Consider the following 144,179-nt stretch of genomic DNA (forward strand, 5'->3'; position numbering starts at 1 on the left):
ACAGCCATCTTCGAGCTGGCAATCCTCTCAAGGATACATTGACCTTGAAAGTCTCAGCCTCCAAACCATAAGGAATATGCTGGTTGTTTAAGCCACCCGACCCACGGTAATTTGTTACAGCATCCCAGACTGACGAAGACAGTGGAGAATGCCTCTGAGTTTGGCACTGATTGCCTGGAGAATGCTGAAACCCAGGGAAGTGGGCAGCACAGACGTTTACTCATTTAATCCTGCCAACACAGTAGGAGATAGAGTCCACATATTCCTCGCTACTTAAAAGGTAAGGAAAAAGAGGCACAAATAATAACAACGACAACAAAAACAACAATAATTTGTCCAAGATTCACACAGAACCCCCTGGAGGCAGAGTGAGAATTTATACTCAGGCAGGCTGGCCCAAGAGCCCCTGCTCATAACTAATAAGTCAGATCATCTTGCTTATGTGGATCAGTTTTTTCAACTGTGATATGAGGATACTGTGTCTAGTAACTTATAATTTCAAAATACTTCACTGTAACGGAATCATTAGTCACCGGCCTTACAAACCACAGAAACCTACACATACAAAAATAACTCGTTAGGTCAAGATAACCAATAACGTTTTTAAATATTATACCTGCTGGGCCTTTGCAATAAAATGTCTTTTTATAATTCTGTCTGGCTACAGAATAACTTCATACTACTGCATGCTGCTGGTGGCTCCCATGTTGGACAGCATGGGCCTAGAGATTTTAAATTACTTGCCCAGACTCGCCCAGGAAGCTCGTGGTGGGATCCTAGCTATAGTCTGGGACTTTCCCTTCCTATCCAACAAGTCCCTCATGGAAGTTTAGAAGCTTCTCCTTTGGTGCCCAGCTGTCTCTCTGTACTTATAACATCTTGTCAGGTGTTCCAGCCTGCTCCTGAACATCAGCCAGAACCCACTTCTGCTCTATTTTGTCCAGGTAATACCTTCTAGCAACTTCCATTGCCTTCTTGGCATCAGTTCTTACCTGGAAGGGTAGTGGCTAGAGGTGGAAATGTGTCCACATGACAGGTTTTTCATAAACATAGCAGGAGTGGTCAAGAGAATAAAACGTCAGGAAGGTGAGAAGAAACAGGTCATTTAATATACCAAATGGGTACTTTCAATGTCTGTGTTTCCGAGTCCAGGCTTGTTCTGCTCGTGCATTACAGGCCAATAAATCAGGAGACCAGGTTTTGGGGCAAGAAATAGCGACTTTAATTTGGAAAGCCAGCTGAGAAATGGTAGAATAATGTCCTGGGGAACCATCACCCCAAGTCAGATTTCAGGCTCTTCTTATATTAAAAATGGGAAGTGGGAATGCTTGGTTGTTGCAAACTTGGTGTATGAATTCTTTGTTGTTAGAATCCTTTGTTCTTGCAGCTCTTCACCTGGGTCACATCCGTGTAAACCTCCAACAAACAAATGTTGTTTTCTATTCTGTAACTTGTTATCTTTATGTGAATAGAAAGTGTTAATATCCTTCAAAGTCAGAGCCTTGAGAATAGGTTCTCCTGTATATTTCAGGCTCTAGGCAACATTGTTTTACAAAAGGTGCAGAACCAACAAGACTAAGCCTAGGAAACAGGGCACAGGGTTAAAGTCAAAGGAACAGATCTAATATGGAGTCAGATTTTTTCTTTCCTATTTCAGTAGTGCCATGGAGAAGGCAGTTTGGGCAGCTTTTCGTAGGGTCCTGGAGGCTTTCTCTCTCAGCCTCTGTGTGCCTCTGTTGAAAAACCTTCAAAGCTATCTGGCCTGCTGGTAAACCACTCCGCCTTTTTTGCCCTGAAGATGTGTTCTGTTTATAACTGATCTCTACTTCTTGGAAAACAACTCAATAAAAACTCAGTTGGTTTTCCACCAGCCATGGGCAGGGGTGAGGAATAGCACTTTATTATTTTATAAAAAAAAAGTAAAAGAAGTCTTAAAACAGCACTGGGCACATAGGAGAGAGTCAATAATTGCTTCCTGGCTTAAATCAAAATTGATAACTCAGTGATTCCATGGCTGCTGTATTTGCTGAGCTTGCTAATCCTTTGCTCCATTACACATTTTTTAACTGAAAAAGAAATACATGCATGTGGTTAAATAAATTCAAACAGAGCACAAAATTACACAAGTGAAAGAAGTTTTCCCTCATCCTCTCTTCTTTCAGCCCTCCCTGGAGATGACACTGTTTACAATCCTTTGTGTGTTTTCCAGATATGCTATGCACATTCCGACCTATGTATGTAAATTCCTTTAAAGTATTACTTATTTTTAACTTAAAGGGATTTAAATCCTCAAGTGTCTTCTGCCCTGGTAATAGAAAAGAACAAATCTGACTCCATAATAGATCTGTTCCTTTGACTTTAACACTGTGCTCTGTCTCCTAGGCTTCATCTTGCTTGTAAAACAATGTTGCCTAGAGCCTAAAATATACAGAAGAGCCTATTTTGAAGGCTCTGACCTTTAAGGATATTTAACACTTTTCCATTCATATAAAGATAAGAATTTACATAATAGAAAATAACGTTTGTTTTGTTGGTGGTTTACAGGGATCTGACCCAGGCAGATAGCTGCAAGAACAAAGGATTCTAACAACAAAGAATTCCTATATCAAGAAGATTGCAAAAACCAAGCTCGTAGGAAAGGAGCCTGAATTCTGACTTGGGGAGATGATTTTCCAGGACATTAGTTTGCCATCTAGGTCTACAGAAAGTTGCTATTCCATGCCCCAACACCTGGTCTCCCAACTTACTGGCCTGTCCTGCACTAAGGAGAATGAATTTAGACTCAGTAACACTCCTATCTTCCTAGCAAGCTGGGCACTGGAATTGAGGGCAGCTATCCCACACCCAGGGACATACTGTGTGCCCTTGATGGTTCCCCGAGGGTGGGGTGTGGTTTACTCAGGAAGGATGGGGACTATGCACCAAAACTCAGGCAGTATGCTCCTTTTGGGATCTGATCTTGTACCTCCCGCTCCCCGCCAGTACAACACCTGGGACAGTGGAGGTAAAGCAGAGATCTTGCCTGCCTGTGTCCCAGCGTGTAAAAGGGGAATAGGTACACTTTTCAAGGTAGTTCTGAGCAACAACACCTGCGGGTGCTTGGTTCCCAGAGCAAAAGGAAACCCAGCTCCACTTTGGGGCAACGGGTGTGATCCCCGTAGGGGTCCTGCAGAGGCCTTGGGTGGAGGGCTGGACCAGGGAGGTAAAATATGAGCTGCGGGCCTTGAAGGGTTAGAGAAGTGTGCAGAGGCAGAACTGCTGCCTCCTTCAGGATGCCCCCATCGTTAAAACTATTTCTCTCCATCTCTGCTACTCTCCTCCAACCTCCAGATCCCTGCCTTCTCTCTGCTCCTCCTGTCCATGTCTCTCCCCCCACTTTTCCCCTTCTCCCCTCCTCCTCCCATCTTCTCCGTCCCTCGCTTCCCCACCTTCTCTCGCAGAACCCAGAGAGGATCGCTGGCCCTCCTGCGCATGCGCAGTTGGTGCCAGCTGGAACGAGGGTTGGAAGCTCCAGCTCAGAGCATGGGATCGGCCCCAAATTCTGCTCAGCTCTTTCGCCTGGTAGGACTTTTTCTCCTGCCCCGGCGACACGGCCACAGCTGTCCAGGGCCAGGTGTGCACCTGCCGCCTCTCGCCCCAGCCGGGCTCCCCTGAGTCCGCGGCTGTAATCCCTTTCCCCTCTCCCGCCCGCGAGTCCTCTCCTCCCGGGCTGCCTCTCCTCGGCCGCCGGCCCGTCCCCGCCCCTGGGCGGGCTGTGTCCCGGGCGGGCGGGGTCTGCGGACACGGATGGGGGCGGGCGGCTGGGGCTGTGGCTGGCCTCCGAGCGGGGCTACTGCCCGCGTTCCCCCCGGCTTTCCCTGCCCCGCGACCCCGGGGCTGCCCTCGTCTCCCTTCCCCTCTCCCTGGGGGCCAGCTCAGTGTTGTGGGCGCTACTCCCCGGGCTGAGAGCCTCCGGCTGTGAACCCCAGCTTCTGCTGGTGGAGTCGGGAAAAGGGAGCGTCAGTCCTGAGGGAGTTTCCGTCTCCTCCCTCAGTGTTTCTGCCCCAGGTAAGTACCTTGAACACTTTCACGTGTTATGATGGCGGTGCTTGATGATGTCACTGTTTTTATAGTGATAGGGATTACAGTGTTGAAAGCAAGGCTTGGTTCAATTAAAAATGAGCTGAAGGCATGAGGCTGCGACATCCTCCATCTTTCCCTCTCCCAGGGTGAAACGTGTGACCGTCGATCTTAAAAAGATAGTTACAGTCCCTAACTAGCCCAGCCCAGCTAGGGTGTGTTAACAGGAACAGCACCACCAGAGGCGTTGGAGACTCAGGGACATTGCAGTCCTAAAGAGCTCCTGGCAAAATTTGGTTTGTTTTGGTTTTTTGGTTCTTCTTAAATTGTGGGGCAGACTAGTTGTATAGAGGGAATAATAATTGTCAAGAAATATTTATTCATTTAACGTCTTTATTGTGATATTGTTCACACACCATGAAGTCCACCCACTTAAATGCTACAATTCAGCAGCTTTAGCATATTCACTGTGGTGCAACCATTAATATTCCAGAACGTTTTCATCACTTCAGAAAGACCAGTGGAAATGATTGACCTATCCACCCCTTCCCAGTGCTGGTTCTAAAGAAGATTCTTGGTTGTTCCTGACCATAAATTATCTTGTTACCCATAAAAACTCTGGTAGGAAATCTAAACAGTATTGTATTGAATCAGTCTATCAAAGCAAGAAGAATTAATGTCTTTATGGCATAAATTTCTTCTACCCATGAATATATCTCGGACCCTATATTTTCATATTTCCAGAGCCTGGCCCATGGGAAGTCCTCATTAATTGTTGGGTTTGTGAATGATGAGATTCTATACATCGTTAGTTGCAAACTGAAGCCTTTCACAGAAGAGAAAATAAACTCAATGAAGCCAAGTGACTCTCTGATGGTCAGAAAGAGTGACAGCCAGTGCTGGAGTGATCCAGTGGACTTGGTGTTTGTAACCAGAATTCTCCAGCACCTACAGCTAAGGGGATCAGAGTATTCTTTTATTTTTTCTAAATGGCGTTGCTTTTATTTTTACTTATTTTTTAAAATTATTTTTTATTGAAGTGTAGTCAATTTAGAATGTTAGTTTCAGATGTACAGCAGAGATTCAGTTATAAACATATGCATATGTATCTATATATCTTTTAGTTTGTTTTTAGTACAACTCATTACAAGAAATTGAATATAGTTCCCTGTGCTATATAGTAGGTCCTTGTCATTTATTTTATATTTATTAACGTGTATCTGTTAATCCCCCTTTTCCTGCCTGCTAACCACAGTTTGCTTTCTATGTCCATGAGTCTATTTCTAGCAGCACCGTTTTTGCTAGTAATATATGCTGGTTGGCTGCTTTCAGTTTCAGTAATTCCACCTTATCTGTGGGCATTTTCCTTCTGGTGGGCCTGTGTGTGGTTTGCTCACGTGATATAAGAGTTGTGTATTTGGGAGAACCCCAGGCCTCGTGTAGTGCTTGGTACAGAGTGCCCACTGAGCTGATGCTTGAACTGGGAAAAAAAACAAAGTAAATGTTGGAATTTCCACTATGGTTGAGACTTCCAGGTTTCTATAACCTGTTTATCCCACGTTAATGTTGGCTGCACACATACTGGGTAATTTGGTGGAACTTCATGGTATGATGGTGTAGAGACGGGGCCTTGTATGCTTCTTCTCTTTCCGTTTTCTAAGACTCATTCTCCTGGGCCTTCCAGATCCTCCCCCAGAAGTGCCCAAGGCTGGCTTGGTGCTGCGCTGAGGCAATATTTGTTAATAAGGCCTTTTCCTCATCTCTTCTGGGCCTCCGTTTCCTTCTCTGCACAATGAAGACTTAGACTAGAAAAGTGCTTTTCAGTTTCTTTTAAGCCATGTTTCCTTTGAGAAACAGAAAATACAAATCTCTCCTCCCATTCAACATATAGATTTTGACACATCCAAAATGTGACATAGCTCTTTGTGGAAAATTGAAGTGATTGTGATTCCAGGTGGCACACAAAAGAGTCTTCAGAGATTTATTGCAGGGAGAGGGCAGGAAAGGGGCAGTATATCCCACTTTCTAGTGTGAGCACTGGAACAGGGGCTTGGGTTTAAATACGGTGTCCGACGTGGCCTCTCTCTCATCTTTTTTTTTTTTTTTTGCCTCTCTCTAATCTTGCACAATGTGATAAACCTCTCTCCCTCAGTTTCTTAATGCGTCAAGTTGGGGTGATAATAATTTAAGTGTTTTGTGAAACATTATACACATAAGAAATTTGTTTCTCAGTAGAAACAAATTCTGCGAGGTAATAAGGGATTTCTTTAAAAAAAAAAAAAATCTTGTCCACAGCACTCTGTCTTGTGTCTATTCTGAAGTTCCTTGAGGGTGAGTGTTGGGTCTAAACTCCATCTTGGGACAGGTGGCCCATGGGTCTGTGTGCCGCATATTGCCCCCTCCTCCTCAGTCCTCTTCCTTTCAGTCCAGGATGAAGTTCCCTAGTAGATTTACACAGAGATCTTGTGGAAATGGCTTTTCATTTTATTGTTTCACGAAGAAGGGCTGCCATCATGATCTCTGTAGTCAGGTTTTGGTGGCCTGAAGGCTATGCAATTACGTTTTTCTATTTAATATAAAGAAAAAAATTACAAGTACAAAATTAGTCCTACGGTGGTGGCAGGGGTTCTTGAAAGTGGGGACCATTAGCTTTGTTAGTTTCAGGTGCAGGGGCCTCTGGCCATGAGGACACATCATCGTGCTCTGAAGTTGGAGGGACCAGTGGGCTCAGTGGGAATGTTTACTGAGTGTATCTCATGGGCTGGGCATTGACCTATTTGTACTGTGTGTTCCTTATTTGAGACAGTGAGCACGTTTAACCTCAATAGCCTCTTTAATAAATTAGACTTTTTAATTTTGAGATAATGTAGATTCCCATGTAGTTGTAAGAGATAATATGGAGAGGGCCTACGGACTTTTTGCCCAAATTTCTTTAAAGGTTCCATCTTGCAAAGATGGGATACAATTCAGTAATGACTCTCTAACCCTTTGAGGTTTGTGTTATTGCCCTCATTTCTATTCATGATTAAACTGGGGTTAAGAGGAGAACACAGGCCTGCCCAGGTCACCCATGGTTAGTGTAGTGTCGGGTGAAACGTGGGCTTGGAATTTCCAGGCAGTACCAACATGATGCTCTGTGGCAGGGAGCAGCATTCACTTTGCTTGTTTATTCATTCATTCAACAAGCATATATTGAGTAAACTCTGTGGGTCAGATGTTATCATAGGTTTATCTGATTCTTCAGCACTATGGAGAATCCGGTAATGTTTCCTTCTTTTTTTAATCTGAGAAAATTAGCTCTGAGAGGTTATAAACCCCCCAAAGGAAATATAGCTGATAAATGAGGGATAGTAAATTTGTACATTTCCTTCTTTTTATGCAGGTGGTAACCTAGGCATTTTACATTTGTAAAGTACCATAATCCAGATATATTCTTGTAAGGCAAGGATTTTTTTTTAATTGAAGTATACTCATGTTTACAACGTTGTGTCAATTGCAAGGTGTTTATTTTTTCTTGAATTTGGAATTCAAAAAATATTTTTTGATGGGGGTAAATAGGTTAATTTATTTGTTTCATTTTTTTTAAAATGAGGTACTGAGGATTCAACCCAGGACCTCATACATGCTAAGCATGTGTTCTACCACTGAACTGTACTCTCCTCCCCAAAGCAAGTTTTCTTATCAAGTATTCTGCAGCTTAGGAGTTCAAATAAATTGGAGTTGAAATCCAGGTCTTTTGATCCTACTGTGTTTCTTTGCATTATATCCTGCTGAGGGGTGTGGAAGCAGTTCCTTTATTCATTCCTTTATTCAGCAGTTTTGAGCATTGACTTTGCATCAGGGCCTGGCTAGGTGCTTGGAAACAGAAAACAAGAAATGACCCTTTTCTGCAGAGGGCGGAAGCCTAGACCAAAGCTGCGTAATGTGATCCGAGCTGCGGTAGCCATGTGCAGACGCTGAGGACAAACTGTACCCACGGCTTTGCTTGGGCTTCCCCTGCCTTCTGACTGGTACACACCAGGTCACCGCAACCCAGTGAGGCCCGCAGCCCGCAGCACAGTATGTACCTCGGTCTCCTCTTCCCTCTCGTCAGGGCCTGCAACATGAACATCCCTGACTACGTGCAGTGTGCTTAGGACCACCAGACTCTCCCCGTGGTGGTCCAACCCGTGGGGATCATCTCAGAGGAGAATTTCTTTTGCATCTATAAGCGAATCTCCTTGGTGAGGCAGATCATCCCTTGCGGCTCGCAGTGGGCACTCTGTATCCACTAGAGTCACCACTATGCGCCCGAGAATGGGTGGAGCGACTTCCAGACCCACCGCAAGGTCGTGGGCCTTGTCATCATTACCGACTGCCTCTTGGCCAAGACCTTAGAGAAGCTCCACGTGCAGAGGAGCTGTATGGCACCACGCTCTATGACTCTCGGCTCTTTGTCTTTGTGCTGCATGGGGAGGTGGCCGAGCAGCCGCGCACCGACGTGGCCTTCAATTTACGAGGACTGCAGGGTGGTGGAGAAGAGGATCGAGGACTTCACTGAGTCTCTCTTCATCATGCTCAAGTCCAAGTGGCTGGACTGTGCATCCGACAAGACTGGGGATAAGATCCTACTTCTCTACATCCTGTTTGAGAAGGAGGACTTTGTGGGATTGGACACAGAGAGCAGGAAATTCTACCTGGATGCCCGGACACCCTGGCTGTGTGAAGGGTTGCTTCCCTACATCCAGAAAGGGATCAGCAAGGAGGAGGGCTGTCTTGTAGCCAAGGCGTGAGGGAGGTGAAACCCGCCGGTTTTCAGACGTTTAAAAGTGAATCCGCATTTGTTTCAGAGAGATTCTTTTAGGGTTATTATGGACACTTACTCCCGCTTTTCAGCCAATTCCCCTGGTGTGACCCCTGCAGTTGCTGTCCAATAGAGTAGCCAAAGCCACTGATGCTAGGAGAGCTGGGGAGGAGGCTGCTCTGAGCTGAGATGTGCTGTAGGTCAAATGCACATCAGACGCTGAGACTTGTCTAGTAAAAAGAATGTAAACTATGTTGTTTCTTTCTTTATTGATTACATGTCAAAATGATAGTATTTTACATACTGTAGAATAAGTAAGATATGTTCTTAAAATCAGTTTCTAGGGTTTTTTTTGGGGGGGTTACATTTTTAAATGTGGCAACTGGGAAACTTTCTTTACATGGCTGTCATTTCATTCCTGTTGGACAGCATGTCCTGGGACAGTCTCATTCCTTTGCTTATAGATGTCATGCTGAATCCTGACCCGCAGAATGAGGTGCTGGTTGAGCTGGGAGTGGAGCCAGTATCTCCTGCCTCCCAGGTCCAGCACCTGCACGGCTCAGGCCCTCTCTCTCTGCCTGACAACCACCATGCCAATTTAGGACAACAGAAACACTGCCAGGGGCTTCCAAATGAGCTCCTTACGCAGGGAAAGGCATGTCACGGAGCATGGGGCTCAGCAGGGAAAGATTCGTCCTCACTTTGTCCCTGTGATTAGGTCAACGGACCCACTTTGCCTTGGAAGTGCAGACGAGCTCTTCTGGGCTGCCTACCCCCCCACATTCTGCTCTGTTTCCCTGTGTATCTATCGAGATGTCCCTTGGGCAGAAGAAGGTGAGATGCCTTTGCCGAGAGGTGGTCCCCCTTTGCTGGGGAGAGTGTGGGAATCTGTGCCCCCCCGACCTACGGCCTCGGGCCTTGAGTCTGGAGAGGGCTCATGGCGGTCCCACAGGTGACGGTCGGAGGGCCTGGCACGTGCTGCCGGGCCTGAAGTGGAGGAGGTTTTCTGCGATTCTCTGTGAGTCTAAAATCAGATTCTACTTTCTGGTTGTTGGTAAGTTAGAGGAGAAGATGCCAGAGAATTGATAAAAAGAAAGTCCAGACCAGTCCTGTGAGTGATAGGCACAGGGGACCCGAGTCCCACCTGCTTGTGGTGCCTGGCGGGCTCTGGATGAATTTTCACTTCCTCCCCGGACATACCTCTATATCTTAAGGAAGGGGCGAGGCATGTCGTGGCCATGACCAGGACTTGTTCTCACAGGGCCCCGTGATCTACACTGCTTTCTCCCCTTCTGCTTCTTGTAGATGAGCTGGCAGATGTATTGGCCTGGGCAAAGCTGAGGACACAGATGCCAGCACCGTGCCACTCCCAGGCTGGCTCCATTCCCGTCACCTGTCACCTCCTGCTGAGTCCCCAGGAGTCAGTCAATGTCGGTACATCGGTGCAACGTAAGCAGGGACCAACATCTCCCCCTGGACAAAATGGTGAGTGAGCAGTGGAAGCCTGGAGCCCTGCCCCAGCCCCCGGACCAGTGCCTCTTCTTTTGTCACAGGAGGCACTGGTGACATGTTTGCTCAGCAACTGCTTGGCTCTGAGTCTGCAGACCCACCAGAGAATGCCAGCTTGTTTTTGCCTTTTGAAGTCTGTCCTTGGTATTTGGCAGAGTAGCTGGTTGTGTGCTTAGCCCATAGTGGTTGACACTGTCACCATTGTTTACCCAGAACCTTGTGTAAAAGGCATGGCTCCCGGCATCAAAATACAGCAGCGCATTAATCCTCCCTCCTGGTGGGTCTGTCTGTTTTGGTACCGTAAGGGCTCAGCCAGCATCTGAACGTCAGTGAGATAACGCGGCCTGTGAGCTCGGGTCAAGTAAGTTCTCCTCCAGTCACTTTTACTCCATTGTTGCTTTTACTATTACACAGTCATTACTTTTTTAAACAATGCTTTGGTGCAGGAACAGAGCTTAATTCTCTCCTGTTACTCTTGGTGGGAGTGAGTAAAATTGTCCAGCTTGAAATGCGACCACATTTTGTAGCTCAAAAGTTGTTTACACGCATCTAGGTGAAGTTTAGGTTTGGGGCGCTGACCACGTTGGGGTCCCCCGGCAGCGCCGCTCGCTTCAGGCCCCTGCCTTCCCTGGAACAATAGGTGAGGGTGGGTCTCACCGTCCCCTCGTCCCTGTCCTCACCAAACTCACGTAAATTCTTGTAATTGCTCTCAGTTATTTTTGTTCTCATGTGTTTCTAATTTTCGCTGTTCCTCTTTTCCTTTTTCTATTTCCCTTTCTATCTTGTACCGCCCTGTGAGCATGTTGTTGCGTCTGAAAAGTGGACTGTGCACACCCTGCATTGGAAATAGCGAGATTGTCCTCCGTGCTGTCCCCATAGCTTTAAAAATCAAAAACTTAATAGTTGCCTTGATCCATATATTATCCTAGTCATTTTTTTATTTTCTAGATTTTTGGAATTTTTGCTTTGTTAGCACATCACCCACTGGTGTTTGATACCTGTTAAAATCCTTGCTTTGAGGAACCAGTTTGGTCCTCCTTATGTTTGGTGACAAATGCGCCCTTATTAAATTTGTTTGATTGTTTTGAAGAAGTGAGATGTGAATTGATTTAGGCGGCTGCTGAGGGATTTTTTTCAAGGAGTATTTAAACTTGGAATGTCAAAATCTGCAGCATCTTCCTTTATTCTGGCTTTTAGACAAACGTGCTTGGCACGCGGCTCAGGGCTGTCGCTGTGTGACGTGCGTGACGGAGCTTCCTGGCCGGCGGTCACTGGTGAGAAAGTGGCAGTCTCGGGGGTGAGCAGCTGCAGGGGATGCTGTTGGAAGAAGCAGTCACCGGTTTTTTGTTTTTTGTTTTTTCATTCACCTTCCCGGTGCCATTTACTTAACTTTGCCTTCATAGAGAGGCAGGAGCGGGTCTAAACTCCATGCCACTCTTATTTTCCCTTTACGAGGCTGGTTTTTCTGAGTATCAGAACAAAATGGCCTTCTCCTAAGTAGCTGGCTCACTTGGATCTGGTGGACACAGGGACCGCTAAAGGGGACTGTAGCTTCCTCTCTGCTCCAGCCAGTGGGCATTCAGAGCCGGGTCTGTGGTTTGCTCCAGCAGCCATGCAGTCCTCCCTGCACCAGCCTTTACTATTAACCCATGATGGCAGTAAATAGCTGACTCCGTGTCTGTTGCAGCTGACGTCCACCACTGACGGCCGTGTCGTTAGTTTGCGGTAGTGAGTCTCCAACACCCTATTCAGCTGTGAAGTGACCTTGCAATCTCACCCACACCCTGGTTCATCTCACCCGGGGGAAGGGTTTGGCCACCACCGTCATGCTGGCCATGAGACTTTGTTTCTCCTTTCATGCCCTGGTCCAATTGTGGACACTTCATCCTTCACTGACTTGGTCTCGCTTGAGACAGGCCAGACGTTCTGAAAGAGCCCATCACATTCTGGGGGGGAACAGATCACAAGAATCGCAAGTAGGAGTCTAGGTTCTCTGGGTTGGCAAATGCAGGCTGGGATCTGTGAAGGCTGGGCTGTGCCCTGAACACAGGCCTTTCCCGTGGCTCCCGAGAGCCCAGGGGTCGGAGTGAGAACAGCCTTGCCTGGGTTCCCCCATCCTCATCTGCTCACTGGCAGGTGTGTCTGCTAACTAGGAACTCCCCCAAACTTCGGGACCTTCAAAGTTCAGACCACAAGAGAACCTTGAGTCCCTTCTCCTGGGCCTCCTTTGTGAGAATCCAGTGCCTTCTGAGGTGACCAGAGGCAGGAGATGCCTCCCCCTCCAGGGAGCTCTCTTCGGAGGACTGTGATGCACTGCACCTTGCTGTCAGCTTGTGGGGTTCCATCCGTGGTCCTTGCAGAACCAGACTTGAGACTGGCTAAGCAATAGAAATGACAAGACTGATTCCAGGGCAGGGCCGGGGGGAGGAACAGGGGAAATTGAATGTGACCTCAAACACCTAGGTGGGTTCTGGGTCTGTTACTAAAATCTGGAGCCTGGGAGGTACCTGCCAGGAATCGAACTCTAGAGTAAATGGTGGACATGAGGCATTTTTAAGATTCCATTTGTCATCCAAGTTAGGACTTCAAAGAGGCACTCGGTTCTATGGCCCCGGGGCTCAAGTGAAGGAGCCGGACTAGAGATACACGTTGGGAGTCGTCATTCTTAGCTGGTGTTCACAGCCGTGCAGGTGGATGAGCTCATCTCGAGAGGTGCAGACTGAGGCTGAGGCGGGTCAGGGCTGTGCCTGTGTTGGAGGAAAGCCCAGACCATGCAGCATTGGTGTGTCACTCAGTGGCATTTGGGATTTTCAGAGCAATGGCATTTATCCTTAAGGGTCTTGGGGGTGGGCAGGGCCACCCAGGAAGAAATCTGAATGGAGGGTTGTGGCCACGCGTGCGCGTCTGGGGATGATGCAGAGGCTGCATGTTCCAGGAGGGGAACCTCCTCGGAAGATGGAGTCGGAGTGAGGAGTGTTGAGAAGGTAGTCACACTCACCTGTGAGGGAGGGACAGAAGCCTAGGGAGTCTCCACCTAGCGGACTCTCTTTCCCACGAACAAAATGCCAGCAGTCAGAAGATTTGAGGTGAGAAGGAGCCAAAGTGGAGAATGGTGGTTGGACAGTTCTGGAATAGTCTCCCTGCAAAATAGAGTTTAAAAAACCCAGACTCTTAAGAACATTGATAGTGACGTTGGAGGAGATAGTTCTTTTTCTGGCCTCCTAAGGGTAAGACATGTATCCGGGGATACACAGAAGAATCGGGCATTCTGGTCCGGGGCTTGACCCTTACCAGTGGGAACAGGGCAAGTTTAAAGGGGGAGAAGGGCAGCAGAGGGAAACTAGCCAGGTCTCGTGTCAGGTAGCAGTCGGCCTCACTACTTGCGTGTTGCATTCACATCCGTGCCTCCCAGGTGGGCGGTGGCAGCCCACTTTTGCAGATTGGGAAGCCTTCTCAGAGGGGTTAAGGAATTGGTCCATTTCGCGTCTAGTAAATGCTGTAGCAGGATTCAAGCAGGGCCTTGTCAGACTTCAAGGGCATGTTCTATCTACTAATTCCGGTACCTCCCTGTTGTACCTGGATTGGTGAATTGGGTCAGTATTGGAGCCTTTCACAAAAAGTACGATTTAAGTGCCTCAGGACTCTTTCCCAAAGCTCAGTGTTCTTTAATGGTTCAGAAGCACCGCAGTGCTTTTCGCCCCACAGAGGTAAGGTCTTACTCTTTTGACGATGACGTGGTTGCAAATGACGTACAGGTGCAAAACCAGACTTAGCAGCTTCTGAAGGGAAACTCTCCAGTTCTTCCTTGATAGGCTTTCTTCCACGGGATGTAACCTGCTGCAGCGTAGGTCTGAGCTTTCTGTATGGAGTGAGGGTTTGATATCCAAAGTTAGCAAATAAGGGTCAGATGGAGAAAATCGACGTTAACAATTTATTTTGGGGTTTCATTAGACAAGATGCACTATCGCTTAATGGCCCATATAACGTATGTAATTGAGTACAGAACATTGCATTCCTTACTTTCTAATGAGAGCTGTCTTGCATCATAAGGTTGTCTGCTTTGGAACTTCAGCTCAGCCAGTAGGGCACCTGTCAGTGTGTTGGTGTGATTGCATTTACACAGTGCATGTAATCTGGGCTTCCTCTGCCCCAAACACTCCAGTGCAGAATCATAGGCTGTAGCCATCACTTAGTTATACAAATACTTCTACAACTATATGATACAAAAAAAAAAAAAAAACAAAGAGAGAGAGAGAGAGAGATTGCCTTTATCAAAGTTCCTTTGATTTTAACTGCAAACTGTTGTTGAGCAGCTCTGGTTTCCTTTGGATATGAATATGTACATTTCTTTGCATGTAACTTGGATTTTAGACTAGAACACCAACCTCTTGCTTTCCATGAGCCACAAAACTCATAGCCAAATGACATACGTATTAAACATTTTATTCTTTTCTTCTGAGACAGAATCCTTGAATCTGGGACTTGGGCTGTGATTTTGCTTTTTGCTCTTCCCACCCCTCTTATCGTCTCACTCCTTTTTCCCACGTGGCCTCCAAGAGGTCATGGTCTCAGAGGAGCAGGTGGACAAACACCAGTTGGTCGCCAAGCAGTCCTGCTGTAGAGGGAGCCCAGCCAAGAGCTAAAGGACATCATCAGAGAGGGCTTCCTTGAAGAAATGTGCTCTACATTCAGTTATGAGGACAGAGTAAGAGTCAGCCAGGAGAAGGAATCAAGAGGGTGACTCAGGTTGCAGGAGCAGCCCGGGTAGAGGCCTGGAGGCTTGTGGGGTGGGGACTCGGGGAGAGTGCACTGTGTGGTCCAGGGTGGAGGGTGCCCCTGCTTGGGAGGACACTGGAGTGGGCCTAGGGATGGAGGGCTTTGGAGGAGCTTGGTTTTTTACTAGAACTGACACAGAAGAGGCAGTGAAGGGTGTCAGCAGAAAGTGACCCTCAGGAGAGGTACTCCTGGTTTTGCTTCTGATGTTCTACAGAAAGAAGTGGTCGGGGTGGGCGAGAGCAGCTCTGCCCGTCCCTTTGAGACCCACCCCTTCATTCATTTATTCATAACACATGCAATTCTGAGTGTCCAGGGGAGAGAGGGTGGACTCACAGTAGTTAGCAAAATGTATTGCTTCTTGAGAGTTTAGCATTGTCAGAAGTTGTCTTAGCGTAGAATGTTCTAGGAACACAGCAGGGGCACCTAACCCAAAGTGTAGAGGTTCGAGGGAAGGAAGTCTCCCTTGACAAACAGTCAAAATGGGCTTGGAGGCAAGTGGGAAGTAGCAGCAGGTCAGGGGGCGCATGAGGTCACTGGGGACCTGGGTACTGAGGTGAGGCTGGGCGAGCAGCGTCGGGGGTGGGGCTAGAACTCTACCAGGGAGCCTCTGAAGGGTTTGAAGTGGGGGTGATGTAATCAAATTTGTGCTTTGGGAAGGCTGTCCTGGCTCCGTGTGTGTGTGTGTGTGTGTGTGTGTGTGTGTGTGTGTGTGTGTGTGTGTGTGTGTGTGTGTTTGTGTGTGTGTGTGTGAAGCAGGGAAGAGGGGGAGAGTGCCACCAACTGGGAGGGTCATTAGAAGACCATTGACAGGCTGGTGGGCCACCAGTGGGAGAGGGGCGTCGGGGCTGCTTGGGGACGGCAGGGGCAGTGTGAATGCCGGATTTCCTCATGGGGAGAGCTTATTAACGGGGACCCCCTAGCGGCACCTTGTGGCTGGAAGAAAACAGATGCAACCAGGTGGACTTTTCTCTTCTTCCCTGCATTGTGTGATGATCTTAGCTCAGCCAACATTTGGAAGAGAAGAGCTAAGTTTCAGGGTAGCACAGGACATTGTTGAGCTCGTTCGAGTGAGATCTGATAGGATTTAGTCTTGTGTTGAGATCTGCATGTTCACTTAGCTAGAAACTTCCCGTCTTTTGGATTTCTGTAGGGGTATTTATTCTTGATAAAGATTGCTTTCTTGGTGAGAGGAAATTTAATACAGCTGCTGTGTTTCTCAAAAAAAATCTTATCTTTTAAGAAATTTAATATTCAAAAGAATAGCAAAATTTAAAAATGATAAAGTAAGGCTTTGGTGTAGTTTCTTTGGTTTCTGAGTTAATGTAGAGTTAGAGCCTTTGCATTACTTAAATAGCACATTCTTGTCAGTATTTAAAGAGCTGTTAGTGAGCGCCCCAGGACCCACTTCTCAAAGCATCATTGAATCTTGCTCTGAAATAGTGAAGTCATAAAGGTCTTGTTGGCAGAAGCCAAATAGTTGGTTTATAATTTGCAGCATAGCACCCTTTATAAAATAATAATAGGTTCAAAATTAAGAAAGTGGAAAATAATTGATTTTTTTAAAGCTGAAACATAATCTTTCTTGTGTTAATGTTGCAACTGGAAATTTCGAAAAGAAAAATCCTACTGTAATATCATCTACGTGGAATACATATATGTCTATCACGTTTGCAATGTAACTGCGCAGTGGTTTTTGAAGTCAGGACCATTCCAGCTGAGTTACTGGCAGTGATGGTTGCTGGTTTTGAATGGAAGACCCTAATTTTGCCTTCTTAGCATTATTCTTTTCTTTTCTGTTCTCTCTCTCTCTCTTTTTTTTTTTTTTTGTAGTGAGAGGGCTCAGTAGTGCTTTGCCAGCATGATTTTGGGGCAATTTGGGGGCAGATATCGTGCACAAGCAGTGAGATATTTCCATGCATTTTACTTTCCGGACATCACCATGGAACATGTGGGGGTTTGTGCCTGCAGGCCGGGATGCTGCAGGACTCCCTGGTCCATCACCTTCATGTCTTGGAGCTGCTCCAGTCAGTGAATGACTTTCTGTGGCTTGGAGGTAAGGTGATCTGATGCAGATGATCAGATGTGTAACTAAGTACTGTTACTTGAAATAGAAAACCTATCAAAAATGGCTCTAAAATACAGGATGGGGGAGGAGAATTGGCTGAGCTGCTTGCATGGGGAATATTCTCAGGTTACTCCCTCATTGTGTCTCCTGTCACTCCCCCCCCCCAGCCCTGCACGGCAGTCATCGTGAAGCAAGCATGCACTTTCTCAGAAACGCGCTGAATTTCTTTGTGCCTCTGTTTGTTGGCTTTTTTTTTTTTTTTGAAAGCACATCTTGCCCTTTGCTTAAATGCCATCCCTGCCTAGTCACCTCTTACACTCATTCGTCTGGAGCTCGTCCATACATAGCTGCTGAATGGATGAACAGAATGTAGTATCTCCATGTTGTGGAACATTATTCAGACGTAAAAGTGAATAAAAAAGAAAAAATAAATATAGGGGAATATGAAAAAGGCCACCTGCTCTGGGAAGTCCACACTGACTGCTCAACCCGCACTTTTCCCTTTGAAACCCAATCACTTATGCTCCTCTCTACTCTTTTTGATAGTACTTACCACCTTCTAATAAACTTTAACACTTTCAAAAAAAAAAAAAGAGAGATGCTGATACCACTTCAACCTGGACGAGCCTTGATAACAGCACGTTAAGTGAAAGGAACCAGACACAAACGGCCACATATTGTTGAATTCAGTGATCTGAAATGCCCAGAATAGGCACATGCAGAGGCAGAGGGCAGGTGATGGTTGCAAGGGGTTGGGGAGTGATTGCTAGTGGCAGGGGTGTTCTTCTAGGATGATGAAGTGTTCTGGAAATAGATGGTGGTGAGGGCTGCACAACCGTGAGTGTGCAGAAGACTGCTGAGCGCTGTCTCTGGGAGTGCCTGTGGTTGGGGGCGGCTTTATTTTGTTCTCATCCGTGAAGAGTCATCTTGTGCTGAGGCCATTCTACTCCTATGAGTGGTGAGGGTCAGAGACTTTGCAGAGTCATGTGTTATTTTCCCACATGCTGAGTGTAGGCAAAAAAGGTTTAAGCCTGAGAAAGTGCTCCATCTGCAGAAACGTCTTTTAGTTTTGCATGGTGTAAAATTCTTGAGAGCTTTTTAATCGTTGAGGACAGCCTGTGGGTGGGAAACAGCCCGTGAATCCTGGGTGAGTCCCGGAAGAGCTGCGCTTCCCTCCCTGACACGGGTGGGGATTTCAACCCCGTTCAGGCAGTGAAGGGCCCAGACCCGAGAGCGGAGTTGACAGTCGTGAATATTTACATGTATCCGCTGCTTCATCTTGGATATTAATTTCAAGCTGAGTCAGTATGTGGCGGCAGCCTCATCCTACGTCAGGAATCTATAGTATCTGCTCTTTGAGGTGAAGACCTGACAGACTTGATTATTTAACAGTCTCCCTTGAATTGATATGTCAGATTCCTTTGTCAATAATAGAACAGCAGAATTATAGACGTCCTTTATTGCCGATGTGACCTGGAGCAGGTTTAGTCTCTGTGCCTCAGTGGCCTTATCTTCGGTTGGGGAAGATGATAACAGTGCTTCCCTCAGAGGGTCTGGTGAGGGGGGAGTGAGAAGCACAAAGGGAGGACTTACACGTGATGCTCATGAATGACCGAATTTAGTGCTCCCAGCCTGGTGAGGCCTCAGGGGCAGAGATGGCCGAACAGAGCAGTCCTAGCCGGAGCTCGATCCGTGTTGGCAGCTGTTATGATCAGGATCACCCCTGTGGGTTATCAGGCAGTTTTAAGACTTGGTAATATGAATTCATGAATAATGTTAAAAGATTAGACAACTCAGATCCGGTTTACATAGTTCTCAAGATTTCCTGTGAGAAATGGATATTTTTTTCCCCATCTTAAATCTGAGTTGATTCTCTAAAAAAATTCTGCATTCCTCCACCTTTTTGAGTTAATTCTCCATTTCTTAAAAAAAAAGTTTTTAAATGGAGTTACTGGTGTCTGAACTGAGGGCCGCATGCATGCTGAGCACATACTCTCTCAAGTGAGGTATAATCTCCCCCCTGATTTTTTTTAAACTTTACTTTCTTTGTATGCAGAGGTTAGTGACCTCTAATTCTTTTTCTGGAGACTTGTCCATGAACCTGTAAATCTATAATTAGTGGACAAAATTTGATTTATTAAAAAAATCAATGGAACATTCTGCAATCCATTCAAAAGGAAATGCTCATTGACATAAAATGTTTCTCCTTTATGGTGATTTCTAATTTTTGGTCTGCCTTAACTTATTAAAAGTAATCCTCATCATCATAATGACCAAGCTTGCTCTGAATGGACACTTACCTAAGGCTAAAATGCTTTCCTCATGTTTTAATTCACAGCAGGTGTTTAAGGGTAGGTATCAGTGTCTCCATTTCTGCAGCTGAGGGGTTGAGAGACGGGGCAGCTTGTCCCAAATCTCACGCAGCTGGCGTTGGCAGGCTCAGGGCTGGAACCCAGGCTGCACAGGATGCATTCTCAATGGCTCCTCTGATCAGCCACAAGTTGAGTGGTTTCCCGAACTCCTGTGAGTCCATAAATGACCGATTTTAGCGATCTCAGCTTCATGAAGCCTTCAAAGGAGAGACACCAGTGAGAATGTTAGACAGAGTGGCATAAATTAAAATTGTACATTTTCACAAATGTTGCTTTCTCAGGCAATGAGTTAAAAACTTAATATTTTTTTTATTTTAGTGCTCTGTAACACTAAAATCAAAACATTAAAAATGATTATACTGCAAAATTGGAGTGGACTTTGAAAGTCCAACCATTTCTAATGATGTTGCTTGTTTTTCTCTAGTGGTGCTTATTGACAGAAAAATTTACAAAGACTGAATTGTTTCTATGTAGTCTTAGTATGGAGGAAAGTTTTGTCAGTGAATATTGTAAGTAAAATCTTTAATCTTTTCTTTCCTGATGATGAATATGTAAGTTGTTTTCATGGCTTAAGTACATTTCCTCATTTGTGAAATTTGAGTGATGCCCTTTACCTTGTTTGACTGTGAGATGTGGACGCCTTGTATATGAAGCACCCAAGAGCTGCTTAGTAAAAATATGCTGTCACAAGGACAGATAGTTTAGAAGGATCAACTCTGAATACTAAAGAGGGTGGCTTGTTTCTGATGCATATTCAATATGCATATTTATGAATATATGAATATGGCTTAAAGTAACAAGGATTCAGGGTTTTGTGTGTGTGTGTGCAGTATGAAGTTTTAATGAAATCTTTATCATTCTAGTGAGACAGGGACTAGTTAAATCACCTTAAGCAGACGGCCTTGAATATTATTTACACAGAATGTGTGTTGTTACAACTCAGAATTCATGTTGCCGTGTAACCATCCACTCAGACATTTAAATTCGTAGGAATCTGACCAGAATCATTAAGTTTAGAAAAATCTACATTGATCATTTTCAGGGAATAAGCTTCTCTCTTTTGTGATTAAAGAAAATTTTGATTTATTTTTCTGCACTCTTAATAGGTTTTAAAATATCAAAACATTGATTTGACATGTCACTTTTATTAATAGAATAAATCTCATGCTGTTTTAATGTGCAAATAAATGTTTTTGAATTTCAATACACTTGTATGCTTTCCTGGCTCTTTGAGAAGTATTTTGCAAGATACCTAGATTAATTACTGTTGGAAAAATACAGACGTGACTTTTATGAATATAGGCCTAGTACAGATCTGTTGGTTTTTGCTACAGTGCAAGACATGAGGCCTAGGAGAGATTTGCTGCTGATTGCCAGGAGGACAGATCCCAGATCTCAGTCTCCCCTCCTGTAAAATGAAGTGGCTGGACTGGATTCTTTCCTCTACTAAGAAGTTTCCATGAGCCTGTGTCTTTTGTTTATATTCAGGAGTATTAGCAATGTCAGATTAAATACTGAATACACCTCCCTTCCCCGAAGCAAAGTGCAGTATGTGCTACATAAGATATAATTATCTGATTCTTCTTTCTGATCCAACAGGCAATTTTTGTGTTGCATCTTTCCCAGCAATCTGGAAGGTGTATTTAGCCATAGGTGGTGCTGTTGCACCTTCTAACAGTCTTAATATTCCTTTTGCAAAAGAAGGTTTAACAAATGTTATTTTGTTTTGATTCCGTTGCTTAGTGCTTCAGAATAGCACAATGTCCATTATGTGTGTCTACCTGGAAAAATTATTCTGCTTATGTCTTAGACTTATTCTGTCATCTCGCTGTGAACATTTCAGACTTGCTGTGCAAACAATGGCAAAATCGGTCTTTTCTTCCAGTGTTAGCAACCAGTGAGCCGGAATTTTATAAAGCAGCTAAGAGCGGCCTCTGGAGCACCTTAAAGCTGGAAAGTGTACTGAGTTCCCTGAGTATTGACCCAGCAGCTGTGTATCATTTGTTGGGAGGTGATTTTGTACATATAAGAAGGGGTGTAGTTTTTTGTCTTGGGTTTGCGTGCACGTGCTGCCACTGAGCCACGTGAGCCTGAGTTAGTTTGCTCTGAGTTTTTCCCTCGTCTGTGAGATGGGGACGCTCGTATCTGCTTTGCAGAATTGTGAGAATTAGAAATTATGTAAAGTGTTTAGCACAGTGGGAATGTCAAAGGGCTCATAAAGTTTAGCTCCTGTTTTGTATGAAGCCATCATTTTACAGTCTTTGGCAGTTACTAAGAAACAGGAAAATAAGAAAAGCTGGTTTTATGCTGAAAGATATTTGAGGAGGTTCCATAGTTCCTATACCCATAATTTAGCATCAGCAGGGTCAGGACAGTTACACAGTCGCCCTGAACCAATGTTAAGCCACAGAATTTTTTGTTACTTCATATATATTGGGGCTTAATGGGACCCAATACATATACACATGTTTTCTCCAGCAGCCAACTGAGAGATGACACAGAAGAACAGGCAGGCGATAAATGGCTCCTGTATTACTGATGAAGCCACGTTCTCCATGAACTTCAGGGCTGTGGGAAAATGCGTGTCATGATACGGTGCCCCAGAACTAGAGACTCATGCAGTCCCAGTTAGCTCTGGGCCACAGTGAGCCTTCCCTTAAGAGGATCTGTCCCATCATGCACAGGGCTGCCTGCCATGGAGCTGAGCATCCCGGGTGCTTCCCAATGGTGGCCAACACTGGAGGGAAAGGAAAGGTTTCATATGCCCTGCTTGTAGATCCGGACTGACACCTCAATCTGTTAGTGTGAGGAGGGCTAGCCGTTGTCTAGGGGTCAGGGGTGTGAAGGGAAAAACACTCTCCATGGACCAGATTGTGGAGGAGGCATCCCTTCCCTCAGTTTAAACAGGTGGTGGGATGCAACAGAAGGGTGCTCCCCAAGAGTTTATAAGAGGGGAAATAAGGATTTCCTTTGGGACTCAGACTAGCCATGAAACACAGAAGATGATTAGAAGGGAGATTTGTAAATCACTTTCTTATTAAATTCACATTTGTTGAGCACCAAAAATGTGCTACATTCTTTTCTGAGCGTTTTACAGAAATGAATCCTTCAATCTTCACAACAAGTGAGTAAGGAAGTTTTGATAGTTATCCCAGGTTTACAATGTGGAAATTGAGGCACGGAGAGAGTAAGTAAGTTGGCCAAAGTCACAGAGCTAGTAAGTGACAGAGCTGGTATTTAAACCCTGGCTGTCTGGTTTCCAGGCTCCCAGGGATGGGCTTTGGGTGTTTAGAGGTATCTGCATCCCTGGATCTCTGTACCTCTGTGCATCACTTAGCCCAGAAAGGACAGGGAAAGGAGAGTTACACAGGTGCTCATAGTCGTGTCTCAGCCACAGTCCACGGACAGTGCACTGTGATTGGCGTTAAATGTCTTCTGGGCAGCAGATCTTTTCGTATAACAGAAATTTAGTCCATTCAGTTAATCCAGAAACCCTTCCTGCTCTGCTTCTGTCCACTCTTGTCATGTGACTGCCTGCCTGTGATTGGGCTGTTGAGGAGAATCTGTACTCATGGTTGAACTCTGATATTACAGTCTGGTTTGTAGTTTCACATCTCCTGTTACATTAATAAATTAAATTTCTGGTTTTCTTGCATCAGTCTCTCATGAGTTTGGTTAATGTGAAACCAGTCCATGGGAGCCCAGGGGTGCTGACGGTATAATTTCTGAGCACGTTGTGGCACTTCTACCTGTGCGGACCTGCGTGGAAGATTTCTGCACAGCAATGACCCAGGCACTCATCTATAAACGCTGGGCGTGCTTGCTGTTAGATAGTACATTATTCCCAAAACAGGGACCTGGCTGATCTGGTGGTCTGCTTTGTAATGAAGATATCTAAAGAATTTATCTTGTTCCCCTCTCCCCATGTCTCCCCTAAAGGTAAACTAAGCCTTTTTACTCATTGCGGATTCTACAATCTCTGCCTCATCCCATCTTTCACGAAGTTCCTCCTTACTAACACACAACTGTTTAAGACTATTTCCTTTGATTATACACAATAAATATGGGAGCATTTGAGAGGTTCTTGGAGTTGGCTCCCTAATCCCTCTCGCTTTCTTTCCTTTTTCCACAGTCTTGAGTAATTCATTCCATGTTGGTAAGACTTCTGCCAGCCAGAACCCACAGTTCCAGGTGAGAAGGATGCAGACTTTATCTCTCCTACCCGAGGGAGAGAGAGAAGAGAATTGAGGTCTGCTCCCCCGTGGTCCCTTTCTGCCCCAGGGCCACTCATGTTCACCTGCAGACTTCTGGCCTCTGCTCACAAGGCCTCTGTCCCAGGACTGACTGCAGCCTTTTCTTCCCTTGTCTATATTTCCTGTGCCTTTCAGAAGTTGGTCTCTTCTCTGCAATTCAACCCTGGCAGATGTGATGGTGGTCAGCGAGCTGGTGGGCAGTCATTTGGTGACTCCCAGGAGCCATGATGATTCTCCTGAGTCTCTCATTCGGGGTTACAAAACTGTCGAGCACCGGAGGAAGCCCATTCACGTGAGCTCAACACAACATCACATCACTTTCATTTTGTTTTTGAATTTTCAGTGGAGAAAGTATTAGTAGGAAACTGTTCCAGATTTTCGGCCGCCTGCTTTCCTCACCATTATTTCCTTGTTGGCTCTGGCGCTTGTTTAAAGAACCAGGTTTCTTCTCTGGTCATTTGTAGCAGCTGGGCTTGCCGAATCCTTGATCTGCATTTGAAGCAGAATGCTTCTTCGTGATGTCAAACTGATTTTCCTTGTCATGTCTTAATAATTTGTGTACACTCATCAATTGTTTCAAGTGAAATGCTCTTTTCCAATTTCGGTTAACTCACATTTGCTGAACTCCTGCTTTCATGCTGAGGGCAGTTTCTTCTTCCTGTAATAAAATTTAGCAATTTGCATTTACTATGGGAAGGTAACTGGCTGGAGGTGCTTTTTTTCTTACCAGTTTTAATAACAATTCACCCATTAAAATGTACGGCGGTTTTTACTCTATGCCCAGAATTGTTCATCCCAGTCAATCTTAGAAAATTTTCATCCCCCCAACAGGAAGCCCCTTACGCATATGCAGACATTCCCATCTTCCCCATCCTCCCACAGCCTCAGAAAGCCACTTTTCTCTCTCTGTGGATTTGCCTGTGCTGGAAATTTCATGTAAATCGAGTTACTTCATGTAAGTGGAAGCATCTATTGTGACTGACTTCTTTCACACTGAGTAACGTTTTCAATATTTGTCCAAGTTGTGGCCTGGGTCAGTACTCTATGCCTTGCTATTGCTGAATAATATTCCATTGTATGGCTGGGCCCCTCTGTTTACCCATTCATCACGTGATAGACATTTGTGTTGTTTCTGCTTTTTGGCTGTGATGAGTAATGGCACCGTGAATATTCCTGTAGGAGTTTTTATATGAACATTTGTTTTCAGTTCTCTTACGTGTGTGCTCAGGAAGCAAAATTGCCTGGTCATTCAGAAACCAAATGTTCAACTCTCTAAGGACCTGCCAGGCGTTTTTCCAAAGTGGCCAGGCTGTGTTACATCCTCACCAGCAACGGCTGCGACCTCTGCATCTTCTGTGTCCTCATTAGTGCTTGTTACTATTTTTTTGATTATAACCTATTGTAGTGAGTGTGAAGCGGTTTCTCCTAGTGGTTTTGACTTGATTTCCCTTACAGCTAATGATATTGAACATCGTTTCTTTGTGCTTGTTGGCCATTTGTATATTTTCCTTGAAAAATACTTTTCAGATACTCTATTCATTTTTTAATTGAGTTGCCTTTTTATTGTTGAGTTGTAGGAGGTCCTTTTTTTTTTTTTTTAGATACAAATTCCTTATCAGATAAATGATTTGAAAAAATTTTCTCCTGTGTGTTGTTTTTTCACTTTCTGTATGGTGTCATTTGAAGCAAAGTTTTTAATTTTGATGAACTCCAATTTATCTCTGTTTTCTTTTTTCCTTGTGCTTTTGTGGTAATATTTAATATCTGAGGTATTTTATTTAACCTTTTATATATAAAATAACTTAATTATTAGGACCGTTCTAGGAGACGGGTGCTGTTTTTGTCCCCAGTCTATGGATAGGAGACTGAGATTCAGAAAATTTCACTGACTTATCAGTGTCAAAGTTACACAGTGCTGTTGGAATTCAGACCCTCATGTTTGTCCCAAGTGTCTGTGATCCTCACCACCATGCTCCACTCCTTCCTGGAACCGTTAATGAAAAAGTCTTTACTTTTTTGATTTCTTGTTAGTTTTTTTTTTCTCATTGGGGCTTCATCTCCTCATTTCCTTAAAGAGATCAGTGTAGGTTTATTTTAGGTCTCTTGTAGGCAGAAGCATTGCTATCAGTTAACTTCTTTATTACTCACTCCCCAGTGATGGCTTTTGCTAATTGACCTAATCAAGTCATGCTTAAGTCTTTCCTTCTCATGACACTAACAACAGAGTCATGACTTACTGAATGCTCAAAGCAGAAAGTACTTGATTGATTTTATTTTGCTAACCAATCAAACCAATCAAATAAATACCCGGTGTTGAAACATACGGTAAGCCCTCCAGAATAGGGTCATTGTCTTCCTTGTGTTTCATTTGTTTGGTCACAGTGTCTGGATAGTGCCTTGCTGTCCAGCAGTTTTGTTAGGATACGGTGCTTGTGAATCATTCTAAGGACAGAATTTTGACAACAGACTGTTGTTCATTTCACGGGGGAAAAGTTAATATAGAAATACTGCTCAGATCTATTTTAAAATTAATTTTGGAAATTTGAGAAGAGTTCAAGAAACCATACAAAGATCTTTTTCACTAATTTTAGATCTATCTTAGACAAATTATGGTTACTTAGCAGAGTAACTTATCAAGTAGATTTGACAAGAGGAGTGTATAATTGATTATTTGTTTTAGTTGAAATATTCTACCTGGGATAAAATATTCAGTGCCCATAAATGAACAAATATGTTTGTATTTCTATGCAACATGGGAGTAGACTTCATATGTTTCTATATAATATATATGACTGTGTGTTTTATTCTGTCTGTCAGTGTTTTTATAGTTTTTCAGCAATGTTGTAACTTTGGAATTCTTCTAAGAAAATCACCTCAGATTCTAGTGCAGTTTGTACTGTGTATGCTGTCTTATGCATGGGATTCCACTGTCCCCTTAGTGAGGAATTTCCTCTTCTCTTGTGTTAGTATCAGAGTTAAAGGAACTGTGATTTCTAGGCCTTTGCTTTCCATGTGTTTGCACTTGGGTGTCAATCACAATTTTCCCTTTCTTGAGTTTTCATTGTTCAATTAGAATTTTTGAAAATAATTTGTTGCATCGGTCTCCCTAGTAACTTGATGTGTTTGTGCTTTTCAGTTTTCAATTAATGAAAAATGTAAATACACTCTTGTTTTTAAGTAGTCCTTTTTCACTAGATATTTGTTTACCTCTTTATAGTTAAAATATTTTTTTCCCAATGAGTGAATCGGTGTGTATATTTTAAAAGAAACTTTACTTTTTATTCTTTTTATTGTAACAGTTATATTCATTGTAGAGAATTTAGAAAATAAGGATAAACACAGTAATAACTTCACAATGGCCTCTAATCTCACCTGGAGATACAGTTGTAAGGATTGAAATTGAGAATTACAAGTCCTCTTAAATTGTTCTTCTTTTTCAATTACGATTTGGTTACTGAGACCCTTGAATTCCCATATGAATTGTAGCAGCAGCTAGTCAGTTTCTGCAGAGAAGCCCGCTGGGATTGTGATCGAGACCACGTTGAATATACAGATCGCTTTGAGGAGCACTGCCATTCCAAGAGCTCTGTCTTCTGATCCAGGAATATGCGTGGTGTGTCTGTCCAGTTATTTAGGTCTTCTTTAATTTTTTTTTCAACAATGCTTTGAGTTTACAGAGTTTTATTTTACTTTTTGTTTTTTGCCTTTATACTGAGGACAAGTGTGCAAGGTACCAGAATCAGAAGTGTATTTGAGCCCCGCCACTTGCTGCCACAATGGTCACTGCGCACTTGCTTCACCCGCTCTACAATCTTGCACAGAATAGGACCTCAGTAACTCTCTCTCTCTCTTGAATGATTGTATGATTGTTGGATGATGCTTGAGAGTCCTTGTGATGATTTTATTTCCCCAGCCTTTCCCCACGTCTTTACTATGCCCTTTCTCTTCCTTTCCTCCAGCCTGGGTTTCAGTCTACCTGTGGCATTGATTTTTCTTGTCTGTAGACACTACCTTTCACTGGTTCACGATCATTTTACATGTGGGCTGTGGAAAATTGCTAGATGTCCAGAAAGAGCCAATCGATTGCATGCTAGTATTTTTAGAGTGTGTTGCTGTTTTATCGATTGAAATTAAATCAGGCTGACCCCCTGAGCCCTCCCGTGAGCTGTTTTCGCCTTCCTACTGGTGATTCTGCTCTGGTTGCTGAATGTGCCCTTTCCCCAGACTTGGTTTTGGAGTTAAGTCACCATCAGTGGAGCCCTCTCTTTAAAAGATGAAGAGAACATTTGCTCCTTCTCCCTGGTTGGGGACTTGGATGAGATGAGGTACCAGATAAAGAATGGAGCCCCACCTCATTCTAACACCCTCTCGTTCCATTCCTTTCTCCAGGGAAAAAGAGTACAATTCAACACTATAAACATTGATTGTGAGCTAATGAGATAGACAGGACAACCGATCATTTATTAAATATCCTTTCATGCCAGAAACAAATGTATTATACACACAAAAAGCACACAAAGCACGGTAGTAACGTGATTACACACGTGGGTCCGAGTTCGAGTCCTGCTCTGGAGTGACCAGTCCTGAGAGATGGAGAAATGTTAGGTCAGATTAGCTTCTCCCGGACTTGTTTGCTGTCCTGCAAAGACGGGCTTGCTAGGCGTCCCTCCCCCTTAGAGGTGCTGTGGGGTGTAAATGGCGCGTGGGCAGCCCGAGCACAGCTGCTCATTCCTCGTAAGGGCAGGATAGCATAGCTTTTGTGATTACGGCTTTAAGACCGTCCCGTGTAGACTCTTAGTGCTCCGAAGGGATGCCTTGTGGTTTGGAGATGGGATTCTCACTTCTGTAAATACCCAAGGATTGTGTTATTGGGCCGTGCTGATTTGAATCTATTCTTTAGAAAGTACATATTGTAGATATATTTTTCAAGCATGCATGCTTTTTTCTTTTATTATTTATAGTTCTACCCTCTCTCTTGGTGTGACTTTTCATGGAATCCAGGAAACAGTCCTAAGCCACCTGCCTCTTCACACTTCTCCGTGGTGGTTTTCTTCCCTGACTAGAAGAGGGTTCTGCATAGGAAATTTTCTTTGTTCCCCTTTTCTTGGAGTCACTCTGTCTGTCTGCCCATTTCTCACCTGTCCATCTGTCCATTTATCTACCCACTGAATCTTCTGACATGTTCCAAAAAGCATTTCAGGCAGCTTACAGAAGAACAGATACCAAATAAACAGGTGAGAAAATGGGGCCAAGTTCAGACAGTGAGGCTAGGAGGCAAGCCTGTGTGAGGGTTGCAGGCATGAGAGACACGCGTCTGCCTTGTGACTTATAAGATCGACAGCAACAGTGTGCCTGAGGCTCCCAGCAGACACAGGGAAACAGGGTTTGTGGGAGATGCTCACTGGCTGCAAAATAAATAAGTGGCTTAGGAGATGCCCAGCCTTTCCAGCTACTAAGGCTTAGGAGAATATTTTGAGTTTCTTCCAAAATCAGAATATTGCATCTTTTCTTTTTTCAGAGATCTATGTATAGTTTGTTACATTCTATACCTGGAAATTTCTCCAAAACTGCTTCCCACATGATTCCCATGGCTCGGGAATGGGGTGGTTCTGCTCATTGACGGGGGTTGGCCAGAAACAGAAAATGACAGCCTCAAAGGAACCTGGGATTTGTCAGTTATGTTTTGTCAGTACTGTAGAGTTCAAACTCTTTCACAGTATCTCTCCATCTGAGGCGGCAGCGTGCTCTCTTACCAGCATCAGGAGCTCAGGACCACAGGATGGTGCGGGCTGAATGCACTGCCGTCAAGACAGCTGTGCTAGTCACTGCAGGTGTGGTTCTTTTACATACGGCATTTCATGTTCTTTACTAGAATGTTTCAACAAGGAGTTAATTAACTGAGTCAATTCACATTTAATAAATATGATGCTTTGTTGAAAAGACAGTTATAGGCAGAATATAAGCTGTGAAGACTTTAAAAACGGTTTCATTACTGAAATTTCTGTAGGGAAGATACACAGTTTATCTTATTTATTCCTCTCTTTTAAAGTAACAAAGAAACAAGACAGAAAAGGCAGAGGATGGTTTCTGTTCTTCCTCTCCACTTGCAGGTGCCCTCACCTCCAGTAGCATCCATCCAGACACCAGCACTGACACTGGCCGTGCTCAGAACTGCCTCAGACCTGAAGACACAACTGACAAATAGAAGGGGGCGACGCCCTGTTACAGCAGGTGCTCTCACTTTGTGGGTCCTTATGTAACTGCACCATGTTAATCAGGATCGCCCGTTCTACATTGTGTAGCGCTGCTGCGGTGTCTCCTAGTTACTTGTTTCTGTAAGTATTCATGTATTATTCCCCAATGCGTGGTACTACACGCCTAAAAATGATTTTTTCAGATGAAAAATAATTTGCATTTAATATAATAAGTCTGAAAAAAGGGGCAAAAGAGTCTATCCTGGTCCCACTACTCAGAGATAATAATTAACAATTTAACATTTATTTTCTGTTCTTTTCGTCAGTGTGTATCAGCTCTGTCATAAAAACCAGTGAGCACTCTGTCCCTGTTTACTGTGCGGAGATCTCCATTTTCCATTCGGCTTATTACATGTTTTTCTACAATATTCTATCTCCCCTGGCATGATTTTTAATGACCAGTGTAGCATTCTGTCTTAAGGAATGCATCGTCCATTTTACTTCGGACTTAAATAAACATTTAATTTCCAAGTATACTTAACTGAAATACTGAAAAGAGAACTGTGGTGGTACAGGAAGGCCCCTAACTCACTTCCCATTATTTCCTGAGAGTAAAAGCTGTGGAAAATTTGGTATATATATTTCATGACCTTTATGCCTATGAGATACATATATATACACATATGAGAAATCAATGTATAGGTGTGTGTATATATGCTTTATTTAAAAATGAGACCATACTATATGTTTTTCTGCAGCTCGCTTTATTCACTCAGGGGTATATCATAGACGTCCTCCCACTCCAGACTCACCCGGTCCTTTCAGATAGATTGGAGGGGTCTCCTGATGTGCGGGTGTCGTCTCTTGTCCACGGACACATTTGGTGGGAGAGTGCTGTGGACAAGGCCCTGGACCACGGTGAAACGCCGGCTCCCTCAGCGCCCGCAGCTCGCCTTGATTTACCGTAACATTGTCTTAATGGTGGACAGTTAAGTTTTCTCCACTTTCCACTGTCAGAAAGAATGTTTGACTTGCATCCTTCTTGTACAGACATTCCTGTGATCTTGTATGTATATTCCTTTAGTTAAGGCTTCTGGAAATTTAGTCCCTGGATGTGACACTTACATTCATCACAGACTCCTTTCAAGTGACTCTAGAAATTCCTTCTCCATTGGGGAATGAAAAAATGCACAATTACTTATGTAACCAATTCTCTATCGCTGGATATTATTTCACTTCAGTTTTTCTTCCCACCTTTGTAAACAGTGCTGTGTAAATGCCCTGATGGATACATCTGTTTGGACTGATTGTTTTTTTTTCTAAAGGAAACGATTCCTAGAAGTGGAGTTGAGTCAGTGTGTATGTACGTTTTTCAGAGTTTACATATCCATTGATATGTCATCCTCTGAAAAAGTCGCTCATGATTTGTTCTCCAACAGATGGACACTAACTAGAATATCTTAAAAATATTCGCCAATATGATAAGCAAAAGTGCTTTTTCATTGTTTTTGTTTGCATTTGATGACCAGTGAAATTTTGAGCTTTTTTCACTCATTAGCCATTTGAATTTTTTAAAATGAATGATTCATTTTGTCCTTTGCAAACATTTAAGTGAGGGAGCTTCTTGTTGCTTTGTGACAGCTCTTTGTATGTTATGAAAATTTACTTCGTGACTTCATCAACATGTATCACAGAGCTTTTTCTTGTCATTTCTTTCCTTTCATTTTGTTCAGAAAGTTTTTTATTCTTGTTGTGGCACAAACTACTCTTAAGATAGTAAATGTCTTCCTTGTGGGTTTTATCTTTGACATTCTTAGAAATACTTCCTTATAATGGAATAAATCTCTTCTGTAAGTTTTTTTAATCTCTAAGGTGATGATTATAATAGTACTTGTTATAGTGAGGAGAAGTTGAGTTAATAAGAGCAAAGGGTTGTATTTGCTGTTATTAGTACTTTTTAATATTTACATCACTATGTGCAATTTATCTTGTGGTCATTATGACAGGAATAGAATTTATTCTTTCTAGGTGATTCTGATTGTCCCAGGACAATTATTGAATTCATACTTTTCTCTTTGATTTGAAATCCCATCTGTACAAAATAATTACATACACTAGAGTCTCTTTTTGAACTCATGGTTCCTTTCTGTCAATCTCCCTTCCTTACTCCAGCACCATATCTTACATATTGTAAAAATTTATTTAATCACTGGCAATCTGATTTTTTTTTTATTCTTTTCATCCATCCCAAATTTTCTTGTCTACTATTATGACTTTATTATTCCTGAAGGGTTCCAAAATATTTTGTTCAAGTTAAAAAAATCAGATTGGAATTTTCATGGGAGTTTTTAGTAAGTTTTGAATTATTCTTAGGAGAACTTACATCTTTACAAAACTGCTTTCCTCCATGCAATATGTTTATGTCTCTACATTCATACCTCTTACTTTAACACTCAGTATAGTCCTGAAGTTTCTCCATTTAGAACATGGGCATTATTTTTGAATTTATTCCAGTTTATTGTTTATGTTTTTGTTAATTTTGTGAGAATTTTTTGCTATTATATATTTAAATGCTTAAAACTGACATTTAGAAAGGAAGATTCTGTTTGTCAATACTCAATTTGTAACTTGTCATTTAAAATTGTAAGTATTAAGCACTTGTTCCAGAATCCTTTCTTTTCTGTTTTTAAAAATTTGTTTCCAAGATTTTCAAAATGGTCATAGCTAAGTAGTAGTATAGGTGGGGAGACAGATGGAGAGAGGTAGTGTGGCTCATGTACAGACTGTGAACAGTTTCATGGCTGCCTTTAGGCTGGAGAAGCCGCAGAAGAGCCCAGGTTAGACCGGGGGTGGCTTTGTATGCACTTGAAAGCCAGCTCTCCTGCCTGTATGGTGAAGCCTAGTGGGCGTGGCAGGTAGATGATCAAGGTCTGATGGAGGTCATTGGCTGCACAGAGCGCTGTGTCTGTGAGAACTGGCTAACATTACCATGGGAAATGCTTGGCGCCAGGAACACTGCAGGGGAGCTGGGGAGCCTGTGTGTTAAGGATTTTCCAGTCCTGGGAGTGGGAAGAGCAGACTCTGCATTCAGATCTGAGTTTGAATTCATCCTCTTTAGTTTACTGGTCCTCTGAATTTTGTCAAGTTATACATCCTCTTTGAACTCCTGTTTTCTTGTCTCTCAAAACAGGAGAATTACGGCCTGCTGCTAGAGTGTTTGATCAGTGTAAATGATTTGTGTCTATAAGATGCCACGTACAGCCACAATCTCAGTGAGAAATGGGTTGTCGCCTCTTCTTCTGCAACTCAGTGCTCGATAAGACATCGGGGGAAAGCCAGTCCCTAATTTGTTGTGATGCAATGAGGAAAAAAATTAACGTCTTGCCTTTCCCTAGCAGTATTCTTACTTCTTTGTTTCATTTACCTCTTTCCTCCTTTACTCTCCCCTTTCACCTCCTCCACCAAAAGAGACTGAGACTGAGAACACTAGATTCAAATTACTTTAAATGTTGGCTCATCCCCATGAAATTACAGTGACATTAAAAAAAATCTGTACACAACCCAGACGATTATATTTGATTTATACACACACACACACACACACACACACACACACACACACAATCAGGATGCCTCCCGTTTGCTGAAGGAGAAGGACCACTTTTTCTGAGTTTTCATTCACTGAGCTTGAGAGGAAAGTCTCTTAAGCAGAAATTCACCTGGCTTCGTGCATGGTTTTTTAAATTGGATTTCTGCTTTGTGTCCATAGAAATATTCTCCTATTAGAAGAGGGGAAGTGGAGACATAGATATTCTGCTGAGATATTGGTGTCATCGTATTTGAGTTGGAAAGGACTTATGACAGCATAGAGTTGTAAGTTTTTATGGGTGAGAATCCATGATAGTATAACTTGGACAAGAACCCGGGTCTTCTGTCTTCGTGTCCACGTGGATGAAGAGGAAACTGGGTTGGGGATGGCAGGGATCCTTCTTGCTTGAGTTCCAGGGTCTTGTTAGTTTTCATTGTTCAGCTGCCTTTAGTTTATGTCCATGTGGCCTCTCATGGGAAGGTCACTATGTCCTGATAGATTGAGTTTCTAATCAGCAAAAAGGTCTGGACCCACTAATGGTTCCCAGAGATTTTCTGCTGACCTGCTGACACTTTATATACATGAGACCTAAGAAATTCCTGGATATAAAATCCTTAATGTTATCGTTTGCCCTCGAGTTCCATAGGAATGGAGTGCTGTCTCAGGCTGTCTAAGGCTAGATCTGAACAAAGATAGGGTGATAGGCTGTGCAGATGGACTCTCCCCAGTCTAATGGGATTTCCACCATAGTTTTTAGAATCAGGCAGATTAGTTCAAATCTTGCCTTTACCATTTATTAGCTTTGTGACCTTGAGGAAGAAACTTTACTTTTTGAGGGACCAATTTTCTTTATCTGTAAATAAGTTCAGTATTTATTTTAGGGTTTTTGTTTTAGAATTGAATGAATCAATTCCCTCATTTATTCCTAAAATACAGATCACATGGTTCTATGCTGGTGCCTTAGTAGTTGATTACTAAGGGACTCAGCAGTGAGAATGTGGGTGAGGACCCCTGGATAATAGAGCTTATATTCCAGGATATGCTTGTAAAAGACTGGATTGCAGTGGATTTTTAGTAAATGTCCACTCCATTCCTAATCCCCATTGATTGTGTATATATCTTTATACTAATATATGAACAATTTTTTATTGCAATTTAAGTCTCTGTAGTATTTAAAGTATGTAGCTATAACAAAAATACGTGAAATAAAATGATCTGACTTTTATTTTCTTTTCAATAAGCAAAACAAAATAAAATAGAAAAGAAAAGAAAAAGTTTTGAAGGAGTAGAAATAATTTTATTTCCGTGGAATCAACTCCCTATGTTAGGTTTTTCGGTTGTGTTCTTAAACAGCATATAAAATTGACAGGTTTTGTGTTCAGTGTTGATAGCTGGGTGAGTATAGTTTCTTTTTGTGGTTGTCTTTGATGAATTATTTGCACTAGATCATAAGTAATGTGCATGTTACATATTGGAAACGAGGAAACAGTGGAGACATACTACCTCCAATGCAGTCATTTTGTTACCGAGTCCAAACTCATTCTGCTCACCAAATGACAGGCCAATAAACCGGGAGATGAGGTGTTGGAGCAAGGAATAGTGACTTTATTTGCAAAGCTGGCAGATCCAGAAGATGGCAGACTGATGTCCTGGAGAATCATCTTCCACAAGTCAGAATTGAGTCTTCTTTTATACTAAAAAGGGGCGGGGTTTTGATTGGTTGTTGGAAACTTCTTGCTGTATGAATTGCTTGTCCTTTGAATCCGCTGTTCTTGCAGCTGTCCATGCGGATCAAATCATGTTGCCCCTGTGAAAACTCCAAAAAAAAAACAAAGGTTATTCTCTATTTTGCAACTTGCCATCTCTACATAAGTGCAGATGAATTAGCATCCTTCAAGATCACGGCCAGGAGAATAGGCTGTCCTGGATATTTCAGTCTAAAGGCAACTTTCTTTTACAAATGGTGCAGAGCTAGCAAGTCTGAGCCTAGAAAACAGGGCACAGGGTTAAAGCCAAAGGAACAGACCTAACATGGGGTCAAAATTGTTCTTTTCTATTACAATTCCCTTTTCTGCTTCATAGATAATTTTAGTAAGAAACATGAGCAATTTTGTATTTTTGCTTCTTAATAACCGATAAGTGGGCCAACTATATTTTTGTGAGCAGAGATGCTGTGCGGGCATAGGGGTCACAGCACACTCTTGTTGGGGGTGGCCGACCCTGAAACATGTCTGATGCCACGTGAGTGTTGGTGAGGGTCCCCCTAGCCAGCGGCACTCTTCAGGAAGTAGCATATGTGCTTTGAATTCTTGAGACCTCATTTTCGGCTGCAGGAAATTTTTTCAGATACTGCGATTGAAAAATCACTCCAGCTGGGGATAATTAGGGAAAAAAGGAAAAGGAAAAGGGTTTGGAGTAGAGTAGAAGAGAAGGACCTAAGATCACGGAGCCTGAGTGCTTGGCAGCGGGGCCTCGGGAGAGAGGGGAGCAGAGGTGGGGAGGGGCCTGACCCCTGAACAAGCTCCTGCATCTGTCCCCGTGCCCAAGCCACGTAGCTTCCAATGGGCCTGGGCCACCTCTCTGGGCTGGATGTCACCCTGTGCAGAACCTTGAAAATCGAATGTAAGGGGTGGGCAGCACTCACCTAGGGGGTCACTGTGGATTTTGGTCAAGTCAACAGTGCCTTTTCTGGTCATGTGCCTTCACTTGTCCTTTATCTCAGGATCTGAGGAGGAGGAGAAAGGAACTCAGGTAGAGATCCAGGAAGATATCCGACTGTGTTAAGAGAGGACAGACACAGTTACAAGGGAACCGAGGACACTTGCAGCAAAGTAAAATGACTTCACAACTATTGCTTCAGAGCTGCAGGTGTGAGAGAGCCTAAGCCTGTTTCAGAGTGCAGGGGACAGGCGGAAAGGAATGGCAAAATTTCCACTGAAAATTGAAATTTTGTTAAATAGCCTGCTACTGTTGCTGGTATCACTTGAATGAATGCAGGCATATTTCTGTGGGCATTTATAGGTTCACTCAACCCCACCAGCCCCTCTTGCCCCCATCGGGGATGGGATTTCTCAAGCACAGTGCACCTCCTGCTTCGGTGGGCCACGCTTCGGGTCCTCGCCTGGGGCCGGGCTGCTGCAAGGCACTGAGTCCCTGAGGCACGGAATGTGATACACGACAGGAACATCTCTGCTATCGACTGAGGGCCTCCTTTTCCCCCTGCAGTGTAAGAATTCCGGTCACTGAGTTAGAAGCATGCTTCCAAGCTGTCCGTGTCCTCGGCATCCAGAAGCGGAGCCTGGAAGCTTCCGAATTTCTCCAGAATGCAGTCTACTTTCACCTTTGGCAGGTGAGTGTATGTCCTTACACAAGTGGAGGAATTACTGCAGTTTTCCTGGAACTTACTCACCACTAGTCCATCTGATTTTTCTGTGCTAGGATTCAGTATGGCCTGCTAAAAAATCTGGAGTCAGATCTTGAAACCCTGATGAAGAGGATTATTTATTTTATTTCACTATATGATAATCTTTTACTTTCAAAATTCAGAATTTTTGGTTCTTTCAGGCATTTTTTGGGGGGTTGGCAAAACAAATTTGCTCTTACCGTCTTTGCGACCTGTTGCTTTGTGCCTCTCACCTGTCTTCTGTCACTTGTGAGGCAGTTCCATTTGTGACCCTGTCCGGGTTGTTCATGTTATACAACATAAAGTCTGTAAAAGTACAGTCCCTTTTACTCCGAAGACATTCCACAAATAACTCCTTAAATCTGGGTGTGGTTTTAAGAAGACAGAATCATTAGAACATGTAATTGCAGGTTGCTAGTGCAAAATCCCCAAATCAATAGTCTAGCTCAACATCTAAAATCTTTCTAATCTACCTTGGATTTGTATGGATAAGTGAAGCAATTTGCTAAGAATTGAACACCAGGGTTAGAATACAGGCTGGTGTAGCTCAGCAGGTACTCCTGAGCCAGCGCTGTGCCAGAGGGCGGGGCCGAGGGAGAGGGCGGGGCTTAGGGAAAGAGGAGGGCCAAGGAGGAGGGGGGTCCTGCCCTCCCTGAGCTGACAGTTTCATGGCAAACACCTTCACCATGTGAAGAACTTGGAGTTTCTTCTAAGAACACTAGGTTTGAAAAGAGTCATAAAAGAACGGGAGTGACAAAATCCAATTTGTCTCAAGTAGGGGAGAGCAGCTGGAAGGCCACGTGGGAGACTCGTGAGTCCAGGTGGGCAGTGTTGGTGGCTTCTACCTGAGCGGTGGTACAGTCAGTGGGACAGTCACCGGGAAAAAACGAACAGATTTTAGGCATGTTTAGATGGTAAAAAGGAAGCGATGAATGATGTCTGTGAAGGTAGGATGGAGTAAGGCCCAGGTTTCTGGGTGGATTAATGAGGTAAATGATGGTCCTGCTGTGCTCTGAGCAGGGAAAGCTGCAGAGGGAGCTTTGGGGGAACCCTGATGAGTTCAGCTGTGGATAAAGTGAAAGGCTGTTAAATGTGTGGTCTGGGAGCTCAGGTGAGAGCCAGTAGCGAGTAGGGGGAGGGGAGAGAGACGTTCAAATCATTTTGTCTTGTGAGCATACAAATAATTATGAGTAATGATACACTTACGCCTCTATATTCTGGATTTAACACCCATTAACATTTTGTTATATTGACTGCAGAGGTTCCTAATATTTTTTAATAGAAATAAAATAAATAGAAACAAAATAGTGGAGTTAATAAACATCTTAGAGTTGATGTGTGTCCTTCTATGTATTTTGATACCTCATCTGTTTATAACCATAATCTAAAAAAAGTTAACTAGTTTAGCATAAGTGTTAAACAGAGGGACGTGACACACAGTTTTGGGGCTTGAAGCTGATCTTCTCGGGCAAATTATGTAGCCTCTCTGTACCTTTGTTCCATTTTCTGTGACTGCCCCCGGGCCCCTCATCACAGATGATTTCCTAGACTAGATGATGGGAGGGAGGCTGCTGAAGGGAGTAAGAAGTGGCAACTGCTAGGGACACTTAAGAGAGAGACAAAAAGAGATTGAAGTCAATAAACTCAGTACAAACAAATACTCTCAAAAGAGAAAGAATCCTGCAGTGTTTTGAGCCACTTAGCATAAGGGAAACAAAATCACGTGGACCCAAAACTCTTGAGCATGTGAGTATTGTGGGTGGGAATGTGTCATCAGAAAAGGGTTGAGAAAAGGTCTTTTGGTTTCCCTTGACGTTTCCATTAAGGATGGGGAGCAGAAGTGAAAACCCTCAGCTTCAGTGGAAGCTGCTGTTTTGTGTGAAACTGACCAAACTTTGGAGACCAGTCATCAGCGGTGCTGGCAAATGAAGAGATTTCGGGATTGGGTGGGGCACTTGCTGTGACTTCCAGGTGACCTACTGGCTGGGGGCTGTGAGGCGGGCAATAGGTTTGCAGGGAGACCCGGGCATAATCCCTGGCTCTGAGGCTGCTGCTCTGACTAGCAGACCTGGGCACAGGCAGACCTAATGGGGCAGCTCGGGATGTGGTCTGGGACACCTGCCGTGCTGAGGGGGAGAAGAGCGCTTCCCTGAGGGGGTGTCCCTGCGGAGAGTGGAAACGTCCTCCTGCAGGGGAGGAAGAGCCTCTGAGCAGGGTGCTGTTTGCACAGGCAAGACCACCCTGAGCACTGAGGGTTTGGGGAGCCGGAAGTCACACAGTGGCCCGAGCAGCCTTGTTCCTGAGAAACTAGAGGGAGAAGAGGCTGAAAAGTCAGGCTAGGGTCAGACACTGTGGTGGGTTATGAGTGACAGTAAAGGACTGGTCAGGCAGGCACGAGAGAACCCTGTGGGTGTCCCAGCTGGAGCGTCACGCCAGAGGGTGGAGCTGAGTTATAGACTTTGCCACTTATTAGCTGTGTGACTTTGAGCAAGTTCACCCCACCTCTCTATATATACATTCATCTGTAAAATGACACAGTGACAAGCTCGTGTCATAAGAAGGCTTAGTTTAGCTCTGATCCTCTGTGTCCAGTCCTGTCAGTGCTGCCCTGCAAGTTTCTGCAGTGGCTGCTCTTACCCTGAGATGGGAGGGCATAGAGGGACTTTGTAGCGCCCGAGGGCAGGAAGGGGTTGCTTTAAAAACAGACACGTAGCCGCCTGCAGCTGCAGGCTTGCAGGAAGTTTGGTTGATGGTCCTGGAGAGGACTTTGGAGGCCTTAGCATCATCATAAGACTTGTTTTCCCTTGGGGGCCGGAATTGCCTATGCAGATTAATGTGGAAAATTTGGGCTTCTGGCAAAGCTGTTTTCAGAGATGGTAATATACATAACATATCGTAGAAAATATAATGCTTTCATTTAATCTGTGGGACTTTGCAGCTGTTGGGAACACCTCTGTTGGCCTGGTCTCCACGGAGGACACTAGGGGTCGGCAGAGCGTGCGGGAGGGCAGGTAGCCTGCAGTGCTGCTGCGGGGTGTTCTCCCGAGTAAAGCACTCTGCTGAGTTGACTCTTCTCTGAGTTTGGTTGCCAGATGAGCAGACAGCAAATTAATGAGTTCTGGTGGGATTGTATAATGACAGAAAGAAAGAGGGACCTGTAGTTTTTCTGGACTAGAACACGCTTTTGGTTCCTGATCCAGTGTGTTCCATTACAGAATTGATGAGTTGTGTCTATTCTGGGACTTGTCGACTGAAAAAAATGTGTAGCCTGAAAGTTTAGAGTTACACTTTATTAGGCGGGAGGACTCGAGGCGGGATGACAGCCTTCAAATCTGTCTGAGGGACTGCTCCCAAGAAGTAGGGGAGGAACTAGGATTATATGGCAGCTTTACAACAAAGACCAGGGAGTTGGAACAATAAAAGATTTCTTGTTATCTAAAGAAATCCAGGCATCTCAAGTTAAAGAATTTAGTGCCTTTGTATGTATCATTTGACCTCACTGGATTCATTCTTTAGACAAGCACCTAGCTATCTAGGGCAATTATCCTGTCTTCTTATTCTCAGTCTGTTCAGAGGGCAGCATTGTGAGTGGCTGTAGAGGCTGGGCTTCAGGTCTGTCCGCACTGGGGGGTGGCGGCAGCCTTGATGACTTGGTTTCAGCATTCTTTGTTTACTGACATGGTTGTAGTATTTTAATTCACATTGTAGTATTTTCATTCACAGACTGATTGTGGATAATCTGGAAACTTGCAAAGGAAACGAGATGGAATTACTGCAGGTACCTTCTACTTTAATAAGCCGTGTGCAAACATAAACATGGAGGAAGCATACATTTGAATTTGGTGGTGTAGGGAAGGGTTTCTGCACATTACAGGAGAACGCAAGGCAGAATATCTCTTCTTTGTTGGCAGGGATGTGGGTCAACCTGTCATTTCTGTAGCGGTTTCTGAGAGCACTTTATGGTAATTAACAAACATTGACAAACGGTGGCACACTTTGCATTTAAGAGCTGACCTGTACAAACGTGTATTGGACAGGTGGATTTCATAGGCAAGTGGTGAGGTGGATTTGAGAGAGGTGTAGCCCAGGCCTGGGCTCAGATTCAGGTTTAAATCGCCATTTCCTCACCAAAGGACCTTGGACTAGAGTGTAACCTCCATTAAACTGTTGGTGAATCTGTGAAATATGCATTATAATATTCGTTTCTTCCTGGGTTTGTTGTAAGTTTTAAACAGTATTATAACACACATGAAACACTTAACAGGCACTTAGCAGTGTTCACTGTGTCCTACCGCCCCGCTTAGCGTGTGTTACAGCCGTAAAGGTAGCATGTGCCTGTTGAGGACGTACTGGCAGCCCCTTGAATAGGTTGTGAATTTGGTGATTTCCTTTAATCCTTGAAACTCTACGTGCCATGGGCAGTTATTTTCATGAACAGATGAGGAATCTTAGGGTAAAGAAGACGGTGTAATTTGCCCAAAGTCAGACCATAATTTTGGGTGCAGGGGCCTCTGTTCAGCATGGGCCCCTGGGCTTTCTGCCCTCTCCGTTCAGCACCAGAGCCAGACGTGGAGTCGCCTGTCTCCCAGCCCAGAATATCCGGCAGGCAGCAACACAAACCTGGACCTGTTCTGCTTAAGCAAAAACTCCGGAGGGGAGGCAGGTACTAAAGGGATAAATGTAAAAACAGACGACTGCAAACTGTTATCAGCTCAGAGAAGGAAAGGAACACGCCTCGCCGTGCAGAGCTGGGAGCTTTCCCTTCAGGGCTGCTCTGGGGGCGTTCATTTCAGCTAAACAATCTCCGCTCCTGCACCAAGGCATGAAGGCAGGGTGCATGTAACCAGGCTGACTGTGCCTCGTTGATCATATTCATTCCTAATCCAGTGTCAGCTGTCACGGGCACTTACCTAGTAAACAAATGTCGGCCATAATCATCACGCACTTTGCTTGGTAGTTTTATTGGCCCCACTTTTGAGATGAGGTAATTGAAGCTGGGGAGTTTGCTGCATGACCGTGATTACCTTGGAAATACCCCTACTGGTCTTTCAACATAGACTGGTGTGGCTGTTACATCCCAGCCCTGTGAATGGCATCGTGTAGCTTCTACCAAGTGGCCCAAATGACTGACATTGATTTTCTTAATCCGTAGGAAATGGTATGTGACAATAAGAGAAAAGGTGGTAAGAAATTCTTTGGAAAACTAGAACAAAATCCAATACTTCCCCAGCTGGGGTAGCGTACCCAGTGTCACTCATCCCACTCACAGCCTGGCACCTCCTCCCTCCCAACTCCGTGTTCAGAAGCCACTCTGAGCCTTCGAAGAACATTTTGCCTCGTGACACTTTTGACTAAGACCTATGACCTCTCTGTCCCTGGTTTACTCTCTCTTCAAGGTCATTTAAATTTTATGCAGGCTCCTCAACTCCGATGTAAGAAAAGACTCTTTAAACTTCTTGATGAAGCTCCTTAATGAAGATCTTGTGAAGGAAACCTAGTCAAAACCTGGGAGGTATGCACACAGTGAGTGCATGCAACCTCAGCACTTTGTGAAGTTCAGAATCAGAGGGGTGGGAGACTCAGGAAAGGCTTTTTAAGGTAGAAAGGGGAAAGTGAAAAGATGCAGGCTGTGTGAGACTGAAACATCTCGGTCCCAGCCAGCAAGGCACCTGCGTTCAGGATGGTGTATGGGGAGTACAGAGTTCTCACAAAGAAAGAAGAGGTGGGATGGGAGGGAGAACAGTTAGGTTTTTACTGGGGAAGGAAAAAGTGGGCTGAACATTTCCTGGTTGGACAAGAGGACTGTGACATGATGTTCTTGTATTTTGGAGAGAAGGGTTTTGTGGGGACAGGCCTAGGGAGAACGCTCTGTGGCTGGGGAGTCAGCACAACAGAGAACCACAGAGAACCGGGCCGATGCCAGGGCTGCTTCTGTCCCTTAGCTGGGGCCTAAGAACTCCCTTCACAACCCAGTCCTGTTGATACAAGAAAACAGATGTGGGGCATGAGAAGGGCTGTGTCCCACGCATTAGTTGAGCCCCTGGGATTTGTCCCTCCAGATGTTGGTCTTTGGCTTCGTGTAAGAAATGATTCAAGAGCAAACAACTGTTGAGTAAAGGTAGATTTACTCAGAGAGGTACATTGAAAGGCAAGAGAATCGCCACGAGGTGTGGGGGTTGGTTGCTCAGATTAAAAGTAGGTACACACTCCACAGAGTGTGGGCTTTCTCCGAAGAGGGAGAGAGAGGGTTGACCGCGAGGCGGCGCTGTGTTGCTTGTTTTCTTGGGCTTGGTGGTTTCATATGCTAATAAGTAGAAGGACCAGCCTAAGGGTAAGGGGCTGGGATTCCCAGGGAGTTGGCCATTTCCCACCCTTTGACCTTTTGTGGCTAGCCTTGGGATTGCCATGGTGCCTGGGGGCGTGTTATTCACCATGTTACTATTACAATGGGTGTATAATGAAGCTCAAGCTCTGCTAGAAGTTAAAACTCTTCATCCTGAGCCTCAAGGCCTATTGGAGGTTGAATCCTTCACCATTTTGATGTTAATTGCTGTGGCCTTCCTTGAATGGCTGTGCTCTGCCCCCTTCCATCCTGTCTCACTGTGATGACACAGAGAGAGCAAAGGCAGGGCCCTGCCTGTGCTCCTGCATTTAACAGGGGGAGGGGTGGGGTGGGCTGAGGATGACTCTGAGTGGTGAGAAGTTTGTTTCAGATTTTTGCACGTGGGATATGGGGACCTTCCAGCAGCCACCGCGGATTTATCTCTCGGGCATTATCGCTTGTGTCACTCATCTTTTTCTATTTTTCTTAAAATATTTAATCTAAATTTAATATCAGGTTTTTTTAGGAAAGAAATTTCTCTTTTTATTTTCTTTGGATCTCTTTTGGGGGGGGTAGGTAATTAGGTATATTTATCTGTTAGTGGATGCCCTGGGGCTTGAATCCGGCACCCCGTGCACGCTAAGAACACGCTGAGCTCTCCCGCCCGCCCCATCATCTTTTTCTTTTTGCTTTAATGTTACAGAAACCACAGGCCAGCCAAGAAACAAGCACCACTCGGAGGGTTGGAGTACTCAGATTTATTATGCCGGCAGGCACAGAGGGGCTTCTGCTCCGAAGCTCTGAGCACCTCCAAGATGTGCACATGAGGTTTTATAGGTTTAATTACAAGTATGGGGCTATTAGCTAATAAGGCTTAAACAACAAAAAGCAAGGAATCAGTACACTGGAGCTTATCAATTTGGAACAGATCACGTTACTGACACTTGTTGAGATTGGATTTACGAGTTAGCTTGTTAGCCCAGTAAACTAACACTAAACTTCAGATTTAGCCCGGCAGAACTTAGATCACTAAAGCGACACTTATCACACTTAGATTTATGACTTAGCTCGTTAGCCCAGCTGAGCTTTTCCTTCACATCAGCTGCCAAGAATCTTACAGCTGAATATCTAGTAGGACTTTAACACTTACCCTGGCTTAATGGCATCCATTTTTATGACTTTACCTCCCCCTGGTTTCATTTAATTATTGAATCTCAATTTTCTCTTCACTCTCACTTTGTCTATTTGTTGTTATGGTTTTTAAGCTGTGTTTAAAAAAATTGTTTAATTTCTCTTTTAGCAGGAGGCTGAAAGTAAATAAATATGTAAACATACATCACACTTTAATGCTTTTATACATTCTAAGCTGTTTAGTATTTACTTAAAAACCAAATTGCCTACTAAAGAGATAACATTTTTAAATTATTTTTTAATTTTTTTATAAAGGTATAGCTGATTTACAATATGATATAAGTTTCTGGTGTACAATAGATGCACAATTTTTAATGTTATGCTCCATTTATAGTTATTGTAAAATATTGGCTATATTCCCTGTGTTGTAAGTTACATCTCTGTAGCGTGTTTATGTTACATGGAGCAGTTTGTATAAGAAAGTTGGTTATCGCAGAGTCTGGGGCATGGCTGTGTCTGACCCAGGGTCACCGTCACCCTGCCTGTCAGAGCTCAGGCTCTCACACCTCTCTGCAGGGGAGCGAGTGGAGGCAGCCTTCATCAGCGCTGGCACCACCCTCTGAGTGGCAGTGAAAGCAGTGACTGTCGGTGGACGTGCAAAGTGTTGTTCCAGGAGCTTTACTTGCACTTCTGCCTTTAATAATTAAAGCCCTCCTTTAAAGAATCCTTTTATGTTTTTAATGAATAATACATTTTATTTTGATATTGATAGACTTCAAACCTCCGGAAAATTTACAGGAGTAGTACAGTAAACGCTTAGATACAGTTCATCTAAAAGGGCACTATTTGTCCTTTTGTGTCTGGCTTATTTTAGCATAAAGTTTCAAGGTTCATCCATATTGTAGCCTGAATCAGTACTTTATTCTTTTGGTTTGATAATATCCTTTTTCTTTTTTTTCCTTATTGGTCTATTTAAAAGTATTTTGATTGAAGTCTAGTCAGTTTATAATGTTGTGTCAGTTTCTTGGGTACAGCACAACAATTCAGTTAAATAGGAACATACCTGTATTCATTTTCATATTCTTTTTAAACATAAGTTACTATAAGATATTAAATATATTCTCCTGTGCTATACAGAATAAACTTGCTGTTTATTCTATACATAGCCAGTATCTGCAAATCTTGAAATCCCAAATTATTCCTTCCCACACCCTCTCCCCTCTGGTAACCATAGTTTGGTTTCTATGTCTCTGTGTCTGTTTCGGTTCTGTATATAACTTTATCTTTTTGTTTCTTTCTTTTTTGTTTTTTGGTTTTTGGTTTTTTTTAGATTCCACATGTGAGCGATCTCATATGATATTTTTCTTTCTCTTTCTGGCTTACTTCAATTAGAATGACATTCTCCAGGTCCATTCATGTTGCTGCAAATGGCATTATTTTATTATTTTTTTATGGCTGAATAGTAGTCTATTGTACAAATATACTACAACCTCTTTATCCAGTCATCTGTCAGTGGACATTTAGGTTGTTTCCATGTCTTGCTATTGTAAATAGTGCTGCTCTGAATATTGGGGTGTAGGTATCTTTTTGAATTACGGTTCCTTCTGGATATATGCCCAGGAGTGGGATTGCTGGGTCATATGGGAGGTCAATGTTTTGTCTTTTGAGTAACCTCTGTACTGTTTTCCACAATGGCTCCACCAAACTGCAACCACAGTGTAGGAGGGTTCCCTATTCTCCACAGCCTCTCCAGCATATATTGTTTGTGAACTTCTGAATGATGCCTATTCTGACTGGTGAGATGTGATATTTGATTGCAGTTTTGATTTGCATTTCTCTGATAATGATATTGAGCATTTTTTCATGTGCCTATTGGCCATTTGTATGTCTTCATTGGAGAAAAGCTTCTTTAGGCCTTCTGCCCATTTTTGAATTGAATTGTTTGTTTTTCTTTCTTATCAAGTGTAAAAGGTGTTATATATTCTGGGAATTAAGCCCTTGTCAGTCTCATTTATTGCAACTATTTTCTCCCATTCCATAGGTTGTCTTTTAGTTTTGCTTTCTGTTTCCTTTGCTGTGCAAAACCTTGTAAGTTTAATTACATCCCACTTGTATATTTTTGCTTGTATTTCTATTGCTTGAGTAGACTGCTCTAGGAGAACATTGCTGAGATGTTTGTCAGATATTTTGCCTATGTTTTCTTCTAAGAGGTTTATAGTGTCTTGTCTACATGTTTAAGTCTTTAAGCCATTTTGAATTTATTTTTGTGTATGCTGTGAGGGAGTAGTCTAACTTCATTCATTTACATGCAGCTGTCCAGTTATCCCTACACCATTTGCTGAAGAGGCTGTCTTTACTCCATTGTATGTTCTCACCTCATTTGTCAAAGATTCAATGACCAAAAGTTTGTGGGCCTATTCTTGGTAATTTTGTTTATCCGTTTATTGATGGATGGATATTGTTTGTAACCTTTGGCTACTCTGAATGATACTGCCATGAATATTGATGTGCAAGTTTTTGTGAGAATATGTTTTCATTCTGTTGGCTGTACAGTTGGCCCGCCATATCTGTAATTTCCACTTCATGGATCCAGATGGCTGATTGTAAAGGGACTCGAACATCCTTGGATTATGGTATCCAGGGTGGGGGGTTCCTGAAACCAACCCCCCGAGGATACTGAGGGATGACTCTACATGTAGGAGTGGAATTGCTGAGCCATATAACTCTAACCTTTTGAGGAAACACCAGACTTCTCCAAAGAAGCTGCACCATTGTCCCTTTCCATTGGCCGCAAATGAGGTATCTCTGCCTCCTCAACGACACTTGTTATTGTCCATGTTTTGATTAAAACCGTCCTAGTGGGTGTAAAATGAGAACTCATTTTGATTTTGATTTGGCTAGTGATGCTGAGCTTCTTTTCATGTGCTTATCGGGCATTTGTGTATTTATTTAAATCCTTGGCAAATTTAAACATTGGGTCGATTTTCTTTGTATTGTTCAGGTGTAAGCATTTGTTATATATCCTGAATACTAGTCTCTTCTTAGATACATGGTTTGCAAAATTTTTCTCCTATTCTGCAGATTGTCCTTTCACTTTAGTTTTTTTAAGCATTAAAACAATTTCTTTACAGGGGAGGTAATTAGATGTATTGATTTATTTTATTTTTCTTGCTAAGCATGCACTCTGTCACTTGATATACCCACTTCCCCTGTCATTTCACTTTCTTGATGATGTAATTTGTAACAAAAAGGTTTTAACTTTGATGAAGTCCAGTTTATCTGCTTTTTTCTTCTATCACTTGTGCTCTTCGTATTGTATCTAGGAAACCAAAGCCTATCCTAGGACCACAAAGATTTATACTGTGTCTTCTTTTAGAAAGTTTATAGGTTTAGTTTTTACGTTTCTGTCTGTGATCAATTTTGAATTAATTTTTATTTATTTAAAATATGGGGGTCCAGATTCCAGATTCATTCTTTTGCCTGCAGATACTCAGCACTCCCTGCACCATTTGTTGAATAGACTATTCTTTCAATGGAGTGTTGTTGACACCCTTGTGGAAAACTGACTGTAAATGTAAGTTTTTCCCCCTGGGTTTTTATTATGTCTCATAGATTTATTTATCCAAACTTATGCCAGTACCATTCTGACTTAGTACTATAGCTTTTTAGTACCCTTTAAAGTGAGTCCTCCAACTTTGCTCTGCTTTTTCAAGATTGTTTTGGCTGACCTGGGCCCCTTGCACTTCCATATGAATTTTGGGATCACTTTTTCAATTTTTGCAAAGAAGTCAGCTGGAATATTGATAAGGATTCCACTGAATTTGTAACTCACTTTGGGGAGTCTTAACATTTTTAACAATATTGTCTACCATTCCATGAACATGGGATGTGTTCCATATATGTAGGTCTTTTAAGTATTATTTCGGTGATACATCAAAATATTCAATGTACAAATCTTGTAAATTTTTGTTAAATGTATCTCTCATTTTATTTTTAATGCTGTTGTAAATGGAAAGGCTGAGCTTCTTGAGGGTAGGACTATATATTAATTTGTTTATTTCTAGGATTTCTACACAGCAAATACTCTAGGTTTATATTTGCTACATAAATCTATCCACAACTCTTCCCACCCCCGTGTTATAAGAAACCAAGACCCAGGTTAAGCTACCTGAACACCTATGTGGAAGTGAGAAATGAGACCCTTGGGTGGGGCTTTGTGAAGATGATACTGAGAGCTTATTTAGGATGGCTTCATCTTAAATTCCTTTAAACAACACTTTTGGTGTAGTCAGATACATTAAGATCATGCCCTTTTGATGTGCAGAGGAGCTAAGACTATCATTTTCAAATAATTTCTAGTGAGAGTGTTGTACTTGAAATCAAATTTGCATCAATCTTTGAAGATATATGTTTCAGGAATTTTGACTAAAGAACACCTGTCTTTATTCATTAATGACAACTAAATTCTCAAGCAACATGTAAGAGTTTGAGCAAACTGCCCCAGCCCCGTAGTGCTGGTTGGCTGCAGCTGTAACTGGAGTCAGTGCTTACCTCTCCCAGCACGCTTGGGCTGATCTGCTCAAAGGTGTTCGTCCAAATGTTTGTCTGTAGTCTGTTGGACAAAGCCATAAAACATTGAATTAAGGTTGCTGGAATGCAATATATTCCTATTAATATTAACTAAGCACATATTGAGTGCTTACTGTATGTTGGGAATTGTCCCTCAGCCTCACATGTATATTATTTCACTTAAAACTTCATATATTTCCTTGTTATTCTCACTTTACAGATAAGGAGACTGAGAATTAGGTCTTCTGTATTTTGGATGGAGCTCATTATCAATGACATGAAGTTGTAAGGGAAAAGATATTGATTCATCCTGAGAAAATATTTTTCTGACCGTCAGCAGTGAAGAGGGTGAACACTGAAGAAGGTGATCATTGTTTGAGTGAGACGAGCCCCGGGTTGTACGGAGTCAGCATCCCTGTCTTGGACACGGCACGTGTAGATCTGTGTGGTGGGTGAGGCGGCGAGGCCGCGCAGGGAACGCGGATGCCGGGCCATTGGGCTGTGCTCAGGCCCAGTGGGGCTTTCTCCTAAGGGCAGTGGGCCGTCATTGACAGATCTTAAGTAGGGGAGTGGGGTGCTCTCGTAGATCACTTTTGTCTTGTAGAATGCTTAGAAACATTTAGAAGGCTCAGCAGGAGGTGATGTGATGAGTCAGATTAGGGTGGCTGCCAGGTGTAGAAGTGTAGAATTTTCAAGTGGTTTTCAGTCCCAGTTTTGTGGCTGAGTAGCTGTGTCACTTTGGATGATGCACTCAAGGAAGTAAACAATTTATCTAATCAATTGAAGAAGTGATGTACCGACCTCCCAGGACTGCTGTGGCAATCCAGTGAGATAACGTGTGCACAGTGTGCAGCGTGGTCCCCAGCACACAGTCAGTGCTGAGTGAGTGCCAGTGAGTACCTGGTAGGTCAGGTGTGGGTGGTGGGACTCGGTGACTGAGGAAATCTGGGCCCTGAAGGTGGGGTCCAGTCACATCTGTGAGTGATGGGCCTGAGCTGGGAGAGGCAGGGAGACCTTGCCCCCCGACCAGGGGCCCTGGGTAGGACGGCTATGGGAGGAGCACCGTGAAGTCAGCTCTTTGCAGGTGGAGCTCGAATTGCCTTTGAGACATCTAAGTGCATTGTCATGAGCTCAAAGAGGAGGTCTGGGCCCGGGCTGTGAATTTTCCTATAATCTTAATCCCTGAGGACGCCGAGGTATTGATCACTGAACGTGAAGACATACTTTACAGGACAAGTGAATAGTAGTATCATCTCTGTCATCAAAGCTCACATCTCTTTATTCATCACAAGTTTGCTATTGGGTACTTACAGAGCTCACTTCACCGCCATCCCCTGGGCTCAGGCTCCACAGTAAAGAGCTGGTGAGCCTCCCTCTTTTCCAGAAGAAGACACATTTAGCTGGTAGAATTCTGTACCTCGCCAGACTTAGAATTTTAGTTTGTTGTTTTAATTCTATTTTCTGTTAGCCATCTCCTGACAGGAGAGACGTTTTACCTCATGGACATATTTCAATTAGCTGTTACTGAGAATTGCTGATCTGATCCATAGTGTAAGTATTATATTAAAATTGTAGAGTATATATCATTTTTCTGTCTTTGCCCTTTAATTTTGTATGCCCCTTCAAGTCTCTATCCTATTTGGGGCCTTATTTTTTTAAATTAAAAAATGTCTATTTGCAGTTAAGAAAACAAAAGAAAAGAAAAAATACACATGATAGCTAAACTTAGAAAATATCTAGTGTGTTTTCTGTCTCGGCAACGGAGGGTTCTAGAAACTCGTGAAAACCTTCATTACACAAGTTTCTTAAAATGCTGATTAAGAAATAAAACCTTCCTTCTTCATCTTTCAAGCTGCACAGCTAATTGTGAAGAAAGTGAGGGGAAATCCTCAGAAGCCAAGACAAACCAGAAAGCAGGAATTCTGGGTGATACACGAGCCTTAGAAGCCCTGGGGTGCCTGTTGGCTCCTGTACTGAGTTTCAGTTGCCTTGACAGGAGGGTAGGAGCTGAGCCCGAGTCTTCTCACACTGGGAGTTGGATGACTGATCATATGTACGGCCAAGCCCATTCCGAGAAGCATGGTTTACTAAAGGGTTAACTATGAAAAAAAATTCCTCAAGGTAAGACAGTAAGGAAAGTCAATTTTTTTGGGAGAGGGGAAAAATAACAAATCCAAAGTAAGGATATAGTTTAAAGCTCTTCTGGCATGAGAGTAACCACAAACTCCTGGCAGAGAATCACAGCTACTCCTGGAATGAGAAGCTGTGGTTTGAATGAATCAGTGAGCAGCCATTCCGAAAAAGGCCTCCAGAGTCTTGAGGATCAAGATACTTGACTGCAAACACCTGTCTTCCAAGGTCTCTATCAAATAACCAGAAAGGTTTTAAAGGAAAGAAGCCATAATCATAGTTTTATTTCTTAACATTACTTTATGCTAGGAATTCAGAGGTGACTATGGAGTTGTCTCCTCTTTTATGGACCTTACCTTCTCTTTGGGGAGACAAACTGACATATTTGGGGAGCTTGGTGGAGGGAGGTGATAGTCTGTTGCAATTAGCCAGGAGAGGAGATTAAGAAAGCAGTGAAGGGTGGGTGAACTTTTTAGCTAAGGACATTCTTGTTCTGCTGGCCCTTAATTGCAGGCTCAATGAGTAGTCACTGGAGGGAATAGATCTTACGGAGGATGGACTTAGCTCAGGCCTCTTTAGAATGGACAAGTGAACCTGGAGAAAGACAGTCAAATCTGTGCAGACATTAAAGTTCACTTGAACGTGCTCCATCCCTGAGCCAAAGATAGGACAAATATGCAGCACTTCTTAAGGACAGAGGAGTGGTTTTTAAGGTTCTCCAGGAATGAAGCCCAGGGAACCGAGATGGCCAGTTGTCAAACTGTGACTTTGCACTTAGGACGGTGTACCCACCAAGGGTATTGGCCTTTTATACATTTCCATTTCTCTTTAATACATGTCAGGTGATGAGGACGTGGGCACAAGTGTTTGACATCTTGTCGAGGCGACTTTGGGTACCTGCCTAGAAACGCGGGCACGGCTACAGCTGCGTCACACATGTTGCCGCCCATCCCACTCCCCGGCTCCGTGATCACGGCAGAGTGGTTCCTTGTTGACCTGTCCATCTCCTCTGTGACATCATAACCCATGAAAAGACCGGAGAGTATTAACTTGGCTTTGTTAAATTCAAAGGAACAGATCTAATATGGAGTCAGATTTGTTCTTTCCTATTTCAGTATTGCCATGGAGAAGACAGTTTGGGCAGCTTTTTATAGGGTCCTCGAGGCTTTCTCTCTCAGCCTCTGGGCACCTTTATTGAAAACCCTTCATAGCTGTCTGGAGTGCTGGAAAACCACTCCGACTGTTTTGCCCTGAAGATGTGTTCAGTTTATAACTCATCTCTACTCCTTGGAAAACAACTCAATAAAAACTCAGTTGGTTTTCCACCAGCCATGGGCAGGGGTGAGGGATACCTTGTTATTATTTCATAAAATAATAATAATAATAAAAATATTAATAATAAAAATAATAATAATAATAATAATAATAATAATAATAATAATAATAATAATAACAATAAAAAAAGAAGTCTTAAAACAGCACTGGGCACATAGTTGAGAGTCAATAAATGCTTCCTGGCTTAAATCAAAAGTGATGACTCAGTGATTCCATGGCTGCTGTATTTGCTGAGCTAGTTACTCCTTTGCTCCATTACACATTTTTTTAACTGAAAAAGAAATACATGCAAATGGTTAAAAAAAATTCAAACAGCACAAAAATACACAAGTGAAAGAAGTTTTCCCTCATCCTCTGTTCTTCCAGCCCTCCCTGGAGATGCCACTGTTTACTATCCTTTGTGTGCTTTTCCAGATATGCTATGCACATTCCCAAATATGTATGTAAATTCCTTTAAAGTTTTAGTTATTTTTAACTTAAAGGGATTTAAATCCTCAAGTGGCTTCTGCCTCGGTAATAGAAAAAAACAAACCTGACTCCATATTAGATCTGTTCCTTTGATTTAACCCTTTGCTCTGTCTCCTAGGCTTCATCTTGCTTGTAAAACAATGTTGCTTAGAGCCTGAAATATACAGGAGAACCTATTCTGAAGGCTCTGATCTTTAAGTATATTTAACACATTTTCATTCATAAAAAGATTAGAAATTGCAGAATAGAAAATAACGTTTGTTTTGTTAGAGGTTTACAGAGATTTGACCCAGGCAGATAGCTGCAAGAACAAATGATTCTAACAAGAAGGAATTCCTACACCAAGAAGATTGCAACAACCAAGCACGTAGGAAAAGAGCCTGAATTCTGACTTGGGGAGATGGTTTTCCAGGACATTAGTTTGCCATCTAGGTCTACAGAAACTTGCTATTCCATACCCCAACACCTGGTCTCCCAACTTATTGGCCTGTCCTGCACTGAAGAGAATGAATTTGGATTTGGTAGCACTCCTATATACCTAGCAAGCTGGGCACTGGAACTGAGTGTTATGGAAACAACAGGCCAGCCAAGGAACAATCACCACTCGGAGTGTTGGCGTACTCAGATTTATTATGCCGGCGGGCTCAGAGGGGCTTCTGCTCCGAATTTCTGAGCACCCACCTCCAAGACATACACATGAAGTTTTAAAGGGTTAATTACAAGTAAGGGTGTATTAGCCAATAAGGCTCAAGCAACAAAAAGCAAGGAATGAGCACACTGGTGCTTGTCAACTTGTAATAGACACTTGTTGAGCTTCGATTTACGGCTTAGCTTGTTAGCCCAGTAAACTGACACTAAACTTCAGATTTACGAGTTAGCCCAGCAGAATTTAGATCAGTAAACTGACACATCACACTTAGATTTGTGACTTAGCTTGTTAGCCCAGCTGGGCTTTTCCTTCACATGAGGACAGCTCTCCCACACCCAGGGAACTACTGTGAGCCCTTGATGGTTCCACTAGGGTGGAGTGTGGTTTACCCAGGACGGATGGGGACTATGCACCAACACTCAGGCAGTCTGCTCTGTCTGGGGCTCTGATCTTGAACCACCCCGCTCCCTGCCAGCCCAACACCTGGGACAGTGGAGCTAAGGCAAAGATCGTGCCTGCCTGTTTCCCAGCGTGTAAAAGGGGAATATGTACTCTTCCCAAGGTAGTTCTGAGCGACAACACCTGCGGGTGCTTGGTTCCCAGACCAACAGAAAACCCTGCTCCGCGTGGGGGCAACAGGTGTGATACCCGTAGGGGTTCTGCAGCAGCATCGGATGGAGGGCTGGATCAGGGAGGTAAAACTTGAGCTGCGGGCCTTGAAGTGTTACAGAAGGGTACAGAGGCAGGACTGCCGCCTTCTTCAGGGTGCCACGAGAGGTAAAGCTTTTTCTCTCCATCCTCGCTAGGACCTTACCATTTCAGGATCCCTCCATTCTCTCTGCTATTCCTGTCCATCTGTCTCCCTCCACTTTTTCCCTCCTCTCCTCCCCCTCCCATCTTTTCCCTCCCTCACTGCCCCACCTTCTCTCGCAGAACCCAGAGCGGATTGCTGGCCCTCCTGCGCATGGGCGGTCGGTGTCAGCTGGACCGCGGGTTGGAAGCTCCAGCTCGGAGCCGGGGATTAGCCCCAAAGGCTTCTCAGCTCTGTCGCCCGGCAGGCCTTTAGCTCCTGCCCGGGGCCGGTGCCTCTGGCCGTGGAAGTGCAATGTGGGGTCTCCCGGGAAAGGGGTCAGGTGGCTGCGGGAGGGCGGTCCGCGTGTCACAGACCACGAGGGCGCGAGTCAGCCTGTGTTCAGCTGAATTGCTCGGGCCAGACCCCTCTGCCCGCGCCACCTGCCCCAGTGCCCCAGTGCCACAGCTTCCCGGGGCCAGGTGTGCACCTGCCGCCTCTCACCCAGCCGGGCTCCCCTCAGTCCGCTGCTGGCGTCCCCTTCCCCTCTCTCGCCCGCGAGTCCTCTCCTCCCGGGCTTCCTCTCCTCGGCCACCGGCCCGTCCCCACAACTGGGCGGGCTGCGTCCCAGGCGGGCGGGGTCTGCGGACCCGGACGGGGCAGCTGGGGCTGGGGCTGGGGATGGCCTCCGAGCGGGGCTGCAGCCCGCGTTTCCACCCATTTCCCTGCCCCGCGACTCCGGGGCTGCCCTGGTCTTCCTTTCCCGCTCCCTGAGGAACAGCTCAGTGGCGTCTGCACTGCTCCCTGGGCTGAGAGCCTCCCGCTGTAAAGCCCAGCTACTGGTGGAGTCGGGAAAAGGGATCCTCAGTGCCAAGCGAGCTTCTGTCTCCTCCCTCAGTGTTTCTGCCCCAGGTAAGTACCTTGAACACTTTCAGGTGTTATGATGGCGGTGCTTGTTGGTGTCATGTGTTTTTATAGCGAGAGGGATTACAGTGTTGAAAGCAGGGCTTGGTTCAGTTAAAAATGAGCTGAAGGCATAAGGCTGTGTCATCCTCCTTCCTTCCCTCTCCCAGGGTGAAAAGTGTGACCATCGATTTTAAAAAGACAGTTACATTCCCTAACTAGCCCAGCCCAGCTTGGTGTGTTAACAGGAAGAGCACCACCAGAGGCGTTGGAGACCCAGGGACATTGCAGTCCTAAAGAGCTCCTGGCACAGTTTGGTTTGTTTTGGTTTTTTGTTTTTCTTAAATTGTGGGGCAGACTAAGTAGTATAGAGGGAAAAATAATTGTCAAGAAATATTTTTTCATATAACAGCTTTATTGTGATATTGTTCACACACCATGAAGTCCACCCATTTAAATGGTACAATTCAGCAGCTTTTAGCATATTTACAGTTGTGCAACAATTATTATTCCAGAACGTTTTCATCACATCAGAAAGACCAGTGGAAATGAATGACCAATCCACCCCTCCCCAGTGGTGGTTCTAAAGAAGTTTCTTGGCTATTCTTGACCATAAATTAACTTGTTACATTCCATGAAAAATCTGGTAGGAATTCTAATCAGAATTGCAATGAATCTGTCTATCAAAATAGGAAGAATTAATGTCTTTATGGCATAAACTTCTTCTACTCATGAATATAACTGGGACCCTATATTTTCATCTCTCCAGAGCCTGGCCCATGGGAAGTCCTCACTAATTGTTGGGCTTGTGAATGATGAGATTCTATACATCATTAGTTGCAACTGTAGCCTTTCACAGAAGAGAAAATTAACCTCAGTGAAGCCAAGTGACTCTCTGATGGTCAGAAAAAGTGACAGCCAGTGCTGGAGTGATCCAGTGGACTTGGTGCTTGCAACTAAAAATATTCAGCAGCTACAGCTAAGGGGATTAGAGTGTTCTTTTATTTTTCCTTAATGGCGTTGCTTTTATTTTTACTTATTTTTTTAAATTAATTTTTTTGAAGTGTAGTCAATTTACAATGTTAGTTTCAGGTGTACAGCAGAGATTCAGTTATGAACATATGCATATGTGTATAAATATGTTTTAGATTGTTTTTAGTACAACTCATTACAAGAAATTGAATATAGTTCCCTGTGCTATATAGTAGGTCCTTGTCATTTATTTTATATTTATTAACGTGTATCTGTTAATCCCCCCTTTCCTGCCTGCTAACCACAGTTGGCTTTCTATGTCCATGAGTCCATTTCTAGGAGCACCATATTTCTTAGTAATATATGCTGGTTGGCTGCTTTCAGTTTCAGTAATTCCATCTGTGGGTGCTTTTCTTCTGGTGGCCTTTATGTGGTTTGTACACGTGGTAATAGAGGTCTGTATTTGGGAGAACTCCAGGCCTCGTGTAGTCCCTGGTACAGAGTTCCCACTGAGTTGATGCTTGAACTGGGAAAAAAACATAGTAAATGTTGGAATTTCCAATACTGTTGAGACTTCCAGGTTTCTATAACCTGCTTAGCCCACCTTAATATTGGCTGCACCCTTACTTGGTAATTTGGTGGAATTCCATGGTATGGTGGTGTAGAGACAGGGCCTTTTATGCTTATTCTCTTTCCTTTTTCTAACACTCATTCTCCTGGGTCTCCCAGATCCTCCCCCAGCAGTGCCCAGGGCTGGCTTGGTGCTGCACTGAGGATATATTTATTAATAAGGACCTTTCCTCATCTCTTCTGAGCCTCCATTTTTTTCTCTGCACAATGAGGGCTTAGACTAGATATGTGCTTTTCAGTTTCTTTTAAAGCCATGTTTCCTTTGAGAAACAGAAAATGCAAATCACTCCTCCCATCCCAACCCTTTAGATTTTGATACAGCCTCCAAGGAGTGACATAGCACTTTGTGGAAAATTGATGTGATTGTGATTCCAGGTGGCACAGAAAAAACTCTTCAGAGATTTATTGCAGGGAGAGGGCAGGAAAGGTGCAGTATGTCACACTTTCTAGTGTGAGCACTGGAGCAGTGGCTTGGATTTAAATACGGTGTCTGACGTGGCCTCTCTCTAATCATGTACAATGTGATAAACTTCTCTACCTCAGTTTTTCTTGATGTGTCAAGTTGGCGTGATAATATTTTAGGGCTTTTGTGAAACATTATACACATAATCCATTTGTGTTTCGGTAGAAATAGACCTGCTAGGGATTCAGGGATTTGTTTAAAAAAAAAAAATCTTGTCCATAGCAATCTGTCGGTGTGTATTTTGAATTTCCTGGAGGGTGAGGGTTGAGTCTAAAGTCCATCGTGGGACAGGTGGCCCATAGTTTTCTGTGCGCCTGATTGCCCCCTCCTCCCCAGTCCTCTTCCTCAGTCCAGGATTAAGTTCCCTAGTAGATTTACACAGAGGTCTTGTGGAAATGGATTTTCATTTTATTGTTTCACCAAGAAGGGCTGCCATCATGATCTCTGTGGTCAGGTTTTGAAGGGCTGCCATCATGATGTCTAGTCAGGTGAAGGCTATGCAATTGGGAGTTTCTATTTAATAAAAAGAAAAAAATTACAAATAGAAAATTAGAACAAGGGTGATGACAGGAGCTCTTGGAAGTGGGCACCATTAGTTTTGTTAGCTTCAGGTGCAGTGGCCTCTTGCCACGAGGACCCATCCTCTTGCTCTGAAGTTGGAGGGACCAATGGGTTGAGTGGGAATGTTAACTGAGTGTATCTCATGTGCTGGGCATTGTCCTATTTGTGCTTTGTGTTCCTTATTTGAGACAGTGAGCTCATTTAACCTCAATAGCCTCTTTAAAAAATTAGACTTTTTATTTTGAGATATAATGTAGATTCCCATGTAGTTGCAAGAGATAATATGGAGAGGGCCTATGGACCCTTTGTATAGTTTTCCTTAATGGTTCCAACTTGAAAGTTTGGGGTACAATTCATTAATGACTCACTAACAATTTGAGGTTTGTTTTATTGCCCTAATTTTATTCACGATTAAACTGGGGCTTAGAGAATCACACAGGCCTGACCAGGTCACCCACATGGTTAGTGTAGAGACGGGTGGAACGTGGGCTTGGGATTTCCAGGCAGTACCATTATGATGGTCTGTGGCAGGGAGCAGCATTCACTTTGCTGGTTTATTCATTCATTCAACAAATATTATTGAGTAACCTCTGTGGGTCAGATGCTTTCATAGGGTTATCTGATTCTTCAGCAGTCCTGAGAATCAGGTAATGTTTATATTTTTTAATCTGAGAAAATTAGCTCTAAGAAGTTATAACCCCCCCAAAGGAAATATAGCTCATAAAGGAGCGATACTAAATTTTACAGTCACCCCTTTTTATGCAGGTGGTACCCTAGGCATTTTACATTTGCAAACTTCTGTAATCCAGATATTTTCATGTAAGACAAAGATTTTTTTTTTAATTGAAGTATAGTCAAGTTTACAATGTTGTGTCAATTGCAAGGTTTTTTTTTGAATTTTGAATTAAAAAATATTTTTTCAGGAGGGTAATTAGGTTTATTTATTTGTTTCATTTTTTAAAATGAGGTACTGGTGTTTGAACCCAGGACCTCGTACATGCTAAGCACGTGCTCTACCACTGAACTGTACCCTTCTCCCCAAGGCAAGTTTTCTTATCCATTATTCTGAAGCTTAGGAGTTCAAATAAATTGGATAGAAAACCAGATCTTTTGATCCCACTGTAGTCCTTTTCTTTATATTCTGCTGAAGGAGGTTGGGGAAAGCACTTCCTTTGTTCACTTCCTTATTCAGCATTTTTCAGCAGTGACTTTGCATCAGGGCCTTGGTAGGTGCTTGGAAACAGAAAACAAGAAATGACCCTTCTCTGCAGGGCAGGAAGCCTAGACCAAAAGCTGGGTAATGTGATCCGAGCTACGGTAGCCATTTGAAGACTCTGAGGACAAACTGTACCTCCGGATTTACTTGAGCTTCCCTTGCCTTCTGGTTGGTACACACCAGGTCATCGCAACCCAGATGGACCTGCAGCCCACAGTACAGTATGTACCTCGATCTCCTCTCCCCTCTCGTCAGGGCCTGCAGCATGAGCATCCCTGACTACGTGCAGTGTGCTGAGGACCACCAGACTTTCCCCGTGGTGGTCGAACACGTGGGGATCATCTCAGAGGAGAATTTCTTTTGCATCTATAAGTGAATCACCTTGGTGAGTCAGATCAGTCCGTGCAGCTCCCAGTGGGCAAACTGTATCCACTACAGGCACCACTATGCGCCCAAGAATGGGTGGAGCGACTTCCAGACCCACCGCAAGGTCTTGGGCCTTGTCATCATTACTGAATGCCTCTCGGCCAAGGCTTCGAAAAGCTCCACGTGCAGAGGAGCTGTATGGCACCACGCTCTATGACTCTCAGCTCTTTGACTTTCTGCTGCATGGGGAGGTGGCCGAGCAGCCGCGCACCAAAGTGGCCTTCAATTTACGAGGACTGCAGGGTGGTGGAGAAGAGGATAGACGACTTCACTGAGTCACTCTTCATCTTGCCCAAGTCCAAGTGGCTGGACGGTGCATCCGACAATTCTGGGGACAAGATCCTCCTTCTCTGCATCCCATTTGAGAAGGAGGACATCATGGGACTGGACACAGAAAGCAGGTAAGTTTACCTGGAGGCCAGTCCACCCTGGCTGTGTGCCGGGTTTCTTCCCTACATCCAGAAAGTGATCAGCAAGGAAGAGGACTCTCTTGTAGCCAAGGGTGGAGGGAGGTGCAGCCCGCCGCTTTACAGACATTTAAAAGTGAATCCGCCTTTGTTTCAGAGAGATCCTTTTAGGGTTATTGTGGACACTTACTGCAGCTTTTCAGCCAGGACCCTGGTGGGACCCCTGGAGTTGCTGACCAATAGAGTAGCCACAGCCACTGATGCTAGGAGAGCTGGGGAGGAGGCTGCTCTGAGCTGAGATTTGCTGTAGGTCAAATGAACATCAGACGCTGAGACTTGTCTAGTAAAAAGAATGTAAACTATCTTATCACTTCCTATATTGATTACATGTCAAAATGATAGTATTTTACATACAGTAGGTTAAGATTTGTTCTTAAAATCATTTTCTAGTATTTGTTTTTTGTTTGTTGGTTTGTTTCTTTGTTTACCGTTTTAAATGTGGCAACTGGGAAACTTTCTTTACATGGCTCTCATTTCATTTATGTTGGGCAGCCTGTCTTTAGATAGTCCCATCCCTTTGCTTGTAGATGAGATGCTGAATCCCGAGAGGCAGAACGAGGCGCTGGTTGAGCTGGGGCTGGAGCCGGTGTCTCCTGCCTCCCAGGCCCAGCACCTGTTCAGCTCAGGCCCTCTCTTCCTGCCCGACAGCCAGCATGCCATGTTAGGACATCAGAATCACTGCCAGGGACCTCCGAATGAACTCCTTATGCAGGGAAAGGCGTATCACGGAGTATGGGAAAGAGCAGGGAAATGTTCATCCTCACTTTGTCCCTGTGATTAAGTCAACGGCCCCACTTTGTCTCGGAATTACAGACGAGCTCTTCTGGGCTGCATAACCCCCCACCATCTGCTCTGTTTCCCCGTGTATCTATAGTGCTGTCCTTCGTGCAGAAGAGGGTGACATGCCTTTGCCGAGAGGTGGTCCCCCTTTGCTGGGGAGAGTGAGGGAAGCTGTGTGCCCACGGCCTACGGCCTCAGGCCTTGAGTCTGGAGAGTACTCATGGCGGTCTGACAGGTGACGGTCGGAGGACCTGGCACGGCTGCCGGGCCCACTGTGGAGGCGGTGCTCTGTGATTCTTGAAATTAACTAAGATCAGATTCTACTTTCTGGTTATTGGTAAGTTGGAGGAGAAGATGCCAGAGAATTGATAAAAAGAATGTCCAGACCAGCCCTGTGAGTGATAGGCACAGGGGACCCGAGTCCCCCACGTGTGTGAGGTGCCTAGCGGGCTCTGGATGAATTTTCTGTTCCTCCCGGACATAACTCTATGGCTTAAGGAAGGGGCAAGTCATGTCATGGCCTGTACTTGTCCTCACAGGGCCCTGTGATCTTCATGCCCGCACTCCCCTTCTGCTCCTTGGAGATGAGGTGTCAGGTTTAGGAGCCTGGGCACTGCTGAGGGCATAGCTGCCAGCACTGTGCTACACCGAGGCTGGCTCCGTTCACCTCACATGTCACCACCTGCTGAGCCCCCAGGCGTCAGTCAAGGTAGGTGCATAGGTGCAACATACGCAGAGACCACGTTCTCCCCCTGGACAGATTGATTGGTGAGCAGTGGAAGCCTAGAGCCCTACCCCAGGCCCAGGCCAGTGCCTCCTCTTTTGTCATAGGAGGCACTGGTGACATTTTTGCTCAGCAACTGCTTGGCTCTGACTCTGCAGAACCACCAGAGAATGCCAACTTGTTTTTGCCTTTTGAAGTCTGCCCTTGGGATTTGGCGGAGTAGCTGGATGTGTGCTTAGCCCATAGTGGTTGACACTGTCACCATTGTTTACCCAGAACCTCGTGTACCAGGCATGGCTCTCGGCATCAAAATACAGCAGCGCATTAAACCTCCCTCCTGGTGGGTCTGTCTGTTTTGCTACCATAAGGGCTCAGCCAGCATCTTAACGTCAGTGAGATAACGTGGCCAGTGAGCTCGGGTCAAGCACATTCTCCTCCAGTCACTTTTACTCAATTTTTTCTTTTACTATTCCACAGTCATTAATTTTTTAAACAATGCTTTGGTACAGGAACAGCCTAATTCTCTCCTGCTACTCTTGGTGGAAGTGAGTAAAACTGTCCAGCCTGAAATGCGACCACAATTTGTAGCTGAAAATCTGCCTAGACGCATATAGGTGGAGTTTTGGTTAGGGGCGCTGATCACGTTGGGGTCCCCCGGCAGCACCGCTCCCCTCAGGCCCCTGCCTTCCCTGGAGCAGGAGGTGAGTGTGGGTCTCACCGTCCCAGCATCCCTGGCCTCACACACTCACATAAATTCTTGTACATGCTGTCAAAATCATTTTTGTTCTTGTGTGTTTCTAATTTTCTCTTGTTCCTCTTTTCCTTTTTCTTTATTCTTTTTCTCTTGTACTGCCCAGTGAGCATGTTGTTGCGTCTGAAAATGTGGGCTGTGCACACCCTGCATTGGAAATATCCAGATTGCCCTCCGTACAGTCTCCATCGCTTTAAAGAGCAAAAACTTAACAGTTGCCTTGATCCATGTATTATCCTAGTCATTTTTTATTTTCTAATTTTTTGGAATATTTGCTTTGTTAGCACATCACCCACTGGTGTTTGATACCTGTTAAAATCCTTGCTTTGAGGAACCTGTTTGGTCCTCCTTATATTTGGTGACAAATGCGCCCTTATTAAATTTGTTTGATTGTTTTGAAGAAGTGAGATGCGAATTGATTTTGGCGGCTGCTGAGGGATTCTTTTCATGGAGTATTTTAACTTGTGAAGTCAAAGTCTGCAGCATCTTGCTCGATTCCTGCTTTTACACAAACGTGCTCTTCACGCGGTTCCTGGCTGTCACAGTGTGACGTGCGTGATGGCACTTCCTGGCCAGCGGTCACTGGTGAGAAAGTGGCAGGCTCATGGGTGTGCAGCTGCATGGGACGCTGTTGGAGGAAGCAGTCACCGTTTACTTATTTAATTTTTTTTTTTTTGCATTCAACATCCCTGTGCCATTTACTTTACTTTGCCTTCATAAAGGGGCAGAAGTGGGTCTAAAATCCATGCCACTCTTGTGTTCCCTTTACGAGGCTGGTTTTTCTGAGTATCAGGAAAACATGGCCTTCTCCTAAGTAGCTGGCTCACCTGGATCTTGTTGACACAGCGACCGCTAAAGGGGACCGTAGCTTCCTCTCTTTTCCAGCCAGTGGGCATTCAGAGCCGGGTCTGTGCTTTGCCTCAGCAGCCGTGCAGGCCTCCCTGCCCCGGCCTTTACTTTTAACCCATGTTGACATAAATAGCTGACTCCGTGTCTGTTGCAGCTGATGTCCACCACTGACGGCCGTGTAGTTAGTTTGCGGTAGGGAGTCTGCAACACCCCAGCCAACCTTGAAGGAAGATGTTTTGGCCGACCTAGGACCTTGGATTCTCACCCCCATCATGGTTCATCTCACTCGGTGGAAGGGTTTGGCCACCACCATCATGCTGAACATGAGGCCTTGTTTCTCCTTTCATGCTCTGGTCCAAATGTGGACACTTCATTTATCACTGAATTTGTATCGCTTGAGACAGGCCATAATATCTGAATGAGTCCATCACATTCCGGGTGGGGAACAGAACAGAAGTAAGTGTCACAATTAGATGGAGACTAGGCTGTCCGTGTTGGCTAATGCTGGCTGGGATCTGTGATGGCTGGGCTGTGCCCTGGACACAGGTCTTTCCCGTGGCTCCCGAGAGCCCAGGTGTTGGAGTGAGAACAGCCTTGCCTGGGTTCCTCCATCCTCATCTGCTCACTGGCAAGTGTGTCTGCTAATTAGGAGCTCCCCCAGACCTCGGGCCCTTCAAAGCTCAGACCACGGGAGAACCTTGAGTCCCTTCTCCTGGGCCTCCTTTGTGAGAATCCAGTGCCTTCTGAGGTGACCAGCGGCAGGAGATGCCTCCCCCTCCAGGGAGCACCCTACGGAGGACTGTTAGTCAGTGTACCATGCTGTGAACTTGGGGGGTTACGGCCATGGTCCCTGTAGAACCACATTTGAGATGGGCTTAGCGACGGAAATAATAGGACTGATTCCAGGGCAGGGATTAGGGGAGGGAACATTGGAAATTGAATGTGAACTCAAACACATAGTTGGGTGCTGGGGCTGTTACTAAAATGGGGAGTCTGGGAGGTACCTGCCAGGAATCGAATTCCAGAGTAAATGGTTAACATGAGGCATTTTTAAGATGCCATTTGTCATCCAAGTTAGGGCTTCAAAGAGGCACTCGTGTCTATGAGATTCTGGCTCAGGTGAAGGAGCCGGACTATAGATACACGTTGGGAGTCGTCATTCTTAGCTGGTGTTCATAGCCTTGCATGTGAATTAGATCATCTCGAGAGCTGCAGACTGAGGCTGAGGGGGGGCAGGGCCCTGCCTGTGTTGGAGGAAAGCCCAGACCATGCAGCTTTGGTGTGTCAGTCAGCGGCATTTGCGATTTTCAGCCTAATGCCATTTATCTTTAAGGGGCCGGGGGGTGTGCAGGGCCAGCCAGGAAGAAATCTGAAGGGAGGGTCGTGGCCACGTGTGTGTCTTGGGAAGATGCAGAGTCTGCAGGGTCCTGGAGGGTAGACTTCTTAGAAGCTGGAGTTGGAGTGAGGAGTGGGCAGAAGGTAGTCACACTCACCTGTGAGGGAGGGGGGAGTCCTTGGAAGTCCCCACCCTACCGGACTCGCTTTCCCATGAACAGACGGCAATCATACAGAGTATCTGAAGTGAGAAAGGATGGGTGCTGGGAGGGGAGCCAACCTGGAGAATGGTGCTTGGAAATTTCTGGAATAGTCTCCCTGGAAAATAGAGTTAAAAATACCCAGAATCTTAAGAACGTTGATAGTGACTGGGGAGGAAGCAGTTTTTCTGGCCTCCTAAGGGTAAGTCATGTATCCGGGGATACACAGAAAAATCGGGCATTCTGTTCCGTGGTCTTGATCCTTACCGGGGGAACAGTGCAAGTTTAAAGGGGGAGAAGGGCAGCGGAGGGAAGCTAGTCAGGCCCCGTGTCAGGTACCAGTCGGCAGCCCTACTTGCGTGTTGTGTTCTCATCCATGCCTCCCAGGTGGGCGGTGGCAGCCCCCTTTTGCAGATCGGGAAGCCTTCTCAGAGGGTTAAGGAATTGGTCCATTTAGTGGCTAGTAAATGCTGCAGCAGAATTCAAGCAAGGCCTTGTCAGACTTCAAGGGCATGTTTTCTCTACTAAATCCGGTACCTCCCTGTTGAACCTGGAATGGTGAATTGGGTCAGTTTTGGAGCCTTTCAGAAAAAGTACGATTTAAGTGCCTCAGGACTGTTTCACAAAGCTCAGCGTTCTTTGATTTTTCTGAAGCACCTCAGTGCTTTTCGCCCCACAGTTGTTAGGTTTTCTCCATTCTCGATGACGTGGTTGCAAATAACGTACAGGTGCAAAACCAGACTTAGCAGCTTCTGAAGGGAAACTCTCCAGTTCTCCCTTGATCGGCTTTCTTCCACGGGATGTAACTGCTGCAGCGTAGGCCTGAGTTTTACTTATGGAGTGAGGGTTTAATATCCAAAGTTAGCATAAAATGGTCAGATGAAGAAAATCGACGTTAACAATTTATTTTTGGGTTTCATTAGACAAGATATACTATCAATTAATGACCCATATAGCAAATGAAATTGACTACAGAACATTGCATTTCTTACTTTCTATTTAGAGTTCTCTTACAGAATAAGGTTTCCTGCTTTGGAACATCACCTCCACCACCACGGCACCTATCAGTGTGTTGGTGTGATTGCATTTACGCAGTGAATGTAATCTGGTCTTCCTCAGCCCCAAACACTCCAGTGAAGAATCACGGGCTGTAGCCATCTCTTGGTCACGCAAATACTTCTAAAATTATATGATGCCAGAAAAGAAGGAAGAGAGAGAGAGAGATTGCCTTTATCAAAGTTCCTTTCAATTCTAACTGCAAACTGTTTTTGAGCAGCTCTGGTTTCATTTGGATATGAATATATACATTTCTTTGCATGTAATCTGGGTTTTGGACTAGAACACCAAGTTCTTGCTGTCCACAAGCCACAAAAACAGTAGCCAAATTGCACACGTGTGAAATTGTTTATAATTTTTCCTGAGAAAGTATCTTTGAATTTGGGACTTGGGCTGTGATTTTTGCTTTTTGCTTCCCGCACCCCTCTTGTAATCTCTCACTCCTTCCCACGTGGCCCCCAAGAGTTTGTGGTCTCAAAGGAGCGGGCAAACACCCAGTTGGTCACCATGTACTGCTGCTATAGATGAAGCCCAACCAAGACCTAAAGGACATTATCAGAGAGGACTTCCTGGAAGAAATGGACTCTATATTCATTTGTGAGGACAGAGTGTCAGCCAGGAGAAGTAGTCAAGAATGTGGCTCAGGTGGCAGGTGCAGCCCTGGCAGATGCCTGGAGGCTTTTGGCGTGGGGAAACGGGGAGAGTGCCCTGTGTGGTCCAGGGTGGAAGGTGCCCCTGCTGGTGAGGACACTGGAGAGAGTCCGGGATGGAGGGCTTTGGAAGAGCTTGGGTTTTACTAGAACTGACACAGTAGTCAGTGAAGGGTGTCATCAGAAAGTGACCCTCAGTAAAGGTAATTCTGGTTTTTCTTCTGATATTCTACAGACACAAGGGTAGGGACGGGTGAGAGTAGGTATGTCTGTCCCTTTGAGACCCACCCCGTCATTCATTTATTCATAACACGTGCACTTCTGTGTGTCTAGGGGAGAGAGGGTGGACCCACATTAGTAAGCAAAATGTATTTGCTTCTTGTGAGCTTAGCATTGTCAGAAGTTGACTTAGCCTAGAATGTTCTAGGAATAGAGGAACAAATTGTGGTAGTTGGAAGGAGGGAAGGCTTCCTTGGGAAACAGTCAAAATGAGCCTGGAGACAAGTGGGGAGTAGGAGCAAGTCAGGGGGCCCCTGAGGTCACTGGGGACCTGTGTACTGAGGTGAGGCTGGGCAAGCAGTGTCTGGGGTGGGGCTAGAATTCCACCAGGGAGCCTCTGAAGGGTTTGAAGTGGGGGTGATGTAATCAAATTTGTGATTTGGGAAGACTGCTGTGGCTCTGTGTGTGTGTGTGTGTGTAGCAGGGAAGAGGGGAAGGGTGCCACCAACAGGGGGGGTCATTAGAATAACATTCACAGGCTGGGAGAGAGGCGTCGGGACTGCTTGGGGACGGCAGGGGCAGTGTGGATGCCGGATTTCCTTATGGGGAGGGCTTGTTAGCAGGGCGACCCTAGAGGCGACTTTTGGCTGGAAGTAAACAGATGGAGGCTGCCAGGTGGACTTTCCTCTTCTTTCCTTCCCTGCCTTGTGTGATGATCTTAGCTCAGCCAACTTTTGGAAAAGAAGAGCTAAGTTCCAGGGTAGCCCAGGACTTTGTTGAGCTCGTTCGAGTGAGATCTGATAGGATTTAGGTTTGTGTTCTGATCTGCATGTTCACTTAGCTAGAAACATCCCGTCATTTCAATTTCTATAGAGGTTTTTATTCTTGATAAAGATTGCTTTCTTGGTGAGAGGAAATTTAATACAGCTGTTGGCTTTCTCAAAAAAATCATATCTTTTAAGAACTTTAATATTCAAAACAATAGGAATATATTAAAATGTTAAAGTAAGTCTTTGGTGCAGTTTCTTTGCTTTCTGAGCTAGTGTGGAGTTAGAGCCTTTGCATTACTTAAGAGCACATACTTGTCAGTATTTAAAAAGCTGTTAGTGAGCGCCCCAGGCCCCACCTCTCAAAACATCATTAAAGTTTGCTCTGAAATAGTGAGGTCATAAAGGTCTTATTTGCAGAAACCAAACAGTTGGTTTATAATACGCAGCATAGCTCCCTTTATAAAATAATAATAGGTTCAAAATTAAGAAAGTGGAGGATAATTGATTTTTTTAAAGCTGAAACATAAACTTTCTTGTGCTAATGTTGCAACTGGAAATTTTGAAAAGAAAAATCCTACTGTAATATCATCTACGTGGAATACATATATGACTTTCACGTTTGAAAAGTAACTGCGCGGTGGTTTTTGAAGTCAGGAGAATTCCAGCTCAGATACTGGCAGTGATGGTTGCTGGTTTTTAATGGAAGGGCCTAAATTTGCCTTCTTAGCATTTTTTTTTTTTTGGAGTGAAAAGTTTGAGTAGTGCTTTGCCAGCATGATTTTGGGGCAATTTGAGGGCAGATGTCGTGTACCAGCAATGAGATATTTCCATGCATTTTATTTTCCGGACATCACCAGGGCACATGTGGGGTTTGTGCCTGCAGGCTGGAATGCTGCTGGACTCCCTGATCCATCACCGTTATGTCCTGGAGCTGCTCCGGTCAGTGAATGATTTTCTGTGGCTTCTAGGTAATGTGGTCTGAGGCAGATGATCAGATGTGCAGTTAAAGTACTATTACTTGAAATAAGAGTAACCTAGAAACATGGCTCTAACAATACAGGGTGAGGGAGAATTGGCTGAGCTGCTTGCAGTGGGGAGTTTTCTCAGGTGACTCCCTCACCGTGATTCTTGCCAGTATCCGCCCCAGCCCTGCACGGTAGTCCTGCCGAAGCAAGCATGCTCTTTGCTCAGAAACGCACTGAATTTCCTTGTGCCTCTGTTTGTTGGCTTGTTTTTTGAAAGCACGTCTTGCCCTTTGCTTAAATGCCATCCATGATAGTCACCTCTTACACTCATTCTACTGGACTTCGTCCAAAAATAGCTGCTGAATGGAAGAACAGAATGTAGTAACTCCATGTTGTGGAACATTATTCACATGTAAGAGTGAATAAAAAAGAAAAAACAAATAAAGAGGAAAATGAAAAAGGCCACCTGTTCTGGGAACTCCTCCCTGACTGTTCAACCCGCACTTTTCCCTTTGAAACCCAATCACTTATGCTCCACCGTACTCTTTTTGATAGTACTTACTACATTCTAATAAACTTTAACGGTTAAAAAAAAAAAAAAAAAGAGAGAGAGAGATGCTGATACCACTTCAAAATGGACAAGCCTTGAAAACAGCATTTTAAGTGAAAGGAAGCAGACACAAACGGCCACATATTGTTGATTTCAGTGATCCGAAATGCCCAGAAAAGGCACATGCAGAGGCAGAGAGCAGGTGATGGTTGAAAGGGGCTGGGTGGAGGGGGATTAGGGAGTGACTGTTAGTGACAGGAGGTTTCTTCTGGGGTGATGAAGTGTTCAGGAAATAGATGGTGGTGAGGGCTGCACAACTGTGAGTGTGCAGAAGAATGCTGAGCTCTGTCTCTGGGAGTGCCTGTAGTTGGGGCGGCTTTATTTTGTTCTCATCGTGCAATGAGAAGTCTCATCTGCTGCTGTGGCCGTTCTACTCCCGTGAGTGGTGAGGGTCAGAGACTTTGTAGAGTCATGTTTCTTTTTTTTTTTTGCCCCTTGCTGAGTGTAGGCAAAAAAGGTTTAAGCCTGAGAAAGTGCTCCATCTGCAGAAATGTCTTTCAGTTTTGCATGGTGTAAAAATCTTGAGAGCTTTTTAATCGTTGAGGACAGCCTGTGGGGGGAAACAGCCCGTGAATCCTGGGTGAGTCCCGGAAGAGCTGCGAGTCCCTCCCTGACAGGGGTGGGGATTTCACCCCCGTTCAGGCAGTGAAGGGCCCAGACCCGTGAGCGGAGTTGACAGTCGTGAATATTTACGTGAATCCGCTGCTTCACCTTGGATATTAATTTCAAGCTGAGTCAGTTTGTGGCGGCAGCCTCATCCTACATCAGGAATTTATAGTATCTGCTCTTTGAGGTGAAGACCTGACAGACTTGACTATTTAACAGTCTCCCTTGAATTGATATCTCAGATTACTTTGTCAAAAGCAAAACAGCAGAAATACAGACGTCCTTTAATGCCAATGTGACCTGGAAAGGGTTTAGTCTCTGTGCCTCAGTGGCCTTATCTGCAGGTGGGGATGATGATAACAGTGCTTCCCTCAGAGGGGCTGGTGAGGGGAGAGTTAGAAGCACACATGGAGGACTTACACGAGATGCTCATGAATGACCGAATTTAGTGCTCTCAGCCTGGTCAGGCCTCAGGAGCAGAGATGTCAGAACAGAGCAGTCCTAGCGGGAGCTCGATCCGTGTTGGCAGGTGTTACGATCAGTATCACCTCTGTGGGTTATCAGGTAGTTTTAAGACTTGGTAATATGAATTCATGAATAATGTTAGAAGACTAGACATCTCAGATACTGTTTACATAGTTCTCAAGATTTCCTCTGAGAAATGGATGTTTTCTCCCCATCTTAAATCTGAGATGAGTCTCTAAAATATTCTGTATTCCTCCATCTTTTTGCTTTAATTCTCCATTTCTTAAAAAAGAAAGTTTTTAAATGGAGTTTATGGGGACTGAACTGAGGGCCTCATGCATGCTAAGCACATACTCTCCCAAATGAGGTATAATCTCCCAAATGATTTTTTTTTAATTTACTTTCTTAGTATTCAGAGGTTAGAGGCCTCTAATTCTTTTTCTGGAGACTTGTCCATGAACCTGTAAATCTATAATTAATGGACAAAACTTGGTTTATTAAAAACATCAATAGAACATTCTGCAATCCATCCAAAAGGAAATGCTGATTGAATTAAAATGTTTCTCCTTTAAGGTGATTTCTCCTTTTTGGTCTAGCTTAATTTATTAACAGCCATCCTCATCATCATAATGACCAAACTCGCTCTGAGTGGACACCTACCTAACACTAAAATGCTTTCCTCATGTTTTACTTCATAGCAGGTGTTTGAGGGTAGGTATCAGTGTCTCCTTTTTTGCAGCTGAGGGATTGAGAGATGGAGCAGCTTGTCCTAAATCACACCCAGCTGGCGGTGGCTAGCTCGGTGCTGGAACCCAGGCTGCACAGGATGCATTCTTAATTGCTCCTCTAATCAGCCTCCCGTTGAGTGGCTACCTGAACTTCTGTGACTCCATAAATGGCCGATTTTAGTGATCTCAGCCTTATGAGGACTTCAAAGGAGAGACACCAGTGAGAATGTGAGACAGAGTGTCATAAATTAAAATTGTACATTTTCACAAATGTTTAATTCTCAGGTAATTACTTAAAAAGTTAATTTTTTTAATTTAGTGGTCTGTTAGCACAAAAAACAAAACATTAAAAACAATTATAGTGCCAAAGAGAAGTGGGCTTTGAAAGTCCAACCACTGTTAATGATGTTACTTGTTTTTCTCTAGTGGCCCTTATTGACAGAAATACTTACAAAGACTGAATTGGTTTTATGTAGTCTTAATATGGAAGACAAGATTGTCAGTGAATATTATAAGTAAAATCTTTACTCTTTTCTTTCCTGATGGTGAATATGTAAGTTGTTTTCATGGCTTAAGTACATTTCCTTATTTGTGAAATTTGAGTAATATCGTTTAACTTGTCTGACTGTGAGAGTTAGACGCCTTGTATACAAAGAACCCAAGAGGTGCTTAATAAAAATGTGCTGTCAGAATGACAGATATTTTAGAAGGATCAACTCTGAATACTAAAGAGTGTCGCTTATTTCTGATGCATATTCAATATTTATAATATTTATATATATGATATATTTGAATATGGTTTAAAGTAACAAGGATTCTTTTTTTTTTTTAGTGTAGTATGAAGTTTTAATGAAATCTGTATCATACTAGTGAGACAGGGACTAGTTAAATTGCCTTAATCAGACGACCTTGAATATTATTTACACAGAATATGTATTGTTACAACTCAGAATTCATGTTGCCGTGTAACCATCCACACAGACATTTAAATTCGTGGAATTCTGACCAGATTCATTAAGTTTAGTAAAATCCACATTGATCATTTTCAGGGAATAAGCTTCTCTCTTTTGTGATTAAGCAAAATTTTGATTTTTTTTCCTGCACTCTTAACAGGTTTAAAATATCAAAACATTGATTTAACAAGTCACTTTTTTAATAGAATAAAGCTCATGCTGTTTTATTATGTAAATAAATGTTTTTGCATTTCATCAAACTTGTATGATATCCTGGCTCTTTGAGAATTATTTTGCAAGATACTTAGATAACCTACTGTTGGAAAAATACAAACGTGACTTTTATGAATATAGGCCTAGTACAGATCTGTTGGTTTATGCTACAGTGCAAGACATGAGGCCTGGGAGAGCTTTGCTGCCGATTGCAGGACAGAACCCATGTCTCAGTTTCCCCTCCTGTAAAATGAAGTGGCTGGACTGGATTCTTTCCTCTTCTAAGATGAGTTTCCATGAACCTATGTCTTTTGTTTATATTCAGGAGTATTAGCAATATCAGATTAAATACTGAATACCCTTCCCTTCCCCCGAAGCAAAGTGCAGTATGTGCTACATAAGCTTTTAGTTATCTGATTCTCTTTTCTGATCCTACAGGCAATTTTTGTGTTGCATCTTTCCCGGCAACCTGGAAGGTCATTTTAGCCATAGGTGGCGCTGTTGCAACTTCTAACAGTCTTAATATTCCTTTTGCAAAAGAAGGCTTAACAAATGTTATTTTGTTTTGATTCCGTTGCTTAGTGCTTCAGAATAGCACAATGTCCATTATGTCTGTCTACCTGGAAAAATTATTCTGCTTATGTCTTAGACTTATTCTGTCATCTCGCTGTGAACATTTCAGACTTGCTGTGCAAACAATGGCAAAATCGGTCTTTTCTTCCAGTGTTAGAAGTCAGTGAGCCGGGATTTTATAAAACAGCTAGAAGCGGCCTCTGGAGCACCTTAAAGCTGAAAAGTGTATTGAGTTCCCTGAGTATTGACTCCGCCGCTGTGTGTTAATTGGTGGTAGGAGGTTTGGTACATATACGAAGGGGTGTAGATTTTTGAGTTGGGTTTGCGTGCACGTGCTGCCACTGAGCCACGTGAGCCTGAGTCAGTTTGCTCTGAGTTTTTCCCTTGTCTGTGAGATGGGGACATTCATATCTGCTTTGTAGAATTGTGAGAATTAGAAATTATGTAAAGTGTTTACCACAGTGGGTATGTCAAGAGGGCTCATAAACTTTAGCTGCTTTTTTGTGTGAAGCCATCATTTGAGAGTCTTTGGCAATTACTAAGAAACAGGAAAATAAGAAAAGCTGGTTTTATGCTGAAAGATATTTGAGGAGGTTCCTTAGTTCCTATACCCATAATTAAGCATCAGCAGAGTCAGAAATGTTACACAGTCGCCCTGAGCCAACGTTAAGCCACAGAATTCTTTGTTACTTCATATATTTTGGGGCTTAAAGGGATCCAATACTTATACACATGTTGTCTCCAGCAGCCAACTGAGAGATGACACAAAAGAGTAGGCAGGCGATAAATGTCTTATTTGTTACTGATGAAGCCACGTTCTCCATAAACTTCAGGGCTGTGGGAAAATGCGTGTCATGATACTGTGTCCCAGAATTAGAGACTCACCCTGTCCCATGTAGCTCTGTGACACAGCGAGCCTTCCCTTGAGAGGACCTGCCCGTTCATGCACAAAGCTGTCCTGTCATGAAGCCGAGCATCCCAAGTGCTTCCCAATGGTGATCAACACTGGAGGGAAAGGAAGGGTTTCAAATGCCCTGCTTGTCTCCCCGGACTCACACCTCACTCTGTTAGTGTGACGAGGGCTAGCTGTTGGCCAGGGGCCAGGGGTGTGAATGGAGAAGCACTCTCCATGGCCCAGAGGAGTGGTTAGGAGGCATTCCCTCCCTCGGTTTAAACAGGTGGTGGGATGGAAGAGAAGGGTCCTCCCCAAGAGTTTATAAAAGGAGTAATAAGGATTTTCTTTGGGACTTATACTAGCCAGGAAACACATAAGATGATTAGAAGGGAGACTTGTAAATCACTTTGATATTAAGTTGACATTTGTTGAACACCCAAAATGTGCTACATTCTTTTCTGAGAGTTTTACAGAAATGAATCCTTCAATCTTCTCAACAAGCGAGTAAGGAAGGTTTGATTGTTATCCCAGTTTTACAGTGTGGAAATTGAGGCACACAGAGGGTAAGTTGGCCAAAATCACAGAAATAGTAAGTGGCAGAGCTGGTATCTAAACCCTGGCTTACTGGTTTGAGGCTCCCAGAGATGGGCTTTGGGTGTTTAGTGTTATCTGCATCCCTGAATCTTTGTACCTCTGTGCATATTTTAGCCCAGAAAGGACAGGGAAAAGAGAGTTACACAGATGCTCATAGTCATGTATTGGCCACTGTCCACAGAGAGTGAATCGTGATTGGCGTTATTTGTTTTCCAGGCAGTAGATCAGTTCTTATAACAGAAATTTAGTCCATTGAGTTAATCTAGAAACCCTTCCTGCTCTGTTTCTGTCCATGCTTGCCATGTGACTGCCTCCCCGTGATTAGGCCATTGAGAAAATGTACTCATGGTTGAACTCTGATATTTCAGTCTGGTTCATAGTTTCACGTCTTCTGTTACATTAATAAGTTAAGTTTCTGGTTTTCTTTCATCAGTGTGTCATGAGTTTGGTTAATGTGAAACAAGTCCATGGGAGCCCAGGGGTGATGACGGTATAATTTCTGAGCACGTTGTGGCAATTCTACCCTTGCAGACCTGGCGGGAGTATGTCCGCCTTCCTCACTGATTTCCCCCAATAGCAGGGTCCTCTCCCACCCCCGCATGTGAGGCTGGGAGCTCTCTGAGTAGGCCAGTCAGAGGCCAAGTCCACCAATCAGAAAATGATGAAGTACCTGGAAGTGGTTTTAATAGAAGAAAAGGGTTTCCAGATAGTACAATGGGCTGTTCGAGTCCGTTTGGTGTAAAGCTGTCCAGTGTCTGTGGTTGAGGTGCTTCTTTGCTGTTGAAAAGCCTGGATTAGATGAAGGGATTTTAAAAAGCAGAAAGGAGTGATTTCAGGTGGTACGTCCACACCGGTGAGAAGTGATGGATGACCACCTGTGTGAGGCATAGACAGGGTCTTACAAACTTCTTAAAATAACTTTAAAAGCTCTTCCATCTGAGTGCATTTCATATGGGGTCCAGTTCTTCACTGGTCACCCTGAGAGGGCAAATAATTGATGATGGCAGAAAGGACACGGAGGCATCAAAAAGGTCTCAGTCATTTTCCCTTTTTAAAGGATGTGGCAAAGTGTAATATATTTGAGCTGGTTTTTCACTGAACAATTTTTAGTGTTTTCTGGGACTCCCCAATGCCCCAAGGTTCCATGCAGCTGGGTGTCCCCTCAGAGCAGGTCTGTCAGAGCTTGCCCTGGGTTGACGTGGTGTCACGGGGAGCAGGACGGTCAGAGTCCCCGGATCTTCCGAGCTCCGTCTCCTCATCCTCAGTGCCGGGTTTCTCATCCGTGTCTACTTAGGGTTGTTGAGAATCACACGTGATGGTTCAGGTGTGATTTGTGATAGTCTCTGTGATTGGCATATAGTCAATATTTGAAAGAAACACTTTTTTTTTAGTATAATTGTAGCATATAGATTGCAGTGCTTTTTAGTCTGCTTTTTTTTATATAACTTTATTCTTATTTTTAAATATGCACTTATTTTTATTTATTTTTTGGAGGTACTGGGGACTGAATCCAGGACATTGTTCATGCTAAGCAGGTGCTCTACAACTGAGTAATACACACCCTCCTTGTCTGCACTTGAAAATAAATATTTCAATGCGCAAAATAGCTCTTAAACACCATCATGGGACCTAGTCACTGTATAGAGAGTTGAACACGTATGCTTTTTCAATAAGAATAAATGTTGTTGAGACATACAATTCTGAATCTGTTAATGTGCTTAAAAACGATCATAGGTAGTGATAAACACGAATCTTTGATCCAGTACTTCTTAGGGTCTGTTTTGCCATCAAGTGAAATTACATTCTACAGAGAAATCTAATTGGATCTCTTTGATATTTGGATGGTTTAGCAGATGATCAAGGCTTTCAAAAGCTGACAGATTTGTATTTTAAACTAACTACAAAGTTATCTTCTAGAAGTTGGAATTCCTAAACTTGTGAAGTGCCCAGTAATCCAGGGGGTATGTGTCTGTGTCTGTGTGAACGTTTGTGTGTGTGATTTCAGGAATCTAGAAATAAGTTTCATATGGACTTCTGATACCTTTCTCCTACAGTTCAAGGTATAGGCATATATTTACACAAATAAATTGATATTCTTTTGTCATTTGGCATATTGGTGGGAATAAGAGTTTCTCATACTTGTTTCAGAAGGGTTGGGGAGCATGAGCTCAGAAAACGGGAGGAGAAAGAGGGAGGGAGGCACTTCACACTTTGTGCAGGATATGAGAAACAGTAGCTTTTTTTTCTCTTTTCTTCTAAAGCAAACTGGCACTGAATTGTAACCTACTATTACCCAGAATTGCTTTTCTGATCAGATACAAGTGCCTCAGATTTTTCAAGGCAACATGAATGATGAAATGTGTTTTAGCAGTTATCATTAAAAGTAGTTTTATTTTTCAAGTAAAAGGCTATAGCCTGTTCTTCCAGCGGTACATGAAGTCCTCATTGTTCTATGTACATGATCTATGTGCTTAGTTTCTTTGTTTTTTTTTTTTTTTAAGTGCTTGTTTCATTGTGGTGTGAATGAATGCTTAAAATTTCTGGATTTTGATCTTTAGAACATGCTGATTTATCAGAGCTGTTAAAAACCTGATTGTTCTTTGGTCCTTGTTTGTTGGGGCACCCTATTGATTTCTGTTGTCTGTTAAAGCAGGAAATGCTTCCTCTAGCCTGCAGATCATAAAGTGAATGGTTTGCAGTGTGCCTTTAAAATTATTTGAATACATTGAGCATGTTTGTCCAGTGAATTCTGAATTAACTCATTCTGTTGACTTTGCTTTGGTTCTGTGGCTTTTGCACCTCTCCACAAGAATTTGAATTCTCTGTTGCATTTTGTATACGTGTTCTTAACAGGGGAAGAAATTTTGCATTTTTTACAGAGGTGGCTTTTCCTATCCCCTCTGAATGCCTTCTATAATTGATACAATAGTAACCTGTTATTGCAGTGCATAATTCTTTCATAAACTATTTTTTGGCATATTCAGAAACAATGACAAAGAATGATAATAAAAAATATGAAAACCTTCCTTCCTTTGAAGAATAGAAATCAGGTGGTCAGGCTCACGCATGCTTTGTGCCTGACACACTTACTCTCATGTCATTGTGTATCATGATTCGGAGATGGAGTTGCTCCAGGTTTATAGATTTTTGTTTTAACATTTGTGTTGAATTCTTTCTCCAGACTGATGTTTCCTGTTGGTTTTGTGGAAAGAGTAGAAGGGAAACAAATCGTTTGTTTTGTTTTCAGGAGGCCTGAGTTGATGAGAAAAGTGTTGAGGGTGGGCTGAGGAAAAGAGTGACACTCCCTCTCCTCCCGGCTGAAATTGATAAACAAAGAAATCAATTAAGTGTATCGGTATTTGACCAATAGAAGTTAGAGAGCCCAAAATGGCTAGATATGCCCAATGGAAATTACTGAATTCACCTGCAGAATTATCTGCTTTACCAAGTAGAAGCAACTTAGAGCAATCAGAAAAATCAGTAATATGATGAGATATAAAAGGAATATTATACCTTTTATTTCTGAAACTTTTCTACGGTAAGTTGTGTAGAGCTAAAATTAAGTTTCAAGCACCAGGAGTTAAGAGTGTGGGTAGTTCTGTAGGATCGTTATTCACGGATGTACCTAGACCCTGCTAGAGTGGCTGAAGATGGCAGGAAAAGACCCAGAGGCAGAATTTGTCATCTTAGGGTGTCCTCCATAATGGTTCCATGTGGGAGCCCATGATTGGTTTAACAAATTGTAACACACTCCAGCCGCCTGTGAACTTTAAGAAGAAAAATATATGCTTAAAAACTGCTTTACAAGCAAGTGCCTGTACATCCTCACTCCAGTCTCCTTGCATTAAAAAGCAGAGACAATGCTTTGCTTGCATAGTTGAGGTTTTAGATAGCACTCTGCTGGTTGCAAAGCAAGGACCGAGGCCCTCAGGTATAAACGCTGAGCTTGTGTGCTGTTAGATAGTCTATGATCCACAGAACAAGGACCTGGCTGGTCTGGTGGTCTGCTTTGTAATTCACATGTCTAAAAATGTATCTTGTTCCCCTCACCCCATTACTTCCCTAAAGATACACTAATCCTTTGTACTCATTGTGTATTCTACAATCTCTGCTTCATACTGTCTTTCCCGAAGTTCCTATTACTATCACACAATTGTTAATGAATTTTTCCTTTGATTATACACAATAAATAAGGGTGCAATTGAGAGGCTTGTGGAGTTGGCTCCCTACTCCCTCTCGATTTATTGACTTTTTCCACAGAGACTTGAATAATCATTCCATGTCGGTAAGACTTCTGCCAGCCAACCCACAGTTCCAGGTGAGAAGGATGCAGGTTTACCACTCCTACCCGATGGAGAGAGAGGAGAGAATTGAGATATGCTCCCCCATGGTCGCTTCCTGTCCCACGGCCACTGCAGTTCACCTGCAGCCTTCTGGCCTCTGCTCAGAGGGCCTCTGTCCCAGGACTGACTGCAGCATTTTCTTCCCTTGTCAACATTTCCTGTGCCTTTCAGAAGTTGGTCTCTTCTCTGCAATTCAAACCTGGCAGATGTGATGGTGGTCAGCGTGCTGGTGGGCAGTCCTTTGGGGACTCCCAGGAGACATGCTGATTCTCCTGAGTCTCTCAATCGGGGTTACAGAACAGTCGAGCACCGAAGGAAGCCCATTCACGTGAGGTCAACAGAGCATTTTATCACTTTCATTTTATTTTTAAATTTTCAGTGGAGAAATTATTTGTAGCAAACTGTTCCAGATATTCGGCCGCCTGCTTTCCTCACCACCATTTCCTTGTTGGCTCTGGTGCTTGTTTTAAGAACCAGGTTTCTTCTCTGGTCATTTGTAGCAGCTGGGCTTGCTGAATCCTTGATCTGCATTTGAAGCAGAATGCTTCTTCCTGATGTGAAACTGATTTTCCTATTTCTGAATATTTCGTGTACACTCAGCAACTGTTTCAAGTGAAATGCTCTTGTCCAATTTTGGTTAACTCACATTTGCTGATCTCCTACTTTCATGCTGAGGGCAGTTTCTTCTTCCTCTAATAAAAGTTAGCAATTTGCATTTACTAGGGAAGGTACTGGCCCGAGTTGCTTTTTTTCTTACCAGTTTTAATACAATTCACCCATTTAAATATACAGTCGTTTTTACTCTATGCCCAGAATTGTGCATCCCATTTAATCTTAGAATATTTTCATTCCCCCAACAGGAAGCCCCGTATGCATAAGCAGTCATTCCCATCTTCCCCATCCTCCCCCAGCCCCAAGGAGCCACTCTTCTCTCTCTGTGGATTTGCCTGTGCTGGACATTTCATTTAAATCGAGTCACTTCATGTAGGTGGAACCGTCTATTGTGACTGACTTATTTCACACTGAGTAACGTTATCAAAGTTTGTCCACGTTGTGGCCTGGGTCAGTACTCTATGCTTTGCTATTGCTGACTAATATTCCACTGTATGGCTGGGCCCCACTGTTTACCCATTCATCAGGTGATAGGCAATTGGGTTGTTTCTGCTTTTTGGCTGTGATGAGTAGTGTCGCCATGAATATTCCTGTAGGAGTTTTTATGTGGGCATTTGTTTTCAGTTCTCTTACGTTTGTGCCCAGACAGCAGAGTTGCTGGGTCATTCAGAAACCAAATGTTCAACTCTCTGAGGACCTGCCAGGCTGTTTTCCAAAGTGGCCACGCTGTGTTACGTCCTCACCAGCAAGGGCTGCACGCTCCACTTCCTCTGTGTCCTTATTAGTGCTTGTTACTCTTTTTTTTATTATAACCTATTGTTGTGAGTGTGAAGTGGTTTCTCCTAGTGGGTTTGACTTGATTTCCCTTACAACTAATGATATTGAACATCGTTTCATTGTGCTTATTGGCCATTTGTATATTTTCCTTGAAAAATACCATTTCAGATCCTTTATTCACCTTTTAATTGAGTTGCCTTTTTATTGTTGAGTTGTAGGAGGTACTTGTTTTTTTTATAGATACAAATTCCTTATCAGATCAATGATTTGAAAAAAATTTCTTCTGTGTGTTGTTTTTTCACTTTCTGGATGGTGCCCTTTGAAGCAAAGTTTTAAATTTTGATGAACTCCAATTTATCTCTGTTTTCTTTGTTCCTTGTGCTTTTGGGGTATTATTTAAAATCTGAGGTATTTTATTTAAAATTTTATATATAAAATAACTTAATTCGTAGGACCGTTCTAGGAGATGGGTGCGGTTGTTGTCCCCAGTGTATGGATAGAAGACTGAGATGCAGAAAATTTCTCTGAAATATCAGTTTCACAGCTACCCAGTGCTGTGGGAGTTCAGGCACTCATGTTCGTCCCAAACATCTGTGATCCTCACCACCATGCTCCACTACTGCCTGGAATCGTTAATGAAAACGTCTTTCCTTTTTTGATTCCTTGTTTGTTTTCTCATTGGGGACCTCATCTCCTCATTTTCCTTTCGGATATCAGTATAGATTTATTTTAGGTCTCATGTAGGCAGAAGCATTTCTATCAGTTAACTTCTTTATTACTCACTCTCCAGTGATGATTGTTGCTAGCTGACCTAATCAAGTCATGCTTAAGTCTTTCCTTCTCATGACACTAAAAACAGTCATGACTTACAGAATGCTAAAAGCAGAAAGTACTTGATTGATTTTATTTTGCTACCCAATCAAACCAATCAAATAAAAACCCGCTGTTGACACAGATTATAAGCCCTCCAGGTTAGGGTCACTGTCTTCCTTGTGTTTCATTTATTTGGTCACAGTGTCTGGATAGTGCCTTGCTGTTCAGCAGTTTTGTTAGGAAACGGTGCTCGTGAATCATTGTAAGGACAGAATTTTGACAACAGACTGTGTTGTTCATTTCACAAGGGAAAAGATAATATAGAAATACTGCTCAGATCTATTTGAAAATTAAGCTTGAAATTTTGAGAACAATTCAAGAAACCATACAAAGATTTTTCACTAATTTTAGATCTATCTTAAACACATTATGGTTACATAGCAGAGTAACTTATCAAGTAGATTTGTCAAGAGGAGTGTATTATTGATTTTTTGTTTTAGTTGAAATATTCTATGTGGTATAAAGTAATCAGTGCCTATAAATGAACAAATATGTTTGTATTTCTATGCAACATGGGAGCAGACTACATATGTTTCAATATAATATATATGACTGTGTGTTTTAATCTGTCTGTCAGTGTTTTTATAGTTTTTCAGCAATGTTGTAACATTAGAATTCTAAGAAATTCACTCCCGATACTACTGCAGTTTGTACTGTGTATCCTGTCTTATGTATGGGATTCCACTGTCCCCTAAGTGAGGAATTTCCTCTCCTATTGAGTTAGAAGCAGATTTAAAGGAACTGTGATTTCTAGGCCTTTGCTCTCCATGTGTTTGCACTTGGGTGTCAATCACAATTTTCCCTTTCTTGAGTTTTCATTGTTCAATTAGAATTTTTGAAAATAACTATTAATATGTTTCACTAGTCTCCCTAGAAACTTGATGTTTTTGTGCTTTTCAGTTTTCAATTTATGAAAATTATAAATGCACACTTGTTTTTAAGTAGTCCTTTTTCACTAGATATTTGTTTACCTCTTTATAGTTAAAATAATTTTTTTCCTAATGAATGAATCACTGTGCATGTTTTACAAGATATCTTACTTTTTATTTTTCTTATTCTAACAGGTATATTCATTGTACAGAATTTTGAAAATAAGGATAAACCCAGTAATAACTTAAAAATGGCCTCTAATCTCACCTGGAGATACAGTTGTAAGGTTTGAAATTGAGAATTACAAGTCCTCTCATGTTTTTCTTCTTTTTCAAGTACGTTTTGGTTACTGAGTCCCTCAAATTCCCATATGAATAGTAGCAGCAGCTAGTCAGTTACTGCAGAGGAGCCCGCTGGGATTGTGATCGAGACCACGTTGAGTATACAGATCGCTCTGGGGAGCACTGCCATCCCAAGAGCGCTGTCATCTGATCCAGGAATGTGCGTGGTGTGTCTGTCCAGGTATTTAGGTCTTCTTTAATTTTTTTCAACCATGCGTAGAGTTTACATAGTATTATTTTACCTTATTTTTTTGCCTTTATACTGAGTACAATTGTGCAAGGTACTAGGATCAGAATTGTATTATAGCCCCGCCACTTGCTGCCACCATGGACGCTGCACTCTTGCTTTGCCCTGTGTAAAATCTTGCACAAAATAGGACCTAAGTAACTCTCTCTTGAATGAATGATTATATGATTGCTGGATGATGCTGGAGAGTCCTTGTGATGATGTCTTTTTCCCAGACTTTCCCCTCTTCTTAACTATGCCTTTTCTCTTCCTTTCCTGCAACCTGGGTTTCAGCCTGCCTGTGGCATTGATTTTCCCTCAGTGTGGACTCTTCCTTTCACTAGTTCACGATAATGTTTCATGCGGGCTATGAAAACTTGCTAGATGTCAAGAAATAGCAAATTCACTGCATGCTAGTATTTTTAGTCTGTGGTATTATATTATCCATTGAAATTAAATCAGGCTGACCCCCTGAGCCCTCCCCTGATCTCTTTTCTCCTTCCTACGGGTGATACTTCTCTGGTTGCTGTCTGTGCCCTTCCCCCAGACTTGGTTTTGGAGTTGAGTAAGTCACCATCAGTGGAGCTCTCTCTTTAAAGATGAAGAGAACATTTGCTCCTTCTTCCTGGTTGGGGACTGGATGAGATGTGGTAACAGATAAAGAATGGAGCCCCATCTCATTCTGACCCTCGCTCTTTCCGTTCCTTTCTCCAGGGGAAAAGAGTACAATTCAAAAATATAAAGATTGTGAGCTAATGAGATAGACAAGACAACCGAACATTTGTTAAATATCCTTTCATGCCGGACACAAATGTATTATACACACAAAAAGCACACAAATCACGGTAGTACTGCGGTTACAAACGTGGGTCCGAGTTCGAGTCCTGCTCTGGAGTGACCAGTCCTGTGAGATGGAGAACTGGTAGGTCGGCTTAGCCTCTCCTGGACTTGTTTTCTGTCCTGCAGAGATGGGGCTCGCTAGGCGTCCCTCTCCCGTAGAGGTGCTGTGGGGTGTAAATGGCACGCGTGGGCAGCCCGAGCACAGCTGCTCATTCCTCGTAAGGGCAGGATAGCATCGCTTTTGCGGTGACAACTTTATGACCGTCCCGTGTAGACTCTTAGTGCTCCGAAGGGATGCCTTGTGGTTTGGAGATGGGATTCTCACTTCTGTAAATACCCAAGGATTGTGTTATTTGGCCGTGCTGATTTGAATCTATTCTTTAGAAAGTACATATTGTAGATATATTTTTCAAGCATGCATGCTTTTTTCTTTTATTATTTATAGTTCTACCCTCTCATCTCTTGGTGTGACTTTTCATGGAATCCAGGAAACAGTCCTAAGCCACCTGCCTCTTCACACTTCTCCGTGGTGGTTTTCTTCCCTGACTAGAAGAGGGTTCTGCATAGGAAATTTTCTTTGTTCCCCTTTTCTTGGAGTCACTCTGTCTCCCCAACTCTCACCTGTCCATCTGTCCATTTCTCTACCCACTGATTCTTTTGACATGTTCCAAAAAGCATTTCAGGCAGCTTACAGAAGAACAGATACCAAATAAACAGGTGAGGAAATGGGGCCAAGTTCAGACAGTGAGGCTAGGAGGCGAGCCTGTGTGGTAGATGCAGGCGTGAGACACACGCCTCAGCCCTGTGACTTATAAGATCGACAACAACAGTGTGCCTGAGGCTCCCAGCAGACACAGGGAAACAGGGTTTGTGGGAGATGCTCACTGGCTGTGAAATAAATAAGTGGCTTAGGAGATGCCCAGCCTTTCCAGCTACTAAGGCTTAGGAGAATATTTTGAGTTTCTTCCAAAATCAGAGTATTGCATCTTTTCTTTTTTCAGAGATCTATGTATAGTTTTTTACATTCTATACCTGGAAATTTCTCCAAAACTGCTTCCCACGTGATTCCCATGGATCGGGAATGGGGTGGTTCTGCTCATTGACGGGGGTTGGCCAGAAACAGAAAATGACAGCCTCAAAGGAGCCTGGGATTTGTCAGTTATGTTTTGTCAGTGCTGTAGATTTCAGAAAACGCTTTCACCGTTTCTCTCCATCTGAGGTGGCAGCGTGCTCTCTTAGCAGCATCAGGAGCTCAGGGCCGCGGGATGGTGGGGGCTGACTGCACTGCTATCAAGACAGCTGTGCCAGTCACTGCAGGCGTGGTGATTTTACATAGTGCATTTCATGTTCTTTAATAGGTTTCAACAGGTAGTTAATTAACTGAGTTAATTAACATTTAAAAAATATGATGCTTTGTTGAAAAGACAGTTATAGGCAGAATATAAGTTGTGAACACTTTAAAACGGTTTCATTACTGAAATTTTAGTAGGGAAGATTTAGTTTATCTTATTTACACCTCTCTTCAAAAGTAACAAAGAATCAAGACAGAAAAAGCAGAGGATGATTTCTGTTCTTCCTCTCGGCTTGCAGGTGCCCTCACCTCCAGTGGCATCCATCCAGACACCAGCACTGACACTGGCCGTGCTCAGAACTGCCTCAGCTCTGAAGACACAACTGACAAATAGAAGGGGGCCAAGCCCTGTGACAGCAGGTGCTCTCACTTTGTGGGTCCTTATGTAACTGCGCAGTGTTATTCAGGATCGCCCGTTCTATACTGTGTGACGCTGCTGCCGTGTCTCCTAGTTATTTCTGTAAGTACTCGTGTATTTTTTTCAATGTGTGGTACTAGACATCTAAAAATGCTTTTTTCAGATGAAAAATAATGTGTATTTAATATAATAAGTCTTAAAAAAAGGGACAAAAGGGTCTATCCTGGTCCCACTACTCAGAGATAATAATTAACACTTTAACATCTATTTTCTGTTCTTTTCATCAGTGTGTATTACGTCTGTCATAAAAACGAGCGAGCACTCTGTGCCTATTTACTTTGTGGAGACCTCCATTTTTCATTCGGCTTATTACACTTTTTTCTACAGTATTCTCTCTCCCCTGGCATGATTTTTAATGACCAGTATAGCATTCTGTCTTGTGGAGGCAACGTCCATTTTACTTCGGACTTAAATAACCTTTTAAATTCCAAGTATATTTAACTGAAATACTGAAAAGAGAACTGTGGTGGTACCGAAAGGCCCCTACATCCCTTCCCCTTTTTTTCCTGAGAGTAAAAACTGCTGACAATGTGGTGTATATATTTCATGACCTTTATGCCTGTCATATATATATACACATACATACATACATGTATATGAGAAATCTATGTATATGTGTGTGTATATATGCTTTATTGAAAAATAAGGCCATACTATATGTTTTGTGCAGCTCGGTTTATTCACTGAGGTGTATATCATAGACGTCCTCCCACTCCAGACTCACCCGGTCCTTTCAGATAGAGTAGAAGGGTCTCCTGATGTGCAGTAGATTTGGTCTCTTGTGTAAGGACACCTTTGGTGGGAGAGTACTGTGGACAAGACCTTGGACCACGCCAAAACGCCTGCCCCTTAGTGCCCACAGCTCGCCTTCATTTACCGCATCATTGTCTTGATGGTGGATACTTAAGTTTTCTCCATTTTCCACTGTCAGAAAGGGTGTTTGACTGGCGTCCTTCTTGTACAAACATTCCTGTGATCTTGTATGAGTATTCCTTTAGTTAAGGTTTCTGGAAATTTAGTCCCTGGATGTGACAATTACATACATCACAGGCTCCTTTCAAGTGACTCTAGAAATTCCTTCTCCTGCGGGGAATGAAAAGATGTAGAATAACTTATGTAACCAATTCTCTATCGCTGGATATGATTTCACTTCAGCTTTTCTTCCCACCATTGTAAACAGTGCTGTGTAAATGCTCTGATGAGTACATCTTTTTGAACTGATTTTTTTTCTAAACGAAACTATTCCTAAAATGGAGTTCAGTCTGTGTGTACAACACATTTTTCAGAGTTTACATATCCATTGACACGTCATCCTCCAAAAAGATCGCTCAGTTTGTTCTCTCAAAGATGGACACTACCTAGAATATTTTTTAAAAACATTTGCCAATATGATGAGCAAAATTGCTTTTTCAATGTTTTAGTTTGCACTTGATGACCAGTGAGGTATTGAGCATTTTTCACTCATTAGCCATCTGACTTTTAAAAGGTGAATGATCCCTTTTGTCTTTTGCACACATTTAAGTGAGGGAGCTTCTTGTTGCTTTGTGACAGCTCTTTGTATGTTATGAACATTAACCCCTTGTCTTCATTAACATGTATCACAGAGCTTTTTCTTGTCATTTCTTGCCTTTCATTTTGTTCAGTAGGTTTATTTTTGTTGTGGCCGAAAATAATCTTAAGACAGTAAATGTCTTCTTTTTGGGTTTTATCCTTGATAGTATTCTTAGAAATATTTTCTTATAATGGTATATATCTCCTTTGTAGGATTTTTTAATCTCTATGATGGAGATGATAATACTACTTTTTATAGTGAGGAGAAGTTGAATTACTATAAGCAAAGATTTGTATTTGCTGTTATTAGTACTTTCTAATATTTACATCACTATCTGTAATTTTTCTTGTGGTCATTATGACTGGAATAGAATTTGTTTTTTCCAGGTGATTCTCTGATTGTCCCAAGACAATTATTGAATTCATACTTTGCTGTTTGATTTGAAATCCCAACTGTAAAAAATATTTATGTACACTAGAGTCTCTTTTTGAGCTCATGGTTTATTTCTGTCAGTCTTACTTTCTTACTCCAGTGCTATATCTTACATATTGTAAAAATTTATTTAATATCTGACAGTGTGATTTTTTTTATTCTTTTTTCCATCCCCAATTTTCTTGTCTAGTATTATGAGTTTATTATTCCTGAAGAGTTCCAAAATATTTTGTTCAAGTTAAAAAAAAACAGATAAGAGCTGTCATGGGAATTTTTAGTAAGTTTTGAATTATTCTTAGGAGAACGTTCATCTTTACAAAACTGCTTTCCTCCATACAATATGTTGATGTCTCTGCATTCACACTTCTTACTTTACCCCTCAGTACAGTCCTGTGTTTCTCCATGTACAACATGGGCATTGTTTTTGAGTTTATTCCAGATTATTGTTGAAGTTTTTGTTAATTTTGTAAGTGAGAATTTTTTGCTATTATATTTTTTAACTGTTAAAACTGACACCTAGGAAGGCAGATTCAATTTGTAAATACTCACTTTGTAATTTGTCATTTAAAATTGTAAGTATTAAGTACTTGTTACAGAATAGTTTCTTTTCTGTTTTTAAAAATTTGTTTCCAAGATTCTCAAAATGGTCATAGCTAAGTAGTATAGGTGGGGAGACAGATGGAGAGAGGTAGTGTGGCTCATGTACAAACTGTGAGCACTTTCATGGCTGCCTTTATGCTGGAAAAGCCGCTGAAGAGCCCAGGTAAGAACAGGGGTGGCTTTGTACGCACTTGAAAGCCAGCTTTCCTGCCTGTATGGAGAAGCCTGGTGAGTGAGGCAGATATATGATCAAGGTCGAATGGAGGTTATTGGCTGCACAGAGCACTGTGTCTGTGAGAACAGGATACCATCGCCATGGGAAATGCTTGGTGCCAGGAACAATGCAGGGAGCTGGGAAGCCTGTCTGTTAAGGATTTTCCAGCCCTGGGAGTGGGAAGATCAGACTCTCCATTCAGATCTGAGTTTGAATTCATCCTCTTTAGTTTACTGGTCCTCTGACTTTTCTCAAGTTATACATCCTCTTTGAACTCCTGTTTTCTTGTCTCTCAAAACAGGAGAATTACGGCCTGCTGCTAGAGTGTTTGATCAGGGTAAATAATTTGTGTCTATAAGATGCCATGTACAGTCACAATCTCAGTGAGAAATGGGCTGTCGCCTCTTCTTCTGCAACTCAGTGCTTGATGAGACATGGGGGAAAGCCAGTCCCTAATTTGTGTGTGATGCAAGTAGGAACAAAATTAAAGTCTTGCCTTTCCCTAGTAGTATTCTTACTCCTTTGCTTCATTTACTTCTTTCCTCCTTTCCTTTCCCCTTTCCCCTCCTCCATCAAAAGATCCTGGGACTCTCTCAGAACACTAGATTCAAGTTACTTTAAAGGTTGGCTCATCCTCATGAAATGACAGTAACATAAAAAAAATCTGTACACATCCCAGAATGCATTGTATTTGATTTACACACACACACGCGTGCACAAAAACACACACACAATCAGGCTACCTCCCACTTGCAGAGGGTGAAGGAACACTTTTTCTGAGTTTTCATTCACTGAGCGTGAGAACAAAGTTTCTTACGCAGACTTTCACCAGCCTTCGTGCATGGTGTTTTTAATTGGATTTCTGCTTTTTGGCCATAGATATAGTATCCTAATAGAAGAGAGAAAGTGAAGACATAGACATTCTGCTGAGATATTGGTGTCATCATATTTGAGTTGGAAAGGGCTTAAGACAGCATAGAGTCATAACTTTTTATGGGTGAGAATCCATGATGGTGTAACTTGGACAAGAACCTGGGTCTTCTGCCATCTTGTCCATGTGGGTGAAAAGGCAACTGGGTGGGGGATGGCAGGGATCTTTCTTGCTTGAGTTCCATGGTCTTGCTAGTTTTCATTGCTCAGCTGCCTTTAGTTTATGTCCATGAGGCCTCTCATGGGAAGGTCACTCTGTCCTGATAGATTGTTTCTTATCAGCAAAAAGCTCTGGACCCACTCATATTTCCCAGAGTTTTCTGCTGACCTGCTGACACTTTATATAAATGAGACCAAGAAACTACTGAATATAAAATCCTTATTGTTATCGTTTGCCCTCGAGTTCCATAGGAATGGGGTGCTGTCTCAGGCTGTCTAATGCTAGATCTGAACAAAGATAGGGTGATAGGCTGTGCTGCTGGACCTCCACAGTAGAAGGGGATTTCCACCTTAGTTTTTAGAATCAGGCAGATGAGTTCAAATATTGTCTTTACCAGTAATTATCTTTGTGACTTGGGGGAGAAACTGTACTTTTTTGTGTCCAATTTTCTTTGTTTGTAAATAAGTTCAGTATTTATTTTAAGGTTTCAGTTTTAGAATTGAATGAGCTAATTCCCTCATTTATACCTAAAATAGTGATCGCGTGGTTCTATGCTGGTGCTTTGGAGGTTGATTACTATGGGACTCGGCAGTGAGAATGGGGGTGGTGGACCCCTGGATAATAGAGCTTATATTCCAGGATATGCTTGTAAAAGACTGGATGTGCAGTGGATTTTTAGTAAATATCCACTCCTTTCCTACTCTGCTTTGATTGTGTATATATCTTTATACTAATATATGAACAATTTTTATTGCAATTTAAATATCTTTGTAGCATTTACAATATGTAGCTATAAAAAATACGTGAAATAAAATGATTTGACTTTTATTTTCTTTTCAATAAGCAAAACAAAATAAAATAGAAAAGAACAAAGTTTTGAAGGAGTAGAAATAATTTTATTTCCATGGAATCAATTCCGAATAATAGGTTTTTTGGTCGTGTTCTTAAACAGCATATAAAATTGATTGGTTGTGACATACTGGAAATGCGGAAACAGTGGAGACATACTACCTCTAATGCAGTCATTTATTTACCAAGTCCAAACTCGTTCTGCTTGCTGCATGACAGGCCAATAAATCAGGAGATGAGCTTTTGGAGTAAGGAGTAGTGACTTTATTTGAAAAGCTGGCAGACTCAGAAGATGGCATACTGATATCCAGGAGAACTCTCTTCCCCAAGTCAGAATTCAGTCTCCTTTTATACTAAAAAGTGGTGGGGGTGTGGTTGGTTGTTGCAAACTTCTTGCTGTACGAATTGATTTCCTTGGAATCCTTTGTTCTTGCAGGTGTCCATGTGGGTCAAATCATGGCGCCCCTGTAAAACCTCAAAAAAAACAAAGTTTATTTTTATTTTGCAACTTGCCATCTCTACATAAGTGTAGAAGAGCTAACATCCTTAAAGATCAGAGCCCGCAGAATAGGCCCTCCTGGATATTTCAGGCTAAAGGCAACTTTCTTTTACAAAAGGTGCAGAGATAACAAGTCTTAGCCTAGAAAACAGGGTACAGGTTTAAAGCCAAATGAACACATCTAACATGGAGTCAAATTTGTTCTTTTCTATTACAATTTCTTTTTCCACCTCATAGATAATTTTAGTAAGAAACATGAGCAATTTTTTTACTTTTGCTTCTTAATAACGGATAAGTGGCCCAACTACAGTTTTGTGAACAGGGATGCTGTGCGGGCATAGGGGTCACAGCAAACTCTTGTTGGGGGTGGTCGACCCTGCAACATGTCTGATGCCCTGTGAGTGTTGGTGAGGGTCCACCTAACCAGGGGCTCTCTTCAGGAACCACCATGTGGGTATTGACCTCTGGAGACTTCTTTTTCAGCTGTAGGAAATTTTTTTAGATGCTGTGATGAAAAAATCACTACAGCTGGGGATAATCAGGGAATAAAGGAAGGGGAAAAGGGCTTGGAGTAGTGTAGAAGAGGACAGAATATCAGGGAGCCTGGGGGCTTGGGGGCAGGGCCACGGGAGAGAGAGTAGCAGAGGTGGGGAGGGGCCCGGCTCCAGAACCAGCTCCTGCACCTTTCCCTGCACCCAAGCCTCACAGCTTTTAATTGGGCCCAAGACTCTTTCCTGTCTGGATGTCACCCTGGGCAGAACGTTGAGAACCGAAGGTAAGGGGTGGGCAGCACTCACCTAGGGGGTCACTGAGGACTTTGGTCAAGTCCACAGTGCCTTTTCTAGTCATGTGTCTTCACTTGTTCTTTATCTCAGGATCTGAGAAGCAGGAGCAGGGAAATCAGGGAGAGATCCAGGAAGACATTTGACTCTGTTAAGAGACGACAGTCACAGCGACACGGGGAGCGAGGACACTTGCAGCAAAGTAAAATGACTTCACAAATATTGCATCAGAGCTGCAGGTGTGAGAGAGCCTAAGCCTGTCTCAGAGTGCAGGGGACAAGAGGAAAGGAATGGTAAAATTAACACTGACAATTGAAATTTTGTTAAATAGCCTTCTAATATTAATTGTATCAAATGAATGTATGCAGGTGTATTTCTATGATCATTTATAGGTACACACAACCCCACCAGCCCCTCTTTCTCCCATCGGGGATGGGCTTTCTCAAGCACAGTGCCCCTCCTGGTTGAGTGGGCCACGCTGCGGGTCCTCGCCTGGGGCCAGGCTGCTGCAGGGCACTGAGTCCCCGAGGCACGGCCTGGGAGACATGACAGGAACATCTCTGCTCATAACTGAGAGCCTCCGTTTCCCCCTGCAGTGTAAGAATGCCGGTGACTCAGTTAGAAGCATGCATCCAACCCGTCCTTCCGTGTCATCACCATCTAGAATCGGTGCCTGAATCTTCTGAATTTCTCCAGAATGTGGTTTAAAATCACCTTCGACAATTGAGTGTGTGTCCTCTTACAAGTGGAGGAATTGCTGCCGTTTCCCTGGAAATTACTCACCACTAGTCCATCTGATTTTTCTGTGCTAGGATTCAGTATGGCCTGCTAAAAATTCTGCAGTCAGATCTTGAAACACTGATGAAGAGGATTATTTATTTTATTTCTTTATATGATAGTGTTTTACTTTCAAAATTCAGAGTTTTCGGTTCTTTCAAAAATTTTTTGGGGGGTTGGAGAATCAACGTTTCTCTTACCATCTTTGTGACTTGTTGCTATATGCCTCTCACCTGTCTTCTGTCACTTGTGAGGCAGTTCCATTTGTGACCCTGTCCGGTTTGTTCATGTTATAAAATATAAAGTCTGTAAAAGTACAGTCCCTTTTACTCCGAAGACATTCCACAAGTACTACTTAAATCTGGGTGTGGTTTTTAGAAGACAGAATCATTAGAACATGTACTTGCAGGTTGCTAGTGCAAAATCCCCAAATCAATAGTCTAGCTCAACATCTAAAATCTTTCTAATCTACCTTGGATTTGTATGGATAAGTGAAGCAGTTTGCTAAGAAATCAAGACCAGGTTTAGAATACAGGCTGGTGTAGCTCAGCAGGTCCTCCCATGCTGATGCTCTGCCAGAGGGTGGGGCCAAGGGGAGAGGGCGTGTCCTGCCCTTCCTGAGCTGACAGTTTGACGGCAAAGACCTTCACCAGGTGAAGAACTGGGAGTTTCTTCTAAGAAGAGTGGGTTTGAAAAGAGTCCTAAAAGCGCGGGAGTGACACAATCCCATTTGTCTCAAGTAGGGGAGAGCGGCTTTAGGGCCACTTGGGAGACTCGTGAGTCCAGGAGTGCAGTGTTGGTGGCTTCCACTTGAGCGGTGAGACGGTTAGTGTGTTAAAGCGAACAGATTGAAGACATGTTTCGATGGTAAATAAGAAAGGATGAATGCAGTCTGTGAAGTTAGAATGGAGTAAGGCCCAGGTTTCTGGGTGGATTAATGAGGTAAATGATAGTCCTGCTGTGCTGTGATGAGGGAAACCTGCAGAGGGAATTCTGGGGAAAATCTGATCAGTTCAGCTGTGGGTAAATGAAAGGCTGTTAGATGTGTGGACTGGGAGCTCTGGTGAGATCCAGTAGTGAGTAGGGGGAGGGGAGAGAGTCTTTCAAATCATTTTGTCTTGTGAACATACAAATAAGGATGAGCAATGACACACTTAACACCTCTATATTTTGGATTTAAAACCCAGTAACATTTTGCATTATTGACTGCAGAGGTTCTTAATTTTTTTAAGAGAAATAAAATAAATAGAAACAAAATAGTGGAGTTAATCAACATCTTAGATTTGATGTGTGTCCTTGTGTATATTTTGATACCTCATCTGTTTATAACTATAATCTACAAAAAGTTAACTTGCTTAGCATAAGAGTTAAACTGAGGGACGTGACACACACTGTTAGGGGTTGAAGCTGATCACCTTGGGCAAATTATGTCGCCTCTCTGTGCCTTAGTTGCATCTTCTGTGACTGCCCCTGGGCCCCTCATCACAGCTGATTTCCTAGACTTGATGTTGGGAGGGAGGCTGCTGAAGGGAGTAAGAAGTGGCAACTTCTAGGGATACTGAAGAGTGAGACAAAAGCAGATTAAAGCCTATAAACTTAGTACAAATACCCTCAAAAGAGAAAGAAACCTGCAGTGTTTTGAGCCACAGCGTAAGGAAAACAAAATCACGTGGACCCAATTCTCTTGAACATTTGAGTATTGTGGGTGGGAGGTTGTCATCAAAAAATTGTCGAGAAAAGGCCTTTTGGTTTCCCTTGACGTTTCCAGTAAGGGTGAGTTGCATAAGCAAAACCCCCCCCCCCGGTTCACAGTGGAAGGTGCCTTTTTGTGCAAAACTGACCAAAGGTTGGAAACCAGTCTTCAGCGGTGCTGGTAAATGAAGAGACTTCTGGATTGGGTGGGGCACTTGCTGTGACTTCCAGGTGACCTGTTGGCTGGGGACTGTTAGGCGGGCAGTAGGTTTGCAGGGAGACCCGGGCATAATCCCTTGCTCTGAGGCTTCTGGTCTGACTGGCAAACCTGGGCACCCACAGTCCTAATGGGGCAGCTCGTGATGTGGCCTGGGACACCTGCTGTGCTGAGGGCGAGAAGAGGGTTTCCCTGAGGGGGTGTCCCTACAGAGAGTGGAAACGTCCTCCTGCAGGGGAGGAAGAGCCTCTGAGCAGGGTGCTGGATGCACAGGCAAGACCACCCTGAGCACGGAGGGTTTGGGAAGCCGGAAGTCATACAGTGGCACGAGCAGCCTTGTTCCTGAGAGACTGGAGGTAAAAGATGCTGAAAAGGCAGGCTAGGTTCAGACCCTGTGGTGGGTTATGAGTGACAGGAAAGGACTGGTCAGGCAGGCCCGAGAGAACCCTGTGGGCATCCCAGCTGGGGCGTCACGCCGGAGGGAGGAGCAGAGTTATAGACTTTGCCACTTATTAGCTGTGTGACTTTGAGCAAGATCACCCCAGTTCTCTCTATATATATCTTCATCTGTAAAGTGACACAGTGACAAGCTAGTGTCATCAGAAGGCTTAGTTTAGCTCTGATCCTCTGTGTCCAGTCCTGTCAGTGCTGCCCTGTGAGGTTCTGCAGCGGCTGCTCTTACCCTGAGATGGGAGGGCGTAGAGGGACATTGTAGCACCCGAGGGCAGGATGGGTTTGCTTTAAAAGCAGACATGTTGCCGCCTGCAGCTGCAGACCTGCAGGCAGTTTGATTGATGGTCGTGGAGAGAACTTTGGAGGCCTTAGCGTCGTCTTAAAACTTGTATTCACTTAGGGACCGGATTTGCCTTTGCTGATTAATGTTGAAGATTTGGGCTTCTGGCAAAGCTGTTTTCAGAGATGGGTATATACATAACATATCGTATAAAATAAAATGATTTTCTTAACGTGTGGGACTTTGCAGTTGTTGGGAACAGCTCTGTTGCTCTGGTCTCCACGGAGGACACTAGGGGTCAGCAGAGCGTGCGGGAGGGCAGGCAACCCACAGTGCTTTTGCCGGCTGTTCTCCCCAGTAGGGCAGTCTGCTGAGTTGACTCTTCTCTGAGTTTGGTTACCAGATGAGCAGACAGCAAAGTAATGAGTTCTGGTGGGACTGTATACTGACAGGAAGAAAGAGGAACCAGTAGTTTTTCAGGACTAGAACACGCTTTTGGTTACTGATCCAGTGTATTCCATTACAGAAGTGATGAGTTGTGTCTATTCTGGGAGTTGATTGAAATAAACGTTCAGCCTAAAATTAAGAGTTGTGTTTCATTTGGCGGGACGACTCGAGCCGGGATGACAGCCTCTCAGATCACTCTGAGGAACTGCTCCCAAGAGGTATGGGAAGAGCTAGGATATACAGGAGCTTTACAACAAAGACCAGGTAGTTGGAACAATAAAAGATTGCTTGTTATCTAAAGAAAGCCAGGTATCTCAAGTTCAAGTATTTAGTGGTTTTCTATGTATGGGAGGAAGCAAACATTTGGACTCACTGAATTCATACTTTAACAAGCACCTAGCTATATAGGGCAAGTATCCTGTCCTTTCTTATTCTGAGTCTGCTCAGAGGGCACCGATATGAGTGGCTGAGAGGCTGGGCTGCAGGCCTGTACTCGCTGGGGTGTGGCAGTGTCTGCTGATGGCTTGGCTTCAGGATTCTTTGTTTACTGACATGGTTGCAGTATTTTCTTTCACATTGTAGTACTTTCATTCACAGTGCTCCTCCTTGGTCCTAAATTCGACCAATATTTTGAGAGACGTTTCATGACCAATTTTGTCCCAGGGTGCTAGGATGGCTCATTCCTAGTTCAGGTGAAGTATCTTCTGAGCTGCCATTCAAGGTGTTAGTTTTTTATCAGACCCTGTTGATACTAAAAGTTCTCTGGATCGCCTGTCTTACTAGTCTATTATGATCCAGGAATTGTTTACCCTTCGTTGCTCATTACCATAACTAGAATCACACTATTACAATTATTTTACACAGAGTTATAAATTTTATCTATTCCTTCAAGATGTTTAGCCATCATCAATTTTGTAGGCCTAGTTACACATTGGGAAATGTAACAGATAACAATTTTATTATATAGATAGAATATAAGTAATTCAGCTAGTAACGTTTATAAAGTCATGAGTAAGAATTTAATAGTCGAGAAGTTATATTTTTGGGTTAAAATTTTCCTTGTGTTCCTGATTGAGTTTGAGTGATCTTATGCGAAATTTCATATTTATGGTCAGGGTCAGAGCAGGTATTAATTGGCCAGGTGAGGTCTCCCACCTTGTAAGATCAATAGTGGCCTAAACAGAACTATAATTTCTTTTTAGAATAACGTTTCTGAGGGCTATCTAGTTAGAGCCTTGGAGTAGGGAAACCCACCAAGGTAACACAGAAGTACTAGACATAGGTAATTTACCATAATCTTAGCAGCTGGAGTAGTTCATAATCAAAGGTAGGAGAAATTATCAAAGTAATTGGCATACAGGCCTGGTTCTGTGTCTTGGGTCTGCAGTCTTCTTCAGATGTTGACTTCTTCTCATCCTGACCTGCTAGATTCTTCTCCATTTGGGCATTGTTTTAAGGTGAGCAGTGCTCTATAGGCCAGTGCACTGCAGGGGCTGTTTCTGATAGGAAATGAATCTGAAAGTCCATTTCCTTCAGCTTTGGTGTGTATGGTCTTGTTAAGAGTACCTGATAAAGGGTCCTTCCATTCAGGTTGGAGACAGTTCTTTAAGTCATGCCTGTACCAGTATGTATATTCCCCTGGCTTCTGGTCATGGGGCATTGGATCTTTACCAAGGATAGATTACTGAGCCTCAGAAACAAACCTAGAGTTTTCTTTTCATAATTCAATTAAACTTTACAGCAATGTGACATAACAGCAAGGAATGATCTGGGAAATGTCTAAGTAAATATAGACCTCAATCAACAAAACTAGAAATTAATATCCACTAAAATATAATCTTTTTTCTCTCTAAAGTTACCCTCAGTTTTCTCAAATATAGTCAAATCAAGATTAATTTATTTACAAGCTAAGTCTGATTATTTGATTATATAGGCTTTTTTTAAATTGGCTGTGTTGGAACTTTTAATAAGGACTCTCAGGGTAGAATGTTAATAAGGTTTTCTTAGGCCCAGAATGCCTCGTCAAGGGCTTGTCATGGATTTCTGCCTTACAGATTTAGGTAAATTCTTTTCTCTTTAAAATCCTTAAAATACTTTGAGATTGCTATATCTGTTAGGAGATGATCTTCCTCATTTGTCTGATAGAGCCACTGGGGACCTTAGAGTTTTTAGTCTCTTAAGGGATCAGATAGAGAGAAAAGATAACTGTTCCAAGTCTGCGTACATAAGTATAATTTATCAAATTTCTGTGAAACATAACTAGCTTGAGGAGAAGAGTTTCTTTATGTCTGGGAAACAGGTTAAAAGCCAGTAGTATTTCAGACAAAATCAAAAATTATAACCATATTCACCAGTTTACTCAGTCCCATGTAACTAATTCTTTTACTCAGAGTATCCATTAGACCTTTAAAATTACTTACCCAGTTTAGTTCAGTGCTATAATTTGAAATTCATTTGAAATCAATAAATCTCCTTGAAGAGAAAGCAATTTGCAAAATCATCAGAAGGAAACAATTAACTGTATATAAATGACAAGTGATTTAAAAGCATGGTTAAACAACGTTACACTATAATCGATAAAGAAAGCTGGTCACTATAACTAGAATTATGACTGGTAACATTTCAGATATACCAGAATTTTAGGGAATCCATATAATTTCTAGAATATCTATATTAATAATATTTTCTCATACAATATAACCTAGGAAGATCTATTATTCATTTGACAATACCATGTTATTTAACATGCCAAATGAAACTTACTACTTTAAAATCTCTCTTTGGGATGTTTCAGGGGCCCTCTGTAGCATCCCAAACTTAACTGGAGATTAAAAGAACTTTAATTAGAAATTGATATTTGGGGAGCTTTTTAAAAGTTTTCAGAACACTTGGTCAGATAAACATATAGATCACTGTAAAGTAGTTCTTTTTCATTAACAAGAAAATACGTTAAAGGTAAAAGCAGAACAGGTCAGTTATGTGGTATAAGAAGCTTTACAATTTGTTATTGAAAGTGGATTAACATTTTTAGAAAATTTTGTCATCTTAACAGAGAGAAAACCAAATCTAGTCTTCTACCAGATTACTTCTAAGATTCATTTACTTTGCCCAAGTTGATTTTAAACTTAGACAATTCCGACAACGTACAAAACCCTTTCCTCAGGGTTCCTCTTCCACAAGCGTTCCACAGCTTACTATACTCACATTAGTGTGTCCTTTATTTTCTCTTCCATTCAGAAGTAACCAGCTTCAGAAGAAAGTCACTATTTTTTATTAACAAACTATAATTACATTCATATATCTTCCTTTACACATTTATCTTACTTTCCTAGGATACTGAGATTATACCCTTAATAATAGAGATTATTTCAGGGTAGCACCAACCATTTATTAATATTTCTAAACACCTTTACTTTCTCTGTAAGGGTAAGTTAAATGTTAAATAATTCATATTACAATCTTATTTTATCTGAAAGTGTCATAGCTATTTAATAAACTCCTATCATTTAACTCAATTTAGCACAACTCTAGAATTTAAAGATACCAAACATTTAGAGAGTATCTTAACCATACATTTTAAAAATATATTTTAAAAATTTACCCAAAGCTCTCATCTCATTTGCATTTAATTTACTTAAAATTTTACTACACCACATTACTATTTTTTTCTTGACAATTCTGCAACAGATATAACAGGATCTTATTTGACTTTCATTAAAACTAGGTACAGTAAAGGTATTGTACTTAATATTGATGACTTTAAAGATGTCTATATTAATTAGAACATACTTAAAGTAAACAATACCAAGTGTAATCTTAATATTGAATATTTTCCAATTCACGTAACGCTGAAAGTCAATTTGGTCAGTTTTTATTTTAAAAATACTTAATTTGTAAGCTCTTATTTTTTTTACGTCAAATAAGCAGAGATCTTTGACTTTGATTTTTTTTTTTCAGCTGTAGAAATATCTCACATCTATAATGTGTACTCAGGCTTATAAACAGACAAAAGCTAGAGATCTGATAGGTTCACTTTAAAACTTACTTATAAGATAGGTATAATAATAGTTGGAGTAAGCTGAATTTGCTTGCTCAAATCACTAAGGCTTACTATTTATGAAACCGACATTTAAGATTTCTTGACAAATGCTGAAGGACACGTCAGAGTTATGAGTTCTAAAATGCCAAAAATTTCTTGGCCTTAAGTATTATCTCGTTGAGCTAATTAGGCTCATTCTAGGTCACTGTTTGCTGTATTTATATTTCTGATCTGCAAGACAAAGACAGATGCTTCCAGTTCCCCAGAGAACTGCTCTGTCACGCAGATCCAATTGTATCTCCTTAATTGGCTTTTTTTTGTATCAGTGAGAAGAGCTGTAAACAAAGAATTCCATGTTTTAAAACTTTAAGATTTACTTTAGCATGTCTTCCAAAGCTTGCATAAGGTATTTAGTGAGGTCTCTTTTCCTTGGGTTATAAGTTAAACCCAGGGTAAACCTCTTACTTTATTGTCTATTAGCCACTGAATATTAGTTTTTAATTTTACGTTATATTGGAAGGCTCACGATACTCTATTGGTTTCCTTTACTTTGTTCAATTAATATTTTCTAAGGGACAGATATGTGCCCAGCCTTATAATACCAAGAAGGGGAAGCGTTTTTCCATTGAAATATATCTATCCCACAATATAATTAAGCAAATGTTTTATATAAAGCCCATTTAATATACCAATTTTACAAACTTTATCTCAATTTTATTAAATCTCGTACCTTTAATTTTTATATTTATTAGGTTTAATCAGTAATTCCTATTTCTAGAAGGAGTGTCAGAAGCTTTTTTTTTTTGTGTGTGCATTGTATCTAATTATATAGAAAAGTCTCTGGGATTCCCAAGTTTCAGCCAAAGAGCTTAGGCCCTTCTCAATTTTCAATTTGATTAATAGGTCTGTTGTCCCAATCATTGATCAAGTATTTCAGTCTATAAATATGTATTTTTTTAGCTCTATAAATACATATATTTTAAACTGTGCTAAAGCGGACTTGTTTGAACTTTAATGTTGGGGGGGAGTAGGTGATCTCTTTGGCCCTTTTTTTTTTACTTTACATAGTGTAGTATCAAAACCTTGTATCTAAATCCAAAAATGTCCATTTTATTTATCTCATTCAAAATAACCATATAAAAATATTTATCCATTTGGGATAAGCCCCTTATCTTTATCTTTTTTGACATTTTTACAATCCTTTTTCCAGTTATTCAGCCTAATTAACATTAATTATTCTAAGTATTTATTAGCATCCCTAAAACCATTGATCGGAAAGGAAAAACACAAATGTAGGTTTTCAAACCAGTTTTTTTTTTTTTAACTAATTTCTTAGGTTAACCATTAGATATATTTTTCTACCTTTAAACTTGATTTTAATAGGTACCAATAAAACGGCTGTTTATAATGAGAGCTCTTTCAACTTTCACCAATTTAAAAGTTTTCCCAAATTAAAGGATCCATCATATGGCCATCAATTTATATATATATATATAAAGTGATTTTAAACCAATAAGATGAAGAGGCTTTTCCACATGACAGTGGGGGTGTTGCTTAAATAAAATTCAAAAGTTTACTTTCCAAAAGCTAAAAGCCTTTGTGGTCCAGGCTGATGGAACAACGGTTAAGATGGCAAAATATCTGAAAATTGGTACAATCAAAGGATTTTTGAGAATCCCAATTTATTTGCGTGGCCACAATATGTACACAATACTTGTACCTTTTGTATGACAGAGTCCAAGGTGTCGTTTAAAAAAAAAGAAACACATATATACATACATACACACACATAAAACACCCAGAGAAAGATAAAACATTTACATTTCAAGGACACAGGAAGAGAAATCCAAGTTCCCCCTAAATGGGATTTTGTTCTTATAAGTTCAGAATTCCAAAAAATATTTTATCAGGCCTGGTTAGTTACTTTCAGGGTGAGTTATTTTTTCTAATTCCTAATGAATGTTGTGAGTTTTGTACGTATATAAACCTGGCTAGTGTATTAGTTGGAGGCTGGCAATCTGTCATTTCTTTTTCTTTTCTGTTCTGTGTTTTTTTTTTTAATTTTTTTTCAAAGTTCTATTTCCCATTGTAAGGTCGGGTTCTCAGAATAAAATTGCTGGTAAGATTTCCCACAGGGACAACACTATGGCATGAAGTCTTTGCCTCTACCATTCCTGTAATTTTCTCCATCACCCAAGAAAGCTGTTACCAGCCAGGAGGAGGGTCCCATTTTTGGAGTTGAAAGGTTCCTCATAAGAGTTTTACTTCTATTCCGAAAAATTCAATGGAGGTAACCAAATCGAGGACAACATTAGACCAGCCTCTTACCTAACCACTTAGTCCTGAACCCAGTGTCTTACAACTGGGACCCACTCAGGACGTTTTCACTGGGTGAGTATTTTCCTGGTATGTTTCCACCAGCCCCACTTCAGACGTCTCCTCAAGGTGGGTGTTTCCTGTTATCTTTCAACCAGGCCCCACCCAGTATGTCTCCACTGGGTGGGTTATTCCCCCCCAGTATCTTTCAACTGGAGGGCCAGGTACCTGGATACACCACAAAATAAAACTCAGGATCATCAACCAATTTGGGAGATCCGAGAACCAGGAGAGACTCACCCAAATTCATCTGGATTCCCCAAGGAGGCAGATGGGCACAAAGTGCCAATGCTGGTACCAAGGCTCCGGTAACTCTGAGAGTTCAGCTGGAGAGAAGTCTGCTCTGGGTCCCTTCCTGGTGTCCAAAACTTTTGACTGAAATACATGTGCAGCCTAAAAGTTAAGAGTTATGTTTTATTTGGCGGGAGGACTCGAGCCGGGATGACAGACTCTCAGATCACTCGGAGGGACTGTTCCCAAGTGGTTGAGGAGGAGCTAGGATATATAGGAGCTTTACAACAAAGACAAGGTTGTTGGAACAATAAAAGATTGCTTGTTATCTAAAGAAAGCCAGGTATCTCAAGTTCAAGAATTTAGTGCTTTTCCATGTATGGGAGGAAGCAAACATTTTGACTCACTGAATTCATTCTTTAGACAAGCACCTAGCTATCTAGGGCAAGTATCCTGTCCTTTCTTATTCTGAGTCTGCTCAGAGGGCACCGTTGTGAGTGGCTGTAGTGGCTGGGCTGCAGGCCTGTCTTCACTGGGGTGTGTTGGCAGCCACTGATGATTTGGTTTCAGCATTCTTTGTTTACTTACATGGTTGCAGTATTTTCATTCACACTGTAGTATTTTCGGTCACAGAATGATTATGGATAATCTGCAAACTTGGAAAGCAACCGAGATGGAATTACTTCAGGTACCTTCTAATTTAATAAGCCGTGTGCAAACATAAACATGGAGGAAGCATACAAAAGGATTTGGTGGTGTAGGGAAGGTGTTCTGCACATTACAGGAGAAGGCAGAATTCCTTTTCTTTTTGGGCAGGGACGTAAGCCCACCTTTCTTTTCTGTAGTGGTTCCTGAGAACAGTATATGGTAATTAATGAACATTGAGAAACTGTGCCAAACATTGCATTCAAGAGCTGGCCGGCTGCAAACTTGTGTATTGGACAGGTGGATTTCATAGGCAAGTGGTCAGGTGGATGGGAGAGAGATGGATCCCAGGCCTGGGCCCAGATTCAGGTTTAAATCGCCATTTCCTCACCATGGGGCCTTGGACTAGAATGTAACCTCTCCTAACCTGTTGGTGAATCTGTGAAATGGGCATGATAATATTGGTTTCTACCTGGGGTTGTTGTAAGTTGTAAAGAGTATTATAGCACACATGAAGCACTTAACACACTGGCACTTAGCAGTGTTCACTGTGTGTGGACATCCCGCTTCGCGTGTGTCAGAGTCGTAAAGGCAGCATTTGTCTGTTGAGGATGCACTGATAGCCCCTTGAATAGGTTGTGAATTTGGTTATTTCCTTTTGGTAAATCTGTGTGCCATGGGCAGTTATTTTCATGGACAGATGAGGAATCTCAGGGTAAAGAAGACTGTGTAATTTGCCCAAAGTCAGACCATAATTTTGGGTGCAGGGGCCTCAGTTCAGCATAGGCCCCTGGGCCTTCTGCCCTCTCCTTTCAGCACCTGAGCCAGATGTGTGCTCGGCTGTCTCCCAGCCCAGAATATCCAGCAGGGAGGAAGACATACCTGGCCCTGTGCTGCTTGAGCAAAACTCCGGGGTGGAGGCAGTTACAAAATGGATAAACATAAAAACAGATGACTGCAAACTGTGATCAGCTCTGAGAAGGAAAGGAACAGACCTCGCCGTGCAGCACTGGGAGCTTACCCGTCGGGGCTGCTCTGGGGGCGTTCATCTCAGCTAAACAAGCTCTGCTGCTGCACAAAGGCAGGAAGGCAGGGCACGTGTGACCAGGTAGACTGGGCCTCGTTAGTCATACTCATTCCCCATTAAGCGGCAGCTGTCATGGGCACTTACCTAGTAAACAGATGTTGGCCATAATCATCACGCACTTTGCTTGGTAGTTTTATTGGCCCCAACTTTGAGATGAGGTCATTGAAGCTGGGGAGTTTGCTGCATGCCCGTGATTACCGTGAAAATACCCCCACTGGTCTTTCAACCTAGACTGGCGTGGCTGTCATGCCCCAGCCCTGTGAATGGCATCGTGTAGCTTCTCCCAAGTGGCCCAAATGACTGATATTGATTTTCTTAATTCGTAGGAAATGGTATGTGACAGTAGGAGAAAAAGGTAGTAAGAAATTGTTTGGAAAACTAGAAAAAAATTCAATTCTTCCCCAGCTGGGGGAGCGTAAGCTCTGTCACACACTCCACTCACTGCCTGTCACCTCCTCCCTGCAGACTCCGTGTTCAGAAGCCACTCTGAGCCTTTGAAGAACATTTTGCCTCATGACACTGTTGACTAGGACCTGCGACCTCTCTGTCCCTGGTTAACAGTCTATTCAAAGCCATTTAAATTTTATGCAGGCTCCTCCGCTCAGATGTAAGAATAGCCTCTTTAAACTTCTTGATGCAGCGCCTTAATGTTGATCTTGTGAAGGAAACCTAGTCAAAACCTGGGATGTATGCACATAGTGACCGTAAACTCAGCACTTTGTGAAGTTCAGAATCAGATGGGTGGGAGACTCAGGAAAGGCTTTTTAAGGTAGAAAGGGGAAAGTGAAAGGACGCAGGCTGTGTAAGACTGAAACATCTCGGTCCCAGCCAGCAAGGCACCTGCGTTCAGGATGGTGGGTGGAGAGTGCAGAGTTGTCACAAAGAAAGAAGTGGTGGGATGGGAGGGAGGACAGTTAGGTACTTTACTGGGGAGGGAAATAGTGGGCTGAACATTTCCTGGTTGAACAAGAGGACTGTGACATGATGTGCTTGTATTTTGGAGAGAAGGGTTTTGTGGGGACAGGCCTAGGGAGAACGCTCTGTGGCTGGGGAGTCAGCACAACAAAGAAACATAGAGAACAGGGCAGACCCCAGGGCCCCTGCTGGGGGAGAGGCTGCCCACCAATTCGAGCCCTTGGGGCTGCTTCTGTCCCTTAGCCGGGGCCTTAGAGCTCCCTTCACAACCCAGTCCTGTTGATACTAGAAAAAATAAGTGGGGCATGAGAAGGGCTGTGTCCCAGGCTTTGGTTGAGCCCCTTGGGTGTGCCCTGCCAGATGTGGGTACTTGGCTTCATGCAGGAAAGTATTCAAGGGCAAGCCACTGTTGAGTAAAGGTAGATTTATTCAGAGAGATTTGTTGAAAGGCAAGAGATATTCCACGATGTGTGGGGGTTTGATGCTCAGATTAAAAGTATGTACACACTCTACAGAGTGTGGGCCTTCTCTGAAACGGGAGAGAGAGGTGTGACCCCTAGGCAGTGCTGTGTTGCTTGTATTCATGGGCTTGGTGGTTTCATATGCTAATAAGTAGAAGGACCAGCCTAAGGGTAAGGGGCTGGAATTCACAGGGAGTTGGCCATTTCCCACCCTTTGACCATTTTTGTCTAGCCTTGGGACTGCCATGGTGCCTGGGGGCTTGTTATTCACCATGTTACTATTACAACGGGTGTGTAATGAAGCTCAAGATCTGCTAGAACTTAAATCTCTTCATCCTGAGCCTCAAGGCCTATTGGGGGTTGAATCCTTCACCATTTTGATGTTAATTGCTTTGGCCTTCCTTGAATGGCTGTGCTCTGCCCCCTTCCATCCTGTCTCACTGTGATGACACAGAGAGAACAAAGGCCCGGCCCTGGCTGTGCTCCTGCATTTAACAGGGGGAGGGGTGGGGTAGGCTGAGGATGACTCTGGGTGGTGTGAAAGATGTTTCAGATTTTCCCACGTGGGACATGGGGACCTGCCAGCTGCACCGCAGATTTATCTCACGGGCATTATCGCTTGTGTCACTCATTTGTTTCTATTTTTCTTTTTTTTTTTTAAGTATTTAATCTAAATTTAATATCAGGGTTTTTTAGGAAACAAATTTCTCTTTTTATTTTCTTTGGGGCTCTTTTTGGGGGGGTAGGTAATTAGGTGTATTTATCTGTTAGTGGAGGCCCTGGGGCTTGAACCCAGACCCTGTGTATGCTATACACACGCTCTAACACTGAGCTCTACCACCCGCCCCTTCATCTTTTTCTTTTTGCTTTAGCTGCCAAAAATCTTACAGCTGAATTTCTAGTCGGCCTTTAACACTTACCCTGACTTCATGGCATCCATTTTTATGACTTTACCTCCCCCTGGTTTCATTTAAGTATTGAATCTCCATTTTCTTTTCACTCTCACTTTTGTCTTTTTGTTGTTATTGTTGTTAAGCTGTGTTTAAAAAATTGTTTAAATTCTCTTTTAGCAGGAGGCTGAAAGTAAATAAATATGTAAATAAACATCACACTTAAATGCTTTTATACATTCTAAGCTGTTTAGTAGTTACTTAAAAACTGGACTGATATTAAAGTTATAATATTTTTACATTATTTTTTAATTTTTTCAAAAGGTATAGCTGATTTACAATATATGTTTCAGGTGTACAATAGTTGCTCCATTTATAGTTATTGTAAAACATTGACTGTATTGCCTATGTTGTAAGATACATCCCTCTAGCGTGTTTATGTTACATGTAGCAGCTTGTATAAGAAAGTTGGGTAACACAGAGTCTGGGGCATTGCTGTGTCTGACTCAGGTTCCAGGTCACCCTGCCTGTCAGACCCCAGGCCCTCACAACTGTCTGCAGGGCAGCGAGTGGAGGCAGCTCTCATCAGCGCTGGTACCAACCTCTGAGTGGCAGTGACAGCAGTGACTGTCTGTGGACGTGCAAAGTGTTGTTCCAGGAGATTTACATGCATTTCTTCATTTATTATTTAAAGCCCTCCTGTGAGGGATCGTTTTAGGTTTTTAATGAATAATACACTTTATTTTTAATTTAATAGACTTCAAACTTCCGGAAAATTTACAGGAGTAGTACAATGAACACTTAGATACACTTCACCTAAAAGGGCAGTATTTGTCCTTTTGTGTCTGGCTTACTTCAGCATACTTTTTTAAGGTTCATCCATGTTGTAGTCTGAAACAGTAATTTATTCTTTTGGTTTAATAATATCTTTTTTCTTTTTCTTTTTTTTGTTTTTGGTCTATTTAAAAATAGTTTCATTGAAGTCTAGTCAGTTTATAATGTTGCATCAGTTTCTTGTTTACAGCACAACACTTCAGTTATATAGGAATATACATGTATTCATTTTCATATTCTTTTTCAACATAAGTTACTATAAGATATTAAACATATTTCCCTGTACTATACAGTATAAACTTGCTGTTTATTCTATACATAATCAGTATCTGCAAACCTTGAACTCACAAGTTATCCCTTCCCACACCGTCTCCCCTCTGGTAACCATAGTTTGGTTTCTATGTCTCTGTGTCTGTTTCTGCTCTGTAGATAAGTTTCTCTTTCCTTTTTTTTTTAAGATTCCACATATGAGCGATCTCATATGGTATTTTTCTTTCTCTTTCTGGCTTACTTCTCTTAGAATGACATTCTCCAGGTCCATTCATGTTACTGCAAATGGCATTATTTTATTATTTTTTTATGCCTACGTAGTAGTCTATGGTATAAATATACTGCAACCGCTTTATCCAGTCATCTGTCAGTGGACATTTAGGTTGTTTCCATGTCTTGGCTATTGTAAATAGTGCTGCTGTGAATATTTGGGGGAAGGTGTCTTTTTGAATTAGGGTTACTTCTGGATATATGCCCAGGAGTGGGATTGCTGGGTCATAGGGGAAGTAAATTTTTTGTCTTTTGGTGAATCTCCATACAGTTTTCCACAATGGCTCCACCAAACTTCATTCCTAGCACAGTGTAGGAGGGTTCCATTTTCTCCACAGCCTCTCCAGCATTTATTGTTTGTGAACTTCTGAATGATGGCTATTCTGACGGGTGTGAGGTGATACTTGATTGTAGTTTTGATTTGCATTTCTCTGATAATGATATTGAACATTTTTTCATGTGCCTATTGGCCATTTGTATGTTTTCATTGGAGAAAAGTTTCTTTAGCACTTCTGCCCATTTTTGGATTGAATTGTTTATTTTTCTTTCTTATGAAGTGTAAAAGCTGTTTATATATTCTGGGAATTAACCCCTTGACAGTCTCATTGAATGTAAATATTTTCTCCCATTCCATAGGCTGTCTTTTTGTTTTGCTTACTGTTTCCTTTGCTGTGAAAAAGCTTGAAAGTTTAATTAGACCCCACTTGTATATTTTTGCTTGTATTTCTATTGCTTGAGTAGACTGCTCTAGGAGAACATTGCTGAGATGCATGTCAGATGTTTTGCCTACGTTTTCTTCTAAGAGGTTTGTAGTGTCTTGTCTACATGTTTAAGTCTTTAAGCCATTTTGAATTTATTTTTGTGTGTGCTGTGAGGGAGTAGTCTAACTTCATTGATTTACATGCAGCTGTCCAGTTTTCCCTACACCATTTTCTGAAGAGGCTGTCTATACTCCATTGTATGTTCTCACCTCCTTTGTCAAAGATTCAATGACCAAAAGTTTTTGGGACTATTCTTGATAATTTTTTTACCCATTCATTGATGGATGGACATTGTTTGTAACTTTTGGCTACTCTGAATGATACTGCTATGAATATTGATGTGCAAATTTTTGTGAGAATATGTTTTCATTCTGTTGGCTGTACAGTTGGCCCTCCATATCTGTAGTTTCCACTTCATGGATCCAGATGGCTGGTTGTAAAGGGACTCGAACATCCTTGGATTATGGAATCCAGGGTGGTGGGTTCCTGAAACCAATCCCCCGAGGATACTGAGGGATGACCCTATATGTAGGAGTAGAATTGCTGAGCCATATGATAACACTAAACTTTTGAGGAAACACCAGACTTTTCCAAAGAAGCTGCACCATTGCCCATTTCCAATGGCTGCATATTGAGGGTTCCCATTCCTCTGCCTCCTGACCGACAATTGTTATTGTCCGTGTTTTGATTATAACCATCCTAGTGGGTGTAAAATGAGATCTCATTTTGATTTTGATTTGACTAGTGATGCTGAGCATCTTTTTATATGCTTATTGGCCATTTGTGTATCTATTTAATTCCTTGGTAAATTTAAAAATTGGGTCGATTTTCTTTGTATTGGTCAGTTGTAAACATTTTTTTTATATCCTGGATACTAGTCTCTTATTAGATATATGCTTTGCAAATTTTTTCTACTATTCTGCAGATTGTCATTCCACTTTACTTTTTTTAAACATTAAGACAATTCCTTTATAGGGGAGGTAATTAGATTTATTCATTTATTTTATTTATTTATTTATTTTTTGCCAAGCATGCACTCTATCACTTGAGCTACCCACTTCCCCTTTCATTTCATTTTCTTGATGATGTCTTTTGTAACAAGTGGTTTTAATTTTGATGAAGTCCAGTTTATCTGGTTTTTTTTTTTTATCACTTCTGCTCTTGGTATTGTATCTAGGAAACCATAACCTATCCTAGGACCACAAAGATTTATACTATGTCTTCTTTTAGAAAGTTTATAGGTTTAGATTTTACGTTTCTGTCTGTGATCCATTTTCAATTAATTTTTATTTGTTATATACAATAGGGGGTTTCAGATTCTAAATTCATTCTTTTGCCTGCAGATACCCAGCCTTCCCTGCACCATTCGTTGAATAGACTATTCTTTCACTGCAGTGTTGTTGGCACACTTGTTGAAAACTGATTGTAAATATAAGTTTCCCCCCTGGAATTTTTACTGTGTCTCATAGATTTATGTACCCAAACTTATGACAGTACCATAATGACTTCAGTACTATAGATTTGTAGTAACATTTAAAGTGAGTCCTCCCACTTTGCTCTGCTTCTTCAAGATAGCTTTGGCTGTCCTGGGCCCCTTGCACTTCCATATGAATTTTGGGATCAGTTTTTCAATTTTTGCAAAGAAGTCAGCTGGAATTTTGATAGCGATTCCACTGAATTTGTAGATCACTTTGGGGAGTCTTAACATTTTTAACAATATTGTCTACTATTCCATGAACATGGGATGTCTTCCGTATATGTAGATCTTCTAAAATTTTTTCAGTGATACTTCAAATTGTTCAATGTACAAATCTTGTAAATTTTTGTTAAATGTATCTCCCATTTTATTTTTAATGCTGTTGTAAATGGAAAGGCTGAGCTTCTTAAGGGTGGGACTATATATCAATTTGTTTATTTCTAGGATTCCTACACATCAAATACACTAGGTTTATATTTGCTTCATAAATCTATCCACAACTCTTCCCTCCCCTGTGTTTTAAAAAACCAAGACCCAGGTTAAACTACCTGAACACCTATGTGGAAGTGAGAAATGAGACCCTTGGGTGGGGCTTTGTGCAGATGATACTGAGAACTTATTTAGGATGGCTTCATCTTAATTTCTTTTAAACAATCCTTTCAGTGTATATAGTCAGATACATTAAGAACATGCCCTTTTGATGTACAGAGGAGCTAAGACTATCATTTTCAAATAATTTCTAGTGAGAATGTTGTACTTGAAACCTAATTTGTATCTATCTTTGAAGATTTATGTTTCAGGAGCTTTGACTAAAGAACACCTGTCTTTATTCAATAACGACAACTAAATGCTCAAACAACATGTAAGAGTTTGAGCTGTAACTGGAGGCAGCGCTTACCTCTCCCAATACACTTGTGCTGATCTGCTCAAAAGGGTTCGTCCAACTGTTTGTCAGTAGTCTGTTGGACAAAGCCATAAATCATTGATTTAAGGTTGCTGGAATGCAACATATTCTTATTAATACTAAGTAAGCCCATATTGAGTGCTTACTGTATGTTGGGAATTGTCCCTCAGACTCACATGAGTTTTATTTCTCTGAAAACCTTACATATTTCCTTGTTATTCCCACTTTACAGATAAGGAGACTGAAGATTAAGTCTTCTCTCTTTTTGGGGGAGCTCATTATCAATGACTGGAAGTTGTAAGGAAAAAGATATTGATTCATCCTGAGAAAATATTTTTCTGAGAGTCAGCATTTTAGAGGGTGACCACTGAAGAGGGTGATCATTGTTAGAGTGAGACGAGCCCCGTGTTGTACGGAGTCAGCATCCCAGTCCTGGACACGGCACTGTGCTGCGTGGTGGGTGAGGCGGCGTGGCCGCGCAGGGAACGAGGATGCCGGGCCGTTGGGCTGTGCTCAGGCCTGGTGAGGCTTTCTCTGAAGAGCAGTGGACCATCATTGACAGATTTTAATTAGGGGGGTGGGGTGCTCTCGTAGATCACTTTTGTGTTTGTAGAATGCTTGCAAACATTCAGTAGGCTCGGCAGAAAGTGATGTGACGAATCAGAGTAGGGTGGCTGCGAGGTGTAGCAGTGTTCAATTTTCAAGTGGTTTTCAGTCCCATGTTTGTGGCTCAGTAGACGTGTCACTTTGGATGACGCACTCAAGGAAGTGAAACAATTTATTTAATCAATTGAAGCAGTGATGTACCCAATTCCCAGGACTGTTGTGGAGATCCAGTGAGATAACATTCGCACAGTGTGCAGCGTGGTCCCCAGCCCAGAGTCAGTGCTGAGGGAGTGCCTGTGAATACCTGGTAGGTCAGGTGTCGGTGGTGGTTCTCGGTGACTGAGGAAATCTGAGCCCTGAAGGAGGGGTCCAGTCACATCTGTGAGTGATGGGCCTGAGCTGGGAGGGGCAGAGAGACCTTCCCTCCCAACCAGGGGCCCTGGGCAGGACGGCTATGGGAGGAGCACCGTGAAGTCAGCTCTTTTCAGGTGGAGTTGGAGTTGCTCTTGAGACATCTAAGTGCAGTGTCACGAGCTCACAGAGGAGGTCTGGGCCCGGGCTGTGCATTTTCCTATAATCTCAATCCCTGAGGACGCCGAGGTATTGATCGCTGAACGTGAAGTATTCTTTACAGGACAAGTGAATAGTAGTATCATCTCTGTCATCAAAGCTCACGTCTCTTTATACATAACCCACTTTGTTAATTGGATACTTACAGGGCGGTTCTTCACCGCCCTCCCCTAGGCTCAGGCTCCACAGTAAAGAGCTGGTGAGCCTCCCTCTTTTCCAGAAGTAGACACATTTAGCTGGTAGCCTTCTATACCTCGCCAGACATAGAATTTTAATTTGTTGTTTTAATTCTATTATCTGTTGGTCATCTCCTGACAGGAGAGACGTTTTACCTCATGGTCATGTTTCAATTAGCTGTTACTGAGAATTGCTGATCTGATCCATAGTGTATGTATTATATTAACTTTGTAGAGTACTTATCATTTTTCTTTCTTTGCCCTTAAATTTTTTTTGCCCCTTCAAGTTTCTATCCTATTTCGGGCCTTATTTTTTTTAATTAAAAAATGTGTGTTAGTAGTTAAGAAAACAAAAGCAAAGAAACAATGCACATGATACCTAAGTTTAGAAAATATCTATTGTGTTTTCTGTCTCGGCAATGGAGTGTTCTAGAAACTCGTGAAAACGTTCATTACACAAGTTCCTTAAAATGCTGATTAAGAAATAATTCCTTCCTTCCTCATCTTTCAAGCTGCACAGCTAATTTTCAAGAAAGTGAGGGGAAATCCTCAGAATCCAAGTCATATCAGAAAGCAGGGATTCTGGGAGATACGTGAGACTTAGAATCCCTGGGGTGCCGGTTGGCTCCTGAACTGAGTGTTAGTTGCCCTGGCAGGAGGGCGGGAGGTGAGCCCCGGGCCTCTCACACTGGGAGTTGGATGGCTCATCCTATGTAAGGCCAAGCACATCCTGAGAATCCTGTTTAATAAAGGGTGAATTAGAAAGAAAGAAAAATATCATTCCTCAAGGCAAGAAATTAAGGAAAGTCAATTTTTGGGGATGCAGGGAAAAATAACAAATCCAAAGTAAGGATTTAGTTTAAAGCTGTTCTGGCATGAGAGTGACCACAATCTCCTGGCAGAAAATCACAGCTCCTCCCGGAATGAGAAGTTGTGTTTTGAATGAAACAGTGAACAGCCATTCCTAAAAAGGCCTCCTGAGTCTTCTGGATCAAGATACTAGACCCAAACAGCTCTCTTCCAAGGTCTCATTTAAATAACCAGAAAGGTTTTAAAGGAAAGAAGCCATAATCATAGTTCTATTTATTGACATTAGTATATGCTAGGAATTCAGAGGTGACTATGGAGTTGTCTCCTCTTTTATGGACCTTACTTTCTGTTTGACATAGTTGGGGAGCTGGGTGGAGGGAGGTTTTAGTCTGTTGCAATTAGCTAGGAAAGGAAATTAAGAAAGCAGTGAAGGGTGGGTGAACTTTTTAGCTGAGGACAGTCCTGTTCATTTGGCTTTTAATTGCAGGCTCGATGAGTTTTCACTGGAGGGAATTGATCTTACAGAAAATGGACTTAACTCAGGCCTCTTCAGAATGGACAAATGAACCTGGAGAAAGACAGTCAAATCTGTGCAGACATTGAAGTTCACGTGAACGTGCTGTATCCCTGAGCCAAAGATAGGACAAGTAGGCAGCACTTCTTGAGGACAGAGGGGTGGTTTTTAAGGTTCTCCAAGAATGAATCCCAGGGAACCGGGATGGCCAGTTGTCAAACTGTGACTTTGCTTTTTGGACGGTGTGCCCACCAAAGGTATTTTCCGTTTATTAGTTTTCATTTCTCTTAAATACATCTCAGGTGATGAGGACGTGGGCACAAGCATTGGACGCCATGTCGAGGAGACTTTGGATACCTGCTTAGAAGAGCGGGCACAGCTGCGGCTGCGTCATACATCTTGCCGCCCACCCCGTTGCCCGGCTCCGTGATCACGGCAGGGTGGTTCCTTGATGACCTGTCCATCTCCTTTGTGACATTGTAACCCACCAAAAACCGGAGCGTATTAGCTTGGCTTTGTTCTTTTCCATCCTTCTCTTTGAATGGACTGATAGTGGACCCAGTTATGTTAGCAGATGTTTTACAAGTAGGGCTCTCAGTACAAACCTTGTAATCCCCGCTGTGTGATCTAGAGAAGAAAGTTACATTCTTTCCAAATTGTTTTGATGCACTTATGTGGGAAAATGGTGTACGTTTGAATATGTATTTCCTCTCTGAATCATCATGGCTAGAGATGAATGTGGGCAGACATGGAATGTGTTTTCTGTATTTGAACTGTATGGTCCCCTAAATTCTCCCCAGCTTTTTAAAGTCATCACTGGAGTGTTACCTCCAGAGTGTCCCAAAGCATCCACCACTGCCTGTTCTTCAGACACTGTGAGTTTCCAAGTTGGAGAAGGCTGCTAGCTGGTGAGGCATTCTCTGGCACATCTCTGGCTGGCTGATGTGGGCTTAGCACCCAAGACTTGGCAGACAGTAACTAACCACGATCACTTCCATTTCTGGGACACTCATGAAGGATTTTATACGTATGCTAGTGGCATACGTTATTTCAATTAGTTTTCCCAACAATCATAATTAGATTTTTTCACCTCTATTAATAAGTAAACTGTCAAAGCGAGTGACGTGCAGACTTTGGACTGGAACACGGGTCTTTCTGATCCCAGTCTCTGTTCCCTCCCCGACCTATCCTTCCAGATGGCCAGGAGACTCTTCCTCAGTCTTGAGTTTCCTGCTGATATTACCACTCTCTTTGTTTCTAGGAGAGGAAAAGAAGTCTAAACTTACTTTCCAGTTGAAAATGGAATGGAGAGTTAACGTTGGAAGCCGGGAGAGTCTGTCCTGTGATGAAGCGGCCTCCTAGCCACTTCCACTGGGACGTCACGTCACTGTCTGGGCCCCTTGCTCAGCCTGTGCACAGGTGACAGCGCAGATGTGCCGAGCAGTCCTCCCGGACAGGGCAGTGGGTTGGAAAGGAGTTTGGGGATTTGGTTTCATTTCATAGGTTTCTGAGGGCCTTGGCCTGGCACTTCGAGTGGGACCATTCCCTGTCCCACATACTCGTGCTCTGGGCCCGTGCAGGCCTGATGTGGCCTCAGCCTGAGGCTCAGGGCCCGTGGTGAAGTGGAGAATTTTAGTCCAGGGTCTGTGGAGGCTCTGACAATTCTGGGTCGTGGGACATTGTCCAGGATGATAATAATTCTTCCCCGAGTTTCAGATTTCCTTGCCTGTGAGACGGGGTAGTAATAGTTTCTGAGATGATTGTAATGATTCAGTAAGGGGCGCAGCGTGTGCTGGCAGGTAGCTGGTGCTTAAGGAGCAGAAGTCGCAGTCACTCTGTCAGCCTCTCACTGTGTGCTCTGTGCTTTGAGAAGATGTGTATTTGGTGAAAGTCCTGCCCAAATACTAGGGTCTAGATGAAACGTTGTTCCTTTACTTTCCCTTTCTTTTGCTCCTTCCTTTCTCTGCGTCTCATGTGTAGGGAGCAGATTCCTCTGTTTCAGGGAATACAGGCCTTTCTAGGAAAAGGACAGGATGAACGTGGATAGGTGGGGCCGGAGGGGGTCTGGAGCATCTGCACAGCGCTGCTTCCCTGCATTTCTGCATCCGGTCCCATCAGTGCACGAAGTCAGCCTTCCTCTTCCTTCCTGTGTCAGGTCTCTGTTTTATGGGAAAACATTTTTTACGTGTCTTTTTTCACTTACATGTTTCGTTCAGATGCTTGTTGCTTTTTTCCCTGTGCTTCAGCGTTCCTAGGAGAGAATTCAGCAGTGCAGCATCCTCTCCGAGCTCTATGAGTTGATCGGCTTCCACTGCAAGTCCGTCTTCTTCAAGTGGGTGGCCCCCGTGCAGCGCGTGGCCCCCGGCATCCCGGAGCCTGGCGGGAAGGCCTGCTACCGACTCCTTCTGCAGACGCTTCCTGGCTACAGTCTGTCACTGATTCTGCAGGACTTCAACAAAGGTTTTGGGACTAAAACATTGCTTCAGTCCGATTAACCATGCCTTGTTTGGGCCCTGCTCTCCTGTCTCAACAGGGTGAATTGTGATTCGTGTAGAGCAGGACACAGCAGACTTTTTTCTGTCAAGGGCTTGGGAGTCAATATTTCAGGATCTGCAAACCTCCTGATCTCTGGTGCAGCTGCTCAGCTCTGCTGTTCAGACGCCAGAGCAGCCGGAGAGTCCACACACCCACAGAGCTTTATTCACAGCAGTGGCTGGGGCTGGATTGGGTGTATGAACTGCAGTTTGTCCCCACAGCCTCCTCACTATTGACGCCTGTACCTGAGCGTGCATTTGCGACAATGGGTGAACCTACACTGACACGTCATCATCACCAAGAGCCCATACTTGACACTAGGATTTACACTTGGTGGTGTGCACTCTGTGGGTTTGGACAGATGTACAATGACACGTTTTCTACCATCACAGCATCATACAGAGTAGTCTGTCTTAGTGACCCTAAAAATGCTCCTTGCTGCACCTCATTCATTACTCCTTCCCCTCTAGCCTCTGACAGTAACTGATCTTTTAGTCTCTGTGGTTTTGCCTTTCCCAGAACACCATACAGTTGGAATCAGACAGTTGCAGAATCTTCCCAGATTGGCTTCTTTCACTTAGTAATATGCATTTAAGGTTCCTCCATGTCTTTCCATGCCTTGATAACTCATTTTATTTTAACACCATAAATAGTCCATTTTCTGCCTGGACCACAGTTTATTTATCCATTCACCTACTGAAGAACAGCTTAGTTGTTTCTGAGTTCTGGTGATTATGAATAAAGCTGCTATTAACATCTGTATGCAGATTTGTGTGTGGACGTAATTTTCCATTTTGTTCAGTAAACACCAAGGAGCACAGTTGCCAGATCATATGGTAGGAGTACGTTTAGTTTTGTAAAAAATTGCCAGACCGTCTTCCAAAGTATCTGGGCCATTTTTCATTCCCACCAGCAATGCAAGAAAATTCCTGACGCTCCACATCCTCACCAGCATTTGGTGCTGTCAGTGTTCTGAGTTTTGGCAGTTCTGACTGGTGTGCAGTGATAACTCACTGTTTCAGTCTGCAGCCCCTTGATGACAGATGCTGTGGAGCATGTTTCCATAGATTTCTTTGGCATCTACTTTCCATGTTGAGGTGTGTGTTGAGGCATTTTGCTCATTTTTTAAGCAGGTTATTCATTCTTCTTGTTGAGTTTAAAGAGATTTTGGTGTATTCTGGATATCAGCCCTTTATCAATGTGTCCCTGCCCTTCACCTGCAGCACCGGAGTTGTCCTTTGGGTCTCAGTGGAGTGTCAGCTCTTCAAAGAGGTTCCCTGTCTTCCCTCACCTAAATACTGTCCTTGAACTTTTCACTTTCATTGACTCACTTTGTTCTTTTTAAATAGCATTTCCCATAATTTGTAAGTACATTAAAAAAAAGGCAATGATTGAACACTGCCTCCCCCACCAGGCTGTGTGCCCTGTGAGAGCAGAGACCCTGTCCCCACTCACCATGTCCCATGACAGCACATGTCACATGTCCATGTAAATGTGTGTAACGTGGGGCCAAACCTGATGAGCAGCTATGACGACATGTGTTGGCTACCATTCATTGAATAGAGTTTGTTTCTTGATCTTAATTTTAAATCACATGAATGAAACATGTTTCTTTTGAAAAATAAAACAACAAAGCACACCTCCGTGTGATTGGTACTTTCTACTTAGCCTTCTGACCCAGGAGGGGACGTTCACCATCATTTTGTGGAGGAGGTTGGGGAGGTAAAGTAGGAGAGTGAGATCAAATAAAGTAAAAATGATAACAATCAGCTGGCTTTATTTTCACTAAGACAAATGTTACTTTAAACCATACCTCAGCTGTTGTTCTGTTGTTTTAAACACTTCTCATAGAATTAAATGGAAGCCCACTAAACCCTGAAAGGGAAATTATGTGCTCAGGTCCTGAAAAGTGTTTATGTCTATTTCTTGAAATGCACATTTTCCCTGCTGGTTACAGAATGTCATGGCGGGAACACAGCCGTGAGCTGTGTGTGTCTGCCAGCTTCACGGGCGGCTCACTGTCATTTTCATTTTCTTGTGTTGCAGTGTATGAAGGTTTTCCATCAGACTGTTTGCTCAGCCCCTTCCTGAATGAGGGATTGAATTTTCCACAGGAAATCTTATGGAAGAGAGTGACAAGGCACATGGGTTTCCCAAAAAGCAATAGTTGTTGTAATAAACTCTCACATTGGTGAACTTTTTGAATACAAGCGAGTTGAAAATTTTATCACTAGGTCATATGCCACAAATCTGTCTTAAGAATAAAAAGATTCAGATTTTATAGAAGAAGCAGTTTGAATCAAGTATAAATTACAATTTGTACACTAGTTGGTGTTAGAACATGTACTCACTCTTACCATAATTGCCTGTGGTAGGAACTGGATCATTATTTGTTTATTTAAAAAAAATCCTCAAGGTTCTACTTGCCTCATTCTTGATGCGGCAGTGCTGAGGTTAGTTAAGTTGGGACATTTAGAATTCTTGGCTAGGTTTTCAGGACATTGATTTCAGCCTCTTTATCTTTTTTAGAATCTCTTCTTTGTGTCGGTCTTTGGTCTTTTGACAATGTGGAAATACTGCACAGATCAGTCTTTCCCTTTTTCCTGTCTTTATGGGAAAAGATTTCTGTAAGACACACTACTAGGACATTAAGCATTTTGTGTGGGGTAAGTTTGGTCGGCTCAAAGGATTTCAATTAATACGTATTAATACTTGCTATTCAGCTAAAGATAAGAAAATTATAAAATAACTTAATTATACATCAATAAATATAGTACAATAAGCCCATCACCCAGATTAAGGAATTCACAAACATTTCCATATTTCCTTTATTCAGACCTTTGTTCTTTTACTTGTCCTTTGTTGAAGTATTTGACAGCAAATTCAAGAAAACATGTCATTTTACCCTATGTACTCAAGTAGGCATGTCTGAAAAATGAGGGCCATTTCTTTGATCAGGTTTTTCCATTTGACTTATGTGCTCGTTAAGTACCAGCTGTATCAGGCATCTCACTAGGCATTAGGAATCCTTGGGGCAATGAGACAGTCCTGGCTCCCAAGGAAGTTAAGGGCTGATGGAAGAAACCAACACAGGAGCTTAGGTGCCTCACCTAAGGTCCCTGCGGGATGACAACAATTGGAAAAAATTTGTGCACAATACAGTGGGATTCACAGAAGGGACTGGTCAGACTAGTAGGGCAGGCCATGAGAGAGGCGGTCAGCAGGGCTACAAGAGGAGGAATCATTTGATCAGAATCTGAAATCTTTTCTGCCAACCTTCCTACCAAGCCCTAGGGCCCATCACACACAACCCTGTGCTGTAACTGTTTTTGATTCCTGTTACCACGTCTCCTTCAGGAAGGATTTTAAGGTGGAAAATATTTAAAATCAGTAATTGTTGCCAGAAGGGACATAGAACAAAGAACATGGAAACAACACAAATGTCCATCAGCACATGACTGGATAAAGACAAGGTGATACATATCTACAATGGAATACTACTCAGCCACAACAGATGCAATTTGCAGCAACATGGATGGACCTGAAGACTGTCATTCTAAGTGAAGTGGGGTGAAAAGAGAAAGAAAAATGCCATAAGACTTCATTTATGAGGAATCTAAAATTAATAGCAATAATAATAAGACCACAAATGAACTAATTGTTATTTTGATTTCTTGAATATGCTTAAGCACATATGACTGTCCTTTGTGATTGGATTACCATATTCTGTTTATTATTCTTTTGTAGTTGGCTTTATTCCTCTGGTAACTATGTAAGTTTAAAAATCTGAAACTCTAATCTGTTCTTAGAAACAATAATTAGTACATATATGTAACTAAAAAAATGCAGTATACTCTATACATGTATTTACATGCAATGTGTATGTGGAGTTGAACTGTAATAATTATACCTAATAATACTGAAAAAGGAAAAAAATAAAATAATATATAAAAAAACTAATCACCCCTCTTTAAATATTAAAACATTCAGTTCTGAGATTCTGTGAAAGACAGCATGGAAGTAGGTTTTTAAGATTTTCTCCTTGTTCCTCGGTGAGCAGCCTGGGCTGCACAGCTTGGCCGCCACAGGCGCCCAGGACTTGCCGGCTTGCTCCTCACTTGTTGGGAGGAAGATTAGCTGATTCAGGAATATTTATGCTCTTAGAAGTTGCTGAAAACCCCACAGAGCTTCTGTTTACATGGAGTGTATCTGTCAATATACCCCATTTTAGAAATTTGAACAGAAAATTTAAACCCAAGAACTGACAAGCACACGCTGCCCCAGCACGTGGTCAAAGCAGTGCTGTCACGGTGGCGTGTGTTGGTTCTAGAAAAAATGCACCATACACTCAAGAATGAGGGTGAACCCACAGATCTCATCTCAGCAATGCTATGAAGAGGTGGGACCCAAAGCCCCTAAAACAGTGCTGAAGTCCCCAGATGTCCCAGAACACACAGAGCCATGGGACCAAGAATCCAGTGTCTCATGGATCATCAGCCGTGGAGACCGCGTCCTGGGTCAGGAGAAGCAAAAGTAGGGATACCAGGCACACAGTCCTATTACAGCAAAGCTTTAAAGGTGTTGAATTGACTAAAAGAGTGGCAAAGATTTGCATTTAGAATACTACATTTCCTCTCCTGGAGACGTTAGAATGATAACACTGATTAACAGAGGATGATTGTAATGGATTAACTATGATACTGATGACATGAGCTGCTCACACTAACCCTGCACTCAATGTAGACTAAGCCTTTTATGCACACACTTCATTAGGTCTCCACATCCCTGCAAGGTGGCATTAAGCACTCATACAACCATGAAATCAGTGACTATAAAACAGTCACAAGGCTTTCTCTGCAGCATGAGGTAGCAAAACCAGCAAGGATTTTCAATGACAAAATCCAAAATCATATATATTTGGGAAAGAAAGCAAACAAAACACAGAAGGACAATAAAACAAAAGAGCAGATGGAATGGAAACTTTTATTGAAGAAAGCAATGATTGATTCAATTACAACAGGTAATGTCCCTGGTATAATTGAACCATCAATCCAAATTTTTGGAATAGTGAGTTGTGAAATTACTGTCTCATTTAATATTGGAATTCCTAGTTGGACCAATTTGATATACATCACTGGTGTGATGTTATCTATTTAGGTAAATAACAATATTCATATTTTTTAAGGTAACAGGAATCATAACACAGGACTCCAGATTTAGAGAGAGAATTCAAACAACTACTATCATACTCCATCCAGTAAGGACAAGTGTCCCTGCGTCACCAAAACAATGAGAATTTGCACAAAGAAAACACATTTCTCCAGTTGTGACAAATACAAGACCGTGAACCATGAATTACGAGAAGAAGCAACTGTTTAAATGCCATGGGCAAAATTTTTTATCATCTTGAAAACATCACTGATGCACTAAGTAAGAAAAAAAATTGTTTTACTAGCAAATCTAACTGACACAGGGGATTTTCCAAGTGAGAAGGTAATTCCAAAAATTGCAGTAAAATGAGTTAAGATGATCTGTGCAGTGACGGAGCTGATATTAGACTGACCAGCATCACGATTTCCGGTTTTACACTTGCTCTCTTCTTGTCACCTCTGACACAAGAATGCATCATATGATTTTTTTCTTTAGGGAAAAAAAGATAAATAAAAACTAACTAGAAGATGTGGTATGGAAAGCAGTAATGAAGTTGTCTAACCTAATAATGCAGCCAGTGTAATGTAGCACTTATTCGGGCACTAGAATTTTTTAAATCATGATTTATTTTATATCCTATTTCTATCCTAAAGGAGGCACTTAAAGTTTTCTACTTTATTCAACATATCTTGTGGGGGTTGTGATATACACTGGTATGGCAGTTTTCAGAGATTCAAAATCGCCTCTGTGGTTGTGGTCAGGAAAGGCAAGGCTCCCTCAGAGCTGAGACGGAGAAGGAATCCCCGGAGTCAGCCCCCGGGCAGCTTCCGAACCGCATCTGCTTGCACTTGGCACAGGACACCATCAGCAAGTGTAACTCTGACAAGGAGATTTCCCCGGGGACCTGGGAGGTGCTCTAACATTCTGAAGCCACTTGTTTCCCATTTAGGTAAGGCTTGGAAAAACAGTTTATTAGAAGTGACTCCCTTTGTATGTGCCTTTTGTCCTGAGAGGTCACTAATTAACATAAATATAAAATACCCCATAATATAAGAATTTAGGTACCCCATTTTTCCATCTACCTGTCTATTTGTTTATCATATTTATACTTAGGTTACACTTTCCATGATGTTCAATTCCGGGCACCAAAAAAGAAAGGTTGCAAAATATTTCTTATAAAAAGCGGGAATGGGTCTAAGGTTTAAAAACCACTACTGCTAACAATAAAAGCCAGATAATATTTTTAACCTCAATTGCATCAGACCTTCCCGAATTCCTCCCTTAAGTTCACTGTTAAAACAATAATGGAATCTCTGTCCTTCCAAGACTCGGGCCTGATCGCCACCCATCCAGATATCTTTCTGTGGGTCCCTACTTGTCCTCGAGGCCCCCAAACACAACTTACGGGTTGAAATTTCTTCAGTGTTCCTACTGTAGGGGAAACCTGGAAGTCCCAGGCACTGTCCAGGAGTCACACCTACCTGCAAAAATCAAAGTCATGTGACTGAAATGGGACAACCCAGGTTGTGTGGTAGGGCTGAAAGCTTACCAAAAACAGGTTTGGGGGCCTTACCCAAGCCCTCCAGCTCCTAACATGAAGAAGTACAGGGAGGCCAAATTAACCACGAGACTGTGTGGCTTAATTACCCCATGAATAAAGGATTTGTGCCAGTGCCACCTTTAGACAGGGAACCCCAGAACCCAGACTTGGAAGCACCCTGTCCCCTACCCTCTGAACAAATATTCTCTCAAGACACATAGTGAGAGATGGGAGCCCCGGTGAGCTCTGGAATAAGATGCGACCTGAAAGACTGCTGGTAACAAATAGTGTGCAGCTCGGGCAACCCCCAGGACCACCAGCCATTCTGGTACCACTGATGCCCACACTTCCATCCACAACAGTTTCTTCAGGACACTTATGCACATATAACCATCACACAAAAATGATTGCTTAGACATATTTTAAGAGAAATAACATTATGAGAATGCCAAATTCATGACATGTCAGAGTCAAGACCCCAGAGTATTTACTGGATGAGATCTCACGTGTGCCCCGCAGTGAGCTTTAAACCCTTAGGACACAGTCATGGAACAGTAGGCATTTTCTTTCTTTCCTCCAAGTTGGCTTTACTGGAGAACTCCGTAGACACAGGAAGACTCTGTTTCCCACCTCTACTACTTACACAAAGGGCTCATCACGTGGTGAGGGATCAGCGCTTGTGCGACCGGCTCCAATGTGAGCACTCCAGTGCCCAGCTCCTCCAGGAGCAGAGCTCCCCCCACAGGAGCAGAGACCCCCCCAGGAGCAGAGCACCCCTCACGGGCACTGCAGTGCCTGCAAGAATCAGGAGTCTGATGAGTGAGCCTGGGGCGGGCAAGTCAGGAAGCAAGCACCGCTCCCTCAAGCTCTGCAGGTGATCTCTGTGTCATCTTGAATAAATACAGTCAGCATTAAGATGTTTGACAAGAGGGTAAAAGGTAAGGCCTCTCCAAATCTCCTCGCATTCCTTTAGTTGGAGACCTGGTAGAACACATGGCGACAAGAGAAGCTGGCTTTTCATGCCCACGTTGGCCTCAGGGCTACAGGGGAGGCCACGGTGCTGCCTCCGCCCCACTTCCTGCCTTCGTCCTGCAGACCTCACAGGGGCCGCTGACTCGTTTCTCTGACTTTCTCTCCTTGGTTGTGCTACACTTCCAGCTTTTAAAAGCTCACAAAATCCTCACTGGAAAATCTTTAACAATGAACCCAAGTCAAATGAAATCAACCAAAGAGACACACTGCCTTCTTCATTACTTTATATTTTAGGATGAAATTCTTGAAGACGACTCCCTGAACTGAAGGGGTAGATGGAGGAGAAAAGAAAACAAGACAAGCATTTTTGGGCCCATAAAAAATGAGAGGTAACCAGATGGTGTCTAGTCTTCATTGCAACTCTCTGCCTGCCCCAATTTCACATGCCCCTCCCAACTGAACCCATCAGAACTCGACTGAAGGAGACGGCTGTGCAAATTTATTGGAAACCAAATAAATCACTATGGAAACAGTCTCCCAAACCCAGCGAGAACACTGTAAGCTGACCAGTGCCAGGATCTGAATACGTGCAGATCAAAATTCCGACCCCCTCCCTGGTAGGTGTACTTACAGTGGGGGTTGTCGCCGTGCAGTTTGTCTGCATCCAACATATAAAAATGAAAGGGACTCCACTTTTCAACATCACAGTCCCTCTGAAACAACTGGTGGTCAATTAGCGTTTGTCTCCAGCAAAACTCGATTTTCTCCCCTGCATGTGGAGGTGAACACACAGAAGAGACTGATGATCCCCGCTGCGAGTGTAGCTAAGTGTGTCTAGGCAAGCTGGCTCCATCAGCATCCTGATGAGCAGGGGAGTGTGTGAGCCGCGGGGCTCTGCAGACTAATGGCCAGGCAAGGAGGGCGCTTTCTTACATTGGGGAGAAAAAGGCTGGAGCAGCACTCGCTGGAAATAAATTCTAATTAAACCTTCAGGTGCGGTTCCTGCAGCAGAACCCACGCCAATAGATGAGGCTCCCTCCGTGCTGTCCAGTCATGTGAACCAGGCTCATTAATATACATGTGTCTTTGGTTTAGCAAGTGAATCATGTCTGTTTTCTGGAAATTACATGAGGGTGGAAAACCTTCCAAACATGTTCATTTATTTGCTGTGGACTTTGTTTAATCCTCTTAAGAGCATTTAGAATGACAAACTTCTTAAATTAGCATGTTTGCCTGAGTGACCTTTCCAGGCACATGGGCCGAAACCTAGGACAGCCCAGAAGCAAATTCAAAACCGTTCCAGCTGCACAGCACTGCAGAATGTGTCCAGTTTGAGAATAAGGATTTTTTCTCCACACACTTTTCCTCCTCTGCCCAAATTAATCAGCCTCTGCTGCTCTTGTGTAATGAGTATTGTATGACTCATCTTCTCTGCCTGTAAAATGGAAATGGGAAATACTTCTGCCCAATAAAATGACATAGAACTAAGCCCCAAAATTATATATATTTAAAAAAAACAGGGCTTTACGCTGTCCAGGGATATGAATCATTTATTTAATATATCAATTGTTACTAGAATAAACTTTTTAAAATGTAACCCCTCCTCAGAAAACTTCAACTACTATTCGATAAAAATATCACAGAAAATTTCTGAAAAGAATTTAAAGGAAAATCATTTTTAACTGAATCATGTTCTAGGCACACTGAATAAATTCTTTTTAGAGAACTAATTGTTTTTAATAAATGACCTATAAAAATACACCCAGCATTAACCAGTAAATCTTCATTCCTTATTTTAAAATTCTTAAGGCATGCCATATTTCTTAAATCAAATGAGGAGATATTTGCAAGCCAATGGACAACGGAATTACCTAAGAAGACATTATAAAGCAGCAAGAGCAACTAGCACTTTGCCAAGCATTCTGCCTAAGAGTCACTCGTACCATCTTATTTTGACCTGACTGCTTAGAGGTGAGCTCCATCAGCCCATTTAACACATGAAGAAACTGAGGCTATGTGTGGTCATGTTTCCAGTACTTGGTGGAGCCAGGATCCAAACCCGGATCTTTGTCTATAGAGCCTGTGCCTTTACCAGATCACACTAAATTTCTCACTCTTCAAATGCACTCAGTCCCCGAGGTAACACACCTTCCTTGCATTTCTAGGAGTTTTAGGAATTACTGAATTACAAGGACTAATCAGACATTTGTGTGAGCTAATTTTATATTTTCTGATTTTCCTGAATCAGTTCAGGCTGAATTCATTCTACTTACGAGAAGTCCTGAGGCAGAGGAGAGAGGGGAATATAAGCCAGACATAAACAATTTCAAGAGATCCACTTCATCAAGGAAGCAAAGTATTAAGTAAGCCATTCTGCAACATGCTTGTCAATAAACCTTGGTGTCTCTCTCTCAGCCTGAAGGAGGGTAAGCCCTCCAGCCCATCTGCCTTCCAGCCACATACCCTGGATGACCTTGGTTCCCTCACCGGTGACACATGTGTTCTCCTGGGACTCTTTGTAGAGATTAAATGATAAAACTGTATGCAAAGGGGCTACTTCATTGCCAGACAGTAGGCACTAAACAAATAATAAAATTATTTTGTTTCATGAAAATGGGAGGCAAGTCTCCCAATTAAACATTCCTGATAGAATCCCAACAAGCACTTTAATTTGTCTACAAGAAATTGTAAAATAGCATTTCTTTTTTGAAGGCCGTATCCATTCTCCCTACTTTTTACAAATCCTGGCTGTTATCCTGAAAATCTATTCCCAGAACGTGGCATCCATCTCCCATATTTAAATCCTTTAAGTTTGAAATTATGATGAAGCTTGGGCACATAAAGATTCACACCATAATTCACAGAATAAACAAAGACCACAGGAACAGGGCCACCTCCAGACCCCATGTGCTCAGGACAGGCTCCAAACTTCACAAAATCAGAAGCATACTGTTTGAAGAGAAAGAAAATTGAATGTGATCAAGGAGGCTGACATAGAGCACTGGCCGGCTCACGAGACGACCCCGTCGCCCCCTCGTCTGACCTAAGTCATCGAACACAGTTATCCGTTGATCTCTAACTAAAACTAGAACACGGTTAGGGTTGGAAAGTAACATTTTTTCCTACAATATATACATATTGTCAACTAAACATTGGCACTTGTCATCTGCCTCTGATTTGGTTAAGTCATGAGCCACTGCAGCTGCTGACTTTCAACACCCTCTGAAAGTAGTTAAGTGTGGAGATCAGGAATGGGGCGCTCTGTGCTCTGGGAAAATGGGCAGAAGAGTCTTCAGATAGTTAGACATTTTCAGGAAATTTTATGCGCCCAAATTCTTACATCCCCTCCTATCTAGAAAAGCACTAAAATCATTAACAGAGACACCTGCTTCTTGACTAGCAGCAGCCTCTGCCTAAACTTGTATTGGACCGCACGTCCCCCTTCACTGAAATCTTATATAATTCTGAGCTCCCCCTCCTCTTCAGAGCAGTTCCTCCGAGCTCTCTGAGATGCTGTCACCTGGGCTCTGGTCCTTATTTTGCCCCAGATAAACTTTAACCAACAACTCTCACGTTTTGTGGTTTATCGACAGTACCACAAAAATTAAGCTTACATACTTGAACTCAGAGTAAACATTCAGTATCAAATATTTCTTGACTTAAATTCCTATTTAAATGTAAATAATTATTCCATTTCTTAAATATAACATCTTTAAATATAAATTAACAGATATTTGTGAATCTTTGAAAAATATAGTCTAGAAAAAAATTTTAGCAATTAAAAAAGCTATTGTGTGGAGCTTTAGAATTTCAAAAGTGGAAGAGAATAGTATTGTAACTCAAGTTCTTGTTTTAAATGCAGAGATCCTGAGGCCTCAAAAGACATATCAATTTGCCTGATTTTATACACTGTCCTTTAACAGAAAACCTTGAACTAAGTTCCTGGTCTTTGAGAAACCAAGACTTGCTCTGCTGGTGCAGGGCTGAAATTTATGAAAATGGGTCATGAGAAAGAACCAGAATGCGGGGGCCTGGGCGAGGCAGCGGAGGAAAGGAGGGTCTCACCTTGTCGTGGGTGAGAAATAGTCTCCCTCAGTGCTGGTGTGATGGGCATCCCTCAAGTGCCTGAAAACTACTATTTAGCACACCTGCCACCGAAACGCACACAAGCTGTTTAACTAGAAGGCTGACCAGGAGGCTTTCTCAGTGACACAACAAGCTATTTTCAAGTTAACTCTACAACTACAGGAAGAGAAAGAATAGAAAGCTGGTATTAATTATTAAAAATTTACACCAAGAACCATGGAAATTCCAGGAGAAATATAAAGACGTTGGAAGTTTCATTATGCTAGCTTACTGCCAATTCATTTGTCTTAAAAGCTGTGCTATAAAATATATTGTCCTTTGTTGTTCCAAATCACATTTGAAAGAAATAATGTTTCTTAAGGGTGTTTCTGGAAATTTCTTCTATTTCCTAACACCAAATCTCAGACCCTTAAAGAAATTGGGGGTTGGCATTTCGTCCACTGTTCTCTAGGCAATTGGTTTTTCCTTCAAAGAACAAGGGGGGAATCACACAGAAAAGCATTTGAGCATCAGGCTGCTTACATTTCCTCTGGGAGTCTTGGAAAATAAGGTGGAAATGAACAGTAGGACAGAAACATGGCGGGAGAGTCACTGGCTAGAAGGTGAGAACAAATGTGTTCTCCAACGTGCTCTGGTAGCCACTAGTTTAAATGAACTGAGCAATTGTTCGAGCATACACGCACTTCTACGGGAAAATCTCAACCGTTACCAAACGATCAGTGCAGCCCGAAGCAATGGACGGACTGCGGAGGCCCCCGGCGTCTCATCGTGTTGTCTTACACCATGTGCAGGATGAGCAGTGCCTCCCCGCCCCCTCCCTCCCCTCCCCTCGATGGAGATGGCTGGTCCTGAGCTGAGCTTACCTCATAGCAAGCTGTCTCTCAGCCCTCTGTCTAAAGCAAGATAAAAGCAGGAAAGCTACCTGGGACTTTACAGAACCAACCCAAAAGGGAACTGAAGCACCTTTCTTCCCTCCTTTCTGCTGCCTGGAATGTGGGCCTGATTTTTGACCCTCAGGCAGACACTTTGGGCCATCAAGTTGACGGGCTGAAAATAAGAGGCATCTGGTTCTCTGACCCTGGGACCTTCATGCAAACCAGCCCTGTGGTACCGATTGCTTGACTTCTTTATGTAAGAGGGAAATACAAGTTTAGCATGTGTAAGCTACCGCTGTTATCTGGGGAAGTAGGTGTTGTACATTGCCACGGTAAGTCCTAATAATAAAGTTAAAGATTCACCAAAAACTATTTACCAAATAGTTAATAAATGATAAAGAGTTCCTGATTTTTGTTTTAATGCTATGAAATGTAAATCAAGTTTCAGCATATGCTAGTAAAACAAGACACTGTGGAGAAAAAGCAAAACAGAGATTATAGAACAGAGACACAAAGCCTCCTCTTCTCCAAGGCACAGGAGGACAGCCGTGACTCTACGTGCCAAGGTTGGAGTCTCATGGGCTCCCTGTTTTCCTTGCCTTGGGTTGTCTTTTCTTTCCAGCCTTGGGAAAAATGGATGACTGCTGGTCAAATCATTTCAGGAGCAGCTTCCATCGTGTAGAACCCCTGTCTCTTCCTTTCCTCTGCCTCCTGGAATGTTCTGACACAATTAATCAGTCCAGCCTTCTAAATTGAGCAAATGGAGCTCAATCAATCTGCTTTTAGACAGAGTTAGGAAACAGACATTAAAAAGCATAACTAGGAAATCTTATCTTCCAGAGGTCATTGCACAGATGAAATAGGAGAATATCTGTGAATCACTCTGTAAACACTAAGTACAATACAAACAATATTAGTACTGATTCTATGTCACATTCTTCAAAAAACGAAAACAGAATAGTTTTCTACCAGAAGGAGAAGGTGCTTTACAATTTTCTGTCACTTTAATTCTTCAAAAGTTTCTATAAAATTGATGTCTTTAAAAAAATCAATGCACATTAGGGACTAAATTTAATTCCTTCATCTTCCCCTGTTTAACAGATATCAAGAATGATACCATTTCTAGACATTTTATCTAGGAAAGCCTTTGGTATACATGAGGCACAGAGCATGACAAATTGTCAGTATCACTCAGGATAGGAAACCCATGTTTGATACCCGAACTTGAAGACATGAAGAAGATGCCTGGCATGTCCCACTGACCTTTCAAGCTGTTATTTTTGAAACACTTGTTTCTTCTTGGTCCAGAACAGACCCGCATTTGTTGATGTGAGACTCTTTAAGTGAAAAGGTAAACCCATCATTACACTTTAGAGACTGAAGCCTTACCCTCCTCATCCATGTGGACATAGCATCCTTACTGATTCCTAACATGAAAAATGACCACCAATGACATCTCAGGATGCTCCAATGCAGAGGTTCTCTGCTGCAGTGAAGAGGAAAGAGCCGTGTGCTTCAAGATGTACTTACTGTCTGTAGCTCACTTGGCAAGACACGGCAACTTGTCTAAGCTAAAGCTTAAAAGTGGAAAATAGAGACAACATCCATGGCAAAGGGCATTCGGAGGCTAATTCCTTGGCCCCACTTCATCGCTTCTCAAGAGCCGTGGGCAATACCTTGAGAAAGGCAGCAATACGTTACCCAACTCATCAAAAAGCTGTGCCTCCTACTAATTGACAGTAAAGCAAGTGTCATCTGGCTCAACAGATCTCCCTGTGTCTCTACAGTGGTCGTCTACTTTTTCTTTATTTTGTCGGTTGGGGGACACTCCTTTTTTGAAAATCCTCCTCCCTGCAGTAGAAGTTCTTATTTTCCCAACCAGAATGCAGGCTTGAAGGGGGGCAACAGAGCTGAGAACACATAAATCAGTATTTATTCCTTGATATATTTTTTACACATGGACTAAAAATCATTGGGTCAGTTGGACATCAATATCATATCTAATTTACACTATTGTCAACTTTCATTTTACTACCAGCTCCTGAAACAGTCACGTGGTCACTAGGTTTCTTTTCCTTCCCTTGACCCATGGGTTCGATGATTTCTAACCAGACACAATAGCTTTTTGAAAAGAAGTCTGTTTCACCTTTTGCTTTTAAACTAAACTTGTGTGCTTGACCCTGATTTCATTCTAACATTCACAAAAATCTATCCAAGGACAACCACATTTAACATCATCTCTAGATGTCTTGAATACAATGGTGAGTGATTCTTCCAGATCATTAAACTATATATGCACATTATGCTGTGGTCCTATTCAATTTGTGGTGTTTACAGGAATCGTTACCTCTTTGGATACTTTATTACACATTTAGCATTTCTTTATCCAATTCAGTTACATTAATATATAAGATTTCAAAAGATCTGCTTTCTCAAAATGATGATGTTTAACATCTATAGTCTATTTTAAATCAAGTAATTCAATAAGGTTGTCAAGGACAGCAGTGAAGGTTGTGTGTGGTGATTGCTGCTTCAGAGTCTCCAGTCCTGTCCCTTGATCTTACAGGTGTTTACGCATCCTTGTCAATGTCATCACATCAGTCTATTAGGAGCTGAAATTAAACTACCTGGATGCTAATTTTTTTTTTTAAAAACAATATACTCAATTTCCCCTTCTAATACTTTATTGTTTCTCATACTGAGGCTCACCAGTTTTCCTAATATATATATTTGGTGGGGAGGGGGGCACAGCTCTGAATGCCTGCAGACAGCACCAACTCTATAAGATTAATCAGAGGTGGCCGTGGATGTTCTGTGACTTCAGCCACTGAGCACGAGCACCTGCTGTCCTTCCAACTGTTCTGCCTCCATTATTGACAGCTCTGAAGGTCACTGCCTCTTGTAAAATTCTACAACATTACAGTTCATATATTTTTAAAAGTTATAAATTTGTGAAAGTCGTCTGCTGTTTGTGTAAAAAGAGGGGTACTTCCTTTTGCTCATTTCAGGCTAAACTAAGTCCAGAAGGACACACACACACACACACACACACACACACACACACACACACACACACACACAGAGAGAGACACACGCAGTTCTGAGTGCCCCCAAGGAAAAGTTTGAAAGGCTTCGGGACAGTGGTGGCACTCAAACCTTTGGAATTTTGAGCTCTATGAAAGCATCACTTATTCAGAAATTAAGCATTATAATTCTAGACGAAGAGAATCAGAATCACCCACAAGATACTTACCAGAATTTTTTTAAAGAATGTATCTTCCCTAAAATCCAATGATAATTCAAATATCCATGGAAAGAAAGTAGATCAGTAATATCAAGCAATAATTTCTACACTATTGCTGATTAGACTTCAGCCTCAACCAAAGAACATAGAAATAAGATACCTGGAGATAAAGAGATGGAAATGAGGTATTAAAAAGCAAGAATATAAAAGAAGTAGCGGCCTTACGGAAACCTGCTCATTTTCTTTGAAATAATTTCTTGGTTACAGGAACTCACTCGTGAGGATCTGGAAATGCATCAAGAGGAAATCTAGCAGGGAAAAGAAGCAGAAGCAGAAGCAGGTCTCAGTTTTCTCCGAGGCTGATCCTAAATGAAAAAACTTTCCTTGGCTTCCAGAATAGACAACCTGCATGGTTCCCTTAGCAGAAGAGTGAGGAGGAGAGAAAACCGAATGTGTTTGCAAATCATCCTTCACCAACCCTGTTGGAACACAGAATTTTGGTGTTAGGGGCACTGCCCGACCTATAAATATAAGAGAAGGAACAAGCTCTAATAAGGTTTTTGAGCGAAAAATGCTTTTAGCTTTAAACCTACTCTAGAAATCATGCTGAGAAATCATGGTAAGTGCTTGAGGTGTAGCCTTGCTGTTTACGTTACATAAAGGAATGCGTCCCCACATGTACCATTTTGGGAAAGGAATATGTGTTGCAGCCTCCTTCACTTAGGTTTTTGGAAACCCAGAGTTTCTGGCCACGGGGAAATAGGCTAGTTACATATCAAAGGGGAGGCAAAAACTCCAGCGCGCTTTTCCATTGCAAACCGATTTTACTACAGACCGGCTTTAAGAATCATGCTGAGAAAAGAGAGTAAGTGTTTCTACATGTCACTCTACCTTTTATGACCGATGTAACAAAGCCTCTCCACATGATCACTTCTGACATCTCAATCTGTGTGGAAGCTGTTGTAAAACTAGATTTTTGGGTACACAGAGCTTCTGTCTTAGAGCATCTACACTAATTAAATATGTAAAGGGAGGCACAATCTCCAAAACGGTTATCCAGAGGAAACGGTTTTAACTTAGAAACCGGCATCAGGAAACATTCTGAGAAATCAGAGAATGTGTCTCTAGAAGTCACCTTGTACATTATGCTGGATGACATAATGCCTATATACATGCAAAATTTTTAGGTCTGTATGCGTATGGAAGCCGCGTTTCCACTGGCTTGTTGGGAAACCAGAGTTTTTGAGAGGGGAAACTACACTCTTTTCATATATATGGCAATGTATTAGGACCAAATCGGTTTTCCAGTGCAAAAAACTTTTCTTGGAAACCAGCTTTGAGAAACAAACAGAGAAAACAGAGTAAGTGTTTCTGTATTACTTAACTTAAATACTGGATGATAGAATGGCTCAACACATGGTGAATTCCCACAACAGTATGTGTGTTGGAAAAGTCCTTCACATAAATCCTTGGAAAACCAGAGTTAGTGGTCTAGAGAAAATACATTAATTACATATCCCAGGGCAAGCACTACTGCAAAAACATTTTAAAGAGCAAACAAGATTTACATGAAAACCGACCGTTGAATCCTTATAAAGAAATGAGAAGGTGTTATTAAAATAAAAGCTACCTATTAACTGGATAAAAGAACGTCCCACCACATGATGAAATATGAAAGAAAGTCTCTCCACATGCTCAAATCTTAGAGATAAGTGTGTGTGAAAGCTATCCTTCAACTAGCTTGTTGGGAACACAAAGTTTCTATTCAGCTGCAAACTACACTCCATAAATATATAAGGGGAGGTACTAGCTCCAACTCGGTTTTACAGTGAAAACTGCAGGAACTACAAACCGGCACCAGGAAACAGACTGAGAAAAAAGACTAAACTTTCTCCTGCAAACCGTTCCCTTGGTGCTAGATGAACGAACGTCTCTCCACTTGCTAAGTTCTGAGAGATAAGTGTGTGTGAAAGCCGCCTTCACCTAGCTTGTTGGGAACACAAAGTTTCTTTTCAGTTGCAAACACCATTCCATACATATATATGGGGAGGTACAAGCTCCAACTCGGTTTTACAGTGAAAACTGCAGGAACTTCAAACCGGCACTAGGAAAAAGACTGAGAAAGCAGAGAAAAAGTGTCTCCTGCAAACCGTTCCATTTGTGCTAGATGAACGAACGTATCTCCACATGCTCAGTTCTGAGATATAAGTGTGTGTGAAAGCAGTCCTTCACCTAGCTTGTTGGGAACACAAAGTTTCTTTTCGGGTGCAAACTCCATTCCATACATATATATGGGGAGGTACTAGCTCCAACTCGGTTTTACAGTGAAAACTGCAAGAACTTCAAACCGGCACTAGGAAACAGAATGAGAAAGCAGAGAATATGTGTCTCCTGCAACCCGTTCCCTTAGTGCTAGGTGAACGAACGTCTCTCCACTTGCTCAGTTCTGAGAGATAAGTGTGTGTGAAAGCCGTCTTTCAAGTAGCTTGTTGGGAACACAAAGATTCTATTCCGTTGCAAACTCCACTCCATACATATATATGGGTAGGTACTAGCTCCAACTCCGATTTACAGTGAAAACTGCAGGAAATTCAAACCGGCACTAGGAAACAGACTGAAATACCAGGGTAAAAGTGTCTTCTGCAACACGTTCCCTTGGTGCTAGATGAACGAACGTCTCTCCACATGCTCAGGTCTGAGAGATAATTGTGTGTGAAAGCCGTCCTTCACCTAGCTTGTTGGGAACACAAAGTTTCTTATCAGTTGCAAACTACAATCCATAAATATATATGGGGAGGTACTAATTCCAACTCAGTTTTACAGTGAAAAATGCAGGAAATTCAAACCGGCACCAGGAAACAGACTGAGAAACCAGAGTAAAATTTCACTTGCAACCAGTTCCCTTGGTGCTAGATGAACGAACGTCTCTCCACATGCTCAGGTCTGAGAGATAATTGTGTGTGAAGCCGTCCTTCACCTAGCTTGTTGGGAACACAAAGTTTCTTATCAGTTGCAAACTACAATCCATAAATATATATGGGGAGGTACTAATTCCAACTCAGTTTTACAGTGAAAAATGCAGGAAATTCAAACCGGCACCAGGAAACAGACTGAGAAACCAGAGTAAAATTTCACTTGCAACCAGCTCCCTTGGTGCTAGATGAACGAACGTCTCTCCACTTGCTCAGTTCTGAGAGATTAGTGTGTGTGAAAGCCGCCTTCAACTAGCTTGTTGGGAACACAAAGTTCCTTTTCAGTTGCAAACACCATTCCATACATATATATGGGGAGGTTCAAGCTCCAACTCTGTTTTACAGTGAAAACTGCAGGTACTTCAAACAGGCACTAGGAAAAAGACTGAGAAAGCAGAGAAAAAGTGTCTCCTGCAAACCGTTCCTCTTGTGCTAGATGAACGGACGTATCTCCACATGCTCAGTTCTGAGATATAAGTGTGTGGGAAAGCCGTCCTTCACCTACCTTGTTGGGAACACAAAGTTTCTTTTCAGTTGCAAACTCCACTCCATACATACATATGGCTAGGTACTAGCTCCAACTCGGTTTTACAGTGAAAACTGCAGGAACTTCAAACCGGCACTAGGAAACAGACGGAGAAAGCAGAGAAAAAGTGTCTCCTGCAACCCGTTCCCTTGGTGCTAGAAGAACGAACGTCTCTCCACATGCTCAGTTCTGAGATATAAGTGTGTGTGAAAGCCGTCCTTCAACTAGATTGTTGGGAACACAAAGTTTCTTTTCAGTTGCAAACTCCATTCCATACATATATATGGGGAGGTACAAGCTCCAACTCGGTTTGACAGTGAAAACTGCAGGAACTTCAAACCGGCACTAGGAAACAGACTGAGAAAGCAGAGAATAAGTGTCTCCTGCAACCCGTTCCCTTGGTGCTAGATGAACGAACGTCTGTCCACTTGCTCAGTTCTGGGAGATACGTGTGTGTGAAAGCCGTCCTTCAACTAGCTTGTTGGGAACACAAAGTTTCTTTTCAGTTGCAAACTCCATTCCATAAATATATATGGGGTGGTACAAGCTCCAACTCGGTTTGACAGTGAAAACTGCAGGAACTTCAAACCGGCACTAGGAAACAGACTGAGAAAGCAGAGAAAATGTGTCTCCTGCAACCCGTTCCCTTGGTGCTAGATGAACGAACGTCTCTCCACTTGCTCAGTTCTGAGAGATAATGTGTGTGAAGGCCGTCATTCACCTAGCTTGTTGGGAACACAAAGTTTCTTTTCAATTGCAAACTCCATTCCATACATATATATGGGGAGGTACAAGCTCCAATTCTGTTTGAAAGTGAAAACTGCAGTAACTTCAAACCGGCACTAGGAAACACACTGAGAAAGCAGAGAAAATGTGTCTCCTGCAAACCATTCCCTTGGTGCTAGATGAACGAACGTCTCTCCACTTGCTCAGTTCTGAGAGATAAGTGTGTGTGAAAGCCGTCCTTCAACTAGCTTGTTGGGAACACAAAGTTTCTTTTCAGTTGCATACTCCATTCCATACATATATATGGGGAGTTACAAGCTCCAACTCGGTTTTACAGTGAAAACTTCAGGAACTTCAAACCGGCACTAGGAAACAGACGGAGAAAGCAGAGAAAAAGTGTCTCCTGCAACCCGTTCCCTTGGTGCTAGAAGAACGAACGTCTCTCCACATGCTCAGTTCTGAGATATAAGTGTGTGTGAAAGCCGTCCTTCAACTAGCTTGTTGGGAACACAAAGTTTCTTTTCAGTTGCAAACTCCACTCCATACATATATATGGGTAGGTACTAGTTCCAACTCGGGTTTACAGTGATAACTGAAGGAACTACAAACTGGCAATAGGAAACAGACTGAGAGAGCAGAGAAAAAGTGTCTCCTGCAACCCGTTCCCTTGGTGCTAGATGAACGAACGTCTCTCCACTTGGTCAGTTCTGAGAGATAAGTGTGGGTGAAAGCCGTCCTTCACCTAGCTTCTTGGGAACACAAAGTTTCTTTTCAGTTGCAAACTCCATTCCATACATATATATGGGGAGCTACTAGCTCCAACTCGGTTTTACAGTGAAAACTGCAGGAACTTCAAACCGGCACTAGGAAACAGACTGAGAAAGCAGAGAAAAAGTGCCTCCTGCAAACCGTTACCTTGGTGCTAGATGAACGAACGTCTCTCCACTTGCTGAGTTCTGAGAGATAAGTGTGTGTGAAAGCCGTCCTTCATCTAGCTTGTTGGGAACACAAAGATTCTATTCCGTTGCAAACTCCACTCCATACATATATATGGGTAGGTACTAGCTCCTACTCCGATTTACAGTGAAAACTGCAGGAAATTCAAACCGGCACTAGGAAACAGACTGAGACACCTGGGTAAAAGTGTCTTCTGCAACCCGTTCCCATGGTGCTAGATGAACGAACGTCTCTCCACATGCTCAGGTCTGAGAGATAATTGTGTGTGAAAGCCGTCCTTCACCTAGTTTGTTGGGAACACAAAGTTTCTTATCAGTTGCAAACTACAATCCATAAATATATATGGGGAGGTACTAATTCCAACTCAGTTTTAAAGTGAAAAATGCAAGAAATTCAAACCGGCACCAGGAAACAGACTGAGAAAACAGAGTAAAATTTCACTTGCAACCAGTTCCCTTGGTGCTAGATGAACGAACGTCTCTCCACTTGCTCAGTTCTGACAGATAAGTGTGTGTGAAAGCCGTCCTTCACCTAGCTTGTTGGGAACACAAAGTTTCTTTTCAGTTGCAAACTACATTCCATACATATATTTCGGGAGGTACTAGCTCCAACTCGGTATTACAGTGAAAACTGCAGGAACTTCAAACCGGCACTAGGAAACAGACTGAGAAAGCAGAGAGAAAGTGTCTCCTGCAACCCGTTCCCTTGGTGCTAGATGAACGAACGTCTCTCCACTTGCTCAGTTCTGAGAGATATGTGTGTGTGAAAGCCGTCCTTCATCTAGCTTGCTGGGAACACAAAGTTTCTTTTCAGTTGCAAACTCCATTCCATACATATATATGGGGAGGTACTAGCTCCAACTCAGATTTACAGTGAAAACTGCAGGAACTTCAAACCGACACTAGGAAACAGACTGAGAAGGCAGAGAAAAAGTGTCTCCTGCAACCCGTTCCCTTGGTGCTAGATGAACGAACGTTTCTCCACTTGCTCAGTTCTGAGAGATAAGTGTGTGTGAAAGCCGTCCTTCACCTAGCTTGTTGGGAACACAAAGTTTCTTTTCAGTTGCAAACTCCATTCCATACATATATATGGGGAGGTACAAGCTCCAACTCGGTTTGACAGTGAAAACTGCAGGAACTTCAAACCGGCACTAGGAAACAGACTGAGAAAGCAGAGAATAAGTGTCTCCTGCAACCCGTTCCCTTGGTGCTAGATGAACGAACGTCTGTCCACTTGCTCAGTTCTGGGAGATACGTGTGTGTGAAAGCCGTCCTTCAACTAGCTTGTTGGGAACACAAAGTTTCTTTTCAGTTGCAAACTCCATTCCATAAATATATATGCGGTGGTACAAGCTCCAACTCGGTTTGACAGTGAAAACTGCTGGAACTTCAAACCGGCACTAGGAAACAGACTGAGAAAGCAGAGAAAATGTGTCTCCTGCAACCCGTTCCCTTGGTGCTAGATGAACGAACGTCTCTCCACTTGCTCAGTTCTGAGAGATAATGTGTGTGAAGGCCGTCATTCACCTAGCTTGTTGGGAACACAAAGTTTCTTTTCAATTGCAAACTCCATTCCATACATATATATGGGGAGGTACAAGCTCCAATTCTGTTTGAAAGTGAAAACTGCAGTAACTTCAAACCGGCACTAGGAAACACACTGAGAAAGCAGAGAAAATGTGTCTCCTGCAAACCATTCCCTTGGTGCTAGATGAACGAACGTCTCTCCACTTGCTCAGTTCTGAGAGATAAGTGTGTGTGAAAGCCGTCCTTCAACTAGCTTGTTGGGAACACAAAGTTTCTTTTCAGTTGCATACTCCATTCCATACATATATATGGGGAGTTACAAGCTCCAACTCGGTTTTACAGTGAAAACTTCAGGAACTTCAAACCGGCACTAGGAAACAGACGGAGAAAGCAGAGAAAAAGTGTCTCCTGCAACCCGTTCCCTTGGTGCTAGAAGAACGAACGTCTCTCCACATGCTCAGTTCTGAGATATAAGTGTGTGTGAAAGCCGTCCTTCAACTAGCTTGTTGGGAACACAAAGTTTCTTTTCAGTTGCAAACTCCACTCCATACATATATATGGGTAGGTACTAGTTCCAACTCGGGTTTACAGTGATAACTGAAGGAACTACAAACTGGCAATAGGAAACAGACTGAGAGAGCAGAGAAAAAGTGTCTCCTGCAACCCGTTCCCTTGGTGCTAGATGAACGAACGTCTCTCCACTTGCTCAGTTCTGAGAGATAAGTGTGGGTGAAAGCCGTCCTTCACCTAGCTTGTTGGGAACACAAAGTTTCTTTTCAGTTGCAAACTCCATTCCATACATATATATGGGGAGCTACTAGCTCCAACTCGGTTTTACAGTGAAAACTGCAGGAACTTCAAACCGGCACTAGGAAACAGACTGAGAAAGCAGAGAAAAAGTGCCTCCTGCAAACCGTTACCTTGGTGCTAGATGAACGAACGTCTCTCCACTTGCTGAGTTCTGAGAGATAAGTGTGTGTGAAAGCCGTCCTTCATCTAGCTTGTTGGGAACACAAAGATTCTATTCCGTTGCAAACTCCACTCCATACATATATATGGGTAGGTACTAGCTCCTACTCCGATTTACTGTGAAAACTGCAGGAAATTCAAACCGGCACTAGGAAACAGACTGAGACACCTGGGTAAAAGTGTCTTCTGCAACCCGTTCCCATGGTGCTAGATGAACGAACGTCTCTCCACATGCTCAGGTCTGAGAGATAATTGTGTGTGAAAGCCGTCCTTCACCTAGTTTGTTGGGAACACAAAGTTTCTTATCAGTTGCAAACTACAATCCATAAATATATATGGGGAGGTACTAATTCCAACTCAGTTTTAAAGTGAAAAATGCAAGAAATTCAAACCGGCACCAGGAAACAGACTGAGAAAACAGAGTAAAATTTCACTTGCAACCAGTTCCCTTGGTGCTAGATGAACGAACGTCTCTCCACTTGCTCAGTTCTGACAGATAAGTGTGTGTGAAAGCCGTCCTTCACCTAGCTTGTTGGGAACACAAAGTTTCTTTTCAGTTGCAAACTACATTCCATACATATATTTGGGGAGGTACTAGCTCCAACTCGGTATTACAGTGAAAACTGCAGGAACTTCAAACCGGCACTAGGAAACAGACTGAGAAAGCAGAGAGAAAGTGTCTCCTGCAACCCGTTCCCTTGGTGCTAGATGAACGAACGTCTCTCCACTTGCTCAGTTCTGAGAGATATGTGTGTGTGAAAGCCGTCCTTCATCTAGCTTGTTGGGAACACAAAGTTTCTTTTCAGTTGCAAACTCCATTCCATACATATATATGGGGAGGTACTAGCTCCAACTCGGATTTACAGTGAAAACTGCAGGAACTTCAAACCGACACTAGGAAACAGACTGAGAAGGCAGAGAAAAAGTGTCTCCTGCAACCCGTTCCCTTGGTGCTAGATGAACGAACGTCTCTCCACTTGCTCAGTTCTGAGAGATAAGTGTGTGTGAAAGCCGTCCTTCACCTATGTGTTGGGAACACAAAGTTTCTTTTCAGTTGCAAACTCCATTCCATACATATATATGGGGAGGTACAAGCTCCAACTCGGTTTGACAGTGAAAACTGCAGGAACTTCAAACCGGCACTAGGAAACAGACTGAGAAAGCAGAGAATAAGTGTCTCCTGCAACCCGTTCCCTTGGTGCTAGATGAACGAACGTCTGTCCACTTGCTCAGTTCTGGGAGATACGTGTGTGTGAAAGCCGTCCTTCACCTAGCTTGTTGGGAACACAAAGTTTCTTTTCAGTTGCAAACTCCGTTCCATAAATATATATGGGGTGGTACAAGCTCCAACTCGGTTTGACAGTGAAAACTGCAGGAACTTCAAACCGGCACTAGGAAACAGACTGAGAAAGCATAGAAAAAGTGTCTCCTGCAACCCGTTCCCTTGGTGCTAGATAAACGAACGTCTCTCCACTTGCTCAGTTCTGAGAGATAAGTGTGTGTGAAAGCCGTCCTTCATCTAGCTTGTTGGGAACACAAAGTTTCTTTTCAGTTGCAAACTCCATTCCATACATAAATATGCGGAGGTACAAGCTCCAACTCGGAATTACAGTGAAAACTGCAGGAACTTCAAACCGACACTAGGAAACAGACTGAGAAAGCAGAGAAAAAGTGTCTCCTGCAAACCGTTCCCTTGGTGCTAGATGAACGAACGTCTCTCCACTTGCTCAGTTCTGAGAGATAAGTGTGTGTGAAAGCCGTCCTTCACCTAGCTTGTTGGGAACACAAAGTTTCTTTTCAGTTGCAAACTACATTCCATACATATATTTGGGGAGGTACTAGCTCCAACTCGGATTTACAGTGAAAAGTGCAGGAACTTCAAACCGGCACTAGGAAACAGACTGAGAAAGCAGAGAAAAAGTGTCTCCTGCAACCCGTTCCCTTGGTGCTAGATGAACGAACTTCTCTCCACTTGCTCAGTTCTGAGAGATATGTGTGTGTGAAAGCCGTCCTTCATCTAGCTTGTTGGGAACACAAAGTTTCTTTTCAGTTGCAAACTCCATTCCATACATAAATATGGGGAGGTACTAGCTCCAACTCGGATTTACAGTGAAAACTGCAGGAACTTCAAACCGACACTAGGAAACAGACTGAGAAAGCAGAGAAAAAGTGTCTCCTGCAACCCGTTCCCTTGGTGCTAGATGAACGAACGTCTCTCCACTTGCTCAGTTCTGAGAGATAAGTGTGTGTGAAAGCCGTCCTTCACCTAGCTTGTTGGGAACACAAACTTTCTTTTCAGTTGCAAAATCCATTCCATACATATATATGGGGAGGTACTAGCTCCAAATCGGTTTGACAGTGAAAACTGCAGGAACTTCAAACCGGCACTAGGAAACAGACTGAGAAAGCAGAGAATAAGTGTCTCCTGCAACCCGTTCCCTTGGTGCTAGATGAACGAACGTCTCTCCACTTGCTCAGTTCTGAGAGATAATGTGTGTGAAAGCCGTCCTTCACCTAGCTTGTTGGGAACACAAAGTTTCTTTTCAATTGCAAACTGCATTCCATACATATATATGGGGAGGTACAAGCTCCAATTCTGTTTGACAGTGAAAACTGCAGTAACTTCAAACCGGCACTAGGAAAGACACTGAGAAAGCAGAGAAAAAGTGTCTCCTGCAAACCATTCCCTTGGTGCTAGATGAACGAACGTCTCTCCACTTGCTCAGTTCTGAGAGATAAGTGTGTGTGAAAGCCGTCCTTCACCTAGCTTGTTGGGAACACAAAGTTTCTTTTCAGTTGCAAACTCCATTCCATTCATATATATGGGGAGTTACAAGCTCCAACACGGTTTGACAGTGAAAACTGCAGGAACTTCAAACCGGCACTAGGAAACAGACTGAGAAAGCAGAGAAAATGTGTCTCCTGCAACCCGTTCCCTTGGTGCTAGATAAACGAACGTCTCTCCACTTGCTCAGTTCTGAGAGATAAGTGTGTGTGAAAGCCGTCCTTCATCTAGCTTGTTGGGAACACAAAGTTTCTTTTCAGTTGCAAACTCCATTCCATACATAAATATGGGGAGGTACTAGCTCCAACCCGGAATTACAGTGAAAACTACAGGAACTTCAAACCGACACTAGGAAACAGACTGAGAAAGCAGAGAAAAAGTGTCTCCTGCAACCCGTTCCCTTGGTTCTAGATGAACGAACGTCTCTCCACTTGCTCAGTTCTGAGAAATAAGTGTGTGTGAAAGCCGTCCTTCACCTAGCTTGTTGGGAACACAAAGTTTCCTTTCAGTTGCAAACTCCATTCCATACATATATATGGGGAGCTACTAGCTCCAACTCGGTTTTACAGTGAAAACTGCAGGAACTTCAAACCGGCACTAGGAAACAGACTGAGAAAGCAGAGAAAAAGTGCCTCCTGCAAACCGTTACCTTGGTGCTAGATGAACGAACGTCTCTCCACTTGCTCAGTTCTGAGAGATAAGTGTGTGTGAAAGCCGTCCTTCACCTAGCTTGTTGGGAACACAAAGATTCTATTCCGTTGCAAACTCCACTCCATACATATATATGGGTAGGTACTAGCTCCAACTCCGATTTACAGTGAAAACTGCAGGAAATTCAAACCGGCACTAGGAAACAGACTGAGACACCAGGCTAAAAGTGTCTTCTGCAACCCGTTCCCTTGGTGCTAGATGAACGAACGTCTCTCCACATGCTCAGGTCTGAGAGATAATTGTGTGTGAAAGCCGTCCTTCACCTATCTTGTTGGGAACACAAAGTTTCTTATCAGTTGCAAACTACAATCCATAAATTTATATGGGGAGGTACTAATTCCAACTCAGTTTTACAGTGAAAAATGCAGGAAATTCAAACCGGCACCAGGAAACAGACTGAGAAACCAGAGTAAAATTTCACTTGCAACCAGTTCCCTTGGTGGTAGATGAACGAACGTCTCTCCACTTGCTCAGTTCTGAGAGATAAGTGTGTGTGAAAGCCGCCTTCAACTAGCTTGTTGGGAACACAAAGTTTCTTTTCAGTTGCAAACTCCACTCCATACATATATATGGGTAGGTACTAGATCCAACTCGGGTTTACAGTGATAACTGAAGGAACTACAAACTGGCACTAGGAAACAGACTGAGAGAGCAGAGAAAAAGTGTCTCCTGCAACCCGTTCCCTTGGTGCTAGAAGAACGAACGTCTCTCCACATGCTCAGTTCTGAGATATAAGTGTGTGTGAAAGCCGTCCTTCACCTAGCTTCTTGGGAACACAAAGTTTCTTTTCAGTTGCAAACTCCATTCCATACATATATATGGGGAGCTACTAGCTCCAACTCGGTTTTACAGTGAAAACTGCAGGAACTTCAAACCGGCACTAGGAAACAGACTGAGAAAGCAGAGAAAAAGTGCCTCCTGCAAACCGTTACCTTGGTGCTAGATGAACGAACGTCTCTCCACTTGCTGAGTTCTGAGAGATAAGTGTGTGTGAAAGCCGTACTTCACCTAGCTTGTTGGGAACACAGAGTTTCTTATCAGTTGCAAACTACAATCCATAAATATATATGGTGAGGTACTAATTCCAACTCAGTTTTAAAGTGAAAAATGCAAGAAATTCAAACCGGCACCAGGAAACAGACTGAGAAAACAGAGTAAAATTTCACTTGCAACCAGTTCCCTTGGTGCTAGATGAACGAACGTCTCTCCACTTGCTCAGTTCTGACAGATAAGTGTGTGTGAAAGCCGTCCTTCACCTAGCTTGTTGGGAACACAAAGTTTCTTTTCAGTTGCAAACACCATTCCATAAATATATATGGGGTGGTACAAGCTCCAACTCGGTTTGACAGTGAAAACTGCAGGAACTACAAACCGGCACTAGGAAACAGACTGAGAAATCAGAGAAAATGTGTCTCCTGCAACCCGTTCCCTTGGTGCTAGATGAACGAACGTCTCTCCACTTGCTCAGTTCTGAGAGATAATGTGTGTGAAAGCCGTCCTTCACCTAGCTTGTTGGGAACACAAAGTTTCTTTTCAGTTGCAAACTCCATTCCATACATATATATGGGGAGGTACAAGCTCCAATTCTGTTTGACAGTGAAAACTGCAGTAACTTCAAACCGGCACTAGGAAACACACTGAGAAAGCAGAGAAATAGTGTCCCCTGCAAACCATTCCCTTGGTGCTAGATGAACGAACGTCTCCCCACTTGCTCAGTTCTGAGAGATAAGTGTGTGTGAAAGCCGTCCTTCACCTAGCTTGTTGGGAACACAAAGTTTCTTTTCAGTTGCATACTCCATTCCATACATATATATGGGGAGTTACAAGCTCCAACTCGGTTTGACTGTGAAAACTGCAGGAACTTCAAACCGGCACTAGGAAACAGACTGAGAAAGCATAGAAAAAGTGTCTCCTGCAAACCGTTCCCTTGGTGCTAGATAAACGAACGTCTCTCCACTTGCTCAGTTCTGAGAGATAAGTGTGTGTGAAAGCCGTCCTTCATCTAGCTTGTTGGGAACACAAAGTTTCTTTTCAGTTGCAAACTCCATTCCATACATAAATATGGGGAGGTACTAGCTCCAACTCGGATTTACAGTGAAAACTGCAGGAACTTCAAACCGACACTAGGAAACACACTGAGAAAGCAGAGAAAAAGTGTCTCCTGCAACCCGTTCCCTTGGTGCTAGATGAACGAACGTCTCTCCACTTGCTCAGTTCTGAGAGATAAGTGTGTGTGAAAGCCGTCCTTCACCTAGCTTGTTG

The 144,179-nt window shown here is 42.7% G+C and overlaps 1 long non-coding RNA gene across 2 annotated transcripts; it reads left to right on the forward strand.

The window, feature by feature from the left end:
• Positions 1 to 3,910: 3,910 nt before the first annotated feature.
• LOC141579541 (uncharacterized) lies at positions 3,911 to 83,917 on the forward strand. Of its 2 annotated transcripts, XR_012511100.1 has the most exons (6): positions 29,446 to 29,648; positions 29,928 to 30,152; positions 36,826 to 36,949; positions 81,783 to 81,968; positions 82,728 to 82,935; positions 83,855 to 83,917. It is a non-coding gene; the product is annotated as an uncharacterized LOC141579541 (long non-coding RNA). The 2 variants fall into 2 exon arrangements; XR_012511099.1 differs by lacking the exons at positions 29,446 to 29,648; positions 29,928 to 30,152 and adding an exon at positions 3,911 to 4,047.
• Positions 83,918 to 144,179: the final 60,262 nt, after the last annotated feature.

This window comes from Camelus bactrianus, chromosome 13 (genome assembly GCF_048773025.1).
Source record: "Camelus bactrianus isolate YW-2024 breed Bactrian camel chromosome 13, ASM4877302v1, whole genome shotgun sequence".
Classification (NCBI taxonomy): domain Eukaryota; kingdom Metazoa; phylum Chordata; class Mammalia; order Artiodactyla; family Camelidae; genus Camelus; species Camelus bactrianus.